The sequence below is a fragment of the Pinus tabuliformis genome, chromosome J (genome assembly GCF_031772625.1).
Source record: "Pinus tabuliformis cultivar Carrire ecotype Pingquan chromosome J, CPIR1, whole genome shotgun sequence".
Taxonomy (NCBI): domain Eukaryota; kingdom Viridiplantae; phylum Streptophyta; class Pinopsida; order Pinales; family Pinaceae; genus Pinus; species Pinus tabuliformis.
Window position 1 is genome coordinate 898,605,853 of NC_142295.1, and position 144,179 is coordinate 898,750,031.

The 144,179-nt window shown below is 36.7% G+C and overlaps 2 protein-coding genes and 2 pseudogenes across 2 annotated transcripts; all 4 read right to left on the reverse strand.

Moving 5' to 3' along the window:
• Window positions 1-10,671: 10,671 nt before the first annotated feature.
• Window positions 10,672-108,746, reverse strand: LOC149229577 (monofunctional isopimaradiene synthase, chloroplastic-like). Its single transcript, XM_089378678.1, has 5 exons — window positions 108,667-108,746; window positions 11,767-11,865; window positions 11,439-11,654; window positions 11,189-11,327; window positions 10,672-11,083 (listed from the first exon to the last, which is right to left on the reverse strand). Exons 1-5 carry the CDS (start codon window positions 108,672-108,674, stop codon window positions 10,826-10,828), a joined length of 720 nt encoding a protein of 239 aa, XP_089234804.1. The 5' UTR covers window positions 108,675-108,746; the 3' UTR covers window positions 10,672-10,825.
• LOC149229578 (uncharacterized) lies at window positions 52,822-54,129 on the reverse strand (annotated as a pseudogene).
• Window positions 64,731-97,287, reverse strand: LOC149229579 (monofunctional isopimaradiene synthase, chloroplastic-like; annotated as a pseudogene).
• Window positions 108,747-136,727: 27,981 nt separating the features above from the next.
• LOC149229580 (monofunctional isopimaradiene synthase, chloroplastic-like) lies at window positions 136,728-139,770 on the reverse strand. Its single transcript, XM_089381071.1, has 6 exons — window positions 139,602-139,770; window positions 139,446-139,519; window positions 139,246-139,320; window positions 138,794-139,108; window positions 138,202-138,622; window positions 136,728-138,103 (listed from the first exon to the last, which is right to left on the reverse strand). The coding sequence occupies exons 1-6, from the start codon at window positions 139,768-139,770 to the stop codon at window positions 137,889-137,891; spliced, it is 1,269 nt and encodes a 422-aa protein (XP_089237197.1). The 3' UTR covers window positions 136,728-137,888.
• Between the last annotated feature and the right edge of the window lie 4,409 nt (window positions 139,771-144,179).

Below are 144,179 nucleotides of genomic sequence, written 5' to 3' on the forward strand. Positions count from 1 at the left end.
TGTTGCATCTGCCGGTTCAGCATAGCCAGTTTCAACCAGCTCCCATATTCCTTGAGAAGCAAACAATGCTTTCATTGTTATGGACCAATAACTATAATTTTTCCCATTAAACTGTGGCAGTTGGGGATTTGTCAAACCAGTTCCAGCATCTGCCATCTTGACTTGTGAAGAATAAAGAAGAGATACTGAACTGTAAAAATAAAAAAAAAAAACAAGCAAAACTTTCTCTGCTGGAGAAAATCTGCTCAGTAAGCTTCTTACAGCTCCTGCAGTGAAAAAACCACCTCTGTTTTTTTATTCACTGAGTGCCTAGACTAGCTCTGATACCATGATGGAAATTTTTGTTCATTTCAAACGCACAAAAATAAATAACACAGAGAACAACGCTCTGGTTTTCTACAGGATCTTTATTATAAAACAATAATAAAAACTGTTACAGAATTTGTCTTCCTCGACTCAGAGGGATTTACAACAGGGACTTCAGTTCCAGAAAATATATCTTCAGCACTGCTGTGTGTTGCAGAGAAAATAAAAACTTCTTGCTAATACTATCTACTCGCTCTACACTTGCATATTTTTTTTTATACAATGAACAACACAAAATATCTTTTTACAATACGTGTTGCTTTTTCCCACTTCCGTGAAAATAAAAAAATAGTAAAATTTAAGTTTTCACCTACATTTACCAACCCTAGTAAATGTCATTTATTACACGGTTGAAAATATCTTGCTGGAATTTAATGCATGGCTTATCACACCATCGCATCACAAGAAGAGAAGGATGTGCCACCGCCTCTATAGCCTTTGAATCATGCGATCTGCGATCTGCGATCTGCGGTCGCATCGCAAATATCGTATCGCAGACAATCAAGCATGTAGCGAAGGGTGACGAGGGAAAAAAATGCGATATGTGATCAGATCGCATCGCAGGGAAAGTCCAATCGCTGTTCAGCTCGCGGCAGTTTAAAATTATTACCATGGTTGATCTACCCAGGATAACAAGGGTTGCTGTGCATGGGCGGCCAAGAGATATTTATGAACAGATAGCAAATATAATCAAACAATACATTACTCCCAAGGAGAGCATCATACTTAATGGGCTGTCCGCGACTGTTGATTTTCCGACCTGTGAGTCCATAAAAATGCCTCAGGATGTTGACCCACAAGATGAAAAGAACCTTGGCCGTTGTAACAAAAGTTCACAGAGCTCCTGAGGGTTTTTTGGAGAAAGAGACAAGGGACGCTGTTAATATTGGTCACGGTTATATTTGTGTGCGGAATAGAGTAGGGATTGAATCTAAAGCAGAAGCAAGACGAAGTAAAAGTGATCTGTTTAGAACAGATCCTCATCTTTCCAGCATTGATAAATCAATGGTTGGAATACCCATATTGGCAGAAAAATTAATGCAGATTCAAGCAATGGGAATGCCGTCTATTGAGATCTGACACAGGAGGGTTCCATTGCTTGAGGGAGAGACGAGTTGTCAGGAATCGAAAGCGGAACCTTCTCGACAATCGCGATGCTTCATCACATCAAACGAGTTGAAATGCTACGTTGAACCTTTTGAACAAAGGCACTAACCTTTTGAATAAACTGGACGGGAAAAAAAAGGCATCACTTCCACAGTAATCGAAGTTGCGATGTATTATTATTTTTTAATAATAAACGATGGTGTCTATTGAGATCTGACACAGGAGGGTTCCATTGCTTGAGGGAGAGACGAGTTGTCAGGAATCGAAAGCGGAACCTTCTCGACAGTCGCGATGCTTCATCACATCAAACGAGTTGAAATGCTACGTTGAACCTTTTGAACAAAGGCGCTAACCTTTTGAATAAAGTGGCTTCCATCAGGAAGCAGGTGAGGAGTAAAAAGAGAATTGCTGAAGCTGAGTCTCCCGATTTGAAACAGAGATAAAATACCGAAAATCTAGCGCGACAGCAGGTTCAACCGATACCCTAAAATATTTTAGGGTTGTGAAAAGCTATATTTTAGGGTTGTGATGCCTTTTTAAGAAAACCTAGCTCATAATGGATTAAAAAATGTCTCATTTTAATTTACACTAATAAAATGGTTGTTTTCTGTAGTATTGTTACGAAGAAGCTACTGGCTATCGATTCCGATCTAAGCGGGAAGTTAAATGGTACCTAGAAACTGGCAAGAAGCCCAAGCCGAAGTCTAGGTTGCTGGGAAGTGTCAAAGATGAAACATCTTCCACTCAAACGTCAACAAATTCACTTATTTTTAGAACTGCTAATTTAATTTCTCCTCCCCAAAGAGAGGCAGAATTCGAATATGTGAAAGCTCTAACGAAATCAAAACAACAACGTCCTGCTTTAGGTATAGTCTCAGATCTAACGAACGTTGGATCTGTTCTTATCAATGTGAGAGATATTCATGTGTTTTCTGCAATTTTAAAGAACTTTTTTTTTGGCTCCAGCTTATGCCTTGCTACTTCTTACATGTGTAGATGTTGGGTGTCAATATATATATTAGTCTTTAGGATTATCTTGACAAGTTGTTCATGTTTAAAAAAGGATGCTTGTTTAAGAGATCTGAAACTAGGCTAAAAAATGAGTACTTTGCAGAGAGAGACATTGAATTTAGTGAGCCTACTGGATTTTGGTTATTAATAAAAGCAGTGCAATTCAATTCAATATTGGGAAATATGAAGTACACCATGTTTAGGTGAATTTTGTTTTTCTACATTGACATTAGGTTTCTGGGATGATTCTTCACATTTCAGTTTGAGCAGCAATTTTATAATAAATCGTTCTTGACTTTAGCTTGATTTCTTATTAGCATAATGCTTTAGCAATTTTTTTAGCAACACATGATCTATGGTCAATGGTCAATTCTGTGTAAGTACAAAATTATGCATCTGTTTGTAAGTATATATGTGTGATGACAATGAAAGGGAACATAACAAATATGTGTGATGACAATGAAAGGGAACATAACAAATACCTCCCCAGATATGGATGTTTCGACTCTCTTTTAGGTTGAAACGCCCCCATAAGCCAGAGTTAAATTTCTTTATATCTACTTATGCTATTGCCTGATCCTGTCTCATTCCTCTTGATATTTGTTTGCTTGGTTGAATGTTGAGCCTCTAACAATTAGTTACTTGCAAGGATTTGAGTACTTTTTTTCTTGGCTAGCAGTGAACTCTAGTTGCGTAAAGAAGTTTCAAGCTGTATTCAGGCATAGCCAGAATTAGTTCTAGATAAGACATGGGACAGGCCTTTGACCTTTGATATGTTATATGTCATGCGCTAGGTTTTACTAGGCCTACTCTAATTTTTGGTTCATCCATAGGGACTGGTAATTTATCTCCCCCTATCTCTTTTCTTGTACCCTTCCCAATCTAAACTTCTTAGTCTTTTTAGCAGGTTTTGTGTAGCTCATAATCTATTATATACGTTTAATAAATTAAGTTATATTACTAAGCCTTTTTCGTCTGATTGATTTCCAACTTTTTTCACATAAGTAACTAATAGACTAAACTGTAACAAGCTTGTAATGATTTTGCTTGTTCGTAATGTATCTGGTGGGTAGTTGAAGTCACCAACAAAAAAGGGACGACTGACAGACGAATCCGGCCATCACGCACTCGTGGACAAGTATGGGTAGAGCAATCTTCCTGTGATTGTGTTTGCATCTAAAAGGAGAATTAAAAGGAGAGTTAATGGAATAGAATGCGTCTGGCTTCAACATATTCTTCAGTAGTCTTATTTTTTTATGTTACTTTTCAAAAAACTATCTAGCATATTCAGATGTATGATGTATTTGTGCAATTGTAATATTGTATAAAAATATAAATTGATGAGAGGTAGTATATATTTTTTTTTGTTTGCAGTTTTAGTTGGCAAAATTCCAATCCAAGATAACATTGAGACTTTTAAGTTTAAGTAGTAATCTTATCCACCTCACACAATTATCTTCTTGTTATTGTTGGCTATTTTTTAGCTATTATAAACCTCAGATTGATGTGTCTTAAATTTCTAAATAATGAACAACATTTTTTTTCACATTTCAAAATTCAATAATTAAACTGAGCCGCAGGGAATGCTAGCTATGGAGCCTTGTTATAAAATAAAATACAAATATTTGTATTTTTTTCTAAAAAAAAATAGTAAAATTTATTTATTTTTTAATAAAATAAGTAATTATTTATTTCATTTTATAAAAAATGAGTAATAAATTATTATTATTTTTATTATATATTTAGCAATTGTTCTGTCATAGATAGAAATGAAGCCTTATGGGTATATCAACCACATTTACCAAAATAATTATTGTTATTAAAAATATTATTGTTAATTAGTATTACTAATTATTGAATTGAGACTTCTGTGATCCATATCAATTTGTTGAGGAATTAATATATATTAATATTAATTGACCCTTTATCCAAGTCAATCTAGCCATTATCCAGTCAATTCTAGTTATTGGTTGTTAACCGTTAAGTCATGGGATTCTCTGCCCTATCTATTTAATGTGCGTCAATTCTAGTTATTGGTTGTTATCAGTTAAGTCATGGGATTCTCTGCCCTATCTATTTAATGTGCTTAGTGAGATCTGCTCATTCAACTTGTCCTGACGATGAACCACACTGGCTGGTTCAAAACGCGTCGACAAAAGTTTTTCTATGTGATTTTCGCCGAAGATTCCTCAACAAATAGTATTACTAATATTATTATCAATTAATATTAATATTAATATTAATATTAATATTAATATAATAATATAATATTATTGTTATAATAATATTATTATCGGTTATTATTATTATTAATTAATATTACTAATATTATTATTATAATATTGATATAATAATTATAAATATATAATAATATAATAATATAGTCATTATTATTTATATAGTTATTAATATTAATTTATATATTTATTCAGGATATGTTGAAGGAAGATAGATAACAGATAACATCATTCTCAACCAGGAGGTGCTGCATTCTATAAAAACTCAAAAAATCCGAGCCATGCTCATTCAACTTGACCTCTCCAAGGCCTTTGACAAGATCAGCTGGAAATATATCAGAGAAATCCTTAAGGCTTTCAGCTTTAGTCAGATTTGGATAAAATGGATAATGGAAATGGTCACAGGAGCATTCTTCTCAATCATGTTGAACGAAGGCCCCTTACAACCATTCTGACCATCCAGAGGCATACGACAAGGGGATCCTTTGTCACCTTTTCTCTTTGTCATCATGGCAGAGGGCCCCGGAAGATCCCTGTCCCAAGTGGTCCAAACAAATCAACTCAAAGGCATCAAAGCCGCGCAGCAGGGACCTACAGTAACGCATCAGCAATTTGTCACGATACAATGCTTATGGGAGCCCCCACAGTGAAGGAAGCTCAAACCCTCATCAAGGTGCTAAGTACTTTCACAAAAGCCTCAGGTATGGAGATCAATCTAGCTAAATCCAAATTATTTTTCTTCAACACTTCTATTCGTGTGCAGAGAAATCTCAGCAATATTCTCAAGATTCAGAGGAACTCCCTTCCAACCAAATACCTCGGCATACCACTTTCAAAATACGCCCCCAAAGCTGCAAATTGGGAAGATCTCCTCAACAAAATGAAATACAGATTAAGCAGCTGGACTCATCGAACCCTAAACATGGCCAGCAGACTGGTACTGGTCAAATCAGTGCTTCAAACAATCCCGGCCTATATGCTCTCAACCCTTGTAGTGCCCAAATTAGTCTACAAATCCATTGGAAACATCCAGCGGTCCTTCCTCTGGAACGGAGATTCAAAGAAGCGCAAATGGGCCCTCCTTAAATGGACAGACATATGCAAACCAAAGCTGGCAGGAGGTTTGGGTCTAAGGGATCCTGAAATCCTAAGCAAGGCTATTGCAGCAAAAATATGGTGGAGATGGGTGGAGAATCCTAATTCTCTTTGGGGCACATTGTGGAAGGCAAAGTACACAAATCAAATACAGGACAAAGACCTCATCAGGCTCACAGGAATCACACAAGGCTCTCCCCTCTGGAACAAAGTATGGGAAAATCGACACATAGTTCAGCAGCATTGCTTCTGGGAAGTGCACCAAGGCAACACTGCCCTATTTTAGGAGGATGCTTGGCAGCAACTCCCTCCTTCGGACCACCCAGATTGGACTACACTCAAAAATGACATGCAAGGGGCAGGGCTAATAAAGGTAGCAGACTACTGGCAACCACAAACAGTGACCACCACCTGGAAAAAATGGCTAACCAAAGATCAATGGCCAACACAAGACCACATTGGAAACATAGAACAACTCTTACAACAGCTAGAACAGCACAGAATCCTCACCTCAACCAGAGAAGACATCCTGCGATGGGGGGAACAATTCTAAAGGAACTTTCAATTTAAAAGAAGCCTACAGAATCAGCGCTGCTTCATAAGACTGGCAATCAGACCCCAGATGGCACGCCCTATGGACCAGAGGCAATTGGCCCAAAATAACTCTGTTCTCCTGGCTAGTCATGCACAATAGAGCGCTCACATGGAACAATCTACAGCGACGGGACTTCATCGGATCTTCCAGATGCGCCCTTTGCGAGAATGCAAATGAAACGCTCAACCACATTCTCAATACATGCCCCCATTGCATGTGCATTATGGGATGATATGGCTTTTGTCTTCAGGCAAACCGATAGAAATAGAGACTCGATCAGTCTTACCTTAAGCAATTGGCGATCAACCATGTCCAACAATAATCTAATCAACAGGGCATGGAACCTCATTCCGGGGGTCGTGGTTTGGATCCTCTGGAAAGAGCGCAATGCTAGAATCTTTAAAAACTCTGCGATGACAGTGGATAGGTTAAAGGATAAATCAAGGCAGTTAATTACAGAAACGATCCAAGCCATGGACATAATGCAGCAAGAGGGGAACATGTCTCCAAAGGATCAAAGGATTGTCCAAATCCTCAAACTCCAAGCTCGGACCAATCCACTAGGCAGGAACCACACCAGGCAAGCGATGAAGCGGGACAAATGGGGAACACCACCATTCCCAACATTTAAACTAAACTTCGATGGCGCAGCAAAGCAAAACCCGGGAAAAGCTGGATACGGCGGAGCAATCAGGGACCACATGGGGAACATCCAGCTCATCTACCATGGCAATTTGGGAAATAACACCAACAATGCTGCAGAACTGATTGCTCTCATCAAAGGCATCACTCTGGCTGACCACTACAAATTCCTACCCCTAATAGTGGAAGGAGACTCGGAGATAATCATCGAGATGATGAGGAAACTTCAAAACGGCACGCAAGTGGACAGGATCACACCCAGCTGGAGGCTCTCGACAATTCTAAAGGATCTGCAAGTCCATCTCAGCAACATTCAAGGCATCACCTTTCAAGCAGTCAAAAGAACTGCAAACAAGTTGGCCGACACCATAGCCAATGCAGGCATTCAATCCAACAGTGAAGACTATCATATCCTCTGGCAAGACCTGGAGGAGGGGGAACTCAAAGAGAAATGCCACCCCATAAACAAGGTAGACCAGCAAGCTTAGCAAATGCCAGGCTCCATTTTTTCCTCCAAATATCCATTTACTGACAACTATATAAGCTGCAAGAGATCCAATCGAAAAAAAAAAAAGAGGAGAGAATGAGAGCAGAGACTAGACCAGCAAAGTTGTTCAAAGGCAGACATAAGGAGGTCCCATAGACTCCCACTCTGCATCATGTATTATATTGTATTTCATTAATATAAAGCCTCACTAAACCTTACAAAAAAAAAAACTTATATCAACTACATTAAAAAATGTGATTGTATATATGCTTCACATATCTCTATCCAAATATCAACTATATTGATAAATATTTACCACTATAATTAATATATACCACTAATAAACTTTTTGATCTTTCAAGGACGGGTTACTTTTCCATTTACCTACAACATTAGACATAAAGCAAATAGACTGCTACATCCATAATATAGGGATTTTGTAAAATGAATCTGGTTCTCTATATTAATTTTTGCTTTTAAAATCTGTATATCAATGGTCAGCTTTACATTGCAATCATTAAAATGATTGGTCACCTAATTATTTACAAATAACTTTTTTCCATAACGATTCTCATTTTGATCTTCGGCAATGATGGATAAACAATTTGTCTTTAACATAAAATGAAATTTAATTTGCCTTAACGAATGGGGGAAAAGCAAAAACACGTTGGCAACCATGAATTTCATCGCCGGCTTGAGAAGAGAAAAAAAAGAAAAGAAATTTGTTATAACAGCCGCTGATCAGCAAGCGCATGCGTTACTACACCGTGAACAGAACACCACGCACCTTGATTCGAATAATTTATCCTACGCAACTGGTTCGAACAGGATAATTTAATTAATTTCCGTATTTTGTTATAACAGCCGCTGATCAGCAAGCGCATGAGACTAATTCGAATAATTTATCCTACGCAACTGGTTCGAACAGGATCTTTTGACATGTTCTTTAATTTCCGTATTTTGTTAAACTGTTAAACCGTCCTCTTCCACGTAAAACAGCTGCATTGATCTCGCACTGTCAAAAACCATTCTCCTGCAATTGTCCGGCACGTCTTTTGTGTTCAGGAATTCACATTTCAAATCTGCGAGGGCGTTTTCCATGACACCAGGCCTGGAATTTGACGTCCTGTAGGACGTATTTTGAATTCTAGGACGTATTTGACGGTAAGTGTGAATGTTTCCCCGTCAAGTTTGACGTGTATGAGAGATTTGCAACCTGTCAAAATGACGTTTATATTTGGATTTCAACCGTCAAAATTTATGATACCTGTTTTGAGTTAGTAATGCTAGCCAGGGACCGGTACACAACAGAGTTGTTTTGAGTTAGTAATGCTAGCCAGGGACCGGTACACAACAGAGTTCCAACTTCGTAGAGTGTAGGGTTTTGGTTTTGAAAGAGGAGAGAAGGACGAACGAGAGGAGTAGGGAAAGGTAGATATCGATTGCATTCCTGCCTTGTTTATCATGTCTCGGCATTCGCGGCTTGAATTTTAGAAACTCCAGGTGGCCTCGACATTGTGATATTGGCGCAGCTTCTATATAGGCAAGGTTGTTGATGGGTTCGTTTTCTGAATCGTGAAATCTTTTACAAACAAGCCAGACTACAACAGGAGTCCTCCGCAACACTTTTCTTTTAAGTCGGAATCTGTACATCATTCAGTCAACTTTGCTATGTATCATATTGCTTTTAACCATATTTTAAATGTTCTGTTTTGTGTAAAAAAATCTCTAGCTTTTGACTTTTATTTATAGTGTGGAAAGCGAAAGATTTATTATAGTTTCAAGCATTCACATTTATGTCATTGCAAGCTCAAACAGTGCTTATTCAAGCTTCCTTAATTCAATTTAATTACCACGTCTGAAACTCATGATTATTCTAATTGATTTTAGAAATTACTATTGCAATCGCTGGAAACCATTATTACAGGTGATTCAAACAAATTTTTACTGGTGACATATTTCTGCTTCTATTATTAATCACAGTAAACTAATTTTCATGTTATGTTATCCAGAAATGAAAACTCAAAGTATATTTTGAAAGCTTGATTGTCTACTCATTTTGTCCAAACGCTTCCTTTTGAGATGACATTTAAATATCTATTGTATGTAATATGATACTTACACATATAAATCCATATATTATAAAATACATGAGATTATATTTTTGCCTGAAACATTTTGTGTCCTGCCAGGCTGCCACTGCCACTGGTAACTAGCTGTTGAGGTTCTTTTTTATAACAAATATTTAGATTGAAGATTAAATGCACTCTTCCTTTTTTATAACAAATACTTAGATTGAAGATTAAATGCACTCTTCATATATATTTATATATTGTCTTTTTTTTTAATAGAGAGATTTAAAATCGATACTAAAGTAGTTAAACACTCGAAGCTAATTACATCTAACATGTTCTCCTGCTCCTAATGTTTGTAGAGCATGATGCCTCATCATTTTATCATAAACATTCAAAAGTATGAAACCATCAAAAGTATTTCTAATTGAAATCATCAATGTACAAGGAAAAAAGTATAAAATCCATATTCACATTACTACGGAAAGGAGAATTGAGTAATTGATCTATAATGTATCGAGTCAGGCCTATTAAATGCTCTATTTAATCAAGATATTGTTACAACTTACTTTCCAACTTCTTTCCTCATCATATCAATATTTATTATTGATTAGGAGGGATGTTGTCTTTTTAAATGTCATACTTTTACAATGTGTTATTATTTTCCAACTTTTCATTTAATAATGGTGATTGAGGATTTTTATCATCTTAATCATGTGGTTTTTTTTAGTGTTCTTTAAGTGTTAACAATTAAGTATATAATCAAAATTATTAATTCAAAAGCTAAAAATTCTCATAAAGTCTTAAAGGTATGGTTTCATGCTATTTAAAAACACTTATGTTAACTTAGGAAAACAAGGCACTTTGAGAGGGAGATTAATGGACACTGAAATGTAAGATTAGTTTCTAGATAAGGGAAGATTGACACTCAAAAATTTGAATAGAACGTAAAATGAAGGGCATGAAAAGTTCAAAAACGTCGTCAAATTTTCATTTGACGGGCAGAGGGGATTTGAAATTCCAACCCTGCATGACACTATAAATATGTTCGAGAGCTTCTTCCTCTGACAATTCGGGATGGTCTTTCATGTAACACTGTATGGCAGAAGCCACCTCTCCTCGACCTCTCTCCGCCTGCACATAATTAGCAAGCGTTCAAATAAATTACAAGCGCCTAGGGACAGAGACCCTACATTGGATTAGAAGAGATTGATTAGCCTGCCTGGTAACTTTTGGTATCGCTTACTAAACGCCCTGTCAAGCACATGAGATATACCAATTTGGATCGGTAACCAACTTGGGAGAGTATGTGGTCTGTAAGAACCTCTCCAGTGAAAAGAACACCAATCAGAACGACAGTTGCCAGTGCTATTGACACATTAGCGGTCTCTATGTATTCATCGAAGGACGGCACATATTCAGCTTCACACCATTCTGCTTCTTTCGTGTATGCTTCAAGCCGGATCTCCCACTGCCATATATTATATGACCCATAAATCCATAATCAGTATTTAATTGTATCTTTGCAGAAAATAAAAAACTTGTGTAACATCAAAATTATTGACATAGTACGTACTAAGTGCCGAATGTAGCCTAGCACGTCACGCCCCTGTCTCTTGCAGCCTTCTTCCGCTATTTCATTTACCAGATTGTACAGACCCAGGAAGCATATTTTAATGTGTTCTGGCATTTGGTCTAACAGAGAGTGATCCCGTCTATAACAAAGACGAAGAATAGGCATGAATACATAGTTTAGCAGCCACAATAATTGCAGAAACTTTCATCTATTTTTAGATCAAAAGAGATTTAATATATTAAATCTCCACCTTTTAACTGCTTCTGTGAACATCCTGATGTCTTCTATAGATCCATGAGCGTCATATAGGTCGTCTAAAATGATAGCGCAGGCGGTAGATTTGGTAAAAGCGGCTCTGCACGAAGCTAGCTCTGGTTCAAACATAGAAGAGGAGATTGAGAAAAATATTTCAGCCACGCGATCGCGTGTGAAATTGAGCTCCGCGAAACCCGATGATTTCCACCACCTTTAAACAATGCGAGGTACACTAGCTTAGCTTATACTTACATGAATGAGACATTCAATTAAACAATACTAGGCTTAAATGATTGAAACATCGAATTAAACAATACTAGCACCTTCGAAGCTCGCGGAGCTCCTTTTGGTGTATAGACTGCACATTATTGAAGTCCAGTTTGGCCAGTTCCAAATATTTGCCGTTGTTAATATATGGCATCCTGCTCCCCTCAATTATACATTAAAATACCTCTGAACATACTCTTAATATCAGATATTAATGTCTCGACACGCTTCTCGTCAGCTACTGCCACCTGAAATTAATAGTCGTCAACTATAATGTTTTAGAAAATATCGGCTGACACTCTTGCGACGTGAACCATAATATTTTCCAAAGAAGAAATTTAACGAAAAACAAGAAATTTAACGAACAGCCGCTGAGAATACTAACCTTGTTAGATGACAGTATAGAATCAATAATATCATCCTTCCAAACTGCCGGAGGGAATTGTGGTGTCGCTAATGTCTGAGCAGAAAGCGAATCTGAAGGTATGCCATAAAAATGAAAAAAATAATAGTGCAATTAATCACTTGGCAGGATGTTGTGAACATTTAAATTATTTTCGGCCCAGGGCATGAAAATAAGCGTACCAGTCTTCTTTTTATCGGAGTGATTGGAAAGGGAACTCGAGTCTTCGCCAACACGAGCAATGATGTTGCTTGAACCTGCATATTCAATAATACTAAGAAATCGAATCGAAACTAACACGAGATAAATGTACAATTAAACTTAAAATTGTGTGCGTACCCGATCGTAGGTAGATGCTTCTGTGCTTTCTGGCAGGGCTTCCGTTATTAAACGTACTGAAGAGACGTGGAATGCACTGTGTATTCACATGGGCGTCAAGAGTGAGATGATTAGGTCCACCCAGTGTCGCAGTAACGAGAATATGGGATGGCAATGAAGAGAAGGAGTTTAATTATGTGGAATATTAAGCTGTAGGAAATTACTATAAATAAGCAATGTCCAGGAGGACTTCTGTGACCAAAACCAAAGTTTCGTAGCCGCGTTGAAAATAGATCTCCTCTCCACAACACTACACTCCAAAGATTTGAGATGCCGAAATTTGTTTATTGTCCATAAATTTTCGTTGGCATATGATGGGTGCAGATAAGTCAATATGAAACTTCCTGCATTCAATTTGAAAGCTACGGCAACATACCATGAATAGACTATGGAAGAAACGAGAATTGCTGAACAATTTTCAAATTAGTGGTGCGCTGTTCAGAATACGGACGCGATGATAGGAGCCCTCGAAATTTTTACAAACTGGTAAATTTTTCTTTCAATTCAAAATATAAGTTAGATAGATAGATCTAATAGTACTAATCGATGAACTTGTTGAATAATTTAATAAGGCAAGGGTTTTTTCAATGTCTTTTTGAAAATTTCATTTTCAAAACGTATTGGACAGCCAGGTTTTAATGTACAACTCAAAAATGGAATGCACTTTCAATTCAGAGTAATAAGTTAGATAGATCAATTTATTCGTACAATTACGTTAAAAAATCCTTTCAATTCAAAATATTGGTGAGAGCATTAATCTTTGACTCTCATTCTCGTCGGCTAGATGCAGTTAATTGACTTTCAATTCAAAATATTGTTGAGAGGATTAATACCCACTCTCATTTTTGCCTATGGGGTGTCATACTCACTTTCAGGTCAATTTACTTAGTTGAGTTATATTTTTCACAACATCATTCTCTCACTCTCATTTTTGTCTATTCTGTGTCATACTTAGTTTAACTTAGTTGAGTTGTAGTTGAGTCTTATTTCATTGATTTATTATTATTGTTTCCTTCTCTCTTATGTAATTTATTTAGATGTTACTGAATGATGAAAAGAGTTAGAGCTAGTTCACTTCATTTCTAGTTTCATGTTTTCAACCTTTGCAATCTTCGTCATGGTATGAGAGCACCAAGTTGCATAAAACTCCTTGAGAGCATTTGAAAAGATAGAGAACAAGGAGAACTAAGAAGCAGGCCAAAGCCAAGGTGAGATGGAACCATCACTATGCGAGAAGTCATGTGTTTTTGGCTTAAAAAATTGTGAGGAGCCATAGGGGACACTAGTTGTTGTGTGCCCTCCCTTCCAAGTCATCAAAGTGCATGTATTCATTCACATGGACCGTACAATAAGTGTCATACATGAAAGGTGAGGAGTCGCCAACCTTTTGGCATTGCTCACGATCATTTTCGAGGTTGTTTAGGGTTTGTTCTTGCTCAAACATAGGAGGTGGTATTATGCCCTCGTTTATGTTGCTCATGCCTCATGTGTGGGCATTATGCTCCCTTGAATGCCATGATAGAAGCCTTCATTTCCTTGCCTCTTATGATTGTCATTTTCTTCGTGTGAGGTTTTTTCGATGAGATTGTGGGGGCTCTGCCGTTTACGGGGTTCTTATAATTTATCCCTTAGCGGATTGTTGTAAGTTCCTTGTGGTGCACCAAATCGTGGTAAATTTGTCCCTGACTTATTGCAAATTTCATTAGGTCGAATGGTTGATATGGAGGTTTCATGCTTGAGTCCTATTTCATGAATGTAACCCTTCAAATTCTGCAATTGTTTTTACATGGATTTCTCTTGGGTTTTCTTAGAGTGTAACACCACTGTCTTATTTTTAGTTATAGGAGTTCGTTGTAAGTAAGATTTGTTCTAGTCTTCATCACTATTGCAACGGTGTGTAGGTATCGCTCACAATTTCTGTGTCTTTTAACACATTCTTTCTTGCTAGAAACTGTAGTCTCGGTGTTATGGCTCTATTTTTTTCGGTTTTGTGGAGGTAAATTGATGTTGTGGCTCTAATTTTGGTTTCGGTTTTGTGTAGGGTAAATTATTGTTATGGATTTGTTATGGCTATTATGGCTTTGATTTTAGGGTTATCTGTGATGGGTTATGGCTCTGATTTTAAGGTTGAACAAGAAATTTATTAAATATTGCTTAATTTGACTTGAGAGTAATGTGTTCAAGCACAAAAAAAGCTAACCTTGCCTAATTTACATGGCTATCCTTGCCTAATTTTTAAATTTCGACTCAATTGTGTGAATTTCAAATCTTTAGGGTTAGGGTTTTATATGGGGTTGGGGTTTGTGAAACACTAATTGGGAAGGTCTCTGCGTGATTCTTATTTTATTCTACAGCCTCACAATTTTTTGTGTTTTTTAACACTTTCTACCCTACTACCATACTGGTAATTCACATCACATATTTTACAAGGAGATTTATACCTTTGCAATACAGTAAAATGATCACATCTTATAAGAATTTTGGCATTGCTTACAGAAATTTAAAATTTAAATACATGTCATATGAACTCCATTTCGCATTATTAAAAAACTTTTCATATTGGCAATACAATAGACCATCTCCCAAGGTTTAAAAACTTTAATACTTGCAATATAATTGCTCATGTCCTCCATCCAAACTTGTTTACATTACAGAGAGCCCGAATGATGATATTATACTTTTGACCTTTGTCCAAAATTAGCATCGCAAAGAGCTTGGGTGATGGTATTACAATTCATTTGCACTCACACCATGGGTATCTTATTTAGAGGTTGTTGTTCGATCATTTATGGGTATAAACTATAATAATATTTGTTTTATTCATTATATTTTTGAAGTATTCATATTTATAAAATATTTCAAAATCTACAATATAAATAGGAATTTCAAATAGGGAGTCATAACATTAAAGACAAGATCAAAACCATGCCTTTCCAATACTTATATGCATCATAAATTCTACGCTACCATCTTTACAAAGGTCTTCAATAAGGGTATTGTGTGTGATAGTATCCACAGGTTTTCCCATATACAATGGTGTTCTTATGAACCATAAGCTATCATCATAACGAAGTTGTTAACTTTAAGTAGTTGTAATGTAGATGCAACTGCTTTAGTTTATGGCATATGCCATTCCAAAACTTATAAACATCTTGAATTGTACTCTACGATCTTTACAAAGCCCATCAAGAAGGGTATTGTGTGTGACATTATCAAGTACATGGCTCTCACCATATTCCATGGTGTTCTTATGCACCATATGTTATTACCATCACGACGAAGCTGTTAACTTTAGAGAGGTGTAAAGTAGATACAATTGCTTCACTTTATGGCATAGACCATTGAAACATAAGGGTAGGATGAGACATCTATCATAAAAATACAAATTGATTCCAAAAACAACCTGCACAATTATATAGCAGTACACCACCCATGTTGAGTATCAAGGAAGTCAAGATGTTTTTTGGAAATGCATTTTATTAAAATTAAAAATCATCAGTTGCATTGTCAAACCTTTTTTATTTAGAGTTATGCCAAGTATAAGAAGCTAGACAGAATAGACCCGAACAAAGAATACTTGACTAGGTTGGTCTTGCAATGGTGAATTGAAAACATTGCAATGAACATGTTTGTTACATTTCCAAGCATGGAAGTTTATGAATGGAACCACACCATCTTGGAATAAAATTAATATATTAGTGTCAATAAATTATGTGATAAGAGTAGCTTATTCTTTATAAAGTTTATCTGTGATGAGAGTAGCTTCAAGCTATATTTTTCATGCGATCTATGATGAAATTGCAGGGCTTTTTTTTAATTACAATCTGTTGTGAGTGCTGGAAATTTGTCAACTAAAGGGGTCTCCCTGATGTGAAGTCCCAATTAGACCTCACACTATATGGAGTAGGAGCCCCATCCGGAGTATCGACCTGACTACCATGTATGTTGTAGATTTTCCTTGGCTAGAAAGTTCAACACAAGAAAGTAATACACAGGTATATTAGCAAGTGATTATGCCTTGTGAAATGTTCAACTGCGGAAAGTATCAAGGTCCTTCTACCGAAAGGGGAGAGAAAAGTGGGACCTTTAAAGACAAGTAATAATACAAATATAGAAAAGGCACACAAGCACATACATAAGAATGAATCGTTTATCAACCAGAAAAATATTTCGCAAGGAAGTAATGATTATTAAAGCAAATACAACACACTTTTAACAAGATAAGTACCAAAGCCACTGAAATAGTTCAATTTCCTTAGTACATATGAGAAACAACATCCATCTTAAACACTCAAAAAACAATCTTACAATATTCATGACATATGCATGAAATTGTGTCATCTCAACGAGCTTCTGAATTAAGTAAAAGTTCTTAGATACATTGAAACAACGAACACCACTAGCCCCAATAGTGGAGCATTATAGAAGTCACTTTCTCCTCCAAAATAACTATCTTCCTCTTTAATTCTTGGTAGGAGGAACCAAGGTGAAAATCCATTTCCATGTACAATGTGGGTGTATATATAACAAATGGGGTGATCATTCACCTCCCATGTAACTCTTGGACTACCCTCATCACTGTTTGACTTCTCTATGACCTTTCAACTCCCACATGACTTTTCACATTACATAGATGACTTTTGGACTTCCATTTTACATTACATTTTCCAATATAGAATTTACATAATCAACAAATGATGTGGAACATGATGATTCATGACATGACATGACATTGATGACATGGAAAAGTCAAACAACTCTTTACTACTACTTTGTCTTCAATAAGAGATGTGTTGATATTCACTATCGGAATTGTTTATCTCGGAAAACTTTTACAACCAGAAGCTTATGTGTGACATCTATCGTTGTCTCAGCGTCGTCTAGCCGACAACTCCAGGCATGGAATTAAATTTAAAAGTACATGGCACCGATGCCAGCTTTTGCAATGGAATAAATGTACAGGGCACCGATGGCAGCTTGTGCAATGGAATAAATGTACGGGGCACCGATGGCAGCTTGTGCAATGGAATAAATGCACAAGAAAATGGTTAGCGCATTGAAATTACTTAAAAAAAAAATTAAGTTGTTGGCTCATTCACCGCACTCCGTTCAAATCAATTAATTTGTTTTTAATTATTACAATTTCTATTAAAAATTAAATAACTGTTAATATTAGATATTGATTTATGGAAAATGGGTATTTAAAAATAAAATTATAAATATTAGTATTATTTACCAATGTAGTTATTATTAATATTATAATTATTTAGGAATTTACTTAAATAGTTTTATATTTTTAAAATTTATTAAAAAATATCAATTTAAAAAGAGGTAATATTATTTGTTATAAAATTTGTATTTTATTTTTTATTTTTTATAAGTTAGTGTTGAACAATATTTTACATTTAAGGAAATATGTAATTATTTTTCTTTTTAAAATAAAAGTAAAATATTTTCTAAATAAAAAACAATGTTAACCATAATCTAAAACAAAAATAGATATATTTATTTGGTTGTGGTTAGTTTTAATTAAAAGTATTATTGCTAAATACTTTTTATTTCAACTTAAGGTGGATGAGGATCTTTTCAGCCACGTGGCTCCCCACCCACCAATTTCTTAGGGATTTGAGATTATTCCAATTCTAATAAGTTCATCCATGTAAGTTCCCCTTTATTATCTATAACATTCATTTATAATTCTTTTTTTTCTTAAGTTAAAGTTGACCCATAACCCTTTTATACCTGGTTAATGAGGTAAATGTGTAGCATTCTATGTTGTAATAGTCTTTTGGTTATATATATGAAGCCTTAGGCTATATTAATATTTGTAATGTGGTTGTACTAGTAAAATACAAATAATCCCACTTTCCATGTGCTTGTTTAATTTTTGTCGATATTACAACTCATAAGATGTGGTAAGAATATTTCACTCTCTCTCAACCATAAATAAAATATTCCAATGTTCATGTGAAATAACATAATTTTCTATCAACTTAAAAAAATGATAAAAGTAATTAAAAGCAAAAAAAAATATAAATATAAATGAAATATTTTCTAAATAAAAAATAATGTCAACTATAATTAAAAATAAAAAAATATAAATATAAATGAAATATTTTCTAAATAAAAAATAAAAATGAATATACCTATTTGATTACTTTAAATTACATTACAACTTAGAAGATGTAAAATATTTCACTCCCACACTCAAGTATAAATAAAATATTTAGATGTTAATGTGAAATAATAAAATTTTATATCAATTTTAAAAAATAAAATAATTAAAGGTATAGAAAATAAATATATTTCCAGTTCTAAATGTGGAAGATTTATAATTTTTATACTTGTTAAAAATATTTCAATACAAGTTTTACATAAACTATTTAAATATCCATATTATTATTTATATGAAAGAATATATATATATATATATATATATATATATATATATATATATATATATATATATATATATATATTTGAAAGTAAAAAAAAATGATTATTTCTTAACAAGAATTCCTAATAAAAATATTTAAAGGGAGGTGTGCAATTCTTTCAATTCTTTATATAAAATTAATATGTGGCATTTAAAAAGAAATTATAAAAAATAAAAAATTGATTATAAATAAAATATTTCAATCATTTTGGCTCTACTATAAAATAAATGTAAATATGGGAAAAGCCCTTTTAGATTTCAACATTTGACTTCCCAAAAAAAAAACAAATGTCCCTAACCATTAGTTAATTTTTTCTTATTTCAAAAAATGTAATATACTTAAGATATGTTATTAGATTTATGATCATAATTTAATAAATAAGTATTATGTAACAGTAGTCATATGACAATTATTATGTAATATAATCATTAATATGTAATATTGATTAGTTATAGAACAATTATTACATGATATTTATTTAGTGCATTATATAATATTTTTTATAATATACCTTAGGTATACTACATAAACCTTCTTCAAATTTAAGAAGATTACTTAAATTTGATGAGATTTTTTTAAATCACTAGGAAAAAATAGTCCTTTTGTAGTTCTTTCAATTAAAAAGTGTTTATTATCAGGGATATGCCTTCTACTAAGATTTTATCCTTAAATTTTGAATGGGTTACTATATTTTCAAAAGTTTATCCACATAAAATTTGAGGAACCTTAAATTTGATTTGACCATTAGATTGCCATCTATCACTATATGTCTAGGAATTCAAGGAATCACCTAATAGACTAGGTCCTTCTTAAAAGCTTGTGCATTTATCTATATTTTAACTAAATAATTATGCATTTAAAGATGAATAACAGATTGCAAGAGTCATCCTTCCCATTGGATAATAGAATCTCTTTTGTGAAATTCCTCGGGTGGAGCCTAAGAAACATATATGCATCCTCCTAAAAGTAACAACAATAGAAGAAAGTAGAAACAAAGACATGAAGATTATCCATAACAGCAGAGCTATTGATGCAATGAAATAACCAACTCCACATCCAATGTATGAACAAAAAGGAAATAATCCTGCAGTAAACATGTAGCAGAAAGCAACATCAAGAGAAAGCCGCAACAATAAAAAATGCTAAGTGCCAAAAAGCAGGAGGCCCAACTCAAAAATGGATCAGGTGAAGAGTTAGTAAGTGATTTGTCCCAAGCGAAGAAGAGAGACTGAGATGAATTTCTGGAAGTGGATCGAGCCCAGCAAGGTAGAACATCCACTTTTGGACAAAATTTTAGCTTCCTTGTTGTGCTCATGATAGATGTGAGAGAAGGAAATATGAAGGAATGATTGAGATAGAGTTTTGATCCGCTATTGCTAGGAGAGAAGATTCAGATTCTGAAGTTTACATCAGTTGCTGGCCCATTCGATAATAACTTTAGAGTCCCCAAAGATGGAAATGCTTGTCAATCCAATCCATGAAGCACAATAGAGAGTGCCCCATAAGGCCAGAAGCTCGGCCCTAGCATTCAAACCCTTTCCACCAAACCAAAGGAATCTGAAGAGGTGATCAGGTTCTAGATAAATGATCATTCTACAACCACATGACCCAAAGGAATTGGCTCCATTAAAGAATCCAACTGGAAAGGAAGACCAAAGATAAAAGGAGGAGCGAGAGGGGCGAGGAGAAGGGAAGGGCTCACGAGAAAATTCTTTAAAGTAGGCCATGATCAAAGACTTGGTTCTATAGATAGAAGGCTAGGAGGAACCAAATATTAGTGCATTACGTGCTCTCCAGATGACCCATAAGATAAAAAATTGAAGGGTCCTGAGGGATTTATGCACAACAAACCAATGCTAGAGGTATTTAGGGATGTGATCCCAAATTGAGACAGCTGCAGATTCCAGGAAACTAAGGAATTCAAATATATATTTGTAAAACATAAAGGTGCAACTGACTTAAATGAATTGTTTTGTGTTCCCTTTAAGATACACAAAATTGTTTAGAGGTGAGAATCCATCCCACTAGAGTGTGTTAAAGTGAAATGGAACCATATATTTCTTCGTCATTTTTTAATAGTTGATTCTATTCTAATTTTATTATAATTGGTTGTATTTTTAGAAAAGGGCAACCCTTATCTTGATTGCAGGTTCTCTAAGCCTGCACACATTTCTGCTCAGGCCCACCGTTTATGTCACTCTTTGAACAGATGAACGTTGGTGTTATTACGAGAATTATTTATTGTTATAAAACTTTTACAACATATAACTCCATTTAATGCAGAGTTCAAGACATGGAATTTGGACTATCCATGGGCCTTGTGTAGACACACAAATCTAGGATGGAGCAAGTTAGGTTGGAGTAAGTTATTTTGTGAGTGTTAACAAAGTGGAAACCCTATTACAATGTAAAAACATGGTTTAAGTTTCTATGAAATGGGAATCTCAATGCATATGATACTCTCCACTTAGAAAAATAACCAAAAAAATAACCAACTATATATATATATATATATATATATATATATATATATATATATATATATATATATAATTAATCTTAACAGTATGAAGGAAAGTCATGTAAATTTTATATATATATATATATATATATATATATATATATTGAGTGGATTAAAGAAGTTATAAGTTGGTGAGTATGAAATATTGACTTCCAATATGTGATTAAGATGTAGTAAAGTTCATGGCTATAATAATAATAGTTGTAACAATTTTTAAGTTTTGCTTCGTGTGTGTATGTATATATATATATATAATTGATTTGAGATTTTATTATATTATATATATAATATTATATTAATATAAAATAAAATCTCAAATCAATTTATATATATATATATATATATATATATATATATATATATATATATATATATATATAAAATTGATTTGAGATTTTATTTTATATTAATATAATATTATGTTATAAATTAAGATAATTATTTGTTTTTTTTGTAAGTTTTGGTAGGACTCTCCGATTTCATGTCCATTACATACCCCACTACACGGGAAGGGTAGCGCAAGATTTGAACCCAAGACTTCCGGTTCGGTGAGACTTCATTTCCACGGCCACTGCCGCTTGAGCTACCCCATGCAGACAATTAAAATAATTATTTTTTATTAAATATAGAGAAATGAATATCTATTTTAATATTTGAATTTTAAATTGTCTAATTATAATCTTTTAATTATATATAATTTATTATTATTTATAATTTGTCTTTACCATGTAGTCTCAATAGTCCAAGTCCCATCACCATAAATTCAAGATCAACAATAGGATTCTCTATTTCCCATCCAATTCCTCTTTCATTCCAATGGTTGTGCATCATTTTAAATATTATTAAATTAGGTCATTAATGAGCTGATAAAGAATTAAAGAAAAGTGACACAATTATCTAATAGGGTATCCACAAGCGAATTGAAAATGTTGCGCCATATCCATAGTAACCATCCTAGTGAGAACCAATTCCAACTTTGTAAGATAAGGAGTACCTATTACAAACCGAAAACATGAAATTAATAATTGATAATAAAATTAGCATAAAGCGGCTACAAATTCCAACTCCTATAAGATAAGGAGTACGTATTACCAAACGAAAACATGAAATTAATAACTGATAATAAAATTACCATAAAGGGGCTACAAAATATGAGATTTTATAGTTTCTCTCAAAACTAATAAACTAAATAAAAACAAATAAGCATACCTTGCCAAAATTACAACCTATAAATAAACAAATGACATCATATTATTTGACAGAAATTTGACTATTAGGATATAAAATTGTAACCTCTTTGACATTAGCAAATTTGATGATAATGTGAGTATCTGATGATTGTGGCTTTTCCTCCAACCCATAAGTATTTTTATCATGTTGACTTTCCCTAAGCTTATTCATCAATATTAATTGGTCATTTCCTATTGAAGTTGTCGATTTCTATGCTCTAGATAAGGAACAATAATAGTATAATGTTGCTCCCAATACATACTTTGAGTAAATAAATCATTATCAGCCTTGTGTTGACAATGGTTATCACAATTATCATCTTCCTTATGAGTTGGAGTATTATCATAAAGAAATTCAAAATTATGATTTGGTTGGGGCTTATTTTTCTTCGACACGAGCTTGTCTAGAGACTTGACATCAACATGGACTTGTTTAACAGGGACTTTATTTCCACTATTTCATTGTGCTCTAGATATTCTCTCGGTTGTTAGGAAAAATAATGAGAGGAGGGGGGGGGGGGGGGTGTGAATCAGTATTTAAACTTTCACAATAATAATTTTTCCTTTTCAAACTGTATACGCAATTTTACAGAAACCAAACAGTGTATGTCTGCGACTATAATGAATGAAACCATCGTATAGATAATAAACTTGTAAAACAACTAATTCATTGTCTCTTGAAATTAAATCTGAGTGTGATGCATTTACTAAGCAGTAAACAGATGCAGTAAGAACAAAATAAATCAAAACACATAAGTATCACACATGAACACTATGATTTTTCAGGTGGAAACCCAATGTGGGAAAAAACCACCACTGTTGTTGTCTCAGTCTTTAATCTTCTTATTATAAAAAGTGTTTACAATTTTTGTACTCGTGCATAATTTTTCTAGTACGTAGGCATCTACCTAATGAAGGCTACAACCTTCACTCATTTTCCAGCTTCTACTGGAAGGGAGCTCCAACCCCCTAGCTCTTGTACTGCCTGATATGTTTACCACTATGTAGGTGCCAACCTACAGAAGGCTACAACCTTTACTTGTTCTCCAGCTACTACTAGAAGGGAGCTGCAACCCCATGGCTCTTGTACTGGCGTAAACTTGTACCAGTACATAGGCGCCAAACTACAGAAGGCTACCCCTTCCACTCTTCCTCCAAGGACCGCGTTTCATAAATTTTTAGACTCGATACTCATGGTACACATCAACACAATATGTAAGCCATGTTTCATCAAATGTTCATACTGGACCCATCAGTAACATTGAAGATCAAAATCAATCACCACAACTGTAATACAACCATAAAATACAACTGCATCAACTAATCATTGAAACCCATCAACTCTGAAGAAAAACGCAATTAATCAATCTAAATAGTTAGATCATTGTCACCAGAACACATAGCTAAACCCAGAACACTGCATCAACAACCAGAACCAACTGCAACCTCAAAAATCATATGTGAGAATGTATACGCTACTTCAATGAGGACAATTTGCATGTATACACTACTTTTTGTAATCCAACCTGCGTATACCTCTAAAGATATTGAATCATAAAACTTTTGACATCAAGGGAAAAGGGCAGACCAAGATATTCTCCCCCTTAGTACATGATGAGATATACTATACTGTCCATGCCCCCCCTGAGCATATGAAGAGTCTGCATCAATATTTTTCAAAAGAATAACATGATTCTATAACTCAACTATGTGAGTATGACCAGCCTATCACCAATGTATCATACAGACATCAATCACCCAACTAAGTGGAGATACATCAAATTCTCATACTGACTGAAAATTGCAATTATTACATCATCCTTCCCATGCATAGTGGGGGTACAAATTACATCATATGTCCAAAAGGACTCATTCATAATAGACTATGACAAAAAGAGACATATTATTACACCATAGATCTTTACATGGCCTTTTCATCAAATGACATTAATAACTAAGACCATCGCTAAATTCAGCAACCATGATGCTAACAATGCATAATATTTTGAAGGCTAATGCTCCCCCTGAACTTATGCTACCTGTACATTGTCAAAAATTCATTCATCAAAGCATCTTTATCAATTAAATAAACATCAATGAGAAAAGCATATCAGCAGATTGTATCCATCAACATCAGACTGAACAACCATGTCAGAAATTGATTTTGAGTCTGACCCATTGTTTTTCTATCAGAAAAACATATACACTACTGCCAGCACAGAAACACGCATATATACTCGACTCTCCTTCATGAAATCCATGTATAGAAAACAATCCTCTGAATCTAAACAAACTTGTTTTAACAACAAGATGAGGCAAAAACAACTCCCAGTTTTTTCTGAGATATTCAAATGCTTCTTTGGGAAGAGGTTTGGCAAATATATTAGCAACTTGATCTTTAGAGGGAACATACTCTAATTTAACCTTTTGTTCAAGCACTTGTTCTCGTAGAAAGTGATACTTAATGGGTATGTTCTTGGTCTTGGAATGCATAACAAGATTTTTTGAAATACTAATAGCACTTGTATTATCACATAGGATGGAGATGGGTGGAGAAAATTTAATTTGAATATCTTGTAATGTTTTCATCATCCAGAGAAGTTGTGTGCAGCAAGATGCAACAGCCACATATTCTGCTTCTGCTATAGATAAGGAAATCAAACTTTGTTTCTTGCTGAACCAAGATACTAATCGTGATCCCATATAAAATGCACCTCCACTAGTGCTTTTTTGGTCACGAACATTTCCAGCCCAATCCACATCTATATATGCATGAAGAGTGAGATCTATATCTTTAGGATACCATAGACCAACGTCTTGAGTTCCTTGGAGATATTTGAATATTCTTTTTACTCCCTAAAGATGTGATTCCTTCGGATTGAATTAGAATCTTCCAACAATTCCTACTGCAAGCATGATATCTAGTCTGGTACCTGTTAGATAAAGTAGACTTCCAATCATAGATTTGTACTCTGGTTGATTCATTGTAGGAGAATCATCATTAGAACTGAGACTACATCATGTTACCATTGGAGTACATACTAGTTTGGAATCTTCCATTCCGTACTTCTTCAGAATCTGCTTGAGATATTTAGTTTGTGAGAGAAAGATTCCATCTTTTGTTTGTTGCACTTGTAGACCAAGAAAATAGGTTAGTTTTCCAAGTAAAGACATTTCAAATTATTGTTGCATAACAGAAGAAACGTTTTAACTCAGATTCTTCATTACTACCAAAGATGATATCATCAACATAAACAACAATAATTAGTAGTTTATCATTCTCAATTTTTGTATATAAGTTGTTGTCTGCAGATCCTTTTGTGAAGCCTTGTTGTTGAAGATATTTGTCAAGACGATAATAACATGCCCTTGGAGCTTGTTTCAGTCCATATAAAGCCTTTTTGAGTTTGCATACAAGCTTTGCATCATTTCCCAGAATGAATCCTTCTGGTTTTTCAATGTATACTTCTTCTAAATCTCCATTAAGAATTGCAGATTTTACATCCATTTGATAAACTTTGAATTTTAGAAAACTTGAAAGAGCAAGAAACATTCTTATGGCTTCAATGGTTTCTTCCTCTATATCATTTCGATTTGATATGGGAAAGCATTCACCGTCTTCATTATTATCATCTTCTTTTGTTGATGTCACCTATTTCAAATTTCTGCATGCTTCATTGATTACAGCATCAATGGATTAAACAATTTTTAGGAGTCTCTTATTATAACATTTGTATCCTTTACTTCTAGATGAATAACCAAGAAATATTCATTCTTCTGCTATGGGTTCAAACTTACCAAGTTTTTCATCAGTATTTTTGATGAAACATTTGATTCCAAAAACTTTGAAGTGTTTTACAGTCAGAAGCTTACCATACCCAATTGCATATGGAGTTTGATCACTATTTACACGTACATGAGCTTTGTTGAGAATATTTACTACAGTATGTGCAGCTTCACCCCAAAAGGTGTCAGAAGTTCCAGACACATCAAGCATAGCTCAAACCATTTGTTGAACTGTTCTATTCATTCTTTCCACCACGTCATTTTGTTGAGGAGTTCTAGAAACAAAGAACCGTCTCTTTATTCCATGTTCTTCACAAAATTAAAAAAATTAATCTGATATAAATTCCCCTCCCCGATCAAATCTGAGACATTTGATTTTTAGATCTAATTCATTTTCAACTAAAGCTTTGAAGACTTTAAACTTTCCAAATGCTTCATCTTTATATTTTAGTAAACCAATCCATCACATTCTAGAAAAATCACCAATGAATAAAATGTAGTATTCTTCTCGATGAGGTGACTTTTCCTTGTTGGTCCACACAAATCAGTATGAAAGAGTTCAAGAGGCTTACTTGTTGATCCTTCTTTGGAAATGAATTGAACTTTGGTTTTCTTACTGAATTGACATGATTTGTAGATGGTATTTTGTGGGATGATGATATATGGAAGATCACAAACAACCTTGAGCCTGCATGATTTTCTTATTTGAGAAAAGCTTAGATGCCCCAATATTCTATACCATAACCAATTATCTTCTATTTTTCTTAGATAACATTGTTCTTGGCCTCGTTTTAGTATATATAGATTGCTTGGAGTTCTTGTACCTTTGATTATGGTATTTTTTGTGTCAATCTCACGAACCACACATTGTTTTGATCGAAAGACAACTTCATTTCCTTGATCACACATTTGACTAACACTCAATAAGTTATTCTTTAAACCATCAACATACATAAAATTTCTAGCTTTAATCTTTTCTTTTAGAAAAACAAAACCTTTACCCTTAATGACAGTTGGTGTGTCATTTCCAAAAGAGACATTCTTTTCCTTTTCTAAAGCATTGTATGAAATGAGTTTATCTTTATCACCTATCATGTGTTTTGAGCATCTGTTATCAATGTACCATTGATCTTTTTGTCCTTCTGCAAAAGAGCTATGCCACATCTTTTTGCCTGTAATTCCTTCTTTTTCCATACCTTGGAGTTTGATGTTGTTTTCTCCTTTTGATATGTTGGCCAAAATTTTCTCCTTCATTCAAATTCTTCATGGCCAAAGTTATTTCATAATGAACATTCAATTTCATCTTAAAGAGGTGAAAAGTTTTTATAATTGCTCTTCTTGATTCCTATCATGCTCCTTTGTTTTCTTGCTTCTCTAATCATGACAGTTTTGTAAGAAACACATTGAGCAACGTTATGAATGAGGTGATGGCATGAAAAGCATTGTCCATTAAAGAAGAAATTTCTGTGATCATAAATCTTTTGGTATTATTCACCTTTTGGTTAGTGCTTCTATTGATGTTCACCCTTGGAGTAAAATGAGCATGATTTACTTGGGGAGTACCTTTAGGCTTTTGCTAAGGATTGACACATTGTTGGCTGGTTTTGCTACATTAAGATAGCTTCTGGTGATGGTTGAAGACTTTTCTGATTGGGATGTTTCTCCAGTGTATCCAAAACCAGTCTTTATAAGAGGAGAAGGTTGAACCTTAACGATTTCATCTAAGGCTTCTGATCCTTTAGGAAATCTAAGATTAAGAGATTTTGTCTTCTCAAGTTCCTTTCATGGACCCACTACTTCACACTCTAATTTTTCATTGTGCTTTTCCCTTTCCGTGAGTTGATATGTCAAAGTGTCTATGAATATATTCTTTTCTTCCAAGCAGATTTTGAGTTGAGTGATTTCTTCAAGAAAATCTTCCTCTTCTAAGGCATCCATGAACTTATCATTTTCATAAGCCATGAGTAGTTTAATATCTTGTTCAGATTCATCTTCATCACTATTAGATAGGCCATCACTATCTTCACGAGTATAATAACTTATTCTATTAACAAATTGTTTCCTATTACCTTTTGTAGAATCCTTTCCTTTGTCATGGTTATCTTTATGAGGACATTTAGCAACATAATGACCAACTCTATCACAAGCAAACATTTGAAGGGAAGCTTACCTTTGAATCTTCCAGTACCTAGTTGAGTTTTCTTCACAAAGTTTGCCTCGTCTTCTTCAAATATATATCATGATTCCTTGAGATCTTCCTTTTCTTTTCCCTTCACAGAGGCTTTGAAAGCAGCTTCTCGGATTTCTGATGGACCTCCGTTCCTCATTTCAAAGGCAGTTAACATTCCATGAAGTTGAACAACAATAACAGATTGTAGATCCTACTTCTCTTCAATGGTAGATACTTTTAACTCAAATTTGGAAGATAGAGATCTTAAAATTTTCTCTACTATAGTAGCCTATTTTATTTCTTCACCCAAATTCTTTATATGATTTACAATAACATATACTAGTAAAAAGTAACTAGCAATACTTTCATCACTATGCATCTTGGGACTTTCATAATGAATTTTGAGAGTTTGGAGCTTAGCACGTTTTACCTGGGAGTCTCCTTCGTAGCTCTAAATGATTTTGTCCCATATTGTTTTGGTTGTGTTGAGATGCATGACTTTGATGAATTATGATTTTGATAGACTTCCCAATAATGCATTGATGACTTTGGAATTGGTTTCATATGATTTCTTTTCTGTTGGATCTATGGGGACTACTGCTCGATATTTGTATCCTCCTTCTATAATTTCCCAAACATCAACTCCAAGTGACTGAAGATAGGTTCTAGTTCTTATCTTCCAATATGCTAAGTTATTTCCATTGAAAATTGGTGGTCTAATAGACCCCATTCCTTCGTGATTACTCATCTTGAGAGATATTCCTTTAAGCGATCAAGCTTCTTCTAAAGGACCTGCTCTGATACCAATTGTTGGGAAAAACACTAAGAGTGGGGTGGGGGGGGGGGGGGGGGAGTGAATCAGTATTTAAACTTTCACAATAATAGTTTTTCCTTTTCAAGTTGTATACGCTATTTTTTAGAAACCAAACAACGTATGCCCGTGACTATAATGAATGAAACCAATGTATAGATAATAAAATTGTAAAACAACTAATTCTTTGTTTGTTGAACTTAAATAAGAGTGTGATGCATTTACTAAGTAGTAAACTGATGCAGTAAGAACAGAATAAATCAACACACATAATTAGCACACATGAACACTGATATTTTTCTGGTGGAAACCCAATGTGGGAAAAAACCACCATTGTTTTCATCTTAGTCTTCAATCTTCTTATTATAAAAAGTGTTTACAAGTTTTGTACTGGTGCATACTTTTTCCATTACGCATACATCTACCTGTAGAAGGCTAAAACCTTCACTCATTTTCCAGCTCTATCAGAAGGGAGCTCCAGGCCCTAGCTTTTGTACTAGCTGATATGTTTACCAGTACGTAGGCGCTGACCTACAAAAGGCTATAACCTTTAATCATTCTCCAGTTGCTACTAGAAGGGAGCTACAACCCCATAGCTCTTATAATGGTGTAAACTTGTAGCAGTACGTAGACAGAGGCCTATAGAAGGCTACCCCCTTCACTCTTCATCCAGGGACCACGTTTCATAAATTTTCAAACTGGAGACTCCTGGTACACATCAACACAATATGTAGGCCACATTTCATCAAATTTTCATATTGGACCCATCAGTAACATTGAAGCTCAAAACCAATCACCACAACTGTAATACAACCATCAAATACAACTGCATCAACCAATCACCAAAACCCATCAACTCTGAAGAAAAACACAATTAATCAATCTAAACAATCAGATCACTATGACCAAAACACATAGTTGAACCTAGAACATTGCATCAACAGCCAAAACCAACTTCAACCTAAAAAATCATATGTCAGAATGTATATGCTACTTCAATGAGGACAATCTGTGTGCATTCACTACTTTTTATAATCCAACCTGCGTATACCTCTAAAGATGCTAAATCATAAAACTTCTGAACCAAAAACCATACTACCGAAAGACATTCTGAAGATATATTGTCATATTATAGGGTTCTAAATAGATAGCAGCAAATCTCACCCTTCTTACTCAAATAATCAGTCAGCCAGACTCAATCGCCTTATACAATCAATTTTACTTCAGATCTAATGAAGACATCATTGACAAACAGTAGTAAAACAACAACACTGATCAGATAAATCAATCATTTCTTAACAACAGGCCCTTCCTCTGCATACACTACTTGGAAGGGCCAACCTACGTGTATACGCGTCTTCACCTAGGCGAACCTGCGTATAGATATGCAAATAATGACTTATAAATTCACATCTTTTCAAGACTTCAAATATAACCATATCATAGCATTTAAATGATAAAACATGTGTTAGCACTTAGATCTATCCTATCCATTATCAGATCATACAATGATAAGTCATTTTAGGTCTCATGATCCTGATCCAACATTGTATCCAAGGGTGCACAAGATGTTTCAAATCATAACCATAACCCTTACAACACAAAATATACTTCAGATAGAAGTATTCATGAAAACACCTTTCACTTGCACAATTAGCCCTTGGATCTTCTCCTCCTTTTATACTTAGAGCCTTTGTCAATACCATGTACCAAAACAACAATTAGAACCTATCGTATTCTTGGACAAGATCAAGTAACCGTTATTCCGATCAATATTGTGGGCTAATACCATGGTATGGACCCTTGGTATTATTTAACCTTAATTTTCCATCCCATACATACTTTTCCTTCTGTGAAACTACGTGCATACATATACGCTCCTTTTATTCTATGTACCCTCGTGTATACGCTACTTGGACTAGGTTAAACAGTGTATATAACTTAAAACATTCTCTTTCCTCAATTTATTGATTTTGATCTGTAATCCTTTGTCCCATCATCGTGTTCTTCTGTACCATTACTCTGTTACCTCTGAATAGACTTGTTACAATGTGAGTTTCCCTTTATCATTTCTGAACTGACCTGTATGTGGGTTTCCATCAAGGATAACACATGTACCATAATGCCAATATGGGTTATATGTTTTTTCTTAATTCTAGATTGAGATTCAAGACCTGGCTAATTATTTTCTTCCTTCTGTGTAGAATTATAATGGAGATTATGGTCTGAGAGGGTTGGCTTGAGAGGGTTGACTCAACCTCATCTTTGAATCCGAGTTTCATTTCGATGTGTTGAAACTTAATTTTTTTTACCATGCTTCGCATTACACAAGCAGGTGTTGAAATGATATTTTTGAACACATTTTCATCACATTAATACTACATATCTAAATGGGATAAATGGGAAAAATTATCAGGGCCAAAATCATCAACGCTATGAGACTCAGCAGGTTCTGAGTTCGTTGTTCTAGAACTGGTCGAAACCCCACAATGTTTTTCTTGTCTATTATTAATCTTAAGTTTTTTGAAATCATTCCTACATGGGAAGGATTCCAAGGAATCCCTAGATTTAGCCAAATAACGTTTAACCAACATTAAAATTAACCCATGATGAAATAAGGATCTCTCAAGGTTCTTGAGACAAACCTTTAAGTAAAAAAAATGGAAGATTTAGCTTAAAGCAAAGAAACGCCATTAACAGGTGGAAATGATACAGAAAAATTGCCTAATAAATTAAAGCAAATCTTGGCATTTGGGTTTGAGAGACTGAATAGGCATACCTTTCACATTATAAGTGTAGTTAACAAAGAATCCTCATTAAAGTTTGTTCCTTTTTTTGCAATTCATTATACACATTTTCCTTGTAAATCCATCCATATTTCAGCACTATCAATTAATGTGAATCACCATTGAAGTGAGTTCCTTTTCTTTTTGTGATCCATCAAGCCCTCCTTCCTAATTAATAAAAAAATATCTCTTTCTAAAACTCAAAACATCTAAAATAGGAAGGAAGCCTAATGGAATCCCTTGGTTCCATATAAACTTGATTCTAATTTTGGTGTCAAGAATGATGATCTCCTATGAACCTTTTTACCATCAAAAGAATGATGAATCACCATTAATGTGAATCATATCAATTAATGTGAATCACCACTGAAGTCAGTTCTTTTTCTTTTTGTGATCCATCACACAATCCTTCCTTATTAATCACAAAATATCTCTTTCTAAAACTCAAAACATCTAAAATAGGAAGGAAGCCTAATGGAATCCCCTGGATCCATATAAGCTTGATTCTAAGTCTGGTGTCAAGAATGATGATCTTATATGAATCTATTCACCATCAAAAGAATGACGATCTTCTATGAACCTATTTACTATCAAAAGTATCATAACCTTTTTTGCTTATTAGACTACTTTGCAATAGCCTTATTACTGTCATTTATAAAAGTTGTGTTGAACACGCTTTTTTCATGTATTTTCATTTTTTATATGGGTCTACTCAAAAGTATGCAAAGTGGGTATTAGTTGGATGCAGAATTCAAGGTGTCTACACAAAATAGTTTTCTTCTTTTCCCTCCAAAATATTTACCATTGGAGATCACGCCACCATATTGAATCTTATTGGTTATTTTAAAGTTGATTTTGTTAGTACATTTTTTGTTTTGAGGCCCATTTTTTACCTCAAAATCCCCTAGTGGACATATCTTCCAAAGGTTTTATTTTTTGTAATGTGTCACTTGAACATGAAGCTCTTCTTCATGAGACATATCACAACTTATCAAACATATTATGTTTCTGACAAGACAACACTTTAAATAAACAATATTTTTAAAAGAATTGGCTAAAATTTCATTCTCTTGTCTTCCAAAATTATTCCTCTATGATTTTCATGCCCATCTCAATTTTACTAGCAAAAAATCACATGAGATCAAATTTTCCTTCTTCATGTGGTATGCAATTTCCAATAATTTTCCATCTTTATGATATATTGCATTTCTTGAAACTTAATTTTCAATAATATACCTCACATCACCATAATGTTTGTTACTCTGGGATGGAAATTTTCTTTTGTCACAACAAAGAATTTTATTTTTCTTCTATGGAAACGTTTCCTTTATTTCACCTTTCAAAAAAATTATTTCCTTCACCAATTTTCATTCAAAGTTTTTTTCCATTATTTAGGCAACATAATTGGAGGTAAGTTTGATTGTAGTGATGTAGAGAGTTGTAAGCACAAGCAGATTGAGATGGTCAATGACCCTTTCAAGAGTAAGAGGTAAACAATTGGACCATATGATCACACCCATGTTTAGTCTTCCAAGTTTTTAAGCTCTATGACACCCAAAGAGGCCAACTATTTCATTGTAGTTAGGACAACATGTCTGTTAGTCCTATTCACAACTTTATGTCCAAGGAAAATGGGGAACTCTTATAATGCTAATACTATGACAACCAATGTGAGGATTTGGGATTGCATCTATGAAATAATGTTGAAGGAATCCATGTAGCCTTCTATAAATATACTACAACAAGGATTTTCTATATTGTTGCATGAATCGAATTTGAGGGCACTAGAAGAATGGAGGATTGTGCACAATCACATGATTATAAATCGGTTTTATGCCCAAACTTTTATTTGATAATAAAATCATTGACATATGTGACAAATGTGTATGCATGTAGGAAGAACACTAAGTGTTTGGCAAGATTTTGCTTCTTCGAACTATTTAATTAGTGGGCTTCCTAGGAGGCCTTGGAGAAGAGGTGATTTATTTCTTTGGGTATATGAAAGATGAAAGGATAACAATGAATATGAGCACTTTTCAAGCAGTTATTTTAGCATGCTATTGATAGAGTTTAATGGATTGGAGTATTGGGTCTTGTGAAACAGTGGAGAAAGAATGTAAGAGGAATATTGCAAAGCTTTTATACTTTTTGATGTGTCACCTAAACATAAATCTTTTCTTCATGGAACATATCATATCTTGCCAAAGATCTTATTTTCACAAGAGAGCACATCAAATATATAATTTTTGCATAAAACTTGGCCATAATTTCATTTACATGTCTTCCAAAAGTTATTCATCTATGATGTTCCATGTCCATCATGTTTTTACTAACAAAAAATCACATCACCTCAATTTTCCTTTCGTCATGTCGTATCAGATTTCCAAGAAATTCCCATATCTATGATATAATGCATCGCTTGAAACATTATCTTTGTGTGCTACATCACATCACTATAATTTTTCTTTTTTTGAGATGGAAATTTCCCTTTGCTACAACAAAGACAAATTCCCTTCTTTTTTTTGTCTACAAAAACTTTTCCTTTATAGCACCTTTCAAAACAATGATTTCTTGCACCACTTAGCATTCAAATTTTTTTCCCTTGTTAAACATTGGATGGCAATGAAGATATTTTTGTTGTGACATATTACATCTCTTTAAAATATTTGCTTCACTACATTTTGCGTGAACCAAACACTTTTCTCCTTTGTGGTGTGCCATACACATGGATATTTTCCACATGATACAATACCCTCGTAAAAAAAAGTGTTTCCATGCAATAGCATTGTAGTAACACATTGCATTATCCTAAGCTTTTTCCTCCACAAGGAACTATTCATTTCATATTGCACAAAATATACTTTTCATGTAATATGGTGCACTTTACCCACAATTTGAAAAATAGTGCAACACATATTATACTGGATCTTTCCTCATGACACATGTTTCACACTAAAAAATAATTTTATCAATAAGTATTACATCATATCTTTTTAAAACTTTGCCTCATTGCTGCAAATGAAAAAATCCTAAAGTTTTCATGATACAATCAAGTAATCTATAATAGGAATTGTGTAATCATGTTATATTTTGGAGTTTTTGGCTAGAATGTGGGGAAATTGTTTTCCCCAAATCTTCATTTTTGTTATTTAAAATGGGATTTTGACTACATACATGGATTCAACACCTTAAAAAACCCCTTAAAACAATCTGATTGTGGAGAGTTTACAACTCAAACTTGTAATTCCATTAAATCCTTATAAAATTATCAACAAATTAAAGCAAAAAATATACCACAAAACTTTTAAGAACATAAAGCAAATATACTACTACATCCATAATATATACCACCAATAAACTTTGATCTTTTACGTGGTAACTTTTCAATTTACCTATCACATTAAATATAAAGCAAATAGACTACTACATCCAGAACATATACCACCAATAAACTTTTTGATCTTTCACCTGGTTATTTTTTTATTTACCTATCACATTTAATGTTACGATGATTCTACATATTAAAATGATATGGATTCTGTAAAATGAATCTTGTTCCCTATATTAATTTTTGGTTTTCAAATCTGTGTACCTCATCAGCACAATATATCAATGGTCAACTCTAGATTGCAATATAATTATTATATATTATTATAATTATTATTGTTATAATAATTATAATAATAATTATGTACGTATGCAATAATAATTATCATACTATTAATATATTCATGTATTGATATTAATGTATTTGTGCTATAAAAATTATTTATTGTTTATAAATGTGTTATTATTAATGTGTTGATGATTTATCATGTTTTAATGTTTTATAGTGTATTATTATTAATGTATTCATATTAATTTTTTGTATTAATGTCTTAATGGTTTACAATGTGGTTCTTATATTGATTATGGTTTATATTTATTATTATTATTTTGTATTATAGCATTATTTACATTTATAATATTGATGCCATGGATTTAGGGCTTAGGGGTTTTACAATATTTAATATGACATATATTCTCTCATTTTCAAAACCAATCATCGTGAGCGTTGTTGAACATTGCGTTATAACAAAGATTGTCTTCAAATGAAAACCATAATCAACCATGGCGAATCATGGTCAACGATGGTCCAACATCGCATTGTAACAAATATTGTCTCAATATGAAAATCAATGATGGTTAAGCATGGCCATTGATATTTATATTTCGATTTATAATATTTATCGTGGGGTTTAAACAACTTGGGTTTATAATATTAATCCATTGGGGTTAAAATATCAATCCTTTCTACTTTTAATATTGATCGCTTGCATTTTTTAATCCCTTAGGTTTATAATATTAAACACTCGGGTTTATTTGTTCTTTGAGTTTATAATATTAATAATTCCTTTGGTTTATCATTTTATCCCTTGGGTTTATTAATCCCTTGACTTTAAAATATTAATTGCTAGGGTTTATTAATCATTTAGGTTTTTAATATTAGTTTGTTAGTTTTATTTATTCCTTGGGTTTATTGATTGCTTGGGTTTATTAATAATATGTTTTTATAATATTAATGCCTTGGGTTTATAATATTAATAATGCATTGGGTTTATTCATCCCTTGTATTTATATTATTAATAATCCCTTGTATTTATAATAATAATAATCCCGTCGGTATATTAAACCTCGACATTAAGGATTTAATCCGTTGGGTTTATAATGTTTATCCCTTTAGTTTATTTATTCTTTTGGTTTATAATACCAACAATCTCTAAGGTTTATTGATCACTTGGGTTTATAATATTAATAATCATGTGATTTTATCAATCCTTTGTTTTTAGAATATTAATTCTTATGCTTTATTAATCTCTTGTGTTTGTAATATCAATCCCTTGTGCTTCTTGATCCCTTAGGCTTTTAATATTTATCCCTTGGGTTCACTAATTCTTTCGGTTTATAATATTAAATTGTTGGGTTTATTAGTTCCTTGGGTTTATAATATTAATAATCCATTTGGTTTATTAATCCCTTGAGTTTAAAATATTAATTCTTAGGGTTTATTAACCTCTTCAATTTTTATATTAGTTTGTTGGGTTTATTAATCACTTGGATTTATTAATCCTTTGTGTTTATAATATTATTTTGTTGGGTTTACTATTTCCCTTGGGTTTACTATTTCCTTGGGTTTATAATATTAAATGCTTAGGTTTATTTGTTATTTAAGTTTATAATATTAATAATTCCTTGGGTTTATCATTTAATCCCCTGGGTTTATTAATCCCCAATATGAAGGTTTAAATAATAGTCCTAAGGTTTATTATTAATCCCTTAGGTTTACAATGTTTGTCCCTTCGGTTTATTAACCCGTTGGGTTTATAATATTAACAATCCCTAGGGTTTATTGATCCCTTGGGGTTATAATATTCATATTCATGTCGGTTTATCAATCCTTTGGGTTTAAAATATTAATTCCTAGGATTTATTAATCCCTTCTATTTTTAATATTGATCGCTTGCAATTTTTCATCCCTTGGGTTTACTAATTCCTTGGGTTTATAATATCCAATGATTGGGTTTTCTCATTTTTCAATTTTATAATATTAATAATTCCTTTGGTTTATCATTTCATCCCTTGGTTTTATTAATCCCCTCAGCTTAAAATATTAATTTTTAAGGTTCATTAATCGTTTGGGATTTTAATATTAGTTTGTTGGGTTTATTGATTCCTTGGGTATATTGATCCCTTGCATTTATTAATCATTTATTTTTATAAGATTAATGCCATGAGTTTGTAATATTAATAATGCCTTGGGTTTGTTGATCTCTTCTATTTATAATATTAATAATCCATTGGTTTTATAAAACCCCAATATTAAGAGTTAAATATTTGTCCAACTATTTATGATTATGTCAATATCACAATCGATTAATCTAATATGGAAATCGACCATGGTCAATCATGTTTATTTTAGGGTTTATAATAGTCATGCTAGGGTTTATATGCGTTGGGTTTATAATTTTTATCCCTTAGGTTTAGTATTCCCTTGGGTTTATTGATCTAAGGGTTCATATTCCTAGGGTTTAATATTATTCAACAATGGTCAACAATAAATGTAATGATCCTAAAGAGGAATACAAGTGATACCAAGCAAATAATATATGCAACAAATTACAAAAACGAAATATTCATCAAACACCCATATAACAGTTGCAAATGGAGAACTTCTGAGCCATTTTATTTAATTTCTACAGGCCAAATACAATAGATGATGGAATGGTGCACCTGGGCTTGTCACAATGGATAAGCAGGACCAAACCTAGGTAGGAAAATGGCTGAGGTGAAGGCTGCCTAACTATTGCACCAATCTGCACCACGCTGCCTAGAAAACTACTGCTCTACTGAAGTTTGAATGGCTCGAAAATGCACTAAAATTACCTAGAAATTTATATTATTTTAACCCCGGACTCCTTGGACAAAACCCAGAAAAATCCAGAATGGATTTTAGTTGGTTTTGACTTTTGATTTTAGACCCCCTTGGAGCTTCCCCTCAGCTGTAGCTGCAAAACTTGGTCCGCTGGAAACTGCCTGTAAATCCACTTGAAAACTCCTCCAAAATGCTGAGTTCACCCTTGCTATCCAATCCCTGACTTCCTGATGATCTCTTGGCCCAAATCAGCTGCTCCCAAGCACCACTAAAATCTGCAGAGTGGCCTCTGCACTGTCCCTCAACCCAACAGTTTGAATTGCTGGAATGTTGGCTCAGTTCGTTGTAAAACCCAGCAAGAACGTTGTTCTAATGCTGCTACCTCAGCTCCCCAACTCCCGGATAAGAAATCAGATCTATGCTTGCCTCAATTTCCCTCTGTGTGTTTCCTGGCTACCTAGAAATACACACTCCTTGCTCTGCACTGGCTACTAGTGTATGTCACTACTCTGGAACTCCTTAAAACTCTTGTGGAACAGCCTCTCTAGGGCGGGTACAGATATTCCCCAAAGTAGAGGTTGAATATCTCGCTTGAGAGACTCGTGGCTAAACAATCGATAGACTTGCTAAACAATAGAGTGAAAAGAGGAGTAGTTGTTTGCAAATGTCAAAAGATACCAAATGGAGGCATCCAAGATCTATTTATAATTGCTAGTCCTATTCCTTGGTGGTCCCTACCTTCCACTAATAAAATATTACTTTTCCGCCATTCTTCATTAAAATAATAATTTCCACTTTTCTCCCACAAAATAATATTTTCTCCTTTTTATTTAATATCACCAAAAATGGCAAAACTCCTTAGTGAATTTTTCACTCACAAAAATTGGGAACATTACAGTCATCCCCACAAAAAATTGCTTATCCTCAAGAAATATCCTATCGCTCCAAACGTTGACCTAGCCAATGCCAATGTCCCAAATGTGCCACTGAACCATGCCTCGTTGTTGAACATATTTCCATACTAGTGACGATCCCCATGTCAACAACAAATCACCAGTTTCCAATGGAATATCTGAATGATATCCACCTATAGAAAGCAGCAAACCCCTCAAGGTAGATGAACCCCAAATCCTGTTATACCGAGATCGCATGCTAGTCTCAGAAGGGTGCCACCATGCTGACATTGCGCCACTCTAACTATGAAAAGCTTCCCATCATGCTCAGACTGTATCCTCCCCTCCCAAAACCTGAGGGTGGGATATCTGTGAAGGCTAAGCTTATCCTACCCAGGTATCTCCATGATGTCAATGTCTACCCATCCACTGTCAATCTCAATCCTAAGCAACAACAAGATAAATCTACCTCGCCATACAATGGAGGTTTCAACAATCTCCCATGTGTCACACCCATGATGAACTAGATCACTCTCTCCCATGAGCCTACTCATTATAGAATGGAGTATCCTATTAATCAACTCAACCCCTAGATCCTATAGCCAGACCTATTGCGGCATAGCTCTAAAAACTGATGGAATCTATCTGTTCCTTGTCCCTAATCCCTACATTAAACCGACATATAGGCCCCATATATAATAAACTAATATAATGCATGCTAAACTTCCATGTGCCTACCACTGCGTAATATCGATGACTTTTGGAAGCCACATGTGCCAAACAACTACCCCCTGAAGGCAGCCAATAGATGGGTATGTGATACTCGTAATCGACTCAGTGTATGCAGACCCATCCCACTCCTTCCAACCATCACCACTGAGTCTGCCATTTGCCCTCTCGATAATGTGCCAATACAATGTTTTGAGGTCAGACACATTCTAGAAAGTTGCCTCAATCATACACGGTATCCTCTCCTCGTGCATGGTCTTGACATGCCCTATGGAAAGAGTGACACATGTCTCCTTCATGACCTGCTCCCCAAGTGTAGGTTCACTGATCAACGATATTCCACCCCTGCAGCTGATCACCTCATCCCCCAACCTGTGGTTGTCAACTCATGCACCAACCCAATGTTGCGACTAAGAAGTCTCTCCCCTAGTGCATTGAGTGTCATCCCAATATCTCAGGTGAGCTCCCTTTCCCCAGCTACTCGCACCTAGAGTGTCAAAGGAAAAAATCAAAATTGTTTGTGCCTGGAAGTGATGTATAAGAGGTAGAGACATGAAAGTCCCCATGTGCATCCCCGTCGATCTTGGGTGAAGTGCACCCAAAGGTATGCCCGGTGTCTCCATCCATAAGTCTCCTTGGAGGCAACCCTCCAAGACCTCGTTGTACAACACCATATGCCCCTGCATCCCATCGAGTATCCTTGTAGTCCTCGACCTAACATTGTACCCTGCAACCTATTGCTATACACCATTGGATATCCCGTGCTACTCTTGTACCATCCTGTACTGTCTCGTATCATGCCTATGTCACTGTATCTGGCTCTCCCCATGTATACTCGATGTGATGTGAGTCGCTCAATGCAAACTAACATGCTACATCAAGCAACCATGCATCTCCATGCTCCTCTGCAAGCCACTACCCATCACTACATACCTCTATACAACAATGGATGCTAAGCTCTAAAATTGGGTCTGTATGCATCAGGTCACATCCCTCTGCATAAGACTGGACTTTGCGGCCTATCCTTGTGCACCCCTGGGTACCACTGCCTACTATCGTACCACCCTATATCATATGCCATCATGCATGTGCCAATGCATCCACCACTCTGCTAGTAATCCTTCCATGATGTGGGATACATCTCCCCATCCTCCCTGAAAGACCTTAGCGGTCTGACTCCTCACATGCCAATGGGTATGCCACTATTATGTCTATCCTCAATAGATCTAGTGTCCAATATACCAATGAGAGAACACCGTCTCCTTGTAATGCCCTGTCCAGTGGTATGTCGATGCCACATCCTCCTACCAGCTCCTGCAAGAGTAGGCTAATCAGCCTGTGACTCCATGCACAATCAATATGCAATGACAACTCATGAAATATGCCTGCTCCTCTGCTAATCCATCCTGTCACTAGTGTTGTCAGGAACTCTGAAGGAGATATGAAAAGGTGTGTGCAACCAACCACTGAGTCCATCACATAGCTGGTACCATGACCTACTGACTCCACGATGTGATGGAGAATCCTACCTGGATCCCAACAATAGTTTGGCCCTCGAGCCCCTCTGGTAATCCACAGCCTCCCTTGAGCTGTGGCCATGGATGCATCTAACTTCCTAGCCAACTCCACCAGACACCAACTCAATATCTCTCACCATCCAACCCCAACGGAAGGATTGAGAGCATAAACTCCCGTACATGGAACTAACCGTCCACCCTGCTAAGGATTCCCCCTGCGCAACTCATGTTTCCTCATCTCACCATCCTGGCCAACACATAAAATATGTCGAGGTGACTCTACCTCTCCCTCTCTAATGTGTGATGGTAGCCTGCTAGTGTTACCAACCTCTAATGTCTAAGTAGGGTTGCCCATCGCTCTAATGTGCACTCCAACTGAACCATTAGGGAACGCAATTGTTCCCCAACGTGAGTTAGTTTGGCTGCTGACTCAGCACAAACCACTCTCATGCCCTCCAAATCCTTATTTTGTTGTAGAATGGCCTCTCGCACTGTTGTGACTGTCTTTCTCAATGCTAGAAGGCTAGCCCAAAACTAATGAAACTGTGGAGGGCGACTATCCTCTGTAAACTCGGTCACTGCTCTAGACCCCTCTGTCTCTTCTGCTACCTCCTCAATGACAAGTATGTCTCCAGACACCTCATTAACCTACTACGGGCGGTCATCATCTAGAAACTAGGTCATATGACTGGGTACCTCATCAACTATTGGCGCCTCATCAATAGATGGCCCTCCAAGTGTATGCTCTACTCCCTCAACCGAGGTGTCAGCTGGAGCTACCTAATAGGCCTCCAACAATGGTGACTCCTGCGCCACACCAGGAATATCGATGTGCCCCTCACCATCCTTCGTGTCCTCTTGCTCAACCTCCTCCTTGAGCTTTTGACATCTAAAGCCCGGTCTCCACCAGTAGAAATGCCTCTTGGTCTCATCCTCTAGCTTTCCTCATCCTATCCACTCCCTTTGAGGGGGTCTAGTGTCCTTTCGGTCAAATCTCTCCACGAGCCTCTGTGTGAACTCTTTGTAGGATGTGATGCGTACATGAACCAAAGGGATCAACCCTCAGTACCACCATTCCATAGCATCTCAATCCAAGTGCAAAGTGGCATGTCTAATAGCGTATGCCTCCCTCATGGGGTTTGGCCGGAAATATGTGTCCAATTCTTGTACCCATTTTCTGATAGAACTCCTAGCTGAAACATCAAAGTCGATGAGGGTCATTTTTCCCTCAATGATACTCACTCTCCCTTGACCCATGGGTTTGTCTATAGTTCACCCATCACGGTGCATACATGCCCAAATCTCTCATGATCTTACTGGCTACTCTACAACAGGCCAAGATCATGCTCTGATACCATTATAATGATCCTAAATAGGAATACAAGTGACAAACAAGCCAATAATATATGAAACAAATTACAAAAACGAAATATTCATCAAACACCCATATAAAAGTTGCAAATGGACAACTTCTGAGCCATTTTATTTAATTTCTTTAAGCCAAATACAATAGATGATGGAATGGTTCACCTGGGCTTGTCACAATGGACAAGCAGGACCAAACCCAAGTAGAAAATGGCCGAGCTAAAGGCTGCCCAGCTGTTGCACCAATCTGCACTGCGCTGCTGAGAAAACTACTTCTATACTGAAGTTTGAATGGCTCCAATGTGCACTAAAACTACGCAAAAATTTATATGCTTTTAAACCCAGACTCCTTGGACAAAACCCAGAAAAACCCAGAAGGGATTTTACCTGGTTTTTACTTCTGATTTTTGACCCCCTTGGAGGCCCCCCTCAGCTGTAGTTGCAAAATTCCACTTGCTTGAAACTGCCTTTAAATCCACCTGAAAACTCGTCCAAAATGTTCATTTCACCCTTGCTATCCAATCCCTAACTTCCCAGATGATATCTTGGCCCAAATCAGCTGCTCCCAAGCACCACGAAAATATGTTGAGTGGCCTCTGCGCTGTCCCTCAGCTCAGCAGTTCGACTTGCTGGAATGTTGGCTCAGGTGGTTGTAAAATCTAGCAAGAATGTTGGTCTAATGTTGCTACCTCAGCTCCCCAACTCTCGGACAAGCAATCAGATCTCTGCTTGCCTCAATCTCCCTCTACGTGTTTCCTAGCTGCCTAGAAATACGCACTCCTTGCTCTGCGCTGGCTTCTGGTGTATGTCACTACTATGGAACTGCTGAAAACTCTTATGGAACAGCCTCCCTAGGGCGGGCACAGATGGTCCCTCGAAGTAGAGGTTGAATCTCCCGCTTAAGAGATTCGTGGCTAAACAGTGGTAGACTCGCTAAACAACAGAGTGAACGGATGAGTAGTTGTTTGCAAATGTCAAAGGTACCAAATGGAGGCCTCTAAGCTCTATTTATAATTGCTAGTCCTCTCCCTTGGTGGTCCCCACCTTCCACTAATAAAATATTACTTTTCCGCCATTATTCATTAAAATACTAATTTCCACTTTTCTCCCACAAAATAATATTTTCTCCTTTTTATTTAATATCACCAAACATTGGTAAAACTCCTTAGTGAATTTTGCACTCACAAAAATTGGGAACATTACAATAAACAACCATGTTCAACCATGGTCCAACGTTGCGTTGTGACAAGGATTGTCTCAATATGAAAATCAACCACGTTTATTTTAGTATCTTTAATATTTATCTAAGGGTTTTTATACCTTGGGTTTATAATATTACTCCCTTGGGTTTAATATTCCTTTGGTTTTATAATATCAATCCCTTGGGTTTATTATTCCCTTGGGTTCATAATGCCAATCAAGGTTAACCATTGTCAATCGTAGCCAAACTTGGTTGAGTGTCGCATTGTGACAAGGATTGTCTTACCATGAAAGTAAACCATGTTTATTTTAGTGTTTATAATATTTATATTAGGGTTTACCAATGTTGTGTTTATAATATTAATCCATGGGTTTAATATTATTCCCTTCGGTTCATAATCCGTTGGGGTTGGTATTAATCCCTTGGGTTCATAATATCAATCCCTTAGGTTTATTATTAACTTGGGTTTATAATATCAATCACCGTCAACCATGGTCAACCATAACCAACCATGGTCAACTGTGGTCAATCATGGTCGGATCTCGCATTATGACAAAAATTGTCTACGTATAAAAAGCATGGACAATCATGGTCAACCATGGTCGGCCATGGTTGATGATGGTCAACCATGTATTATAGAATCAAACATGGTCAACCATGGTCAATCGTAGTCAAACATGTTTGAACGTTGCATTGTGACAAAAATTGTCTCGATATGAAAATCAACCATGATTAACCATGGTCGAATGTCGCATTGTGACAAAGATTGTCTGGATATGAAAATTAACCATAGTTAACCATGCTCCAACATGGCATTGTGATAAGTATTGTCTCAATATGAAAATCAACGATGAGCAACCATGGTCCAACGTTGCATTGTGACAAAGATTGTATGGATATTAAAATTAACCATGGTCAACCACAGTCCAACATCGTATTGTGATAAGGATTGTCTCAATATAAATCAACCATGGTCAATCATGTTTATTTTAGTGTTTATAATATTTATCTTAGGTTTTATATACGTTGGGTTTATAATATTAGTCCCTTGGGTTTAATCTTATTCCCTTGGGTTCATAATCCCTTGGGGTTTTAGTATACCTTGGGTTTGTTATTCCCTTGTGTTTATAATATCAATCCATTGGGTTTATAATATTAATCATGGTAAACCATGGTCAATCATAGCCAACCATATTCAACCATGGTCAACCATATGGATATGGAAATTAACCATGGTCCAACATTGTGTTCTCACAAAGATTATCTCGATATGAAAATCAATCATGATCAACCATGGTTAACCATGGTCCAACATTGCATTGTGACAAGGATTGTCTCTATATGGAAATCAACCATGGAAACCATGGTCAACCATGTTTATTTTAGGGTTTATAAAATTTTTGTTAGGGTTTATATACTTGGGTTTATAATTTTTATCTCTTAGGTTTAATATTCCCTTGGGTTTATAATATCAATCCCTTTAGTTTATTGATGTAAGAGTTCATATTCCTACGGTTTAATATTATTCAACAATGGTCAACCATAATCAAGCATGTTCAACCATCGTCCAATGTCACATTGTGACAAGGATTATCTCAATATGAAAATAAACCGTGCTCAACCATGTTTATTCTAGTATTTTTAATATTTATCTTAGGTTTTTTATAGCTTGGGTTTATAATATTAGTCGCTTAGGTTTAATACTATTCCCTTAGGTTCATAATCCCTTGGGGTTTTAGTATTAATCCCTTGGGTTTATTGTTCCTTTGGGTTTATAATATCAATCGTTTGGGTTTATTATTCCTTGGTCAACCATGGTCCAACATCGAATTGTGATAAAGATTGTCTCAATATGTTCAAAATCAATGATGGTCAATCGTGTTTATTTTAGTGTTTATAATATTTATCTTAGGGTTTATATATGTTGGGTTTATAATAATAGTCCCTAGGGTTTAATATTATTCCCTTGGGTTCATAATCCCTTGGGGCTTTAGTATTTATCCCTTGGGTTTATAATATCAATCCATTAGGTTTATAATATTAATCATTGTCAACCATGGTCAATCATAACCAACCATGTTCAACCATGGTCAAACAACGATGGATATGGAAATCAACCATGGTCAACCATGGTCTAACGTTGCGTTCTGACAAATATTGTTTTAATATGAAAATCAGTCATGGTCAAACATGGTTAACCATGGTCCAACGTTACATTGTGACAAGGATTGTCTCTATATGAAAATCAACCATGCTCAACCATGTTTATTTTAGGGTTTATAATATTGATTTTAGGGTTTATATATACTGGTTTTATAATTGTTATCCCTTAGGTTTATTATTCCCTTGGGTTTATAATATAAATCCCTTGGGTTTATTTATCTAAAGGTTCATATTCCTAGGGTTTAATATTATTCAATAATGGTCAACCATGGTCCAATGTTGCATTGTGACAAGGATTGTCTCAATATGAAAATCAATCGTGCTCAACCATGTTTATTTTAGTATTTTTAATATTTATCTTAGGGTTTTATACCTTGAGTTTATAATATTGGTCCCTTAAGTTTAATATTATTCCCTTGGGTTCATAATCCCTGGGGGTTTTAGTATTAATCCCTTGGGTTTATTATTCCTTTGGGTTTATAATATCAATCCCTTGGGTTTATTATTCCCTTAGGTTTATAATATCAATCATGGTCAACCATGGTCAATCATGGGGTTTTAGTATTAATCCATTGGGTTTATTTTTCCCTTAGTTTCATAATATCAATCCCTTGGGTTTATTATTAACTTGATTTTATAATATCAATCATAGTCAACCGTGGACAACCATAACCAACCATGGTAAACCATGGTCATGGCATGGTTGATCATGGTAAACCATGTTTTATAGAATCAAACATGGTCAATCATGGTCAGTCGTGGACAACCATGGTCAATCTTCGATTTTTTGTATTAATCCGAATCGTTTGTTATTCATTTGGGTCAAACATGGTGAATCATAATCAACCATGCTCAAATGTCGCTTTGTGGCAAAGATTGTCTCAATATGAAATTCAACCATGGCCAACCACAGTCAACCATGGTCCAACATCACATTGTGACAAAAAATTAATTATTATTATTATTATTTAATTGAATTATATTCATATTATTATTATTTACCAATATTTAATTAAAAAAATATTATTTATTATTTAACAATAATTAACTAGTTAACTATTATTTATTAATTATTATTATTATTATTATTATTATCCCTGTCCAAAATCATTCAGAGATGCATTGACCTCGGTTGACCAAAAAATATTTCAGCAATGTATAAAGTGGATATTAAGAAAAGTAAATAATTATTTTTAAATTTTTTAAATTTTACTTATTCCCGTTCTGATTGGTGCAGAGATTGAGATCTGAGAGTGGAATCAATAACATTTATTCAGAAAGCAATCGCTAAGGACATGACGGAAAAAAAAGGCATCACTTTCACAGTAATCGAAGTTGCAATGTATTATTATTTTTTAATAATAAACGATGGTGTCTATTGAGATCTGAGAGTGGAGTCAATAACATTTATTCAGAAAGCAATCACTAAGGACATGACGGGAAAAAAAGGCATCACTTTCACAGTAATCGAAGTTGCAATGTATTATTATTTTTTAATAATAAACGATGGTGTCTATTGAGATCTGAGACAGGAGGGTTCCATTGCTTGAGGGAGAGACGAGCTGTCAGGAATCGAAAGCGGAACCTTCTCGACAGTCACGATGCTTCATCACATCAAACGAGTTGAAGTGCTACGTTGAACCTTTTGAACAAAGGCGCTAAACCATCAAACGGCTGTTGTTGGGACAGGAAGAAAAACAAGATTGGGAGTGCCTTTTCTACGCCACAGGGAACTTTGTTTCGGTCAGACTCTAGATTTGGTGAAAGGAAAATGTAAGAATCAAATTTCTGTGCCTGTTTTTGTTGCAGTTTTCCATATTCTTACTTTTCGAGTTTTTCTTGAAGTTTTGGCTAAATATTGGACTGGAATTTCACTTTGGAAAAGCTGTTGGAAAAATTTGGTACAGGATTTTTCGCCCTACCATGAAATTTCATGTTTTAGGGAGTTTTACCTCAGTTTGATTAGATCAGTGTCATTTGGTTCAAATGTGCACAGTATGCTGGTTTCTTTTATGGTTTTTGTTTGAAGATTGAGATTTTCTTCAAATATTTGTTAATAGAGGCAATCTCTGTTTTAAACTTTATCCTTTTAACAAAGGCAATATTTGTTTAAAAATTATTTTTTCCTCCGGCGTTTTATTTGGCACGATTTTGTCAGTACCAAAAGTTTTAAGTACCGATTGTGTCAATACCACGAAATTTAAATTATGCTCGGGCTATGCATTGAGAATCCATAAAATAATCAAAATCTAGCAGATGTGGATCATTTAAATCGCATTTAAAGTCATTTAATTATTTTTCTGTGTAGATTTCAAAGAGTTTTGACTCTTGTACTCGGTTGTTCCCCACAAATTTATCTGTTGGAGTATCTGTCTTTTGAGAGGTCCGAAACAAATGAAAAAGATTCGCCCGACTGTTCCCCGTTTCAGGCCCTTGAAATGGAAAACATAACTTCTATAAAGCTTGAGGAGAGTCCATCCCATGCAGAAATGGAGGCCGATACGACGATTCCAGCCCAAGGGAATAAAGTGGCTTCCATCAGGAAGCAGGTGAGGAGTAAAAAGAGAACTGCTGAAGCTGAGTCTCTCGATTTTCTTCCTAAAGGACGGCAAACAGAGATAAAATACCGAAAATCTAGCGCGACAGCAGGTTCAACCGATAAGCTAAAATATTTTAGGGTTGTGAAAAGCTATATTTTAGGGTTGTGATGCCTTTTTAAGAAAACCTAGCTCATAATGGATTAAAAAATGTCTCATTTTAATTTACACTAATAAAATGGTTGTTTTCTGTAGTATTGTTACGAAGAAGCTACTGGCTATCGATTCCGATCTAAGCGGGAAGTTAAATGGTACCTAGAAACTGGCAAGAAGCCCAAGCCGAAGTCTAGGTTGCTGGGAAGTGTCAAAGATGAAGCATCTTCCACTCAAACGTCAACAAATTCACTTATTTTTAGAACCGCTGATTTAAATTCTCCTCCCCAAAGAGAGGCAGAATTGGAATATGTGAAAGCTCTAACGAAATCAAAACAACAACGTCCTGCTTTAGATATAGTCTCAGATCTAACGAACGTTGGATCTGTTCTTATCAATGTGAGAAATATTCATGTGTTTTCTACAATTTTAAAGAACTTTTTTTTTTTGGCTCCAGCTTATGGCTTGCTACTTCTTACATGTGTAGATGTTGGGTGTCAATATATATATTAGTCTTTAGGATTATCTTGACAAGTTGTTCATGTTTAAAAAAGGATGCTTGTTTAAGAGAATTGAAACTAGGCTAAAAAATGAGTACTTTGCATAGAGAGATATTGAATTTAGTGAACCGACTGGATTTTGGTTATTAATAAAAGCAGTGCAATTTAATTCAAGATTGGGAAATATGAAGTGCACCATGTTTAGGTGAATTTTGTTCTTCTACATTGACATTAGGTTTCTGGGATGATTCTTCACATTTCGGTTTGAGCAGCAATTTTATAATAAATCGTTTTTTACTTTAGCCACTTGATTTCTTATTAGCATAATGCTTTAGCATTTTTTAGCAACACATGATCTATGGTCAATTCTGTGTAAGTACAAAATTATGCATTTGTTTGTAAGTATATATGTGTGATGACTATGAAAGGGAACATAACAAATACCTCCCCAGATATGGATGTTTCGACTCTCTTTTAGGTTGAAACACCCCCATAAGCTAGAGTTAAATTTCTTTATATCTAGTTATGCTCTTGTCTGATCCTGTCTCATTCCTCTTGATATTTGTTTGCTTGGTTGAATGTTGGGCCTCTAACAATTAGTTACTTGCAAGGATTTGAGCACCTTTTTTCTTGGCTAGCAGTGAACTCTAGTTGCGTAAAGAAGTTTCAAGCTGCATTCAGGCATAGCTAGAATTAGTTCTAGATAGGACATGGGACAGGCCTTTGACCTTTGATATGTTATATGTCATGCGCTAGGTTTTACCAGTCCTACTATAATTTTTGGTTCATCCATAAAGACTGGTAATTTATCTCCCCCTATCTCTTTTCTTGTACCCTTGCCAATCTAAACTTCTTGTCTTTTTAGCAGGTTTTGTGTATCTCATAATCTATTATATACGTTTAATAAATTAAGTTATATTACTAAGCCTTTTTCGTCTGATTGATTTCTGTAATGCCCCACTTAAATCTTATCCTACAAATTTTGTTAATATTTACATTATCTGAAAATATTGAGAAATATTAGTCTAATATAAATTTATGATTTCCATTTATTCAAATTCCCCACTTACCTTCTCAAATTGAATATTATGTAGGATATGGTCTCCTTGCATTATTTCAAAATATATGTATTCATTTCACATTCGCCAATGTACCCTCACATTTACTTGGGAGAAGACATAGTCCTCTCCATCTTATCATCAATATATATTTAATCATTTTACATTCTCCAATGTACCCTCACATTTACTAAGGAGAAGACATGGTCCTCTCCATGTAAGTACATTTCACATTCCCCAATGTACCCTCACATTTACTTGGGAGAAGACATAGTCCTCTCCATCTTATCATCAATATATATTTATTCATTTCACATTCCCCAATGTACCCTCACATTTACTAAGGAGAAGACATGGTCCTCTCTATGTAATTACACTTCACATTCCCAAATGTACTTTTTAGATTTACTTGGCAGAAGACATGATCCTTTCCCATTAAATTCTCAATTTTATATTCATGTCACAATTCCAAATGTACTCCTAGCTTACTTGGGAGAAGAGAAGTCAACTAAGGATGGATGAGAAGTTAATGACATTAATGAGAGGTGGTTGAGGAAAGAGGGTATAAAAAGGGAAGGGGGAAGGAAGAAAGGGAGGAGTTGGGGGTCTTGATTAGGATTGTGGGGGTTGGTTGTGATTGTTTGGCCTTGTTATGATTTTGGGAGACCTTGGAAACCTGTGGAGGTTTCTTGGGTTTGAGAGGAGGAAAGTATCATTATCTAGTTTTGCACATTCTTCTTGAGGACACACTATATCTGGTTGGACTTGGGCACGGAGGGCTAGGGAACATGTGGAGGTTTCCTGGGCTAGGAATTTGTTTCCTAGTTGGCTGGGAGGTAAATCCGATTGGATCGGTCAGAAGGAGTGTTCAGCTGGAGCTATAAGACAAAGGTATCATCATCAACCACCAGAACAGGTATTTTTCCATGGACTACTCTTGTTAAGTTGATATCAATGGAATGCTCACCTTAAGTTATGTTGCTTATGATAAAATGATAAGATGTTAAATGTTTAAAGTTATGTAAGAAGGTTAGTAAGCTCATTTTATTACTTTTAAATCAGCAAGAAAATAGATCTTTTAGTGTATAATAGATTGAGGCTCTAATAATAGGAATCAGGTTCTTACACATGGTATCAGAGCTTTGGTTCAAAATCTGGACCCAAATCCCACTAAACCCAAATTCCGTTATAAAAGCTTATAATCCTCCTAAATACTTGTAATATCTATCTATATATATGTTTTAGATTGAAAACAATACATTAACCTCTAAAAAAAAAAAAAAAAACAAAGACTTTAAAAGGTTTGGCTTAACAACGATTTAATCATTCTTATGCCAACAATCAATATGCTACATTTCCATTTTGGAAAGAAAAGATCTCTACGTTGCGTACATTTCCATTTTGGAAAGAACACCACTCACTATTTCCACCAAAAGAACACCTCCCAACCCAAACCCAAAAATAATCAAAACCCCTATCACCTCGATATCTATTAGAGGTTTAATATCTAGGAGATAGTGTGGAAATCGTTTTTATAATACTTTGTCTGTCGCCCGCGGCGGTAGATTGCGATTAAAAGTAACAAGAGACTTCACTGGGTGGGGCTGTTGCTCTTGTTCCTCTCGAGTTAGACTACCCCTGACAATTTGCTTTTACCTTTCAAGCTACTCTCAGTATCTAATGGAGGTTTGATATTCGACGATACTTGATTTGCGCAAATACCTAGTATACATAACAAGATATTATACTCTGTTCCTCGCCCTAGATTGCGATTGAAAGCAAGCGAGACAGTCGGGGGGTGGGGTTGCTGCTGTTGAAGGCGCCTTGGGCTGTATAGTAACAACACAACCACGGAAATCATTGCTAGGGCGTTGGTAAAGTTGCAGAAGCAGCAGGACCACTAACAGGATGAAGCAGAAGCGAAAGGGCCATCAAGATGATGACCCAAAATATTCTGTCCAAACTCCTCAAGAGGACGACACACCTAACGAAAGCGGCCCTTCTTCGGAAAAAGTAGAGAGTAGTGACGAAGAAGGCGGCAATAGCAGCAACAAGGCCCGTAACCGCAGAATTGAACTTGAAAGCCATGAAGCAACGAAGCAGAGGCCTTTCTCCATCAAAGTTCGACAATGCAAAAGTTTAAAGAAGCCGCATGAGTAAAAATACCCCCAGAATGTTATTCTAAAGGTCTGCATCTATCAGAATCAGCGCAATCAATGCTGGAACACGACGGATTTTTCTTTTTCTTCCTGTGAAGCTTTGCAAGTTCTGAATTCATCTTCGCAAACAGCTCCATTTTAACATTCTCTATTCTGGAGTAAATTTCAGAGAAACTCACAGGAGCATCCGCCAGGGCCCGGACGGGGTTAGGGTTAGTATTGGGGTCTGGGTTAGGGGTAGGGCTGGGGCTAGGGCTAGGGCTAGGGCTAGAACAAATTCTTTTAGATATTCGATCAGAAGCCCCAAGGGCCCGTTTTTTACCTTTGTCATGCAACTCAACCCTCACCCTCCGACTGCCAGTTAGCCTATTACTGTCCATATCCATTCCATCATCCAGCAACACATCAGAAGTATCAATGCAAACCTTACCTTTATCGCTGCTCTTCGAGATCATCAAATCGGACCGGTTGTCCCCATCAAAACCCTCGAAGTCCAACGCCTCTGCGACCTCGAATGACTGCCCTTCCGATACGTTCCCGCTGCGCCTCAAGTTCCTCATAATGTCGTCTAATTTTTCGAAAAAGGACCAGTTTACGTGATCCGAACCGCGAACCTCTACCCGTCGCTTCTCCAGCTTGTAACGCCGCTTCAAGCTATCAATCTTCTCCCTGCATTGCTTCATTGTTTTGGGGAGTTTCGAACCCTCGCACTGTAAGTTCACATATTTTACGATTTCTTCCCAGTCTTTAGTTTTAGGTAACCCTTGATGTTGGCACACTTCTCTCCATAACCATCAATCAATCGCGAGACAGTGTCTGGATGCCATTCGGCCCTCGACCCCCAGTTCGCCCTGCGGAATTCGTCATCATCACTGGCCATTTCTGCCAAACCCTGCCCCTTGAATTTTCTTTCAACCCCAAACCGCTTCAGATGCCCGTCAAAGGCGATTTGTGGGATATCAAATTTTTAAGCTTTTCCTGCACAATCAGGTCGATTCCATCCCAAACAATATACAGTCACCTTCTTTCTATCATCTTGTTTCAAACCCTGACTTTTCAAATTTCCTGTCAAAGGTGGCTGGTCACCCTTCAAAGTTTCCGTCAAAGGATGGCCTGTTTCGAATCGAATCCTGAATTTTCCCTGCTCGATCCGTCCCCATGCAATTTTCCGTCAGATTCATCACATTTCCGCCATGATCCGCGCCAGTGTTTTGGAGCTTCGCTCAGTTCCGTCATCGTTTCCCTGCTTGCTCTTAAGCATAAGTGCAAGAGCTGAAATGCAAAATCCAACAGGTAGAAACCGCAAAGCCGTCTCGATCCATTTCTTTTGTGCTGTTGATCCAGAAATTAATTCGATCTCTTCTTCTTTTTTTGCTCCCATCTCAGCACTCATAACTCCATTCTTCGCCATCTTCAGTTAGCTACCCCAAACAAATCCACCCAAGTGGGGCATTACAGTAGCTAGCAAGGACTAGTAAACTAAGCAAGGACTAGCCTTGAAACACAGAGAAGGAAAATAGACCGGTAAACTAATGTCTAATAACACCGAAATTTCAAGTAGCGAGCCATTTAACAACTATTTCCAGCTAGCTATAATGTCTCACAGTTAAAAGATTGTTGCCTGTTTTACATATTTTATAAGCTACTGTTTTTTCTTTTATGTTGCCTTTGTAATAGGAGAGATTGCCGCTGCTTTTGCTTTTTCTGTAGCATTCGTAATGGGAGATATTACAATGTAAGACAGTGACCTGTTATTGATTTTGGTAAAAAAATATCATGTAGAATGAATATAAACCGTAAAATTGCCTTGAAGTCGACCTTCTGATAAAGTGGTCCCAAAGACTGTTGATGTTAAATAATGCTCTCATCCATTCTCCCAGCTGGTTTAATGCTTGCTATTGAGGGCTGACACTGACCTGTCATTTAGTAGCACGGTTAAATCTCTTCACAATTCACAGTTCTGATATTCTTTACAGTGGCATGAATTGTTGTTTCTGATCAGCCATATCACTAAAAGTCAACTGGAATCAATGCATATCTTAAATCCAAGCTAAAGATTGGATACTATTTGTTTACTACTGATATGCTGAGTTGAATTAAAGCAAGACTCTCATGCGTGCTTTGTCATTTCTGTTTCTTTGATGGGGAAATTTTCATGGCAATGAATTTTATTCCTGCTATCAATAACTATCCTAGTGATAGTGGAATGAGATCCTCTTCAATCATGCCTATTGTTAAATATAACTCTAGTCACTATGCAAATTTGATTGCATTGCAATAATTTCTGATGCATGTTTGACTCCGTGACAAATCATTGGTGCCTTCCTTTGTCTCGATTCCTAATGTCGTTGGATCCTTACTTAGCATGGGTCCAATAAATATTAATAAGAAGTTGTCCTTTTCTTCTTGCATGGTGCCTCCCAAATGATCTTCTGGATCAAATTTTACCTGTAGGGTTAGATGCAGAAGGGATGACCCTCCCCAGAAAAAAAAAAAAAAAAAAAACGAGAACACTAGCTTAATTGTCGGTATGTCTATATAGTATAGTTGTATATCCAATATTTACATCTGGCTAGAAACATAAGTTGTTTCAAACTGTTTCCTATCTTGCTATGGTTATCATATCACCAGGGACACGCTAATATCTTTACCTGTGTCTTGCTATATTTCTTTTGTGGGTAGTGACGGTCATAACATTGTCAAATAAAAAGATGGAAATTCCAATTTGACTTCCATTCTTGACCAGCAATATTAGATGAATCAGCAACGGGACCGGTCTCATACTTGTGTGATATGGGGTTTATTCCTACCCTACTACTACCACTATAACAGCGACCATTATAACTGCTGGGTGAACAGGGCCACCCCCAGCAGGTGTTCACAGGTAAACAATAGGGGATTTGAACATAAGACCTTTGTATTCACATTTATTTTACATTTTACAAGCTTGGTAAGTGAACAACTAACAGTGTTTACGAATGAAGAATTCCAAGAGTGAACCTTTTCTTTTGTCTAAGCCATCCTTGACCTTGTTGGTTCAATTAATATTTCATGGGTACCAATTTCTAGTTGTATTGGTATCAACTTAATTTCATCCATAATAGCGCCTTAAGTACGCATGTAGTTGAGATTGTGAGTGATCGAACAATAATCATGCCCTTAAAGTATAACATGAAGAACTACAACCAACAGTTAATATATCTCCCCTATAGATATAATGTGGTTGGAGGGATCTTCTTTAGGTTTACCATTAGTTTTAGGAATGACTAAGGGTAGATTAGTTGGCATATTGGCCAATTTGGATAATTATGGATAGGAACATTAATATTATTTGAGGAGATTCAAACCTGCCATATATGTAGAAGGCACTGGTTGGCATTATAGTATTCAAAGGATGGGGTTGAGGAGATTAGTTCACTATATCATGTTATCAAAGTAGGATCAGACTTTCTAGGTTCAATTCAGTGGACCACTCGAATGCTTGCACACTGGTTGGTTTAATACTCAATTGTAAACTGTCAATTACAGAACCATCATAGTTAAGGTTCTTTCAGGAATATCAAAATTTTGGGTTTATTTCATTGCAATTTGAATCATGTGTGTTTTTAAGTTCCTCAAGTATGATTCTACCCAATAACAAATTTTCATTGAAGGATTTCACAATCTCAATGGATACTTATAGTTAACAATGACAACATCTACACAATGTTCCCTACGTTATGCTGATTTTGAACTAAGAGATTACTGGAACGCTTACATACGTATCATGCATATCACCACTTTTAACTTTCTCATCCTTTCTCCCCAAACCACAATGAAACAATAACAACAACCTCCATGACAAATGCAACGATCGTTCATTGAAGGAGGATATGGATATTTTGTATGGCAAGAGCTATCGAGGTTTACTAATTGACCCTGATGCTGCTCTATTGCAAGCCTGTGCTGATATCCGTGCGCCCTGAGAGAGCTAAAAACATCATACCCAAATAGTTATAAGTGGCCTTTAACAAATCCATTTTGAGATAACAACATCGTAAGCATGTATGCCAAGTATGGCAGTCCAGGAGATGACCGACTATTTTATGATAAAATTCTAGGAAAAATATTAACCCATGGAATGTAATTATGAGAGTTTGCCACAAACCAGCTGAGCGGGCAAACACCTACACTGTAGTACCAAATGTAAAATGAAGGCATATTTCCAATTGACTTTACGTTCCCATTGGTACTAGGATTGTAGTGACATATCAACTTTGCAATAGGGCAAGAAGTTCATTATCATATAGGCATAAATGGGTTCAATTCCAACGTTTTGTGGTGGATGAAATCACTTCTATCCTAAATTTGGATCTGTCGAGGTTCATGCCAAATGTTGAGAAAACATCTAAATTGAGTGTGGTTTAATGCTCTACAATGCTTCTCGGTTATGCACTGAGAAATCATAGATCATATAAGGAGGTATTCGCATTCTTTCATCAGCTGTAGCTGGTGGGTGTGATTCTGGACTCAGTTACAGTGGTAGGTGTGCTCTAAGCTTGTGATCATTTAGAAACTCTAGAAGAAGGTAAATTGATTCATAGTTATGTAACTAGGAAAGGATTTCAGTCAGATGCTTTTGTAAAGGTTGCTCTTATGAATATGTAGCGTGGTGTTTTGGAATGCCATGATCTTTGTGTATGTTGTTGAGGTAATTCTGGATCTTGAAAAATAGAGCGGACTGCGCAAAAGTGCTGGGAGGTTTCCAGGAAGAGTTGCAGCCTCAACAGGAAGAAAAATATTTCTTATATTTTCTGTGAAATAGAAATATTGTAGCAATGGAAGCTGAAATATGGCAAAGGATCCCAAAAGAGTTGTTGCATATGATTTTAGCGAGGCTGCCCATTAGGGTTCTTGGCAAAATGAGGACTGTGTGCAAACAGTGGAAACATCTACTGTCTTCCCGTGATGCCTTCGAAGGACTTGTTCCAATTTGGTCGCTGTACTCCACCCCTGGGTTTTTTATTCAGATCCATTGGAATCCAAAAGATGACGTGGATTCTTGGGTTATAGAAGAACGCAGTTCAGACATGTACAAAGTTCCTTTGCTCAATCACGTCGTTGTGAATACTTGCAAGGGCATCTTCTGTTGTCATAGAAAAGGGGATATGTTGGATCTTTCCATAGGCATTCCCAGTACCAGGAATTGGGTACAGCTGCCTCGTCCTCCAATACCTGCTTTCATTTTCAATGGATTGGCTTTCGATTGTTCCACAAGGCATTGCACTCTCCTGCTGGGCAGATATTCTAGTAGCAGGAGAAGAATTGTGATGTGTATTTATGATTCAGAATCCAACGCCTGGACTCAAGTTTCCACGATGGTCCCGGACCATATTCGGCCTACTGGAAAGGGTATCTTCTGTAATGGCAAGTTTTACTGGGTGTCTCTGCCTCCCAATCCCCCGAATCCCATCCCTAATCTCATGGTAGCCTTCAATATTGCCGACGGGCTGTGGACAGAAATCCCGTTGCCATAGAGATGCAAAAGGATTAGTCCTGAAAATTTAGGGGATTACAATGGGCAAGTGGTGCTAGTGGAGCACAAGGGCCATGACTCTGTTCGCATATGGAAGTTGAATGAAGCAGAAGTAGGGTGTGATGTAAAAAAAAAAGAACCGTTTGGCAAAATGCAGCATTCCATTATTGGATTCAGTAGTAGTTAATAGCAGTGGGTTGGTAATGGTAATGGATCGGAAAATCAATATATCGATATATAACTGGAATGGGAAATTGATAGTCTGGTGATTGAGATTCCCTGGGCCTCGCATGTCTCAACGACCAATTCGAGTATCGATATCAGCCTTCGAATCTAACAACTTATGGTGGCCTCAACCATGATTTATATACTGATCCATTATTTAGGAAATTTTAGATGGTTGTGTTTTATTTCTCCTAGTTCTTTTTTTTAAATTTCGATGATAATTGAAGTGCTGGGTTTATGAATATATTCTTTCTTTTTATCATATATTACCGGCGTAACATTTTTCATTTACTCAAACTATGGATCCTGAAACTTTATTGACAATTAAATTAGAATTGTGGAAGTTAGTTTCTAAACTTGCAGAGCTGTTTTATCTATATATGTAAAAGAGAAGTAAAAGGTATGAATAGAGAAGAAGATTATTCATCGTTATATGCAAAAAAGAAGTAAAAGGTATGAATGGAGAAGAAGATTTGGAGGCTTTTTGGTGTTTATTTTGTAGTTTTGAGATGGCTAGTAGTGTACCATAGCTTGATGGGAAAATGGTATCTGGTGCATCAAGATGAAGACTCTTTTCTACTTGTAAGAAATATATGAGATATCCAAGTGTGAAGATGATGATAATGACTTTGTGAGTTTTGCTATATTTTTTTTTAATCTGATTCTATTTATTTTGAGAATGTAGTAAAAGAAAGAAAATGGTGTGATGACATGGATGAAGAAATCCAAACAATTGAGAAAAATGAGACGTGAGAGATAGTAAATCTTCTAGCAGAAAAAGGAGTTATTAGTGTGAGGTGAGTTTATAAACCCAGGAATGATGTATAATGCATAATTGAAAGGCACAAAGCACAACTTGTAGTCAAGGGTACAAACGACAATATGGAAGAGAATATAATCAAACCTTTGCTCTTGTACAAAGAATGGAAACCTTTATAGTTGTCATGGCAATAGTAGCTCAATACAAATGATAAGTCCATCAGATGGATGTAAAATCAACTTTTCCCAATGACGTATAAGTTAAGAAAAGCATTGTGTGGGTTCAAGCAGTTGCCAAATGCTTGGTATAGCTGCATTGACTCGTAACTATTGAGCAATGGTTTTAGTAAAAGTAGTAGGAAGCCAAACAATTTACATCAAAGTTAGCAATGAAGGTGAAATTATAATTATTTGCTTGTATATAGATGATTTTATTTTTACAGGAAATAATCTATCCATAGAAGAATCTAGATTAGCAGTCGAGAAAGAATTTGTAATAACAAAAATGGGCTTATTGAGATATTTTTTTGGTATTAAAGTCAAACAAACAAATGAAAGTATCTTTATATCTCGAACCAAGTATGCAGGGGTTATCTTGAAAAGATTTAGGAAGTTGAATAGCAAGCTAACGCCAACAACAGCGACAAGAGATCTGAAGCTAAGCAAAGATAATTGCAGTAGCAATATAGATCCAACATTTTATAGAAGTTTGGTTTGAAGTCTTATGTATGTGACAACAACAAGAATTGATAACATGTATGCAGTCAGTCTAATCTCTACGGCTATGGAGACTCCAATGTAAGCACACTTTCAAGCAAGAAAGATATTTTTAAGGTAGGTGAATGGCACCAAAAACCATGGAAGAATCTTGTATATTGTAGTACATAACTTTGAGTTAATTGGATACATTTATTGTGATTGGAGAGAAAACATAGGTGATGGAAAGAGCATATTTATTGTGTTCCAAATTTGGGTCAGGAAGCATCTCACGGGTTTCAAAGAAACAAGCCATTGCGTCATTTTCCACAAAAGATGTGGAGCATGTGGCAACAAACATAACAGCTTGTCAAGCTATATAATTAAGAAAGATAATATAAGATTTCATGAACAACAAAAGGGAAGAATAATATTTTGTAATAATCAAGTGTTTCATAGATGCAGCAAACACAGCCATCAGATACCATTTCACAAGAGAATTCATTGGAAAAGGAGAAATAGATTTGGAATTTTGCAAGTTAGAGGAGCAAGTTGCAAAGAAGTCCACAAAAGCAAATTCGAAGGAGAATTTTGAACAGCGAAGAAATGATCTGAGACTGATCGATTTCAACAAACACTTGAATGACAGCACAACTATCACTTCAGTCTTGCAATCCTAGAGCTTCTTCACAGCAGCATCTCAGAGGATTATTATTATAAATGACTTGTACATGCCTACACAACAACTGGGTTGCAGCTTCTCTTTCCTTTCACTCATCTACCATGAATATGCTATTTTGATATATAGTTTATAAGCTTACAATGCTGCTTCATCTTTATATGCAGAAGAGAAGTAGGGGAATCAGTTGATAGATTTGATATTAATGATAGAAATGGTTGATGTATGGACTACATGTATGACTCACTTAGTGATGGACTATCTAGTGCGTAACTATTCAGAATTACTTTGGTTCATATATAGCTCAAGTGGATATGATTTATTTAAATGAATGACTTAGCGAGAATTCTTGGATTGACACATGGATACTAGACTTAGTAATGTGATGATTATATGTCTTGTTGTTATATAAATGCACGAATGAGAGGCTAACCCGCAGGGCAAAAGAACTATGTGATAGCCAAGAGGGAAGGATGAGACCTCTCATGAGGAAGGTATGATGTACATTATTTTACTTCATTGGTATCTACTTGATATGCACTCTTATGACACGAGGAAAAAAAAATAAAAATGCAAATGACAGGTGGCAAGACGACCTGACTGGATTATTCGATGACAAGTCCAACCAGCTCTGTAGTGTGGTCCGTGCTCTGAAGGAGGGGTGGAGGTGTTTCCCACCGTGTATCCTCCGAAACCTGGAATCGTGGGGAGGACAGCTGAACGCTCCCCCTAGACGTGTGATGACGATTGCCAGATGCCTGCTGGGGAAAGTTCGGTCGAGGTATTCGACGCTTCCACCATGTCGGTTTTATCAGTGGTTAGTATGGCCGTTGCCACTGATAGAGCAGCAGAGGATGGATAGGGTGGGAACGGAAGTAGGCCAGGGTGGATAGGAAGATATAGATCAGTTGGAGATTCTTGATGGGAAGTAATGTCATTGTCTGACTTATCGAATTTTAATGCTATAACTCTCTCTGGTTTGCTATGCTTTCAAACTCATTGTATCTTTTCATTCTAACTTCGGGACGAAGTTTTCTGAAGGAGGGGTGTATGTAATGCCCCACTTAAATCTTATCCTACAAATTTTGTTAATATTTACATTATCTGAAAATATTGAGAAATATTGGTCTAATATAAATTTATGATTTCCATTTATTCAAATTCCCCACTTACCTTCTCAAATTGAATATTATGTAGGATATGGTCTCCTTCCATTATTTCAAAATATATGTATTCATTTCACATTCCCCAATGTACCCTCACATTTACTTGGGAGAAGACATAGTCCTCTCCATCTTATCATCAATATATATTTATTCATTTCACATTCTCCAATGTACCCTCACATTTACTAAGGAGAAGACATGGTCCTCTCCATGTAAGTACATTTCACATTCCCCAATGTACCCTCACATTTACTTGGGAGAAGACATAGTCCTCTCCATCTTATCATCAATATATATTTATTCATTTCACATTCCCCAATGTACCCTCACATTTACTAAGGAGAAGACATGGTCCTCTCTATGTAATTACACTTCACATTCCCAAATGTACTTTTCAGATTTACTTGGGAGAAGACATGATCATTTCCCATTAAATTCTCAATTTTATATTCATGTCACAATTCCAAATGTACTCCTAGCTTACTTGGGAGAAGAGAAGTCAACTAAGGATGGATGAGAAGTTAATGACATTAATGAGAGGTGGTTGAGGAAAGAGGGTATAAAAAGGGAAGGGGGAAGGAAGAAAGGGAGGAGTTGGGGGTCTTGATTAGGATTGTGGGGGTTGGTTGTGATTGTTTGGCCTTGTTATGATTTTGGGAGACCTTGGAAACCTGTGGAGGTTTCTTGGGTTTGAGAGGAGGAAAGTATCATTATCTAGTTTTGCACATTCTTCTTGAGGACACACTATATCTGGTTGGACTTCGGCACGGAGGGCTAGGGAACCTGTGGAGGTTTCTTGGGCTAGGAATTTGTTTCCTAGTTGGCTGGGAGGTAAATCCGGTTGGGTCAGTCAGAAGGAGCGTTCAGCTGGAGCTATAAGACAAAGGTATCATCATCAACCACCGGAACAGGTATTTTTCCATGGACTACTCTTGTTAAGTTGATATCAATAGAATGCTCACCTTAAGTTATGTTGCTTATGATAAAATGATAAGATGTTAAATGTTTAAAGTTATGTAAGAAGGTTAGTAAGCTCATTTTATTACTTTTAAATCAGCAGGAAAATTGATCTTTTAGTGTATAATAGATTGAGGCTCTAATAATAGGAATCAGGTTCTTACAATTTCCAACTTTTTTCACATAAGTAACTAATAGACTAAACTGTAACAAGCTTGTAATGATTTTGCTTGTTCGTAATGTATCTGGTGGGTAGTTGAAGTCACCAACAAAAAAGGGACGACTGACAGACGAATCCGGCCATCATGCACTCGTGGACAAGTATTGGTAGAGCAATCTTCCTGTGATTGTGTTTGCCTCTAAAAGGAGAATTAATGGAATAGAATGCATCTGGCGTATTTTTTTTATGTCACTTTTCAAAAAACTATCTAGCATATGATGTATTTGTGCAATTGTAATATTGTATAAAATATAAATTGATGAGAGGTAGTATATATATTTTTTTGTTTGCAGTTTTAGTTGACAAAATTCCAATCCAAGATAACATTGAGACTTTTAAGTTTAAGTAGTAATCTTATCCACCTCACACAATTATCTTCTTGTTATTGTTGGCTATTTTTTAGCTATTATAAACATGATTGATGTGTGGTAAATTTCTAAGTAATGAACAACATTTTTTTTCACATTTCAAAATTCAATAATGCGGCCTTGTTATAAAATAAAATAAAATAAAATATTTTTATTTTTTCTAAAAAAAAATAGTAAAATTTATTTATTTTTTAATAAAATAAGTAACTATTTATTTCATTTAATAAAAAAATGAGTAATAAATTATTATTATTTTTATTATATATTTATCGATTGTTCTGTCATAGATAGAAATGAAACCTTATGAGTATATCAACCACATTTACCAAAATAATTATTGTTATTAAGAGTATTATTGTTAATTAGTATTACTAATATTATTATCAATTAATATTAATATTAATATTATAATAATAATATTATTATTGGTTATTTTTATTATTAATTAATATTACTATTATTATTATTATTATTATAATAATATTAATATAATAATTATAAATATATAAATATATAATAATATAGTCATTATTATTTATATAGTTATTAATATTTATTATTTATATAGTTATTAATATTCATAAATAGTTGATTTTTAAGAAAATATACATAATAATTATTAATGTAGTTTATATATGTTTATCAACTTATATCAACTATATTAAAAAATGTGATTGTATATATGCTTCACATATCTCTATCCACATATATCAACCATATTAATAAATATTTACCAATATAATTATAGTTGTGCTAATATATACCCCTAATAAACTTTTTGATCTTTCAACCGGTTACTTTTCCATTTACCTATAGCATTAGACATAAAGCAAATAGACTGCTACATCCATAATATAGGGATTTTGATAGGGATTTTGTAAAATGAATCTGGTTCTCTATATTAATTTTTGCTTTTAAAATCTGTATATCAATGGTCAGCTCTAGATTGCAATCATTAAAATGATTGGTCACCTAATTATTTATAAATAACCTTTTTCCATAACAATTCTCATTTTGATCTTCGGCAATGATTGATAAACAATTTGTCTTTAACATAAAATGAAATTTAATTTGCCTTAACGAATGGGGAAAACAAAAACACGTTGGCAACCATGAATTTCATCGCCGGCTTGAGAAAGAGAAAAAAAAGAAAAGAAATTTGCTATAACAGCCGCTGATCAGCAAGCGCATGCGTTACTACACCGTGAACAGAACATCACGCACCTTGATTGGAATAATTTATCCTACACAACTGGTTCGAACAGGATAATTTAATTAATTTCCGTATTTTGTTATAACAGCCGCTGATCAACAAGCGCATGAGACTAATTCGAATAATTTATCCTACGCAACTGGTTCGAACAAGATCTTTTTGACATGTTCTTTAATTTCCGTATTTTGTGAAAGTGTTAAACCGTCCTCTTCCACGTAAAACAACTACATTGATCTCGCACTGTCAAAAACCATTCTCCTACAATTGTCCGGCACGTCTTTTGTGTTCAGGAATTCACATTTCAAATCTGCGAGGGCGTTTTCCATGAGACTATAAATATGTTCGAGAGCTTCTTCCTCTGAAAATTCGGGATGGTCTTTCATGAACATTGTATGGCAGAAGCCACCTCTCCTCGACCTCTCTCCGCCTGCACATAATTAGCAACCGTTCAAATAAATTACAAGCGCCTAGGGACAGAGACCCTACATTGGATTAGAAGAGATTAAGTAGTCTGCCTGGTAACTTTTGGTATCGTTTACCAAACGCCCTGTCAAGCACATGAGATATACCAATTTGGATCGATAACCAACTTGGGAGAGTATGTGGTTTGTAAGAACCTCTCCAGTGAAAAGAACACCAATCAGAACGACAGTTGCCAGTGCTATTGACACATTAGCGGTCTCTATGTATTCATCGAAGGATGGCACATATTCAGCTTCACACCATTCTGCTTCTTTCGTGTATGCTTCAAGCTAGATCTCCCACTGCCATATATTATATGACCCATAAATCCATAATCAGTATTTAATTGTATCTTTGCAGAAAATAAAAAACTTGTGTAACATCAAAATTATAAACATAGTACCTACTAAGCGCTGAGTGTAGCCTAGGACGTCACGTCTGTTGGAATTACTACACACCTACATGCGGACTCTTAGTTAGAGCATGCGACTACATGCAACTACTACACATCTACATGCGGACTCTTAGTTAGAGCATGGGACTGTGTGCAAGATTCTTTTTGCATGATTTACTCCTTGATTTGCTCCTTCTTTAACTCCGCAACTGGCTAGTTATCTCCGGAACTTGTTGTAGGTGTTGAGTCTTCTCATTGATCACCACTATGGTGCATTACCTTGGGATCTTCACCCAGTAAGCCTATATCATGAGCATTGTAACCTATTTTCTAATGAATCATTCTTTTCTTCTTTCGATTTTCTTTTAGTGTTTTTGCTCTGCAAAGCTGTGTGTTCAACCTTTACTAGCTAGATTCATCTGTGCAGGTTTTCTAAGACATTTACCCACAGGTTGCTAGATAAAAGGCGCACCAGTACTTTATTTTGCAGGTATTACAGCTTGGAGATCAAAGATTAACAGAAAAATGGAGTTTCCCAAAGCATTGATCCTAACACCGTACAACTATCATGAATGGAAGGACCAAATGGCTCGATACCTTCGTCATAAAGGCTTGTACAGGATTACAATGGCTACAGAAGTAGAACCCACTTCAACCATAGAGAAATCCAAGTACCTCAACCGTATGGATGAGGCCCACAGATCCATATGCATGTGCATCTCTCCAGAGTTGCAGTTTCATCTATCTGCCTGCAATACTCCCAATGAGATTTGGAAAAAGGTTGAAGATCTCTACGGGAAACAAGATGAGATGAAAGGACATCTGCTCGATGTGGAGCTGTTGTCATTGGATCCACGGAACTATGACAGAATTCAAGACTTCTTCACCAAATATAATGATCTATTGCTGCAATTCAAGGGTTGTGGAATTGACAAATCCAAGGAGGAGAGTCGCCAAGTTCTCTCTATTATGTCAAAGCTCGGACCAGAATACTCCGTCTTTGTGTCTACATTTCATTCAGTAAGGCTCGCAACAGGGAAATCCTATAGTATGTCTTCTCTCAAAGAATTTATGGAGTCCCTTATTTTTGAGCAAGATAAACTCATTGGCATGGGGAAAATCAAACCTCCAAAAGTGCATGCACTTGTTGTGCATGATGGCAACCACAATAAAAATCACAAATCTAATTCAAATCAGAAAAATCAGCAGCAAAAAGACAAGGGAAAAGCACATTCCCATCCAAAGAAGGAAGGGTACACCAAGCTCTTCAATGACTCCTCTAGATCGAGAAATGAGAAAGGGAAGAAAGGAAATAGATGCACCTACTATCAAAGAGAATTGCATCCAGAATCCTCTTGCATGAAGAAACAAATTGACCAAATGGCAAAAATCCTTTAGAAGCACAACCTTGGGGACCATATCCCTCAGGGCGCCAAGAAGAAAACTGAGGATCCACCACACGGGAAAGGTAACAATTTTCATGCTTTAGTTGCAATTAATTCTTCTCCTGATGCATGGATTATAGATTCTGGTGCATCACATCATATGGCTGCTACAAAGGAAGTCTATTCCTCTTTGGATGCATGCAAAGGACCTCCCATCCTCATGGAAGATAACTCACCTATTGAGGTCACCGGAAAAGGTAGAGTGTAACTTTTACACGGAAGCTTTGAAGATGTGCTTCATGTTCCAAAACTTTCGGTAAACCTGCTTTCAGTTTATCAGATCACTCATTCCGGCACAAGAAAGAGAGTGGAATTCACTCTAGATGCAGTTAACATATATGATCTACATAACAGCTCCAAAATTGCAACTAGTGAGGTAAACAATGGAGCCAGACTGTATACATTTTCTGAATTTATTGAATCTGAATCCTCCTTATTGCTTACACATGTTGATGATAATAGTAGGCTTTGGCACGAGAGGTTTGGTCACCTAAATTACAAGTATATGCAGCAGCTAAGCAAGAATGAGATGGTGGAATGCTTGCCAAATATCAGTTTCTCCAAAGGAGTTTGTGAAGGGTGTGTCCTTGGCAAACATCCCAGAGAAAAGTTTGACACCGGCAAGACTCACAGAGCATCCTCTCCTCTAGATCTGATCCATAGTGATCTCATGGGGCCTTTTCCTCATCCTTCCATCAATAAAGCAAGGTATGTGCTTACATTTATTGATGATTTCTCACAGTATACTTGGGTGTATCTTCTCAGGGCCAAATCTAAATTTTTTGCGCACTTTGAAGATTTCAAAGCACTAGTTGAGACACAGTTAGAGAGAAAGATCAAAGCCCTCCATAGAGACAATGGGGGGGAATATGTTAACAAAGCACTTCAGAACCTTTGCCTTTAGTCCGGCATACAGTTGCAGTACACAATTCCATACACTCCGCAGCAGAACGGAGTTGCTGAGAGAAAGAACCGATCTCTCAAAGAGATGGCTTCCTGCATGCTGCATGTTAAGTCATTGCCTCATAAGCTATGGGCCGAAGCACTTAATTGTGCTAAATACATCCATAACAGATCTCTCATAGGTCTGTCAAGGATCAGACCCCCTTTGAGGCTTGGAGCAGCACTAAACCGGAGGTCACCCACTTCCGTGTTTTCAGCTCCAGAGCATGGGCCAGGATCCCCTCTGAAAAGAGGAAATCTCTTGATCCATAGAGCATTGAGTGCATCTTTGTTGGATACCCTGATGGTGTGAAGGGATACCGACTCCTGATTCCCTCTACAGACAAGCTCATCATTGAGCGAAGTGTCAAATTTGAGGAAAGTCTCTCGCATGCACCTCAATCGCCGCATGCAGACACCTTTTATCTACCTCATGTCCGAGATGATGACTCAGTACACTCAGATGCAAATACAGAGCATGCAGATGCCGAGGTAGAGCATGCAGATGCAGAGACAGAGTCTTCAGATACAAATCTAGTGCATGCAAATGATGATCCACATCAAAGTCCAGATCGGGCTTCCAGCAGTGAATCATATTCCCCTGTCATAAATCAGAGAACAAGGAGCTTACATGAGATATATGCACAAGACCACCCAGTTGCTAGAAATGGTCTTGTGGGGGATAATTCTAATCTGTAGAGGACTAGCTCAGAGTTTATTGAGCCTCCTCTTGTCCTCACTGCCACTGAACCATCGCCATCCTGGCATTGTCATTTGGTTCAATCTTCTGTTCAACAGTCTTATGCTGAGGCTCCTGGGCATCCATCTTGGGAGTCTGCCATGGAGGTGGAGTATAACTCCCTCCTCGATCTGGTCCCCCTTCCTTTAGGAAGGAAACTTGTCCGATGCAAATGGGTCTACAGGAGCAAGAGTGCTACAAATGGGAAAATCACAAGATAGAAAGAAATGCTAGTAGCCAAAGGCTTCCAACAAGTGCATGGCATTGATTATGACGAGACCTTTGCTCCAGTAACAAACATGGATTCCATACGCCTTACACTTGCCATTGCGGTTGCCCAGGGGTGGGAAGTACATCAGATGGATGTGAAGAATGCCTTTCTTCACGGAGACCTATCTGAGGAGATCTACATGGAGTAGCCACATGGTTTCATTCAGAATTCATCTTTGGTCTGCAGACTGAAGAAATCTCTCTATGGCCTTAAGCAGGCCCCGAGAACTTGGTACGCGAAGATGGATTATTTTCTCTTATCACAAAACTTTGAAAGATGTAAGTCTGATCCAAATGTTTACATGCTTAGGACACATGATTCTCTTCTTATCTTAGTTTTTTATGTAGATGATCTCCTAATCACTGGCAGCTCGACTTCAGCCATTGCTACAGTCAAGAGGGCCTTGCATGATAGGTTCCTGATGACGGACATGGGTCCATTACACTTCTTTCTTGGTCTTGAGATTAGCCAGGATGCCACGGACATCAAACTCTCTCAGGCTAAGTATGCACGGGATCTCCTCGAGAGATTTCACATGACTGACTGCAAGCTAGCACTGACTCCTTTTTTGTCTGGGGTCCGCCTTGAGGATGGAGGTGTCACTCCATTAGTTGACAACACTCTCTACCGACAGCTAGTGGGGAGCTTATTGTACCTCACCCACTCCAGACCAGATCTCTCATATGCAGTAGGGGCAGTTTCCAGATACATGCAGGAGCCGCATGAGCTACACTAGAATGTTGCCAAGCGCATCCTCTGATATGTGTAGGGCACCATCACCTTCGGGATTCACTATGCAGCAGGCACTGCATTGAATCTCCTTGGCTTCACAGATTCTGATTGGGCGGGAGACAACATTAATCACAAGTCCACCTCCGGATATTCACTCAGTCTAGGATCTGGCCCTATCTGTTGGTCGAGAAAGAAGCAGGTTGCTATTGCTCTCTCTTCAGTTGAGGCCGAGTACAGAGGAGTAGTCAACATCACCATTCAGCCTCTGTGGCTACAGCACTTCCTCACTGAGTTGGGCGTCCAATTCCACTAGCCCATTGTCATCCGGTGTGACAACCAGAGCACTCTCAATTTTGCAGGGATCCAGTACAGCGGCAGCGGACGAAGCACATAGAGATCCATATGCACTACATCAGAGACTTAGTACATGATCTGGTCATTGATTTGCAGTTCTATCCCTCAGTAGAACAGACTGCAGACATCTTCACCAAGACATTCACTGAGCAGAAGTTTCGCTCTCTGTGTGATTGTCTTGGAGTGAAGGACACAGTTGCTTAGCAACTGTCTTTTCTTTTGATTACATTGAATTTTGAGGGGGGGTTTTTCCCACGAGGTTTTCCCTCTTTCCTCAATTTTAGAACAAGTTGCACTGTATTTTGGGTGACCTTTGGCTTTAGTTGCCAGGGCCCATTTTCTATTTTTCCCCATAGTGGTGTTCAGGGGGGTGTTGGAACTATTACACACCTACATGCGAACTCTTAGTTAGAGCATGTGACTACATGCAACTACTACACATCTACATGCAGACTCTTAGTTAGAGCATGGGACTGCATGCAAGATTCCTTTTGCATGATTTACTCTTTGATTTGCTCCTTCTTTAACTCTGCCACTGGCTAGTTATCTCTGGAACTTGTTGTAGGTGTGGAGTCTTCTCATTGATCACCACTATGGTGCATTACTTTGGGATATTCACCCAGTAATGCTATATCATGAGCATTGTAACCTATTTTCTAATGAATCATTCTTTTCTTCTTTCAATTTTCTTTTAGTGTTTTTGCTCTGCAAAGCTGTGTGTTCAACCTTTACTAACTAGATTCATCTGTGCAGGTTTTCTAACACATTTACAACGCCCCTGTCTCTTGCAGCCTTCTTCCACTATTTCATTTACCAGATTGTACAGACCCAGGAAGCATATTTTAATGTGTTCTGGCATTTGGTCTAACAGAGAGTGAGCCCATCTATAACAAAGACGAAGAATAGGCATGAATACATAGTTCAGCAGCCACAATAATTGCAGAAACTTTCATCATTTTTAGATCAAAAGATATTTAATATATTAAATCTCCACCTTTTAATTGCTTCTTTGAACAACCTGATGTCTTCTATAGATCCATGAGCGTCATATAGGTCGTCTAAAATGATAGCGCAGGCGGTAGATTTGGTAAAAGTGGCTCTGCACGAAGCTAGCTTTGGTTCAAACATAGAAGAGGAGATTGAGAAAAATATTTCAACCACGCGATCGCGTGTGAAATTGAGCTCTGCGAAGCCTGATGATTTCCACCACCTTTAAACAATGTGAGGTACACTAGCTTAGCTTATACTTACATGAATGAAACATTCAATTAAACAATACTTGGCTTAAATGATTGAAACATCGAATTAAACAATACTAGCACCTTCGAAGCTCGCGGAACTCCTTTTGGTGTATAGACTACACATTATTGAAGTCCAATTTGGCTAGTTCCAAATATTTGTTGTTGTTAATATATGGCATCGTGCTCCCCTCAATTATACATTAAAATACAAATGGTTTACTATTTAGCATGCTGAAACCAATATTGGGTTCAACGACATTATATTGGAAACAAATATTATAAATTTTACAATCTTACCTATACATGGTTTTCCCAAGCCAACTATCGTTTGTCCCGTAATGTTCAATGTAGCTTCTAGCCTCCAGCCTTGGCAGACTCTGAAGCCATGGATATTGTTGGGAATTTCTGATAATTATAGAATAGAATGAATAGAGAATAATGCTTTGTTTCTTAACACAGAGGAACAAAAAAAATTGTTTCCAGAGGACATAGTTTCACACACACAAAAGATTTCTATTCATTAATAAAACTAACTGTTACAAAATTCTCTCACGGAAGCTGCAAATCAAAAACAAACATCAAAGTCCTCTGCCTCTGCACTGCTGTGCATTACCCAGAAAAATACTCTGTCTCTGCACTGAGAAAAATTACTCTGTCTCAGCTTGCAAGTTTCTTTTACACTGTTGTGTGTAAATTTTTTACATTACATATGCGCTGCTGCGTATTCCCCTTTTTTGCATTACATTACATCCTCAAAAAAAAATTCGCACGCTGCTGTGCTACATTGCATTTCAACAAAAAACAAAAACAGAACATAACATTTTTTGTTTTGACTTGTGCCATAACAAACATCCGTGAATTAAAACAAAAACAATAGAATTAAGTTCTACCTACATTTACCAACCACGGTAAATTCATATTAAATATTCATTAATTACTTCACATGGGTTTTGCTCCACATCCATCCACGCTTTTCAATCAGCCCTGCATCCGTATTCAGTCATACGGCCTTGACAGTCATATGAAGGTCCTTCCGAAAATTAAAAAAACTGTGTCACCGCTGCCATAACCATTGATCTTGCCCTCATTGATCGAACGGCTGACGGCAATATCGCACAGCCAAAACGCACGGACTTTATGTGCCAGGTAAAGGCTATTTTGGAAAGGACTGCTCAGACACGTGTCCATTGCCGAGCATGCTCGCTACCTCCGGAGGAATACCACTATTCGGTGAAAAGCGGTGCGGGGAAAAGACTGGCGGTTTTCTGGGAAATTTGCGGTCGCTGTTCAACCTTCGCTATAGTTTAAATTATCATTTCAACACTCCCCTTTAATTTCAACTGCTGGGTTATCAGTCATACCCACACATTTCCTTAAAAACTCAAAACTTTTCTGCCCCAATGGTTTGGTCAGAATGTTTGCAATATGCTCCTGAGTTCTGCAGTGTTTTAAAACAATTTCTCCATTGTTTACCAATTCCCTGATGTAATGAAACTTTGTGTCAATGTGTTTCGTTCTCTTATGAAACACAGAATTCTTGGATAATGCAATAGCTGAGCTATTGTCACAAAAAATCACAGTTCCTTTTGCTTGCTCTTGGCATAAACTCCTTAACATCCTTCTCATCCAAATTGCTTGACATGCTGCTGCTATAGCTGCTACATATTCTGCCTCTGCTGTAGACAATGCTACAATAGGCTGTTTTTTAGAAGCCCATGAAATGGCTCCTAAACCCATGTGAGAAACATAACCGGATGTGCTTTTCCGATCATCTACACTTCCAGCCCAATCACTATTAGTGTATCCAATTAAATCTGAACATTCTGAAATAGTATATAAAATGCCAAACCTTTTAGTACTTTTGACATACTTCAGAATCCTTTTTGCTGCCTCCCAATGTGCTTCTTTTGGCCTCTCCATGAATCTGGAAATCAAACTAACAACATGCATTATATCCAGCCTAGTTGCAGTCAAATACATGAGGCTGCCAACTATGCTCTTGTACAAACTAAGATCAAAATCCTTGCTACTGTTCTCTTTGTTGAGTTTTAATCTCATCACTGTGGGAGTGATTGCTGCTTTGCTCTCCTGCATATTAAATCTTTTCAACACTTCATTAACATATTACGCTTGTGAGATAAAAATCCCATTTCCATTTTGTTCTACTTCTATTCCTAAGAAGTATCTCAGCAAACCCATGTCAGTCATTTCAAATTCTTCTTTCATGACTGTTTTGAAATTTTCAGTAAGATAATCATCATTACTTGAGAAAATAACATCATCAACATATAACACAACAATTAGTATTTTACCATCTTTTTCTTTGATGTAGAGGGTGGGTTCTCCCTCACACTTTTCAAATCCATTTTCCAGTAGATAAGAATCTATCCTACTGTACCGTGCTCTTGGTGCTTGCTTTAGCCCATAAAGAGCTTTCTTCAATCTGCACACTTTGTGCTCTTGGCTTTTCTTTTCATAGCTTAGAGGTTGTTCAATGTAAACCTCTTCCATTAACAATCCATTTAGGAATGCTGACTTCACGTCCATTTGGTAAACTTTCCACTTGTTTTGTGCTGCTATGGACAGCACTGCTCTCACGGTTTCCATTCTAGCAACCGGTGCAAAAGTTTCCTCATAGTCTCTCCCATACTGCTGTTTATATCCTTTGACAACAAGTCTTGCCTTGTGTCTTTCTATTTTGCCTTTAGCATTACTCTTGGTTTTGTAGACCCATTTAACTCCCATGACTTCTTTTCCTTTTGGTAGTTCAACTAAATCCCATGTCTTATTTCTTTCTATGGCATTGATCTCCTCATCCATAGCTTCTGTCCATTTCCTATCCTTAATTGCTTCTTCGAAATGAACAGGGTCATCAACATGAAAATATAAAGCAAACAAAGAGTTCATACCTTCATTTGTTGCCTCTTGTTCATAAATGTCACTTAAATTTCTGAACTTCTTACCTCTTTCATTTGGTGTACAAGTGCTTGAGGAAGCACTTGAATTTCCTCCTTGTGGTGTGCTTGGAGAAGCACTTTCATTTCTCCTCAAGGATGTCTCTTGCTGCCCTTGTGTTGGTGCTGCTATTTGGGGATGTATTTTAGCCATCTCCTCATCATCTTCATCATGTGACAAAGATTTTTTAACATTCACTGTCTTCTCTATGCTTCCATCCCAAGCTTCCTCCTCAATGAACTAAACATCTCTACTCACAATAAGCTTCTTGGTGGATGAGTTATACAACCTATAAGCTTTGGATTCCTTGCTGTATCCAATGAAAATACATTTCTCCCCTTTGTTGTCCAACTTCTTCCTTAGTTGATCTGGAATGTGTGCATAAGCCACACATCCAAAAACTTTCATGTAGGTGACTCCTTACTTTGTCCCACTCCATGCTTCTTCCGGCACTCTGTTCATAACTGCTTTTGTAGGGCATCTATTCAAAATGTACGCTGCACAGTGTACAGCTTCAGCCCAATAATCATTTGGCAAATGCTTTGCCTTTAACATATTCCTCGCAATATCCATAATTATCCTATTCTTCCTTTCGACAACTCCATTTTGTTGCGGAGTGTACCTAGTGGTAAACTGCTACTGAATTCCATTTTCTCTACAAAAACGTAGAAATTCTTTGGAGATATACTCACCTCCTCTATCAGTTCTTAGAACTTTGATAAGCAGCCCACTTTAGTTTTCTACAAGTGCTTTGAAATTGCAAAATCTTTCAGACACTTCACTTTTGTTCTTCAGGAAATAAACACAAGTTTTTCTAGTAAAATCATCAATAAATGTTAGTATATAGTGGCTGCTTGCAAGTGATGGAGTTTGCATCGGTCCACATAAATCTGAGTGGACAATCTCTAAGGGTGCTTTTGCCCTTATGCTTTTCCCAGATAGAAAACTTTCTCTGTGTTGTTTCCCCAAGATACAACCTTAACAAAGGCTGTCTAGTTTCTCTATCAATGGTAATCCTCTTACCATTCCTTTTTTATTCAACAAGTTAAGACCTCCAAAGCTGAGATGTCCAAATCTCAAGTGCCACAACCAATTTTCATCTTTTGGTTCGCTTTGGAAAACCTCTTGTGTCACTGCTGCTATTTCTTCTCCATTTTTTAAATCTGTTGTCATTCTGAGAGGGAACATCTTGTTCCTTGTCATCTTTACTTCAACAATACATTGTTTGATGGGTGTTTTATCCATGATGATGCATACATCATCCACAAAGAAAACATTGTACCCCTTTTGAATAAGCTGTCCAATACTTAAGAGGTTACATTTCATTCCAGGAACATAATAAACATCTGCTATGGTTTTCTTTTCATATTTCCTTGTTAAGACATTTACTGCTCCTTTTCCCATAACAGAAACTTTACTATTAGTCCCTAGTGTGACTTGTGATTTCACACTCTGATCTAACTTAGAAAACATGGCTATGTTTCCTGTCATATGGTTACTGCACCCGGAATCTAGAAACCATACATCTTCACTCTTTTCTTCAGTCATATTGTTGAGCTAATTTATGGTCCTAAATTAACACAATTATTTCTTATCAATCTGGGTTGTTTATGCTTTGAGGCAAGTTCACTATATGTGAAGATCAGATATAACCAAACCTTGAAAGATAAGTTATTCAAAAGCTAAAGATAATACATCTTATAACTCTAATTCAATCAGCTCAAAAAGAGAAAAACATTGAAAGGGTTCTTGACCTCAAGAAGTCCACCTTCACCTCAATTATCACTTAATGAATCAGAGATTGAAACCAAAAGCTCAAGATGCATAAATTATAAATGAAAGAAGCTCTTAACTTAAGAGACACATAAGATATTCCATCATAATTCATTCATCTCAATATCTAAATCTAAATGGAAATAAAACTGCTTGCATGTAAACAAAAGAAACTAGTTTTGATTCATCATTTAGCAGAAGGGATGTCCAACTTGAACATCTGTTTTTTCAACTCAATAAAGTGATGAATAAGCTATTAACAAATGAAATCAATCACTATGCATAAACCATAAAGAAAACTGAAATAAAGCTTTGAAAAACTAGTGCTACAATTAACCAAATTACAATGAAATAAAACTAGTTTATCATGGAAGTGTACTTAGCTTGGAGTGGGGGCCCTCCACCCTTGCCTTGCACACTTTGAGAGGTGATATCAGAAGCTTAGATCAGTCACAAATCCATAGTATTGCACAGCAAAATAATAATAACACAAGTCTTCAAATTACTTCTCAATCCAAAGATGTCTCAGCATAAAAGTATATCACAAAATCAATACATAAGCCATCAAAGTTTTGGCTTTAAATAAGAAGTCTCATGAACAAACTAATCTATAATCACTCAAACAAACGCATCTACTCTCATCCACCTATCCAAGTCGAATTCATTATCCCCAACCCAAGAAAGATGACCATTCCTATGAAAACTCAAAACAACCCTATTTCTATGGGATTCCTGCATGACTAGTCATGGTTGACTAGCACCAAATGGGCCTAATAAAGCTTGTTCAGTTCGAACTAAGCATTGTTGGCTTAGTCCTAGTTCCCCAACTGTCCATCCATGCATTCCATTCGTGCCCAAGTGTCCTGCAACCATACCAACCATAGAGCTATTACGGGAATTTCTGAATCTGCCAATTTTGCACTAAAAACCAAATTTTCATAAAAACTTTAGAAATTGAAAAATTAAAATTAAATACCTGAATAGATATCAAATATACATCAAAATAGGATAAATGAAGGGAAAATGGATGGACAATAGATGGATAAGTAAGTTTCTTTGAGGAAAAATAAGACCAAAACTAAGGCTCAACATCTCTCCCTTGCTTATCATCAAGCATGTCCCCATGCTTGCTTGTTCCTCTTTGACCTTCGCCTTTCTGTAGTAGATGATGTACCTGTAGATGCCTCCTGCTGTGCCGCCCTGGTCAAACAATCCAAACCTGTATCATGTCTCTCCCTAAACAAAGCTGCTTTGACCTTTTGTTTTTCATACTTTTCCTGCCACATGTTCTTTTCCTTTAGCCACTTAAATGCTTGCTTAGAGAGTAGATCATTTTTCCTCTTTAGCCTCCCCAATTCTTCATTCAGTTTCTCATTTGCTTTGATCAATTTAGCATTATCTTTCTTATTTGCCTTATTTTCTTCCTTTAATTGCTTCTCTAAGATTTTGCTAATTTCCAATTGGTCAGTTAGATCTCTGATTCTTCCTAAGTTAAGTTCCCTCTCAAAGTCCTGTGTTGTTTTTATAAGTGATGATGCTGCTGCATCATTATAGGAAGAATCCTTCTCAAATGCCTCTTGTGCAAAATCATTTTCTTCTTGCTGTCTTGGGGAATATTTTTCTACTTCCTTCTCTAAGTCAATAGGACTCTTACTCCTAAATTTCCTAGGAATAGACATAACAGATGTTTCATTTTCTTGCATGGCCATGCTGTTCTATTGTTTGGCTCTTGTTCTAGGATATAAGGGTGAGTTCATCACTCCTCTGTTTTCCTGCTCTGTTTTGTCCTGTACCTCATGAACCTGTTCAATGAATTTATTTTTAGACATGAATTCTCGCCACACTATGCCCTGTAATCTCACCTGATACTCAACTAGGATTTTTATTAATCCTTGATGGTATATCTGTCCTGCTTTAGGCCTGTGTTCATGTTTGACTGTTTCTATCATTCTCAAGAGGCTCCTATATATGAAATAAGGCATGTTTATCCTATCCTCCCCTTTTATATGCTGCAGAAGTCTGACATGATACAAGTGAGCCATGCTATACCCCCTATCACAGGTCAAGAATTTTTGGATAACCAAAACCAACTCACCCCATGGCTCATTAAACCATTCCCTGGGTATCCCTTTTGTCCTGTCAAATGTCCCCTTTCGGTTCTTCTCAAGAAAGAAAGTCTAAGCTTTCTCTTTAAAGTGCAGGCCTTTGTAATACTTCTCACTTATCATGGGCAGATCTAAGGCTTGGGAAAGATATTCCTGGGTTACCGGAATAATGACATCTCCCACCCGTGTCTGGTCTTGATTGAAATTGTTTATAAACTCTCTGGTTATTTGTTCAGAGTGGCCATCAAATTTTTGTAGGAAACTGATCATCCCTGCTTGGTAAAGTTTTTCTATTGTTTCCTTTCCTCAACTCTCTATCCGGAATTTTGGCTCTACTCTGTCTGACATTGTTTCTGTAAACCAATGAATAAATTCCTCTACTGTTACTAATTTCATTTTGAAAGAAAGATGCAATTATTTGTTTGATTTCGAAATGAAATTTTTGAAGGCAAATAACCTTACCTTCCTTTTTCAATCAACTTAATTCACCTCTGTTTGACTCTGCCCTCTGCAACAGCACTGTTTTAACCCATGTTCAATGCAAGAAATATCTGTATACCATGTTAATATACTGCCGTCTGTTCTTGAAAACAAAAATATACATACAAACGATGTTCATTCATGCTCCTGATCCTCTTTTATTTTGCCAAAATTCAAATCATTGATGACTGTTTATGTTTTAACAATGAAAACCGTGTAATGCACCTATATTTGGCTCTCGGCCTCACTAACAAATGTACAAAAATGCTCTCGGCCTAACCCAATATATCATCATTTTTTTTTTAAATTTGACTGTGTACTGTGCAAAAATGATGCGCACGGCCTCGGCCTTATGTCAACTATACTCAGGTGCAATCAAAGCTATGAGCACGAGGGCGATTCAATCTTAGCATTACGCTCAGCCTCTAAAAATGAATAGACATAATTGCATTTGAAATCATGCTCACGGCCTTAAAAACAAATCACAAATATTTTTTTGGCAAAATACAATCCTCGGCTCATGAAAGATTTGCAACACCGCTCTCGGCTGTCTAAAAAAAAATTCTCGGCTCAAAACAAAACATACACAGCATATTCAAACAATTTGATATACATTCCCTTCATCAAAATGGCGTTGGACATTCAACATAACAATCCTCTGTTTTGATATGAATCAGTGCGCAGCAAGGGATGCATGTGGTGCTTGACTGCTTGTTTTCAATCGGCGCACAACTATATGGCAACACACAGCGCTTCTATATATCAATACAAATGTACAGCGCGCAACTATATGGCATTCTACAACGCTCCTATTAACATTCACCGCCATTCCACATTCAACAATACTGCATTGTGTATTTCCTTAGTTTATGGGCTATGTTTGACATGGCACAGTCATACAATTCCATATTTATTGCCAAAATCTACGTGTTAACCATGCAAACCCGTCACATTTAAATGAATACTGATCCACTAAGGATTCATTCCAATTTTTATGCAGCAAATCACCAAGTTGGGGGCTACGTTTGCGGCTTACCTTTGATCACCGAGCACCTGGAGGGATATCGGCGCTCCAAACCTCGGTTTAACTGTTTCAATTGGACTGGTGGCAAGACAAACAATCGTTATTAAAAACAACTGCGAGTTCAACTTTGGTTCACTGTGCTGAGCTTGTAAAACAACCACACCTTACCTCAATAAATCCCTGAAAATCCGTTATGCAAACATCAATTTCGGAACAGCTCTCCTCTTTAAATTTCCCCGACTCAATTCGCTTCTCTTTTCACTGGGCGGCAGCTTCAAACACCATTTCTGAGCTTATGCAGTGATGAAGATCACAGTTGAACACGACACAGGGTTATGGTTTAAACTGTTCATGGCTTGGTTAGTGTTCATGACCGTTTCGACTGTACCGCGATGTATTTCATTGGTGGTTGAATGGTCATGGCTTACATGGCTGTCCTCTTGACCAGTCACCCGACTGTGTAATGATACCTTATGCTATGATGTTTGGATACCCACCGTTCTGTCGTTTGTTCATTCTCGACCTTCCACCATGTCTGATTATCGTCCATGAACCTTTACTTTGTGACTATGTTATATGCCTTACCATATGCCATATGAACCATATGCGCGTTACTTTGAATTTTTTTTATATGCAACATGAATATATACCCTTTACCATATACCTTGTGCGCATTTGATAATGCATTCGCTCCCTTTGTCAACCTTTGGTATATGTATTATTTGATTTTCCATATATATTATGGTATATATATGTTTTGATTTCCATATAGCGCATATGTTTTGTTTTTGTTTTGACTTTATATAACATAGTTTTATAATTTTAAAATGACCATTGGGGTCATGTTTAAAATTATTACCATTACTAATGCTCTGAGTTGCATGAACTTGTATGTGCAGGTTGAAAGTTGTCCTAGTTTGGCCTTTTTAAGCTTGCAAAGAAAACTACTTAGGGGTATTAGGGTTAGTGAAAAGAGGGAAATGTATGGAAATAAAAGGGAATAGGGTTATAATGTATAGGGGTTATAGGAATATAGGATGTAAATGATAATGGAGATCCTCAGGTGCTAATTTCAATTTAACAAAAACTAAGAATTTCTACGAAAAATTTGAATTTTTAAAGTACAAAATGACCATGTATGTATACTCCCCTGGATGATGGCTATGCAAGTGGATGAAATTATTGATGATGGCTGTGCAAGTGGATGAAATTAATTGATAGTAGATGGATTCCAATGTAGAATTTATTGCTGCTCCTTGTTCTTCAGGCTCTAATCTTGACTTGATAATCAGGTCCCTCTGTAATGATGCATTGTTTCAGGTCCCTTTTTCTGCTTGCAAAAGATGCACATGTTGTGTTGACATTGGCAGGTCTTTCAGGTCCCCTGGCAATGATTTGGTATATCAGGTCCTTCTATTGACAATACAGGTCTTGTTTCCAGCTAAAGAGCTGATGGTTGCAACTTCAGCTGTCCACTTAAAGAGCAAATGCAAGTCTCCCCCCTTGTTGAAGAGTTGACTTGTCCTCAAGTCATTTTGGTGGAGTGTACCTGCAGTAAAGAGATCAGAGAACTGTAGAACAAGTAGATTTTGGTGGAGTGTACCTGCAGTAAAGAGATCAGAGAACTGTAGAACAAGTAGAAAGAATTCATAGAGTCCAAGTGACCCTGGTTTTCCCCTATGAATTCATGCTTGCAATGTGCCAGTTGCCTGGTTTTCACTTGCAAACAATTTATTTATTTTGATGTTTTTTTTTTTTTTTTATTATGTTTTTTTCATTTTTTTTTTTTTTTTATTCAACTAGTGGACTGGAAGATGGCGAATCTGGCGCCATGAGTTCCAGTTCTGTGTCTTCGATCAGTTGTTTCATAAATGCTTCTTTACTGATAGGCCTATTATAAACTTTGAGCCTATGTCCATTCACTATAAATGAGGTGGAATCCTGGTCGATTGTCTTGATCCTTACTGCTCCATTGTCAAAGATTTCATCAGTTTCATATGGGCCTAGCCAGTGTGTTGTAAACTTTGCTTTGAAGTCTTTGAATTTGGAGTCGAAAAGCAATGCCTAGTCTCCCTTGTGAAATGTCTTTGTTTTGATGTATCTGTTGTGCCACTTCATTCTTTGTTGTTGCACTAATGTAGTATGTTCCATAGCTTGCTGACGATGCTCATCCAACTGATTCAGTTCCATGATCCGCTGCTGTTGTGCTTCTGTCAAGTCGAGTCCTAGTTCAGCTGCTAGTCTGTATGTATGTATCTGAAACTCTATAGGAAGTAAGGCTTCCTTCCCATATACTAACTGGTATGGACTGAAACCAGTTGTTGTTTTCCAAGTGATCCTATAGGCCCAGAGCGCATCCTTTAATTTTTCAGACCAGTCTTTTCTATTCATGTGTACTGTCTTGGTCATAATATTTTCCAGGACTTTATTTGTTGATTCGACTTGACCATTTGCTTGTGGATGATATGGTGTTGATTTCCTGTGCTTGATCTTGTATTTCTCTGTTAGATCTCGTACCAACTTTGATGTAAACTGTGTTCCTTGATCTGTTACAATTTGTCTAGGTACTCCATATCTGACAAAGATTTCTTCAAAAAGAAAGGTGACCACTGTATCTTCTGTTGCCCTGTTAACTGCTTTTGCTTCTGCCCATTTGGTTACATAGTCTGTACATACTAAGATGTACCTCTTCCCATTTGATGGTGGATTGATGGGTTCAACAAAGTCAAGTGCCCACTGCTCAAATGGTTCTATGAGAACCTGTGGCTTCAGTGGCATTTCATCTGATGTTATTGGTCGTCCTGTTCTTTGGCAGCTATCACATTGCTTGACATACTTCTTAGAGTCTCTGAAGATGGATGGCCAACAATAGCCTATCTGCAGCACCTTATATGCCGTTCGTTTATCTGCAAAATGGCCACCACAGGGTTCATCATGACATGCTCTTAGAATGTCTAATATTTCATCTTCTCGTACGCATTTTCTAATTATTAGATCTGAACCAGTATAAAATAGATCACCATTGACCCATGTATATCGAGAGCTTGCTCTAACAATTTTGTGTTTTTGCTTTTTAGTGAATTGAGCTGGAAACCTTCCAGATGACAAATAGTTTGCAATATCTGCAAACCATGGTGTTTTAACTGTGATGGCAAACAAATGTTCATCAGGAAAGTTATCTACAAGTGGATTTGGATCAGAGGGTGAGTGTATGCGGGACAGAAAGTCAGCCACTTGATTCTCTCTTCCTGGCCAGTCTTGTATTATGATATTAAATTCTTGTAGTAATAGTAGCCATCTTGTTATTCGTCCATTAGTGATTGGTTTGTTCATCAAATATTTGATTTTTGAATGATCAGTATGGATGAAAACTTTATATCCTGTTATATAGTGCCGGAATTTATTGACTGCATGTATAACAACTAACATTTCTCGTTCCGTGACTGTGTAGTTCATTTCTGCAGGTGTTAGATTTTTACTGATGAAATATATTACATAAGTAAACAAGTTCTCTTTCTGTCCCAAAGAGGCACCTATTGCTGTATCAGATGCATCAGTTGAGATATGGAATGGTAAAGACCAATTTGGTCCACGAAGAATGGGGGCAACAGACAATTTCTCTTTCAGAATTTGAAATGCATTTTGACAATCATTTGTCCAATGAAATTCAATGCCTTTTGCTAATAATTTGAACAGAGGTTGGGCTATTTTACTAAAGTTTTCAATAAATCGTCTATAATAGCCTGCATAGCCTAAGAAACTTCTAACCTCTTTCTGTGTTGTAGGAGGCATTAAGTTTACTAAGACTTGGATCTTGGCTGGATCCACCTTTATTCCTGAAGCAGAAATGTGGTGTCCCAGAACTATTCCCTCTGTCAACATCATATAGCATTTCTCATTGCTTAATGACAAATTTGTTTCAATGCATCGCTTCAAGACTTTCTCAAGGTTATTTAAACAATCATTGTATGTGTTTCCATAAACTGTGAAATCATCCATGTAGACCTCTACACATTCATGAATTAGATCAGCAAATATTGCGAGTACTGCTCTTTGAAAAGTTGCAGGTGCATTGCATAGACCGAATGGCAAAACATTATATGCATAGGTTCCCCATGGGCATGTAAATATTGTTTTGTCTTGGTCTTCTTCTACTATTCTTATCTGATTGTATCCGCTAAACCCATCTAAGAAGGAGAAAAATTTCTTGCTAGCTAATGAGTCTAACACTTGATCAATGAAAGGTAGAGGAAAATGATCTTTGAGTGTAGCTTTGTTTAATTCTCGGTAGTCTACACATACCCTCCATTTTCCATTTTTCTTTGGCACAATAACCAGTGGAGAAACCCATGACTATCTGAAATAGGATAAATGAATCCAACTTGCAACAATTTTTGTAACTCCACTTTCACTATTTCCTTCATCATCATATTCATTCGTCTTTGAGGTTGTCTTACAGGTTTAAGCTGGTCATTTGTGTAGATGTGTTGGATACATGTGCTAGGATGAATTCCCTGCATATCAGTATAATCCCAAGCAAAAGCTTTTGAATATTTTTGTGATAGTGCAATTACCTCTTGCTCTTGTGCTGATTGCAATTGATTTCCAATGTTTAATTGCTTTCCAGGATATACCTCAATTGTTTTTGTTGTAGGAGTGGAGACAGTGTTTACAGGAAAAATGTCTATAAAAGTTTTCCGCAAAGTTTGAATAGTACAGGTTTCCTGAAAACATTGATTCAAAAGTTCGTTTGCAGCTTCATATTGAGCTTCTCTAAGCTGCTCTGAGATACTTGGTTCTGAGATAAAAAGGTCCATCAAATCTTCATTCTCTTCTTCTTCTCTAAAATCAAAGAATTGATTTATACTTAAAACTGCTTTTGTTTGTTGCTTTTCTTGAGTTTCAAGTATTGATTCTAAAGAAGTGGTTTGTGCAGGTGAATAAAGAGTGATATGTTTCCTTTCATCTCCATGTGAAATTATCATGCTTCCAGATCTGCATCCTATGAACGCATCAACAGTGGCTAACCAGGGTCTGCCTAAAATCAGAGGATGTCCTCCTAAGTTTGTCTTTGGTTGCAAGATCAGGAAGTCAACAGGATACTCCCATGAATCCAAGGAGACTATGATATCTTTTAACATTCCTTTAGGAACAACTTTAGATCTATCTGCTAATTCCAAGACTGTTGAAGTTGATCTAATGTTGTTTAATTGCAAAGTTTTCATTGTCTCCATTGTCATTACGTTTATAGCTGCTCCCAAGTCTATTAATGTGTTTGGTACAGAGAAATTATTTATTGATATGGTAACCATTGGGATACCAGGATCAATATATTTTTCTACTATGGTTTGAGTAGACATGAGACTTGCTAATTTACCAATGACTTGGATTGTTGTAGGATCCTTTTTCTTTCTTTCTTTCCGAATGCACAATTCCTTTATTGTTTTTGCATATATTGGTATTTCTTTAATTACTTTTAACAAAGGAATTTTGACACATGCATTTTTTAACTCATCTAAGATATCAAATTCAGGAAGGGTTATTTGGTTTTGTTGCTCCACCAACCTTTCAGGATAAGCTGGTGCTTGTGTTGTAACATTTTTTCCTTTCTGATTTTGTACCTCAGTTTGTGATGTTTCAGATGATTCTCCTTGTTCAGTTGGTTCTTCTATAATTGGAGGAGAATCCTTTTAAGTACTTTTCCAGACCTTAGATGGACATCATCAAGAGGAAGGATTGAATATGTAGGAAAACATGCTGCTTCCTCTACAGTGTATGCAGATTTGTCCACCCTGTTATTTGGATTGGCCATTGGTTGGGCTGGCAGTTGAGTTGGTCTGGGTTGATTTGCAGGTAGCTGTAATTGTTGTGGTTGGGTCAACAACGATGGAGGATTCTGTTGTGGAAATGGGATGGATGGCGGATATATAGAATGTTGTTGTTGAAAGGGTATGGATTGCAGATATTGTGGATATGCAAATGGTTGTTGATTTTGTTGCTGGTATTGTTGTTGATACTGTTGAGGTTGTTGGTTTCCATAACTATATCCTCTCCAACCTTGTGCAGGTTGTTGTGAATATTGTTTTGGAGGCCAAGCTTGCCATGGCATTGGAGGGGTCCAAGGATTATAAGGTGGATAAGCATAATTTTGCTGAGGGAATTGTGGCTGATTTGGTTGAGGCATTCTAGGTGGCCATGGTCTCCGTGGTGCAACATAATAGAAACCTTCTGTTCCTGGCACTTCTTCCATTGAGTTCATTTGTAACTCTTTCAATTTTACACAACTCTCCGTGGAATGATTGCCTGTACAAAGACCACAAACCTGAATACTATCCAAAGGACAGTCTCTCAAAGGATGTTTCTTTTTACATTTTGAACAAAATATTGCTAAGGCTTGTTCTTATTCTTCCTTCTTCTTGTTTGCCTTTAGCACATCCACTTGTGTCCCTAATGTACTCAAAAGATCTATTTTGAAATTTTCCAATAGACTTCCTATTTCAGCTCTGGTTATCCCTCCTGCAGCTAACTTTGCTGCTTTGGAACTCACTTCCCTTCTTCTGGTTTTTGATCTTCCTCTAGAATATTTCTGACATAACTCGACAATTTCATCGAATGGAAGGTTTGAAATGTCTCCTTTGCCCATCACATTCAAAATTTCAAGGTATTCATCCCTTACACCTTTGAGAAAGATTGTGCGAACAATTTCTTGAGTTAGAGAATGTTGTTTAGATTTCTGAAGATTATATGCGAATCTTTCTAAATATTCTTCTAAACTTTCATCTTCTTGTTGTGTCATTCTAAACACATCTTCCTTTGAATCTCTAGATCTACAATAAGCTTGGTATTTCTTAAGGAAGACGGTTCGCATATCATCCCAAGAGGCTATTGTTTGTTCTCCTAAACCCATAAACCATTTTAAAGCTGCTGCTTTTAATGTTGCAGGAAAAAGACGAAGTTTATGAACATCATCAGTATATCCATATGTTCTACATAAGATATCAAATTCAAACATGAATGAATCAGGATCTTCTGTAGACATTCCATAGAAGTTTGGCAATACAGAAGGTGGAATGTTTTTCATTTTTACTTCTTCTCCTAGTATTGCACTTGTATCTACTATCGGAAAACCGAAAGTAGTTTCTTGGTCAAGTCCATCTTCTTGTCTTTTTCGGTCATTTTCTAGCTTCCTATCATTTTCTTGTTTTGCTTCTTCCTCTCTCTTCCTTCTCCATTCTCTCTGTTGTCTTTCAAATTCAGCCCTTTGTTGTTCAGGAGTGAGGATAACGGATCCATGTCCCTCTTCTGCCATTGTTTGATTTATCTCAATTTCAAGTGGAATTTCAAATTGTTGGAAGATAGGAGGATCGATGGATGGAAAAGTAGGCTATTTTCCTTTCTCTTTTTGTTTTCCGGAAGTGGAGAATTTTTGTTTTGCTTCCCAAGCTAACAAAGTTTGCCTTTCAATCAAGGTTAATCTTTGGCCAGTTCTTTGCTTTTCTACCAACTCCTCAATTGTTGGATTACCAGTAACTGGAGTGTGTGATGATCCTAGTTCTATTGTTGGGGGGCTTTAATAAATCTACCTTGAGGATCTCTATATCTAGGCATAAAGAAACATAACTTAAATGGAATGTAACTAATGTTTTTGTGATTTTGAATTTTTTTTATCTTTCTATTGACTATGCCGATATTTTCCTCCCCGGCAATGACGCCAAAATGTTGAGCTAATTTATGGTCCTAAATTAACACAATTATTTCTTATCAATCCGGGTTGTTTATGCTTTGAGGCAAGTTCACTATATGTGAAGATCAGATATAACCAAACCTTGAAAGATAAGTTATTCAAAAGCTAAAGATAATACATCTTATAACTCTAATTCAATTAGCTCAAAAAGAGAAAAACATTGAAAGGGTTCTTGACCTCAAGAAGTCCACCTTCACCTCAATTATCACTTAATGAATCAGAGATTGAAACCGAAAGCTCAAGATGCATAAATTATAAATGAAAGAATCTCTTAACTTAAGAGACACATAAGATATTCCATCATAATTCATTAATCTCAATATCTAAATCTAAATGGGAATAAAACTGCTTGCATGTAAACAAAAGAAACTAGTTTTGATTCATCATTTAGCAGAATGGATGTCCAACTTGAACATCTGTTTTTTCAACTCAATAAAGTGATGAATAAGCTATTAACAAATGAAATCAATCACTATGCATAAACCATAAAGCAAACTAAAATAAAGCTTTGAAAAACTAGTTCTATAATTAACCAAATTACAATGAAATAAAACTAGTTTATCATGGAAGTGTACTTAGCTTGGAGTGGGGGCCCTCCACCCTTGCCTTGCAAACTTTGAGAGGTGATATCAGAAGCTTAGATCAGTCACAAATCCATAGTATTGCACAGCAAAATAATAATAACACAAGTCTTCAAATTACTTCTCAATCCAAAGATGTCTTAGCATACATAAGCCATCAAAGTTTTGGCTTTAAATAAGAAGTCTCATGAACAAACTGATCTATAATCACTCAAACAAACCCATCTACTCTCATCCACCTATCCAATTCGAATTCATTATCCCCAACCCAAGAAAGATGACCATTCCTATGAAAACTCAAAACAGCCCTATTTCTATGGGATTCCTGCATGACTAGTCATGGTTGACTAGCACCAAATGGGCCTAATAAAGCTTGTTCAGTTCGAACTAAGCATTGTTGGCTTAGTCCTAGTTCTCAAGCTGTCCATCCATGCATTCCATTCGTGCCCAAGTGTCCTGCAACCATACCAACCATAGAGCTATTACGGGAATTTCTGAATCTGCCAATTTTGCACTAAAAACCAAATTTTCATAAAAACTTTAGAAATTGAAAAATTAAAATTAAATACCTGAATAGATATCAAATATACATCAAAATAGGATAAATGAAGGGAAAATGGATGGAAAATAGATGGATAAGTAAGTTTCTTTGAGCAAAAATAAGACCAAAACTAAGGCTCAACACATATTATAGGCTAAAAACAAATTATCTTGGCTGATATTTTCTCTAGTGAAATTTGCACTAGTTCTATTACTCATATCATGCTGCTTCTTCCTACATTCATTTGCATAATGTCCATATTTTTTACAATAGTGACATTAGACATTGGATTTATCATACCTTTGTCCTTGAGCATGATGTTGTCCACTTTGTTGGTTGCTGCCTTGGCCTTGGTTCTGATTTGGATTGTTGCCTCTTCCTTGAGCATTTGCTGGACTGTTTCTTCCACCTCTGTTTTGGCTTCTGCCTCTTCCTCTCTTGTTTCATTTGCCTTGACCTCTTCCTCTTCCAAAGAACATCTGGGTCTTAAAGGCATGCTCTAGAGATGAATTTCATTTCTACTCAATCTCTTCTCATATGTTATCAGTGATGCATGTAGTTCATCAACTGAGACGTTTGTGAGATCCTTTGTCTCTTCTATGGTGGTGATAATCACATCGAACCTTGAGGGTAGGATCCTCAATAGTTTCTCCACAATCCTCTTTTCTTCAAGAATCTCTCCATGAGACCTTATCTGTGTGACCACACCAATCACATGTGTGAAGAATGAGTCAATATTATCTGACTCCTTCATGCAGAGAGTCTCAAAATCTCTCCTCAGCAACTGTAATTTTGTTGTCTTCACTTTCTCCATGCCTTGATAGGCTATCTTGAGAGTTTGTCATGCTTCTTTGGATCTCTTAGCTGCTGCTATCCTTGGAAACACACTCTCATGCACTGCTTGATACAAAAAGTAGAGGGCTTTAGAATCCTTCTTCTTATTGCTCTTCAATAGATCTTTCTCTGCCTGAGTTAAATTATTAAACTCATTTTCATCTACTGGTTCTTCAAAACCATCTTCAACAAATTCCCATAAGTCTTGGGAATCAAGCAGAGCTCTCATAGTTATTGCCCAATAGTCATAGTTTTTTCCATTAAATTGTGGGAGCTGAGTATTACAGATACCCATGCTAGTGCTAGCTCCAGCCATTCTTGCACTCTTAACTATGCTTCAAAATACTTGACTGTGTATCTAAAAAATATTGACTGTCCTCAACAGTAACACAAAAACTAACTTGAGAAATACCTTGGATTCTTTCTTGACCGAGTCTTCACTCTGCTGGAGAAGCTGCTGCAGCGAGAAATCCTTCCTTTAGCTTCTTTGACACCTTCAAAGAGCTTAGACAAGCTTCAGTACCATGTTGGGAATTTTTGATAATTCCAGAACAGAATGAATAGAGAATAATGCTTTGTTTCTTAACACACAGGAACAAAAAAAATTGTTTCCGGAGGACAGAGTTTCACACACACAAAAGATTTCTATTCATTAATAAAACTGACTGTTACAAAATTCGCTCACGGAAGCTGCAAATCAAAAACAAACATCAAAGTCTTCTGCCTCTGCACTGTTGTGCATTACCCAGAAAACTACTCTGTCTCTGCACTGAGAAAAATTACTCTGTCTTAGTTTGCAAGTTTCTTTTACACTACTATGTGTAAATTTTTTACATTACATATGCGCTACTGCGTATTCCCCTTTTTTGCATTACATTATATCCTCAAAAAAAAAATCTCGCACTGGTGCGCTACATTGCATTTCAACAAAAAACAAAAACAGAACATAACCTTTTTTGTTTTGACTTGTGCCATAACAAACATCCGTGAATTAAAAAAAAAACAATGAAATTAAATTCTACCTACATTTACCAACCACAGTAAATTCATATTAAATATTCATTAATTACTTCACGTGGGTTTTGCTCCACGTCCATCCACGCTTTTCAATCAGCCCTGCATCCATATTCAGTGATACAACCTTGAGAGTCATACAGAGGTCCTTTCGAAAATAAAAAAAAATTGTGTCACCGCTGCCATAACCATTGATCTTGCCCTCATTGATTGAATGGCTGACGGCAATATCGGATAGCCAAATTGGACGGACTTTATGCACCGAGGAAAGGATGTTTTGGAAAGGACTGCTCAGACACGTGTCCGCTGCTGAGCATGCTCGCTGCCTCTGGAGGAATACCACTGTTCGGTGAAAAGTAGTGCGGGGAAAACACTGGCGGTTTCTGGGAAATTTGCGGTCGCTGTTCAACTATCGCTGCAGTTGAAATTATCATTTCAATAGATATTTGAGGGCATACTCTACCTGTAAACAAAATTACACAAAATATATATATGTACACATTGATGTGAGGTTGACTGAGATGTTAAAAGAGCTGGAAAATATTATATACCTCTCCCCGAGTATTCTCATCCACATTTTCCAAAGCGCTCCAAAGATATCTTTAGGTGGACACTTTTGCTTCTTCCATGACCGTTTCTCCTAGAAATGCAACGTGTGAGCAACGATTGACATTTAACATGTCTTTTACTCCTCTCTTTGTTTAACCCGGGAAGCGAAAGAACTCACCATTCTCATCTCTAAAAGTTTTTAAAACATCTGCCAAGAATGATAGTTGTAGATGATTCAACAGAATGAAAGAGCAAAAATCCTTCGCTGTTGGCACAGTTTACAACTAAAACTTGGCTCTTCGTGTCAACATTTTCATTTACCTGAGGATACATTGTATCCATGCAGTCTCAAGATTCAAAGTCCCATGGCCGTAACATAAATATCAGCAACAGGATTTTCCCTAGCCCATCCAATGCCTCCTTCGTTCCAATGGTTGTGCATTAATTTCAAATATTACTACCATAAGCTTCTAAGCTCAATTAAATAGAGGCACTAATGGTCTAATCAAAAAGTGAATCGTATAGAACGCTTAAAGACAAGGTACCTGTATGTTGGAAATTTCTGGTAATTTCAAACAAAAGCTGAACAGAGAATGATACTCTGTTTTGCACAGGATCTTAACACAGCGGAAACTAAAATTGTTTTGCTGTAGACAGAGTTTCAGCAACACAAAAAAACTTCTATTCATTAACAGGAAACCAACTGTTACATAAATCATCTTCCTCACATAGAGGGATTTCACAACTGCTGTTACAAAAGCATCTTCCTCACATAGAGGGATTTCACAAGGAACGCTTCAGCTCCACAAAATAAAATACTCTGTTTCAGCTCCAAATTTTTACACTACTATGTGTAAAAATAAAACTTACATTTACTGCTGTAAAAATCTCTTACATTCGCTTTCTGATTCTATTGCATTTCATATGCAACTTACAAAAATAATTCACTTGCGCTACTGCGCATGTTTTCATTACACATTCATATTCAACGAACAAAAGACATTACATTCACGCTCTGTCGAGCATTCCCTTTCTCCCTACTCACACGCTGTTGCGTGCTTACAATGCTGGTTCAACTAACGAACACAAAAATTTCTTTACGCTGCTGCGTCCCACACACATTTCTTTCAATAGAACAAAACCTTACATTCGCACTGCTACATTCTTCCCTTCCATTACATATGCAATGAACAGCTTACATTCACGCTGCTGCATGTATATTTCATTTCATGTTTTACAAGACAAAACAAGGAAATGCATTACCTTCACGCTGTTGCGCTTCACTTCGTCTTTCACCAACGAACTACAAAAAAAAACTCACGCTTCTGCGTGTTGCATTACACATTCAACAAACGGCAAAATGACAATACATATTAACTTGTCCCATACTCCCGAGAATTAAAAAATAATAAACTTAAAGACCTTTTACCAACATTCTACAAATGCAGTAAATTCCATTAAATTACTTTACTGACAATCTGGCAGTCGAACCAAGAATTTTACTTTAGGTTAATTTATTTCTAGAACGATGGTACTTCAGCATGGCAATATATATTTTTTCATTAACCGTGGATTTTACTCCACGTCAAATGCACGGTGGTCAGCCAATATCGCACAGACTTTCAAACTGCTACCATAACCGTTGATCTGGCCATCATTGATCGGATGGCTGTTGGCAATATCGCGCGGCCTTATTTGCTAAACGTTAAGCTCCGGGGAACAACGGTTTTGGCAAGGACTGCTGTGGACATGCGTCAATAGGTGAGTGTGATCGGAGCTCCTCCGAGGAATACCACCACTCGGTGAAAAGCGATGCGATAAGCTCATGATGGTTTTTCAGGAAGAAACGCTGTTTGCAGTCGCTGCGTGTGATGCCGGATTCCGGCATGCACCACAGTTGAAATTAATATTCCAACACTCCCCTTTAATTTCAACTGTTGGGTTACCAGTGATACCCAAACATTTCATCAAAAGCTCAAAACTTTTCTGTCCCAATGGTTTGGTCAGAATATCAACAACCTGCTCCTTCTCCGCTCTTATGACAGATTTAATTCCATATCTCTCCCCTATAAGAAGATCCATATGATAGAGTTCTACCATGGTCTTCATCAAATCTTCAATCTCTTCCTCTGTCATATTGACAAGGGTGTTGGCAGTGAAGCCCATCTCCGCCATCTTGGAAAGAGTTACGTATCGATCTCCATACTCTTTAAACAGATCTTCAAGGAACTTCAATTCCTTTCTCCCATTCATGGGTTCTATCCATTTCCTATCCTTAATTGCTTCTTCGAAATGAACAGGGCCATGATAAGATAAAGCAAACAAAGAGTTCATACCTTCATTTGTTGCCTCTTGTGTTGGTGCTGCTATCTGGGGATGTATTTTAGCCATCTCCTCATCATCTTTATCATGAGACAAACAATTTTTAACATTCGCTGTTTTCTCTAAGCTTCCATCCCAAGCTTCCTCCTCAATGAATTGTGGTTCTGCTGTCTTCACTTTCTCCATGCCTTGATAGGGTATCTTGAGAGTTTGCCATGTTTCTTTGGATCTCTCGGCTGCTGCTATCTTTTCAAACACACTCTCATCCACTGCTTGATACAAGAAGTAGAAGGCTTTACAATCCTTCTTCTTATTGCTCTTCAACAGTTCTTTTTCTGCCCGAGTCAAGTTATTAAACTCATCTTCATCTGTTGGTTCTTCAAAACCATCCTCAACAAATTCCCATAAGTCTTGTGAGGCAAGCAAAACTTTCATAGTTATTGCCCAATAGTCATAGTTTTTCTCATTAAATTGTGGGAGATGAGTATTAAAGATACCCATGCTAGTGCTAGTGCTGATGCTGGAGCTGGAGCCAGCCATTCTTGCACTCTAAACTATGCTTCAAAATACTTGACTGTGTATTTAAAAATCACTGACTGTCTTCAACAGTAACACAAAAACTAGCTTGAGAAATACCTTGGATTTTTTACTGAGTCTTCACTCTGTTGGAGAAGCTGTTGCAACAAAAAAATCCTTCCTTCAGCTTCTTTGACACCTTCAAAGAACCTGTAATAACTCTGATACCATGTTGGAAATTTCTGGTAATTTCAAACAAAAGCTGAACAGAGAATGATACTCTGTTTTGCACAGGATCTTAACACAACAGAAACTAAAATTGTTTTGCTGCAGAGAGAGTTTCAGCGACACAAAAAAACTTCTATTCATTAACAGGAAACCAACTGTTACATAAATCATCTTCCTCACACAGAGGGATTTCACAAGGAACACTTCGACTCCACAAAATAAATTACTCTGTTTCAGCTCCAAATTTTTACACTACTATGTGTAAAAATAAAACTTACATTTACTGCTGTAAAAATCTCTTACATTCTCTTGTTGATTCTATTGCATTTCATATGCAACTTACAAAAATAATTCACTTGCGCTGCTGCGCAAGTTTTCATTACACATTCATATTCAATGAACAAAAGACATTACATTCACGCTATACCGAGCATTCCCTTTCTCCCTACTCACACGCTGCTGCATGCTTACAATGCTAGTTCAACTAACAAACGCAAAAATTTCTTTATGCTGCTACGTCCCACACACATTTCTTTCAATAGAACAAAACCTTACAATTACACTGCTACATTCTTCCCTTCCATTACATATGCAATGAACAACTTACATTCACATTGTTGCTTGTATATTTCATTTCATGTTTTACAAGACAAAACAGGGCAATGCATTACCTTCACGCTGCTGCGCTTCACTTCGTCTTTCACCAATGAACTAAAAAAACTCACGCTTCTACGTGTTGCATTACACTTTCAACAAACACCAAAATGACAATACATATTAACTTGTCCCATACTCCCGAGAATTAAAAAAATAATAAACTTAAAGACCTTTTACCAACATTCTACAAATGCAGTGAATTCCATTAAATTACTTCACTGACAATCTGGTAGTTGAACCAAGAATTTTACTACCAAGAATTTTACTTCACGTTAATTTATCTCTGGAACGATGGTACTTCAGCATGGCAATATATATTTTTTCATTAACCGTGGATTTTACTCCACGTCAAATGCACGGTGGTCAGCCAATATCGCAAGGACTTTCAAACTACTACCATAACCATTGATCTGGCCATCATTGATCCGACGGCTGTTGGAAATATCGCGCGGCCTTATTTGCTGTACGTTAAGCTCCGGGGAACAGCGGTTTTGGCAAGGACTGCTGTGGACACGCGTCAACAGGTGAGTGTGATCGGAGCTCCTCTGAGGAATACCACCGCTCGGTGAAAAGCGATAAGCTCATGATGGTTTTCTGGGAAGAAAAGCTGTTCGCAGTCGCTGTGTGTGATGCCGGATTCCGGCATGCACCGCAGTTGAAATTAATATTCCAACACTGTAAACATAATCCAATGCGTCCTTGATTTCCTTTTTGAAATGGCGATCGATCTCTAACCGTTCAACAGTATCAACGGCCCACAGACGTTCAAATAGATCAAGCGGATAGTGACAGGGCACTACAATAACAAATTATCTGTTGTTAAGCTTCACTTTAATTTAATCTTTAAACGAAATAAAAAACAAATTTAGTGAATTCAAAGTGTTAGGTTGATACCATGGTTTCCGAATTTCATTAAAACGAAGTTCAAGAATTCCAAGCACTTGGTGTTCCCTATACGCACGAATACAGGGGCTGTAGATGCCGGTGAGCTGAGGAATGATCCATCATTCGATTGAAGTTTGATGATTTTGTGCCACTCTACGATTTCTTGCAGGCCTTCCAAATAATACAAGAATATTGTTGGAACCGTATAGAGAACATCAGTAGGAATCCTGATCCAAACACCACCACGACGGTAAGGGCAATTGACAATGACATTGAGAAATGACAATTTTATCAAAGGCAAATCATAAGGCAAATCCAAACATAAGCTTTTCGCTTCATTTAGCAGTGCATAAAAGACAATTTCAAATCCACTTGGCCGGTGATTGTCCGCTTCATCCTCCATCATTCCAACATGTTTCTTCAAGAATTCAGTACATGCCATATATATATATATATACTATTTAGAGCTATAAATATGGATGGTAATCTATCATGTTTTTTCAATATGTGAATGATATTTTAAGTTACGGAAACAGCTATGTTTTTTCACACAAACCAGATTATACCTACCATTGTTTTATTATTAAATAAAAATAAAGTTCGCAAACCTTTCCGCACTTGTGTGTCGCCAGTGTGCCATACGGCGAGGGTAATAATACACGCAAGAGTAGCGAATACTCTGTCATATCTTAGGAAATGGTCCTCTACGCCCCAAGAACCATCTTGCAGCTGATTTTGAAGAATCCATTGGAGTGTTTCAGGAAAGTGAGGGTGGTCAGAGCCACTAAGTGCTGGAATCTCTGCTACCCAAGCAGTGTCATACGCAGAGGGATTCGTTTCCCCATCGCCCATACCTCTAAACATACTCTTAATATCAGATATTAATGTCTCCACACGCTTCTCGTCAGCTACTGCCACCTGAAATTAATAGTGGTCAACCATAATGTTTTAGAAAATATCGGCTGACATTCTTGGGACGTGAACCACAATATTTTCCAAAGAAGAAATTTAACGAGAAACAAGAAATTTAACGAACAACCGCTGAGAATACTAACCTTGTTAGATGATAGTATAGAATCAATAATATCATCCTTCCAAACTGCCGGAGGGAATTGTGGTGTCGCTAGTGTCTAAGCAGAAAGCGAATCTGAAGGTATCCCATAAAAATGAAAAAAATAATAGTGCAATTAATCACTTGGCAGGATGTTGTGAACATTTAAATTATTTTCGCTCCAGGGCATGAAAATAAGCGTGCCATCTTCTTTTTATCAGAGTGATTGGAAAGGGAAATCGAGTCTTCGCCAACACGAGCAATGATGTTGCTTGAACCTGCATATTCAATAATACTAAGAAATCGAATCGAAACTAACACGAGATAAATATACAATTAAACTTAAAACTGTGTGCGTACCCGATCGTAGGTAGATGCTTCTGTGCTTTCTGGCAGGGCTTCTGTTATTAAACGTACTGAAGAGACGTGGAATGCACTGTGTATTCACATGGGCGTCAAGAGTGAGATGATTAGGTCCACCCAGTGTCGCAGTAACGAGAATATGGGATGACAATGAAGACAGGAGCATTGCTATTTTGCCAAATGCGCCACTGGATTACCAGAGGTAGAGAAGGAGTTTAATTATGTGGAATATTAAGCTGTAGGAAATTACTATAAATAAGCAATGTCCAGGAGGACTTCTGTGACCAAAACCAAAGTTTCGTAGCCGCGTTGAAAATAGATCTCCTCTCCACAGCACTACACTCCAAAGATTTGAGATGCCGAAATTTGTCTATTGTCCATAAATTTTCCTTGGCATATGATGGGTGCAGATAATTCAATATGAAAGTTCCTGCATTCAATTTGAAAGCTACGGGAACCTTCCGTGAATAGACTATGGAAGAAACGAGAATTGCTGAACAATTTTCAAATTAGTGGTGCGCTGTTCAGAATACGGACGCGATGATAGGAGCCCTCGAAATTTTTACGAACTGGTAAATTTTTCTTTCAATTCAAAATATAAGTTAGATAGATAGATCTAATAGTACTAATCGATGAAGTTGTTGAATAATTTAATAAGAAAAGGGTTTTTTCAATGTCTTTTTGAAAATTTCATTTTCAAAACGTATTGGACAGCCAGGTTTTAATGTACAACGTAAAAATGGAATGCACTTTCAATTCAAAGTAATAAGTTAAATAGATCAATTTATTCGTACAATTAGGTAAAAAAATCCTTTCCATTCAAAATATTGGTGAGAGCATTAATCTCTGACTCTCATTCTCCTCGGCTAGATGCAGTTAATTGACTTACAAATCAAAATATTGTTGATAGGATTAATACCCACTCTCATTTTTGCATATGGGGTGTCATACTCACTTTCAGGCAATTTACTTAGTTGAGTTATAATTTTCACAACATCATTCTCTCACTCTCATTTTTGTCTATTGGGTTTCATACTTAGATTAACTTAGTTGAATTGTAGTTGAGTCTTATTTCATTGATTTATTGCTATTGTTTCGTTCTCTCTTATGTAATTTATTTAGATGTTACTCAATGATGAAAAGAATTAGAGCTAGTTCACTTCATTTCTAGTTTCATGTTTTCAACCTTTGCAATCTTTATCATGGTATGAGAGCGCCAAGTTGCATAAAACTCCTTGAGAGCATTTCAGAACATAGAGAACAAGGAGAACTAAGAAGCAGGCCAAAGCCAAGGTGAGATGGAACCATCACTATGCGAGAAGTCATGTGTTTTTGGCTTAAAAAATTGTGAGGAGCCATAGGGGACACCAGTTGTTGTGTGCCCCTCCCTTTCAAGTCATCAAAGTGCATGTATTCATTCACATGGACTGTACAATAAGTGTCATACATGGAAGGTGAGGTGTCGCCAACCTTTTGGCATTGCTCACGATCATTTTCGAGGTTGTTTAGGGTTTGTTCTTGCTCAAACATAGCAGGTGGTATTATGCCCTCGTTTATGTTGCTCATGCCTCATGCGTGGGCATTATGCTCCCTTGAATCCCATGATAGAGCCTTCATTTCCTTGCCTCTTACGGTTGTCATTTTCTTCGTGTGAGGTTGTTTCGATGAGATTGTGGGGGCTCTGCCATTTACGGGGTTGTTACCATTTATCCCTTAGCGGATTGTTGTAAGTTCCCTGTGGTGCACCAAATCGTGGTAAATTTGTCCCTAACTTATTGCAAATTTCATTAGGTCGAATGGTTGATATGGAGGTTTCATGCTTGAGTCCTATTTCATGAATGTAACCCTTCAAATTCTGCAAATGTTTTTACATGGATTTCTCTTGGGTTTTCCTAGAGTGTAACACCATTGTCTTTTTTTTTAGTTATAGGAGTCTGTTGTAAGTAAGATTTGTTCGAGTCTTCATCACTATTGCAACGGTGTGTAGGCATGGCTTACAATTTATGTGTTTTTTAACACATTCTTTCTTGCTAGAAATTGTAGTCTTCGTGTTATGGCTCTATTTTTTTTGGTTTTGTGGAGGTAAATTGATGTTGTGGCTCTAATTTTAGGGTTTATGGCTCTAATTTTGGTTTCGGTTTTGTGGAGGGTAAATTACTGTTATGGATTTGTTATGGCTATTATGGCTCTGATTTTAGGGTTATATCTCTCATTTTAGGGTTATCTGTGATGGGTTATGGCTCTGATTTTAAGGTTGAACAAGAAATTTATTAATTATTACTTAATTTGACTTGAGAGTAATGTGTTCAAGCACAAAAAAAGCTAACCTTGCCTAATTTACATGGATATCCTTGCCTAATTTTTAAAAATCGACTCAATTGTGTGAATTTCAAATCTTTAGGGTTAGGGTGTTATATGGGGTTGGGGTTTGTGAAACACTAATTGGGAAGGTCTCTGCGTGATTCTTATTTTATTCTACAGCCTCACAATTTTCGTGTTTTTTAACACTTTCTATCCTACTACCATACTGGTAATTCACATCACATATTTTACAAGGAGATTTAAACCTTTGCAATACAATAAAACAATCACATGTTATAAGAATTTTGGCATTGCTTACATAATTTTAAAATTTAAATACATGTGATATGAACTCCATTTCGCATTATTAAAAAACTTTTCATATTGGCAATACAATAGACCATCTCCCATGGTTTAAAAACTTTAATACTTGCAATATAATTGCTCATGTCCTCCATCCAAACTTGTTTACATTACAGAGAGCCCGAATGATGATATTATACTTTTGACCTTTGTCCAAAATTTGCATCGCAAAGAGCTTGGGTGATGGTATTACAATTCATTTGCACTCACACCATGGGTATCTTATTTAGAGGTTGTTGTTCGGTCATTTATGGGTATAAACTATAATAATATTTTTTTTATTCATTATATTTTTGAAGTATTCATATTTATAAAATATTTCAAAATCTACAATAGAAATAGGAATTTCAAATAGGGAGTCACAACATTAAAGACAAGATCAAAACCCTGCCTTTCCAATACTTATATGCATCTTAAATTCTACGCTACCATCTTTACAAAGGCCTTCAATAAGGGTATTGTGTGTGATAGTATCCACAGGTTTTCCCATATACGATGGTGTTCTTATGAACCATAAGTTACCATCATGACGAAGTTGTTAACTTTAGATAGTTTTAATGTAGATGCAACTGCTTTAGTTTATGGCATATGCCATTCCAAAACTTATATACATCTTGAATTGTACTCTACCATCTTTACAAAGCCCATCAAGAAGGGTATTGTGTGTGACATTATCAAGTCCATGGCTTTTACCATATTCCATGGTGTTCTTATGCACCATATGTTATTACCATCACGACGACGTTGTTAACTTTAGAGAGGTGTAACGTAGATACAATTGCTTCACTTTATGGCATAGACCATTGAAACATAAGGGTAGGATGAGACATCTATCATAAAAATACAAATTGATTCCAAAAACAACCTGCACAATTATATAGCAGTACACCACCCATGTTGAGTATCAAGGAAGTCAAGATGTTTTTTGGAAATACATTTATTAAAATTAAAAATCATTAGTTGCATTGTCAAACCTTTTTTATTTAGAGTTATGCCAAGTATAAGAAGCTAGACAGAATAGACCCGAACAAAGAATACTTGACTACGTTGGTCTTGCAATGGTGAATTGCAAACATTGCAATGAACATGTTTGTTACATTTCCAAACGTGGAAGTTTATGAATGGAACCACACCATCTTCGAATAAAATTAATATATTAGTGTCAATAAATTATGTGATGAGAGTAGCTTATTCTTTATAAAGTTTATCTGTGATGAGAGTAGCTTCAAGTTATATTTTTCATGCAATCTATGATGAAATTGCAGGGATTTTTTTTAATTACAATCTGTTGTCAGTGCTAGAAATTTGTCAGCTAAGGGGGTCTCCCTGATGTGAAGTCCCAATTAGACCTCACACTATATGGAGTAGGAGCCCCATCCAGAGTATCGACCTGACTACCATGTATGTTGTAGATTTTCCTTGGCTAGAAAGTTCAACACAAGAAAGTATCAAGGTCCTTCTACCGAAAGGGGAGAGAAAAGTGGGACCTTTAAAGACAAGTAATAATACAAATATAGAAAAGGCACACAAGCACATACATAAGAATGGATCGTTTATCAACCAGAAAAAATATTTCGCAAGGAAGTAATGATTATTAAAGCAAATACAACACACTTTTAACAAGATAAGTACCAAAGCCACCGAAATAGTTAAATTTCCTTAGTACATATGAGAAACAACATCCATCTCAAACACTCAAAGAACAATATTACAATATTCATGACATATGCATGAACGTGTGTCATCTCAACGAGCTTCTGAATTAAGTAAAAGTTCTAAGATACATTGAAACAACGAACACCACTAGCCCCAATAGTGAAGCATTTTTGATCTTTCAACCGGTTACTTTTCCATTTACCTATAGCATTAGACATAAAGCAAATAGACTGCTACATCCATAATATAGGGATTTTGTAAAATGAATCTGGTTCTCTATATTAATTTTTGCTTTTAAAATCTGTATATCAATGGTCAGCTCTAGATTGCAATCATTAAAATGATTGGTCACCTAATTATTTATAAATAACCTTTTTCCATAACAATTCTCATTTTGATCTTCGGCAATGATTGATAAACAATTTGTCTTTAACATAAAATGAAATTTAATTTGCCTTAACGAATGGGGAAAGCAAAAACACGTTGGCAACCATGAATTTCATCGCCGGCTTGAGAAAGAGAAAAAAAAGAAAAGAAATTTGTTATAACAGCCGCTGATCAGCAAGCGCATGCGTTACTACACCGTGAACAGAACACCACGCACCTTGATTGGAATAATTTATCCTACGCAACTGGTTCGAACAGGATAATTTAATTAATTTCCGTATTTTGTTATAACAGCCGCTGATCAACAAGCACATGAGACTAATTCGAATAATTTATCCTACGCAACTGGTTCGAACAAGATCTTTTTGACATGTTCTTTAATTTCCGTATTTTGTGAAAGTGTTAAACCGTCCTCTTCCACGTAAAACAGCTGCATTGATCTCGCACTGTCAAAAACCATTCTCTTGCAATTGTCTGGCACGTCTTTTGTGTTCAGGAATTCACATTTCAAATCTGCGAGGGCGTTTTCCATGAGACTATAAATATGTTCGAGAGCTTCTTCCTCTGAAAATTCGGGATGGTCTTTCATGAACATTGTATGGCAGAAGCCACCTCTCCTTGACCTCTCTCCGCCTGCACATAATTAGCAACCGTTCAAATAAATTACAAGCGCCTAGGGACAGAGACCCTACATTGGATTAGAAGAGATTAAGTAGCCTGCCTGGTAACTTTTGGTATCGTTTACCAAACGCCCTGTCAAGCACATGAGATATACCAATTTGGATCGGTAACCAACTTGCGAGAGTATGTGGTCTGTAAGAACCTCTCCAGTGAAAAGAACACCAATCAGAACGACAGTTGCCAGTGCTATTGACACATTAGCGGTCTCTATGTATTCATCGAAGGATGGCACATATTCAGCTTCACACCATTCTGCTTCTTTCGTGTATGCTTCAAGCTGGATCTCCCACTGCCATATATTATATGACCCATAAATCCATAATCAGTATTTAATTGTATCTTTGCAGAAAATAAAAAACTTGTGTAACATCAAAATTATAAACATAGTACCTACTAAGCGCTGAGTGTAGCCTAGGACGTCACGTCTCTTGGAATTACTACACACCTACATGCGGACTCTTAGTTAGAGCATGCGACTACATGCAACTACTACACATCTACATGCGGACTCTTAGTTAGAGCATGGGACTGTGTGCAAGATTCTTTTTGCATGATTTACTCATTGATTTGCTCCTTCTTTAACTCCCCAACTGGCTAGTTATCTCCGGAACTTGTTGTAGGTGTTGAGTCTTCTCATTGATCACCACTATGGTGCATTACCTTGGGATCTTCACCCAGTAAGCCTATATCATGAGCATTGTAGCCTATTTTCTAATGAATCATTCTTTTCTTCTTTCGATTTTCTTTTAGTGTTTTTGCTCTGCAAAGCTGTGTGTTCAACCTTTACTAGCTAGATTCATCTGTGCAGGTTTTCTAAGACATTTACCCATAGGTTGCTAGATAAAAGGCGCACCAGTACTTTATTTTGCAGGTATTACAGCTTGGAGATCGAAGATTAACAGAAAAATGGAGTTTCCCAAAGCATTGATCCTAACACCGTACAACTATCATGAATGGAAGGACCAAATGGCTACAGAACTAGAACCCACTTCAGCCATAGAGAAATCCAAGTACCTCAACCGTATGGATGAGGCCCACAGATCCATATGCATGTGCATCTCTCCAGAGTTGCAGTTTCATCTATCTGCCTGCAATACTCCCAATGAGATTTGGAAAAAGGTTGAAGATCTCTACGGGAAACAAGATGAAATGAAAGGACATCTGCTCGAAGTGGAGCTGTTGTCATTGGATCCACGGAACTATGATAGAATTCAAGACTTCTTCACCAAATATAATGATCTATTGCTGCAATTCAAGGGTTGTGGAATTGACAAATCCAAGGAGGAGAGTCGCCAAGTTCTCTCTATTATGTCAAAGCTCGGACCAGAATACTCCGTCTTTGTGTCTACATTTCATTTAGTAAGGCTCGCAACAGGGAAATCCTATAGTATGTCTTCTCTCAAAGAATTTATGGAGTCCCTTATTTTTGAGCAAGATAAACTCATTGGCATGGGGAAAATCAAACCTCCAAAAGTGCATGCACTTGTTGTGCATGATGGCAACCACAATAAAAATCACAGACCTAATTCAAATAAGAAAAATCAGCAGCAAAAAGACAAGGGAAAAGCACATTCTCATCCAAAGAAGGAAGGGTACACCAAGCTCTTCAATGACTCCTCTGGATCGAGAAATGAGAAAGGGAAGAAAGGAAACAGATGCACCTACTATCAAAGAGAATTGCATCCAGAATCCTCTTGCATGAAGAAACAAATTGACCAAATGGCAAAAATCCTTTAGAAGCACAACCTTGGGGACCATATCCCTCAGGGCGCCAAGAAGAAAACTGAGGATCCACCACACGGGAAAGGTAACAATTTTCATGCTTTAGTTGCAATTAATTCTTCTCCTGATGCATGGATTATAGATTCTGGTGCATCACATCATATGGCTGCTGCAGAGGAAGTCTATTCCTCTTTGGATGCATGCAAAGGACCTCCCATCCTCATGGAAGATAACTCACCTATTGAGGTCACCGAAAAAGGTAGAGTGTAACTTTTACACAGAAGCTTTGAAGATGTGCTTCATGTTCCAAAACTTTCGGTAAACCTGCTTTCAGTTTATCAGATCACTCATTCCGGCACAGGAAAGAGAGTGGAATTCACTCTAGATGCAGTTAACATATATGATCTACATAACAACTCCAAAATTGCAACTAGTGAGGTAAACAATGGAGCCAGACTGTATACATTTTCTGAATTTATTGAATCCGAATCCTCCTTATTGCTTACACATGTTGATGATAATAGTAGGCTTTGGCACGAGAGGTTTGGTCACTTAAATTACAAGTATATGCAGCAGCTAAGCAAGAATGAGATGGTGGAATGCTTGCCAAATATCAGTTTCTCCAAAGGAGTTTGTGAAGGGTGTGTCCTTGGCAAACATCCCAGAGAAACGTTTGACACCAGCAAGACTCACAGAGCATCCTCTCCTCTAGATCTGATCGATAGTGATCTCATGGGGCCTTTTCCTCATCCTTCCATCAATAAAGCAAGGTATGTGCTTACATTTATTGATGATTTCTCACAGTATACTTGGGTGTATCTTCTCAGGGCCAAATCTAAATTTTTTGCGCACTTTGAAGATTTCAAAGCACTAGTTGAGACACAGTTAGAGAGAAAGATCAAAGCCCTCCATACAGACAATGGGGGGGAATATGTTAACAAAGCACTTCAGAACCTTTTCCTTTAGTCTGGCATACAGTTGCAGTACACAATTCCATACACTCCACAGCAGAACGGAGTTGCTGAGAGAAAGAACCGATCTCTCAAAGAGATGGCTTCCTGCATGCTGCATGCTAAGTCATTGCCTCATAAGCTATGGGCCGAAGCACTTAATTGTGCTAACTACATCCATAACAGATCTCCTCATAGGTCTGTCAAGGATCAGACCCCCTTTGAGGCTTGGAGCGGCACTAAACCGGAGGTCACCCACTTCCGTGTTTTCAGCTCCAGAGCATGGGCCAGGATCCCCTCTGAAAAGAGGAAATCTCTTGATCCATAGAGCATTGAGTGCATCTTTGTTGGATACCCTGATGGTGTGAAGGGATACCGACTCCTGATTCCCTCTGCAGACAAGCTCATCATTGAGCGAAGTGTCAAATTTGAGGAAAGTCTCTCGCATGCACCTCAATCGCTGCATGCAGACACCTTTTATCTACCTCATGTCCGAGATGATGACTCAGTACACTCAGATGCAAATACAGAGCATGCAGATGCCGAGGTAGAGCATGCAGATGCAGAGACAGAGTCTTCAGATACAAATCTAGTGCATGCAAATGATGATCCACATCAAAGTCCAGATCGGGCTTCCAACAGTGAATCATATTCCCCTGTCATAAATCAGAGAACAAGGAGCTTACATGAGATATATGCACAAGACCACTCAGTTGCTAGAAATGGTCTTGTGGGGGATAATTCTAATCTGTAGAGGACTAGCTCAGAGTTTATTGAGCCTCCTCTTGTCCTCACTGCCACTGAACCATCGCCATCCTGGCATTGTCATTTGGTTCAATCTTCTGTTCAACAGTCTTATGCTGAGGCTCCTGGGCATCCATCTTCGGAGTCTGCCATGGAGGTGGAGTATAACTCCCTCCTCGATCTGGTCCCCCTTCCTTCAGGAAGGAAACTTGTCCGATGCAAATGGGTCTACAGGAGCAAGAGTGCTACAAATGGGAAAATCACAAGACAGAAAGAAATGCTAGTAGCCAAAGGCTTCCAACAAGTGCATGGCATTGATTATGACGAGACCTTTGCTCCAGTAACAAAGATGGATTCCATACGCCTTACACTTGCCATTGCGGTTGCCCAGGGGTGGGAAGTACATCAGATGGATGTGAAGAATGCCTTTCTTCACGGAGACCTATCTGAGGAGATCTACATGGAGTAGCCACATGGTTTCATTCAGAATTCATCTTTGGTCTGCAGACTGAAGAAATCTCTCTATGGCCTTAAGCAGGCCCCGAGAACTTGGTACGCGAAGATGGATTATTTTCTCTTATCACAAAACTTTGAAAGATGTAAGTCTGATCCAAATGTTTACATGCCTAGGACACATGATTCTCTTCTTATCTTATTTTTGTATGTAGATGATCTCCTAATCACTGGCAGCTCGACTTCAGCCATTGCTACAGTCAAGAGGGCCTTGCATGATAGGTTCCTGATGACGGACATGGGTCCATTACACTTCTTTCTTGGTCTTGAGATTAGCCAAGATGCCACGGACATCAAACTCTCTCAGGCTAAGTATGCATGGGATCTCCTCGAGAGATTTCACATGACTGACTGCAAGCTAGCACTGACTCCTTTTTTGTCTGGTGTCCGCCTTGAGGATGGAGGTGTCACTCCATTAGTTGACAACACTCTCTACCGATAGCTAGTGGGGAGCTTATTGTACCTCACCCACTCCAGACCAGATCTCTCATATGCAGTAGGGGCAGTTTCCAGATACATGCAGGAGCCGCATGAGCTACACTAGAATGTTGCCAAGCGCATCCTCTGATATGTGTAGGGCACCATCACCTTCGGGATTCACTATGCAGCAGGCACTGCATTGAATCTCCTTGGCTTCACAGATTCTGATTGGGCGGGAGACAGCATTAATCACAAGTCCACCTCCGGATATTCACTCAGTCTAGGATCTGGCCCTATCTGTTGGTCGAGAAAGAAGCAGGTTGCTATTGCTCTCTCTTCAGTTGAGGCCGAGTATAGAGGAGTAGTCAACATCACCATTCAGCCTCTGTGGCTACAGCACTTCCTCACTGAGTTGGGCGTCCAATTCCACTAGCCCATTGTCATCCGGTGTGACAACCAGAGCACTCTCAATTTTGCAGGGATCCAGTACAGCGGCAGCGGACGAAGCACATAGAGATCCATATGCACTACATCAGAGACTTAGTACATGATCGGGTCATTGATTTGCAGTTCTATCCCTCAGTAGAACAGACTGCATACATCTTCACCAAGACATTCACTGAGCAGAAGTTTCGCTCTCTGTGTGATTGTCTTGGAGTGAAGGACACAGTTGCTTAGCAACTGTCTTTTCTTTTGATTACATTGAATTTTGAGGGGGGGTTTTTCCCACGAGGTTTTCCCTCTTTCCTCAATTTTAGAACAAGTTGCACTGTATTTTGGGTGACCTTTGGCTTTAGTTGCCAGGGCCCATTTTCTATTTTTCCCCATAGTGGTGTTCAGGGGGTGTTGGAACTATTACACACCTACATGCGAACTCTTAGTTAGAGCATGTGACTACATGCAACTACTACACATCTACATGCAGACTCTTAGTTAGAGCATGGGACTGCATGCAAGATTCCTTTTGCATGATTTACTCCTTGATTTGCTCCTTCTTTAACTCCGCAACTGGCTAGTTATCTCCGGAACTTGTTGTAGGTGTTGAGTCTTCTCATTGATCACCACTATGGTGCATTACTTTGGGATCTTCACCCAGTAATGCTATATCATGAGCATTGTAACCTATTTTCTAATGAATCATTCTTTTCTTCTTTCAATTTTCTTTTAGTGTTTTTTCTCTGCAAAGCTGTGTGTTCAACCTTTACTAACTAGATTCATCTGTGCAGGTTTTCTAACACATTTACAACGCCCCTGTCTCTTGCAGCCTTCTTCCACTATTTCATTTACCAGATTGTACAGACCCAGGAAGCATATTTTAATGTGTTCTGGCATTTGGTCTAACAAAGAGTGAGCCCATCTATAACAAAGATGAAGAATAGGCATGAATACATAGTTTAGCAGCCACAATAATTGCAGAAACTTTCATCATTTTTAGATCAAAAGATATTTAATATATTAAATCTCCACCTTTTAATTGCTTCTTTGAACAACCTGATGTCTTCTATAGATCCATGAGCGTCATATAGGTCGTCTAAAATGATAGCGCAGGCGGTAGATTTGGTAAAAGTGGCTCTGCACGAAGCTAGCTTTGGTTCAAACATAGAAGAGGAGATTGAGAAAAATATTTCAACCACGCGATCGCGTGTGAAATTGAGCTCTGCGAAGCCTGATGATTTCCACCACCTTTAAACAATGCGAGGTACACTAGCTTAGCTTATACTTACATGAATGAAACATTCAATTAAATAATACTTGGCTTAAATGATTGAAACATCGAATTAAACAATACTAGCACCTTCGAAGCTCGCGGAACTCCTTTTGGTGTATAGACTACACATTATTGAAGTCCAATTTGGCCAGTTCCAAATATTTGTTGTTGTTAATATATGGCATCGTGCTCCCCTCAATTATACATTAAAATACAAATGGTTTACTATTTAGCATGCTGAAACCAATATTGGGTTCAACGACATTATATTGGAAACAAATATTATAAATTTTACAATCTTACCTATACATGGTTTTCCCAAGCCAAATATCGTTTGTCCCGTAATGTTCAATGTAGCTTCTGGCCTCCAGCCTTGGCAGACTCCTAAGCCATGGATATTGTTGGGAATTTCTGATAATTATAGAACAGAATGAACAGAGAATAATGCTCTGTTTCTTAACACAGAGGAACAAAAAAAATTGTTTCCAGAGGACATAGTTTCACACACACAAAAGATTTCTATTCATTAATAAAACTGACTGTTACAAAATTCTCTCACGGAAGCTGCAAATCAAAAACAAACATCAAAGTCCTCTGCCTCTGCACTGCTGTGCATTACCTAGAAAAATACTCTGTCTCTGCACTGAGAAAAATTACTCTGTCTCAGCTTGCAAGTTTCTTTTACACTGTTGTGTGTAAATTTTTTACATTACATATGCGCTGCTGCGTATTCCCCTTTTTTGCATTACATTACATCCTCAAAAAAAATTTCGCGCGCTGCTGTGCTACATTGCATTTCAACAAAAAACAAAAACAGAACATAACCTTTTTTGTTTTTACTTGTGCCATAACAAACATCCGTGAATTAAAACAAAAACAATAGAATTAAGTTCTACCTACATTTACCAACCACGGTAAATTCATATTAAATATTCAGTAATTACTTCACGTGGGTTTTGCTCCACATCCATCCACGCTTTTCAATCAGCCCTGCATCCGTATTCAGTCATACGGCCTTGATAGTCATATGAAGGTCCTTCTGAAAATTAAAAAAACTGTGTCACCGCTGCCATAACCATTGATCTTGCCCTCATTGATCGAACGACTGACGGCAATATCGCACAGCCAAAACGCACGGACTTTATGTGCCAGGTAAAGGCTATTTTGGAAAGGACTGCTCAGACACGTGTTCGTTGCCGAGCATGCTCGCTACCTCCGGAGGAATACCACTATTCGGTGAAAAGCGGTGCGGGGAAAAGACTGGCGGTTTTCTAGGAAATTTGCGGTCGCTGTTCAACCTTCGCTGTAGTTGAAATTATCATTTCAGCACTCCCCTTTAATTTCAACTGCTGGGTTATCAGTCATACCCAGACATTTCCTTAAAAACTCAAAACTTTTTTGCCCCAATGGTTTGGTCAGAATGTTTGCAATATGCTCCTGAGTTCTGCAGTGTTTTAAAACAATTTCTCCATTGTTTACCAATTCCCTGATGTAATGAAACTTTGTGTCAATGTGTTTCGTTCTCTTATGAAACACAGAATTCTTGGATAATGCAATAGCTGAGCTATTGTCACAAAAAATCACAGTTCCTTTTGCTTGCTCTTGGCATAAACTCCTTAACATCCTTCTCATCCAAATTGCTTGACATGCTGCTGCTATAGCTGCCACATATTCTGCCTCTGCTGTAGACAATGCTACAATAGGCTGTTTTTTAGAAGCCCATGAAATGGCTCCTAAACCCATGTGAAAAACATAACCGGATGTGCTTTTCCGATCATCTACACTTCCAGCCCAATCACTATTAGTGTATCCAATTAAATCTGAACATTCTGAAATAGTATATAAAATGCCAAACCTTTTAGTACCTTTAACATGCTTCAGAATCCTTTTTGCTGCCTCCCAATGTGCTTCTTTTGGCCTCTCCATGAATCTGGAAATCAAACTAACAGCATGCATTATATCCAGCCTAGTTGCAGTCAAATACATGAGGCTGCCAACTATGCTCTTGTACAAACCAAGATCAAAATCCTTGCTACTGTTCTCTTTGTTGAGTTTTAATCTCATCACTGTGGGAGTGATTGCTGCTTTGCTCTCCTGCATATTAAATCTTTTCAACACTTCATTAACATATTACGCTTGTGAGATAAAAATCCCATTTCCATTTTGTTCTACTTCTATTCCTAAGAAGTATCTCAACAAACCCATGTCAGTCATTTCAAATTCTTCTTTCATGACTGTTTTGAAATTTTCAGTAAGATAATCATCATTACTTGAGAAAATAACATCATCAACATATAACACAACAATTAGTATTTTACCATCTTTTTCTTTGATGTAGAGGGTGGGTTCTCCCTCACACTTTTCAAATCCATTTTCCAGTAGATAAGAATCTATCCTACTGTACCGTGCTCTTGGTGCTTGCTTTAGCCCATAAAGAGCTTTCTTCAATCTGCACACTTTGTGCTCTTGGCTTTTCTTTTCATAGCTTAGAGGTTGTTCAATGTAAACTTTTTCCATTAACACTCCATTTAGGAATGCTGACTTCACGTCCATTTGGTAAACTTTCCACTTGTTTTGTGCTGCTATGGACAGCACTGCTCTCACGGTTTCCATTCTAGCAACCGGTGCAAAAGTTTCCTCATAGTCTCTCCCATACTGCTGTTTATATCCTTTGACAACAAGTCTTGCCTTGTGTCTTTCTATTTTGCCTTTAGCATTACTCTTGGTTTTGTAGACCCGTTTAACTCCCATGACTTCTTTTCCTTTTGGTAGTTCAACTAAATCCCATGTCTTGTTTCTTTCTATGGCATTGATCTCCTCATCCATAGCTTCTGTCCATTTCCTATCCTTAATTGCTTCTTCGAAATGAACAGGGTCATCAACATGAAAATATAAAGCAAACAAAGAGTTCATACCTTCATTTGTTGCCTCTTGTTCATAAATGTCACTTAAATTTCTAAACTTCTTACCTCTTTCATTTGGTGTACAAGTGCTTGAGGAAGCACTTGAATTTCCTCCTTGTGGTGTGCTTGGAGAAGCACTTTCATTTCTCCTCAAGGATGTCTCTTGCTGCCCTTGTGTTGGTGCTGCTATTTGGGGATGTATTTTAGCCATCTCCTCATCATCTTCATCATGTGACAAAGATTTTTTAACATTCACTGTCTTCTCTATGCTTCCATCCCAAGCTTCCTCCTCAATGAACTAAACATCTCTACTCACAATAAGCTTCTTGGTGGATGAGTTATACAACCTATAAGCTTTGGATTCCTCGCTGTATCCAATGAAAATACATTTCTCCCCTTTGTTGTCCAACTTCTTCCTTAGTTGATCTGGAATGTGTGCATAAGCCACACATCCAAAAACTTTCATGTAGGTGACTCCTTGCTTTGTCCCACTCCATGCTTCTTCCGGCACTCTGTTCATAACTGCTTTTGTAGGGCATCTATTCAAAATGTACGCTGCACAGTGTACAGCTTCAACCCAATAATCATTTGGCAAATGCTTTGCCTTTAACATATTCCTCGCAATATCCATAATTATCCTATTCTTCCTTTCGACAACTCCATTTTGTTGCGGAGTGTACCTAGCGGTAAACTGCTAATGAATTCCATTTTCTCTACAAAAACGTAGAAATTCTTTGGAGATATACTCACCTCCTCTATCAGTTCTTAGAACTTTGATAAGCAGCCCACTTTAGTTTTCTACAAGTGCTTTGAAATTGCAAAATCTTTCAGACACTTCACTTTTGTTCTTCAGGAAATAAACACAAGTTTTTCTAGTAAAATCATCAATAAATGTTAGTATATAGTGGCTGCTTGCAAGTGATGGAGTTTGCATCGGTCCACATAAATCTGAGTGGACAATCTCTAAGGGTGCTTTTGCCCTTATGCTTTTCCCAGATAGAAAACTTTCTCTGTGTTGTTTCCCCAAGATACAACCTTAACAAAGGCTGTCTGGTTTCTCTATCAATGGTAATCCTCTTACCATTCCTTTTTTATTCAACAAGTTAAGACCTCCAAAGCTGAGATGTCCAAATCTCAAGTGCCACAACCAATTTTCATTTTTTGGTTCGCTTTGGAAAACCTCTTGTGTCACTGCTGCTATTTCTTCTCCATTTTTTAAATCTGCTGTCATTCTGAGAGGGAACATCTTGTTCCTTGTCATCTTTACTTCAACAATACATTGTTTGATGGGTGTTTTATCCATGATGATGCATACATCATCCACAAAGAAAACATTGTACCCCTTTTGAATAAGCTGTCCAATACTTAAGACGTTACATTTCATTCCAGGAACATAATAAACATCTGCTATGGTTTTATTTTCATATTTCCTTGTTAAGACATTTACTGCTCCTTTTCCCATAACAGAAACTTTACTATTAGTCCCTAGTGTGACTTGTGACTTCACACTCTGATCTAACTTAGAAAACAGGGCTATGTTTCCTGTCATATGGTTACTGCACCCGGAATCTAGAAACCATACATCTTCACTCTTTTCTTCAGTCATATTGTTGAGCTAATTTATGGTCCTAAATTAACACAATTATTTCTTATCAATCTGGGTTGTTTATGCTTTGAGGCAAGTTCACTATATGTGAAGATCAGATATAACCAAACCTTGAAAGATAAGTTATTCAAAAGCTAAAGATAATACATCTTATAACTCTAATTCAATCAGCTCAAAAAGAGAAAAACATTGAAAGGGTTCTTGACCTCAAGAAGTCCACCTTCACCTCAATTATCACTTAATGAATCAGAGATTGAAACCAAAAGCTCAAGATGCATAAATTATAAATGAAAGAAGCTCTTAACTTAAGAGACACATAAGATATTCCATCATAATTCATTCATCTCAATATCTAAATCTAAATGGAAATAAAACTGCTTGCATGTAAACAAAAGAAACTAGTTTTGATTCATCATTTAGCAGAAGGGATGTCCAACTTGAACATCTGTTTTTCCAACTCAATAAAGTGATGAATAAGCTATTAACAAATGAAATCAATCACTATGCATAAACCATAAATAAAACTGAAATAAAGCTTTGAAAAACTAGTGCTACAATTAACCAAATTACAATGAAATAAAACTAGTTTATCATGGAAGTGTACTTAGCTTGGAGTGGGGGCCCTCCACCCTTGCCTTGCACACTTTGAGAGGTGATATCAGAAGCTTAGATCAGTCACAAATCCATAGTATTTCACATCAAAATAATAATAACACAAGTCTTCAAATTACTTCTCAATCCAAAGATGTCTCAGCATAAAAGTATATCACAAAATCAATACATAAGCCATCAAAGTTTTGGCTTTAAATAAGAAGTCTCATGAACAAACTGATCTATAATCACTCAAACAAATGCATCTACTCTCATCCACCTATCCAAGTCAAATTCATTATCCCCAACCCAAGAAAGATGACCATTCCTATGAAAACTCAAAACAGCCCTATTTCTATGGGATTCCTGCATGACTAGTCATGGTTGACTAGCACCAAATGGGCCTAATAAAGCTTGTTCAGTTCGAACTAAGCATTGTTGGCTTAGTCCTAGTTCCCAAGCTGTCCATCCATGCATTCCATTCGTGCCTAAGTGTCCTGCAACCATACCAACCATAGAGCTATTACGGGAATTTCTGAATCTGCCAATTTTGCACTAAAAACCAAATTTTCATAAAAACTTTAGAAATTGAAAAATTAAAATTAAATACCTGAATAGATATCAAATATACATCAAAATAGGATAAATGAAGGGAAAATGGATGGAAAATAGATGGATAAGTAAGTTTCTTTGAGCAAAAATAAGACCAAAACTAAGGCTCAACATCTCTCCCTTGGTTATCATCAAGCATGTCCCTATGCTTGCTTGTTCCTCTTTGACCTTCGCCTTTCTGTAGTAGATGATGTACCTGTAGATGCCTCCTGCTGTGCCGCCCTGGCCAAACAATCCAAACCTGTATCATGTCTCTCCCTAAACAAAGCTGCTTTGACCTTTTGTTTTTCATATTTTTCCTGCCACATGTTCTTTTCCTTTAGCCACTTAAATGCTTGCTTAGAGAGTAGATCATTTTTCCTCTTTAGCCTCCCCAATTCTTCATTCAGTTTCTCATTTGCTTTAACCAATTTAGCATTATCTTTCTTATTTGCCTTATTTTCTTCCTTTAATTACTTCTCTAAGATTTTGCTAATTTCCAATTGGTCAGTTAGATCTCTGATTCTTCCTAAGTTAAGTTCCCTCTCAAAGTCCTGTGTTGTTTTTATAAGTGATGTTGCTGCTGCATCATTATAGGAAGAATCCTTCTCAAATGCCTCTTGTGCAAAATCATTTTCTTCTTGCTGTCTTGGGGAACATTTTTCTACTTCCTTCTCTAAGTCAATAGGACTCTTACTCCTAAATTTCCTAGGAATAGACATAACAGATGTTTCATTTTCTTGCATGGCCATGCTGTTCTGTTGTTTGGCTCTTGTTCTAGGATATAAGGGTGAGTTCATCACTCCTCTATTTTCCTGCTCTGTTTTGTCCTGTACCTCATGAACCTGTTCAATGAATTTATTTTTAGACATGAATTCTCGCCACACTATGCCCTGTAATCTCACCTGATACTCAACTAGGATTTTTATTAATCCTTGATGGTATATCTGTCCTGCTTTAGGCCTGTGTTCATGTTTGACTGTTTCTATCATTCTCAAGAGGCTCCTATATAGGAAATAAGGCATGTTTATCCTATCCTCCCCTTTTATATGCTGCAGAAGTCTGACATGATACAAGTGAGCCATGCTATACCCCCTATCACAGGTCAAGAATTTTTGGATAACCAAAACCAACTCACCCCATGGCTCATTAAACCATTCCCTGGGTATCCCTTTTGTCTTGTCAAATGTCCCCTTTCGGTTCTTCTCAAGAAAGAAAGTCCAAGCTTTCTCTTTAAAGTGCAGGCCTTTGTAATACTTCTCACCTATCATGGGCAGATCTAAGGCTTGGGAAAGATATTCTTGGGTTACCGAAATAATGACATCTCCCACCCGTGTCTGGTCTTGATTGAAATTGTTTATAAACTCTCTGGTTATTTGTTCAGAGTGGCCATCAAATTTTTGTAGGAAACTGATCATCCCTGCTTGGTAAAGTTTTTCTATTGTTTCCTTTCCCCAACTCTCTATCCGGAATTTTGGCTCTACTCTGTTTGACATTGCTTCTGTAAACCAATGAATAAATTCCTCTGCTGTTACTAATTTCATTTTGAAAGAAAGATGCAATTATTTGTTTGATTTCGAAATGAAATTTTTGAAGGCAAATAACCTTACCTTCCTTTTTCAATCAACTTAATTCACCTCTGTTTGACTCTGCCCTCTGCAACAGCACTGTTTTAACCCATGTTCAATGCAAGAAATATTTGTATACCCTGTTAATATATTGCCCTCTGTTCTTGAAAACAAAAATATACATACAAACGATGTTCATTCATGCTCCTGATCCTCTTTTATTTTGCCAAAATTCAAATCATTGATGACTGTTTATGTTTTAACAATGAAAACTGTGTAATGCACCTATATTTGGCTCTCGGCCTCACTAAAAAATGTACAAAAATGCTCTCGGCCTAACCAAATATATCATCTTTTTTTTTTTTAAATTTGACTGTGTACTGTGCAAAAATGATGCGCACGGCCTCGGCCTTATGTCAACTATACTCAGGTGCAATCAAAGTTATGAGCACGAGGGCGATTCAATCTTAGCATTGCGCTCAACCTCTAAAAATGAATAGACATAATTGTATTTGAAATCATGCTCACGGTCTTAAAAACAAATCACAAATATATATTTTTTTGGCAAAATACAATCCTCGGCTCATGAAAGATTTGCAACACCGCTCTCAGCTGTCTGAAAAAAAATTCTCGGCTCAAAACAAAACATACACAGCATATTCAAACGATTTGATATACATTCCCTTCATCAAAATGGCGTTGGACATTCAACATAACAATCCTCTGTTTTGATATGAATCAGTGCGCAACAAGGGATGCATGTGGTGCTTGACTGCTTGTTTTCAATCGGCGCACAACTATATGGCAACACACAGCACTTCTATATATCAATACAAATGTACAACGCACAACTATATGGAATTCTACAGTGCTCCTATTAACATTCACCGCCATTCCACATTCAACAATACTGCATTGTGTATTTCCTTAGTTTATGGGCTATGTTTGACATGGCACAGTCATACAATTCCATATTTATTGCCAAAATCTACGTGTTAACCATGCAAACCCATCACATTTAAATGAATACTGATCCACTAAGGATTCATTACAATTTTTATGCAGCAAATCACCAAGTTGGGGGCTACGTTTGTGGCTTACCTTTGATCACCGAGCACCTGGAGGGATATCGGCGCTCCAAACCTCGGTTTAACTATTTCAATTGGACTGGTGGCAAGACAAACAATCGTTATTAAAAACAACTGCGAGTTCAACTTTGGTTCACTGTGCTGAGCTTGTAAAACAACCACACCTTACCTCAATAAATCCCTGAAAATCCGTTATGCAAACATCAATTTCGGAACAGCTCTCCTCTTTAAATTTCCTCGACTCAATTCGCTTCTCTTTTCACTGGGCGGCAGCTTCAAACACCATTTCTGAGCTTATGCAGCGATGAAGATCACAGTTGAACACGACACAGGGTTATGGTTTAAACTGTTCATGGCTTGGTTAGTGTTCATGACCGTTTCGACTGTACCGCGATGTATTTCATTGGTGGTTGAATGGTCATGGCTTACATGGTTGTCCTCTTGACCAGTCGCCCGACTGTGTAATGATACCTTATGCTATGATGTTTGGATACCCACCGTTCTGTCGTTTGTTCATTCTCGACCTTCCACCATGTCTCATTATCGTCCATGAACCTTTACTTTGTGACTATGTTATATGCCTTACCATATGCCATATGAACCATATGCGCGTTACTTTGAATTTTTTTTATATGCAACATGAATATATACCCTTTACCATATACCTTGTGCGCATTTGATAATGCATTCGCTCCCTTTGTCAACCTTTGGGATATGTATTATTTGATTTTCCATATATATTATGGTATATATATGTTTTGATTTCCATATAACGCATATGTTTTGTTTTTGTTTTGACTTTATATAACATAGTTTTATAATTTTAAAATGACCATTGGGGTCATGTTTAAAATTATTCTCATTACTAATGCTCTGAGTTGCATGAACTTGTATGTGCAGGTTGAAAGTTGTCCTAGTTTGGCCTTTTTAAGCTTGCAAAGAAAACTACTTAGGGGTATTAGGGTTAGTGAAAAAAGGGAAATGTATGGAAATAAAAGGGAATAGGGTTATAATGTATAGGGGTTATAGGAATATAAGATGTAAATGAATATCCCCAGATACTAATTCCAACTTAACAAAAACTAAGAATTTCTACGAAAAATTTGAATTTTTAAAGTACAAAATGACCATGTATGTATACTCCCCTGGATGATGGCTTGCTGTGCAAGTGGATGAAATTATTGATGATGGCTGTGCAAGTGGATGAAATTAATTGATTGTAGATGGATTCCAATGTAGACTTTATTGCTGCTCCTTGTTCTTCAGGTTCTAATCTTGACTTGATAATCAGGTCCCTCTGTAATGATGCATTGTTTCAGGTCCCTTTTTCTGCTTGCAAAAGATGCACATGTTGTGTTGACATTGGCAGGTCTTTCAGGTCCCCTGGCAATGATTTGGTATATCAGGTCCTTCTATTGACAATACAGGTCTTGTTTCCAGCTAAAGAGCTGATGGTTGCAACTTCAGCTGTCCACTTAAAGAGCAAATGCAAGTATCCCCCCTTGTTGAAGAGTTGACTTGTCCTCAAGTCATTTTGGTGGAGTGTACCTGCAGTAAAGAGATCAGAGAACTGTAGAACAAGTAGATTTTGGTGGAGTGTACCTGCAGTAAAGAGATCAGAGAACTGTAGAACAAGTAGAAAGAATTCATAGAGTCCAAGTGACCCTGGTTTTCCCCTATGAATTCATGCTTGCAATGTGCTAGTTGCCTGGTTTTCACTTGCAAACAATTTATTTATTTTGATGTTTTTTTCATTTTTTTTTTTTTTTTTATTCAACTAGTGGATTGGAAGATGGCGAATCTGGCGCCATGAGTTCCAGTTCTGTGTCTTCGATCAGTTGCTTCATAAATGCTTCTTTACTGATAGGCCTATTATAAACTTTGAGCCTATGTCCATTCACTATAAATGAGGTGGAATCCTGGTCGATTGTCTTGATCCTTACTGCTCCATTGTCAAAGATTTCATCAGTTTCATATGGGCCTAGCCAGTGTGTTGTAAACTTTGCTTTGAAGTCTTTGAATTTGGAGTCGAAAAGCAATGCCCAGTCTCCCTTGTGAAATGTCTTTGTTTTGATGTATCTGTTGTGCCACTTCATTCTTTGTTGTTGCACTAATGTAGTATGTTCCATAGCTTGCTGACGATGCTCATCCAACTGATTCAGTTCCATGATCCGCTGCTGTTGTGCTTCTGTCAAGTCGAGTCCTAGTTCAGCTGCTAGTCTGTATGTATGTATCTGAAATTCTAGAGGAAGTAAGGCTTCCTTCCCATATACTAACTGGTATGGACTGAAACCAGTTGTTGTTTTCCAAGTGATCCTATAGGCCCAGAGCGCATCCTTTAATTTTTCAGACCAGTCTTTTCTATTCATGTGTACTATCTTGGTCATAATATTTTCCAGGACTTTATTTGTTGATTCGACTTGACCATTTGCTTGTGGATGATATGGTGTTGATTTCCTGTGCTTGATCTTGTATTTCTCTGTTAGATCTCGTACCAACTTTGATGTAAACTGTGTTCCTTGATCTGTTACAATTTGTCTAGGTACTCCATATCTGAAAAAGATTTCTTCAAAAAGAAAGGTGACCACTGTATCTTCTGTTGCTCTGTTAACTGCTTTTGCTTCTGCCCATTTGGTTACATAGTCTGTACATACTAAGATGTACCTCTTCCCATTTGATGGTGGATTGATGGGTTCAACAAAGTCAAGTGCCCACTGCTTAAATGGTTCTATGAGAACCTGTGGCTTCAGTGGCATTTCATCTGATGTTATTGGTCGTCCTATTCTTTGGCAGCTATCACATTGCTTGACATACTTCTTAGAGTCTCTGAAGATGGATGGCCAATAATAGCCTATCTGCAGCACCTTATATGCCGTTTGTTTATCTGCAAAATGGCCACCACAGGGTTCATCATGACATGCTCTTAGAATGTCTAATATTTCATCTTCTCGTACGCATTTTCTAATTATTAGATCTGAACCAGTATAAAATAGATCACCATTGACCCATGTATATCGAGAGCTTGCTCTAACAATTTTGTGTTTTTGCTTTTTAGTGAATTGAGCTGGAAACCTTCCAGAAGACAAATAGTTTGCAATATCTGCAAACCATGGTGTTTTAACTGTGATGGCAAACAAATGTTCATCAGGAAAGTTATCTACAACTGGATTTGGATCAGAGGGTGAGTGTATGCGGGACAGAAAGTCAACCACTTGATTCTCTCTTCCTGGCCAGTCTTGTATTGTGATATTAAATTCTTGTAGTAACAGTAGCCATCTTGTTATTCGTCCATTAGTGATTGGTTTGTTCATCAAATATTTGATTTTTGAATGATCAGTATGGATGAAAACTTGATATCCTGTTATATAGTGCCGGAATTTATTGACTGCATGTATAACAACTAACATTTCTCGTTCCGTGACTGTGTAGTTCATTTCTGCAGGTGTTAGATTTTTACTGATGAAATATATTGCATAAGTAAACAAGTTCTCTTTCTGTCCCAAAGAGGCACCTATTGCTGTATCAGATGCATCAGTTGAGATATGGAATGGTAAAGACCAATTTGGTCCACGAAGAATGGGGGCAACAGACAATTTCTCTTTCAGAATTTGAAATGCATTTTGACAATCATTTGTCCAATGAAATTCAATGCCTTTTGCTAATAATTTGAACAGAGGTTGGGCTATTTTACTAAAGTTTTCAATAAATCGTCTATAATAGCCTGCATAGCCTAAGAAACTTCTAACCTCTTTCTGTGTTGTAGGAGGCATTAAGTTTACTAAGACTTGGATGTTGGCTGGATCCACCTTTATTCTTGAAGCAGAAATGTGGTGTCCCAGAACTATTCCCTCTGTCAACATCATATAGCATTTCTCATTGCTTAATGACAAATTTGCTTCAATGCATCGCTTCAAGACTTTCTCAAGGTTATTTAAACAATCATTGTATGTGTTTCCATAAACTGTGAAATCATCCATGTAGACCTCTACACATTCATGAATTAGATCAGCAAATATTGCAAGTACTGCTCTTTGAAAAGTTGCAGGTGCACTGCATAGACCGAATGGCAAAACATTATATGCATAGGTTCCCCATGGGCAAGTAAATGATGTTTTGTCTTGGTCTTCTTCTGCTATTCTGATCTGATTGTATCCGCTAAACCCATCTAAGAAGGAGAAAAATTTCTTGCCAGCTAATGAGTCTAACACTTGATCAATGAAAGGTAGAGGAAAATGATCTTTGAGTGTAGCTTTGTTTAATTCTCGGTAGTCTACACATACCCTCCATTTTCCATTTTTCTTTGGCACAATAACCAGTGGAGAAACCCATGACTATCTGAAATAGGATAAATGAATCCAACTTGCAACAATTTTTGTAACTCCTCTTTCACTATTTCCTTCATCATCGGATTCATTCGTCTTTGAGGTTGTCTTACAGGTTTAAGCTGGTCATCTGTGTAGATGTGGTGGATACATGTGCTAGGATGAATTCCCTGCATATCAGTATAATCCCAAGCAAAAGCTTTTGAATATTTTTGTAATAGTGCAATTACCTCTTGCTCTTGTGCTGATTGCAATTGATTTCCAATGTTTAATTGCTTTCCAGGATATACCTCAATTGTTTTTGTTGTAGGAGTGGAGACAGTGTTTACAGGAAAGATGTCTATAAAAGATTTCTGCAAAGTTTGAATAGTACAGGTTTCCTGAAAACATTGATTCAAAAGTTCGTTTGCAGCTTCATATTGAGCTTCTCTAAGCTGCTCTGAGATACTTGGTTCTGAGATAAAAAGGTCCATCAAATCTTCATTCTCTTCTTCTTCTCTAAAATCAAAGAATTGATTTATACTTAAAACTGCTTTTGTTTGTTGCTTTTCTTGAGTTTCAAGTATTGATTCTAAAGAAGTGGTTTGTGCAGGTGAATAAAGAGTGATATGTTTCCTTTCATCTCCATGTGAAATTATCATGCTTCCAGATCTGCATCCTATGAAGGCATCAACAGTGGCTAACCAGGGTCTGCCTAAAATCAGAGGATGTCCTCCTAAGTTTGTCTTTGGTTGCAAGATTAGGAAGTCAACAGGATACTCCCATGAATCCAAGGAGACTATGATATCTTTTAACATTCCTTTAGGAACAACTTTAGATCTATCTGCTAATTCCAAGACTGTTGAAGTTGATCTAATGTTGTTTAATTGCAAAGTTTTCATTGTCTCCATTGTCATTACGTTTATAGCTGCTCCCAAGTCTATTAATGTGTTTGGTACAGAGAAATTATTTATTGATATGGTAACCATTGGGATACCAGGATCAATATATTTTTCTACTATGGTTTGAGTAGACATGAGACTTGCTAATTTACCAATGACTTGGATTGTTGTAGGATCCTTTTTCTTTCTTTCTTTCCGAATGCACAATTCCTTTATTGTTTTTGCATATATTGGTATTTCTTTAATTGCTTTTAACAAAGGAATTTTGACATATGCATTTTTTAACTCATCTAAGATATCAAATTCAGGAAGGGTTATTTGGTTTTGTTGCTCCACCAACCTTTCAGGATAAGCTGGTGCTTGTGTTGTAACATTTTTTCCTTTCTGATTTTGTACCTCAGTTTGTGATGTTTCAGATGATTCTCCTTGTTCAGTTGGTTCTTCTATAATTGGAGGAGAATCCTTTTAAGTACTTTTCAGACCTTAGATGGACATCATCAAGAGGAAGGATTGAATATGTAGGAAAACATGCTGCTTCCTCTACAGTGTATGCAGATTTGTCCACCCTGTTATTTGGATTGGCCATTGGTTGGGCTGGCAGTTGAGTTGGTCTGGGTTGATTTGCAGGTAGCTGTAATTGTTGTGGTTGGGTCAACAACAATGGAGGATTCTGTTGTGGAAATGGGATGGATGGCGGATATATAGAATGTTGTTGTTGAAAGGGTATGGATTGCGGATATTGTGGATATGCAAATGGTTGTTGATTTTGTTGCTGGTATTGTTGTTGATACTGTTGAGGTTGTTGGTTTCCATAACTATATCCTCTCCAACCTTGTGCAGGTTGTTGTGAATATTGTTGTGGAGGCCAAGCTTGCCATGGCATTGGAGGGGTCCAAGGATTATAAGGTGGATAAGCATAATTTTGCTGAGGGAATTGTGGCTGATTTGGTTGAGGCATTCTAGGTGGCCATGGTCTCCGTGGTGCAACATAATAGAAACCTTCTGTTCCTGGCACTTCTTCCATTGAGTTCATTTGTAACTCTTTCAATTTTACACAACTCTCCGTGGAATGATTGCCTGTACAAAGACCACAAACCTGAATACTATCCAAAGGACAGTCTCTCAAAGGATGTTTCTTTTTACATTTTGAACAAAATATTGCTAAGGCTTGTTCTTGTTCTTCCTTCTTCTTGTTTGCCTTTATCACATCCACTTGTGTCCCTAATGTACTCAAAAGATCTGTTTTGAAATTTTCCAATAGACTTCCTATTTCAGCTCTGGTTATCCCTCCTGCAGCTAACTTTGCTGCTTTGGAACTCACTTCCCTTCTTCTGGTTTTTGATCTTCCTCTAGAATATTTCTGACATAACTCGACAATTTCATCGAATGGAAGGTTTGAAATGTCTCCTTTGCCCATCACATTCAAAATGTCAAGGTATTCATCCCTTACACCTTTGAGAAAGATTGTGCGAACAGTTTCTTGAGTTAGAGAATGTTGTTTAGATTTCTGAAGATTATATGCGAATCTTTCTAAATATTCTTCTAAACTTTCATCTTCTTGTTGTGTCATTCTAAACACATCTTCCTTTGAATCTCTAGATCTACAATAAGCTTGGTATTTCTTAAGGAAGACGGTTCGCATATCATCCCAAGAGGCTATTGTTTGTTCTCCTAAACCCATAAACCATTTTAAAGCTGCTGCTTTTAATGTTGCAGGAAAAAGACGAAGTTTATGAACATCATCAGTATATCCATATGTTCTACATAAGATATCAAATTCAAACATGAATGAATCAGGATCTTCTGTAGACATTCCATAGAAGTTTGGCAATACAGAAGGTGGAATGTTTTTCATTTTTACTTTTTCTCCTAGTATTGCACTTGTATCTACTATCGGAAAACCGAAAGTAGTTTCTTGGTCAAGTCCATCTTCTTGTCTTTTCCGGTTGTTTTCTAGCTTCCTATCATAACAATGTAAACTTTGAAACGGGAACTATAAACTCAAAACGGGAACTCTGGCCCAAAAACCCCAAAAAAACCACAAAAACAGTGCTCAAAACGAAAAGTGTGTATACTGGAACGATGTTTTTTTTTTTAGGTGTCAATTTTGCGGCTGTTTTAAAAATGGCATTGACTACGAAATTTTCTACGAAATTTTTCTGCAAAATATAGCTTCAGAACGAAAGTGTTGATACTGGAATAATGATTTTTTTTTTAGGTGTCAATTTTGCGGTTGTTTTAAAAATGGCAGTGACTACGAAATTTTCTAGGAAATTTTCCTTCAAAATATAGCTTCAGAACGAAAGTGTTGATGCTGGAATAATGATTTATTTTTTTAGGGTCAATTTTCATACTTTTTAAAAAATGCTAATAAAACCAATTTTTTATGTCTCAACCCCCACCCTACCCCTACCCCCTTACCGCCCCGCCCTACCCCTACCCCTACCCCTACCCTGGGTCATTTTATTAATACATTTGTATTTACTTTCTTATAATTTATCCAATTATTTGTTATTTCCTTTTTTATTCTTCATTAAGTCTCTTACTATTTTTAATTTATTTTATTCTTTGTTGACACATTTGATAATTCCTTTTAATAACTTATTAGTTTTATTATACTCTCATTTAATTACTAACTCATTAATTATATTATAATCTCATTTATATGTATTACTTTTATATGTATTATTTGATTTCAAATCTTCTTTCTCCCCATTACATGTATTACTATTATATGTATATATATGTTTGGTATGTCTTCTCGGTACCTTCAAGTTTTTGTTTAATTTTGCAAACAATGTAATATATGATATTCAATATTATAAATGCATGTAGTTTATTCGTTGACAACTCAAACTCACATGATTGACTTAGTTTTATTGGGTAATGGTTATGACATGACTTCAAAAACACAAGTTCATTGGTTGATTGAAATAAATATAATATTCTCAAATATGACTTAAGTTCCCTCTCATTTTTGATTCCTGTGACTTTACATGATAAATGAGGTGAACCAGACCCGCTTGACATTCGAATACTTCAGAAAAATGAGATGTATAAATTACGCCAAGGCTACGCTGAGAATAATGTCTGCAGTTTTCATCATTCCCTTGTAACGATACCACTTTTAGCAACACACAATTTGGAATCAACCCTATAAAATCCTGAACTTTTATAAAATATCCATCTTTCGTCAATATGAGCATCTTTTTGACCTCTTCCAATTTTGAAGTCATTGTCTGAAATCCAAAATCTTGAAAACTGCAACGCAACTTTCAAGTTAGATTGTTATCGATTTTTCTTGCTTATTCTATATCGGTGGGCCTCTTATTATTAATGGAGTTTACGCGCTCAGAACACTGTACTAATATCGGCCGGCAGCTTCCATTAAAAAGTCTTTTAGAACTCTCCAGCGTTTGACAGTTGCCAGTCTAAGAGCGTCGCCCCATCTGATATCTCAATTTCCAAAAATATTATTAAAGTTGTCATAACTGAAGGGAGCTTTAATCCCAAGTCTAGCCCAGTCACAATCCTTTTTCAGTCAGTCTCCCACGACTTCCTCGTGTAGGCATTTCTATGGTATCAATAATAAGCCGTGGCATCACCGACACTAGTTCAACTTTCCTGTGCTTTCCTGCCAGAAAGTGTCTCGAAACAGAGGAGCGATGAAGAGAGCACTGTAAGACCACAATCTCCGCATGCAATTTTAGTTTCAAATATTTATAAAATTGTTAATTGACCAAAAATCTCCAGCAAGTGGTATAACGATTTCAACCATTCATAATTTACTGGTTTTCGAGGGAAGCAAGCATGAAGGTGGATGTTTAAGGTTATATGTGGATCTTCGGAGGGCCTGCAGGAAGGCGAAGGCCACTCCGCCCACCGCCGCGCCACCACGGGCGGCCGGGGGGCGGATGGTCGATTCCCGGAATCGACCATCCACCCCCCGGCCACCCGTGGTGGCGCGGCGGTGGGCAGAGTGGCCTTCCTGCAGGCCCTCCGCCCACCGCCGCGCCACCACGGGCGGCCGGGGGGCGGATGGTCGATTCCGGGAATCGACCATCCGCCCCCCGGCCGCCCGTGGTGGCGCGGCGGTGGGCGGAGTGGCCTTGGTTATTCAACAATCGCTTTCGAATGATCGTTACAACCCTTCGTTGTCTGCAAACCGATACAAGTGCCCGCCCCTATTGGCTTCGGCCTCTCTGCATGGTGACCCTTGTGCACCTCGATCGACTGTAGAAGCTCCCTCGATTGTCTGTAGAAGCTCCCTCGATTGTCTGTAGAAGCTCATGAACTTCGAGATCCGCTCTCAGATGACTAAAATGGCCTTCGGCCCACGGCTCCTGGCTATCAACACGATGACCTGCTGGCGCGGCCACGGTCCCCACACGATCTTTCCTATTTTTCTAGTGGACTGTCGATCCCCCAGGTTCCACCTGATTCATGGCACAAGAAGAACATGATATGGCCTTTCGACCATCGAAATATTATGATTAATCAGTGCTCCAACACTTCCAATCAATGACCATATGGATTTTTGGCACACAATAAATTATGACATGCTGCTTTTGATAGGTCGCTGGGTCACAAGGGAGCAAGGTTCCTTTGACTGGTTCAGAATAGCAGAGATGTGCAACTTGCAAATACCAAAATGTTGTCGAAAATAAAAATAAATAAATGTTGGATGTTCGTGAATCCAGGCTACTGCACAACTACCTGACGACGTGATTCCAAGTCAGATTTGATATGGCTTCTCGGCCTTGGACAAATGCCCCTGCAATGGAAGTCTAATGATATTGGAAATGACGCAATTTTGTTCTTTTATTTTTTTATTTATTTTTTTAATTCGGCCCCTTTATTAAATTTTTTTTCCTACAACCAATGGCTGTCATAAAAAAATACCCTGCAGACAAATAAACCCTAGAAAATTCAATAATACTGAGCTAATTACGGTGACAACAATTCTATGACTTATGTTGCTCTTCATAAGCAAGTTGTGGAACCTGGGGAATGATATCCTTGATTTTGTTATTATTAACTCATTTACCACTGCACATGAAAATCAATGAGCTGGAAATTCAGTTAACTAAGTTACTTGATAATTTATTCTGGATTTCCAACCAAATGGAAAAACTATTCATAATTGATTATATTGGACATAGAAAAGAGAAGGAAGGCATCGATCCCATAGTAAATCTGCAAAAACTTGAGTACAATGCTATTGGCAAAGTTGGAAAAGTTCCACCATGGGATTTTGTATTTTGTTGAAGAAAAAACGGGATTAAAATAATCCTTAAGGGTGCAGTCTCAAAAATATTCAATAGTTATTGTTGTAAATAACTTCAATTCTGAATCTGAAGAAGACGTGTGTTAACACACTCGAATAAGGAGAACGCTGTTAAGAAAATGTCGTGGGGATTGGTGGGCGATTAGAAAAACCAGTGATATAAGAAGTTAACAATATTTTTATTCGTCAGGAAGAAGTCAACTTACAAATTGACATATTATATGGAGTTTTACACACAGAATCATCAAATCTTTTCAACATAATAAAACTAGATTACCTTTGTCTTTGCACACAAAATTTCATGAAAGCTTTCTTTCTCTTCTCGGTGAACATCATACTCTATTTTTCTTTTCATTCAACTTGGAGTTCGAGCTTTCTTTTGGAGTAACAATTTTATGCATGGTATGGAATGATTCTCCACAACGTGATGGAGTATTGTTTAACCCAACAATCTGTAGTATTTCTCGTTCTTGTGGAGAGGCATTTGTTATTACATATGTAATTATTTTGCTTATATAAATGATAAATAAATTCTAATGACTTGTATCTCTAGCTCTCATGTCTTTCCATGGTTCATCCCATTTCCATAAATATGTATTTTTCTATATAATAATTGGGTAAGAAAGGTGGAAGAATTCTAGCGAAGTTAAGAAAAACATAAAGTGACCATCCTTAGCATGATGGAGCACAATTTTTACTTGCTCAGATAATTTACTACCATAGAAATAAAAAATAAAAATAAATTCTCCTTCCAGTATAAGGTAGAGTCAAGCTCACATGCTAAAATGCATAAACTTGTTGGCACAAAATAATCAATTCCCTAAGAATAAATGTCCTTGCACATATATTTTGGGTTAATTCCCCATAATCAATCCCCCCTTTAGAAATATTGGTGTCCATAAACTAATGGTATTTGCCAAAACCATTCAAAAAAAGAAACAGTTTTTACAAAGTTCGTAATTGTTTCTTGACATCAACCAATTGGGAGCACGTCTTTATAAAAACAAAGTCTTTATAAAAACTTATTGTTACATGCCAACACTCTTGGAAATCATGGTCATTTCATACAATATTTTAGTTACATGTGGTTTATTAGTCGTGGAAAGCACTCTAATAGTGGTTTATCAGTCCAACAAACCTTGATAATTTATCATCCCCCAGCTAATACACGGTGATGTATTGACCAAGGAATCCAGTTAGTAGCTCATGAAAAAATTTGATTTTAATTGTACGAGCAAGTAGATCATCTGATAAGCCAGGGAAAGCTCGTTAGGATTGAGTGACATCATAATCGTGGGGTACAAAACTTTGTGCCAAATAGCCACGACAATATATGTGCAGTCACACGATGCGAATTCATTAGATAAATTATTTTTTATGGTTAGTTTTGGAAACAATAATGTTGGTCTTACACATGGTTGATGAATATTAAAGTTTTGTGTATCACATTGTTTAGGTTACTAAATGAGGTTAGATTTAAGTTAATCATTAATTTAAAAAAAAACAAAAGTAGTTACTATTATCTTTTTTACATGAAATTCATAAAAAAACTATTATTTGACCATTTTTAGTTAATATTTTTGTATAAAAATTGTGATTTTGACATGTTAATTCTAGCAAAAAATTATCAAAACGTTTAGTTTTTTGCTTATATTTATGTTAAAAATGGTTATTTTTTATGTCCACTGTTAAAAAATGTTGTTTTTTAGAAACAATTATTTCATGTGGATTGAAAAATTAATTAAGGATGTCTAAATATGTAGATTATATAAAATTCAAACTATCGACTTTCTAATTTAAAAATGCAAAACAATAAAAACCCCACTAAAAAAAAAAAAAATTAAGATAGAGAACAAGAAAATATGAATACAATGACGACTTCAAAAACTATCAAATTTAGAAAATAATTTTTTACATTTCACACACTAGAAAATTTAAAGTCAAAAAATAGGTCTTTTAAAAAAGGGTGTGATGCAGAATACTCACTTTTTAAAATCAGGATGAAAATCACTACCATTCACTACCATTCCAAAACTTAATGCACATGAAAAAAATTAAAGTTCCAAAAACCATGTTCTAAAAAAAACATGTGTATTCTGCATCACCACTTTTGAAAATCGGGTCATTTTTTTGCCACCTCTACAAAATGGGTAACAGTATCAGTTCCCGTTTCAAAGTTTACATTGTTTCATTTTCTTGTTTTGCTTCTTCCTCTCTCTTCCTTCTCCATTCTCTCTGTTGTCTTTCAAATTCAGCCCTTTGTTGTTCAGGAGTGAGAATAACGGATCCATGTCCCTCTTCTGCCATTGTTTGATTTATCTCAATTTCAAGTGGAATTTCAAATTGTTGGAAGATAGGAGGATCGATGGATGGAAAAATAGGCTGTTTTCCTTTCTCTTTTTGTTTTCTGGAAGTGGAGAACTTTTGTTTTTCTTCCCAAGCTAACAAAGTTAGCCTTTCAATCAAGGTTAATCTTTGGCCAGTTCTTTGCTTTTCTACCAACTCCTCAATTGTTGGATTACCAGTAACTGGAGTGTGTGATGATCCTAGTTCTATTGTTGGGGAGCTTTAATAAATCTACCTTGAGGATCTCTATATCTAGGCATAAAGAAACATAACTTAAATGGAATGTAACTAATGTTTTTGTGATTTTGAATTTTTTTTATCTTTCTATTGACTATGCCGATATTTGCCTCCCTGGCAATGACGCCAAAATGTTGAGCTAATTTATGGTCCTAAATTAACACAATTATTTCTTATCAATCCGGGTTGTTTATGCTTTGAGGCAAGTTCACTATATGTGAAGATCAGATATAACCAAACCTTGAAAGATAAGTTATTCAAAAGCTAAAGATAATACATCTTATAACTCTAATTCAATCAGCTCAAAAAGCGAAAAACATTGAAAGGGTTCTTGACCTCAAGAAGTCCACCTTCACCTCAATTATCACTTAATGAATCAGAGATTGAAACCAAAAGCTCAAGATGCATAAATTATAAATGAAAGAAGCTCTTAACTTAAGAGACACATAAGATATTCCATCATAATTCATTCATCTCAATATCTAAATCTAAATGGAAATAAAACTGCTTGCATGTAAACAAAAGAAACTAGTTTTGATTCATCATTTAGCAGAAGGGATGTCCAACTTGAACATCTGTTTTTCCAACTCAATAAAGTGATGAATAAGCTATTAACAAATGAAATCAATCACTATGCATAAACCATAAAGAAAACTGAAATAAAGCTTTGAAAAACTAGTGCTACAATTAACCAAATTACAATGAAATAAAACTAGTTTATCATGGAAGTGTACTTAGCTTGGAGTGGGGGCCCTCCACCCCTGCCTTGCACACTTTGAGAGGTGATATCAGAAGCTTAGATCAGTCACAAATCCATAGTATTGCACAGCAAAATAATAATAACACAAGTCTTCAAATTACTTCTCAATCCAAAGATGTCTCAGCATAAAAGTATATCACAAAATCAATACATAAGCCATCAAAGTTTTGTCTTTAAATAAGAAGTCTCATGAACAAACTGATCTATAATCACTCAAACAAACGCATCTACTCTCATCCACCTATCCAAGTCGAATTCATTATCCCCAACCCAAGAAAGATGACCATTCCTATGAAAACTCAAAACAGCCCTATTTCTATGGGATTCCTGCATGACTAGTCATGGTTGACTAGCACCAAATGGGCCTAATAAAGCTTGTTCAGTTCGAACTAAGCATTGTTGGCTTAGTCCTAGTTCCCAAGTTGTCCATCCATGCATTCTATTCGTGCCCAAGTGTCCTGCAACCATACCAACCATAGAGCTATTACGGGAATTTCTGAATCTGCCAATTTTGCACTAAAAACCAAATTTTCATAAAAACTTTAGAAATTGAAAAATTAAAATTAAATACCTGAATAGATATCAAATATACATCAAAATAGGATAAATGAAGGGAAAATGGATGGAAAATAGATGGATAAGTAAGTTTCTTTGAGCAAAAATAAGACCAAAACTAAAGCTCAACACATATTATAGGCTAAAAACAAATTATCTTGGCTGATATTTTCTCTAGTGAAATTTGCACTAGTTCTATTACTCATATCATGCTGCTTCTTCCTACATTCATTTGCATAATGTCCATATTTTTTACAATAGTGACATTAGACATTGGATTTATCATACCTTTGTCCTTGAGCATGATGTTGTCTACTTTGTTGGTTGCTGCCTTGGCCTTGGTTCTGATTTGGATTGTTGCCTCTTCCTTGAACATTTGCTGGATTGTTTCTTCCACCTCTGTTTTGGCTTCTGCCTCTTCCTCTCTTGTTTCATTTGCCTTGACCTCTTCCTCTTCCAAAGAACATCTGGGTCTTAAAGGCATGCTCTAGAGATGAATTTCATTTCTACTCAATCTCTTCTCATATGTTATCAGTGATGCATGTAGTTCATCAACTGAGACGTTTGTGAGATCCTTTGTCTCTTATATGGTGGTGACAATCACATCGAACCTTGAGGGTAGGATCCTCAATAGTTTCTCCACAATCCTCCTTTCTTCAAGAATCTCTCCATGAGACCTTATCTGTGTGACCACACCAATCACATGTGTGAAGAATGAGTCAATATTATCTGACTCCTTCATGCAGAGAGTCTCAAAATCTTTCCTCAGCAACTGTAATTTTGCTGTCTTCACTTTCTCCATGCCTTGATAGGCTATCTTGAGAGTTTGTCATGCTTCTTTGGATCTCTTAGCTGCTGCTATCCTTGGAAACACACTCTCATGCACTGCTTGATACAAAAAGTAGAGGGCTTTAGAATCCTTCTTCTTATTGCTCTTCAATAGATCTTTCTCTGCCTGAGTTAAATTATTAAACTCATTTTCATCTACTGGTTCTTCAAAACCATCTTCAACAAATTCCCATAAGTCTTGGGAATCAAGCAGAGCTCTCATAGTTATTGCCCAATAGTCATAGTTTTTTCCATTAAATTGTGGGAGCTGAGTATTACAGATACCCATGCTAGTGCTAGCTCCAGCCATTCTTGCACTCTTAACTATGCTTCAAAATACTTGACTGTGTATTTAAAAAAAACTGACTGTCCTCAACAGTAACACAAAAACTAACTTCAGAAATACCTTGGATTCTTTCTTGACTGAGTCTTCACTCTGCTGGAGAAGCTGCTGCAGCGAGAAATCCTTCCTTTAGCTTCTTTGACACCTTCAAAGAGCTTAGACAAGCTTCAGTACCATGTCGGGAATTTTTGATAATTCTAGAACAGAATGAATAGAGAATAATGCTCTGTTTCTTAACACACAGGAACAAAAAAAATTGTTTCCGGAGGACAGAGTTTCACACACACAAAAGATTTCTATTCATTAATAAAACTAACTGTTACAAAATTCGCTCACGGAAGCTGCAAATCAAAAACAAACATCAAAGTCCTCTGCCTCTGCACTGTTGTGCATTACCTAGAAAACTACTCTGTCTTTGCACTGAGAAAAATTACTCTGTCTCAGTTTGCAAGTTTCTTTTACACTACTATGTGTAAATTTTTTACATTACATATGCGCTACTGCGTATTCCCCTTTTTTGCATTACATTATATCCTCAAAAAAAAATTCTCGCACTGGTGCGCTACATTGCATTGCAACAAAAAACAAAAACAGAACATAACCTTTTTTGTTTTGACTTGTGCCATAACAAACATCCGTGAATTAAAAAAAAACATTGAAATTAAATTCTACCTACATTTACCAACCACGGTAAATTCATATTAAATATTCATTAATTACTTCACGTGGGTTTTGCTCCACGTCCATCCACGCTTTTCAATTAGCCCTGCATCCATATTCAGTGATACAACCTTGACAGTCATACAAAGGTCCTTCCGAAAATAAAAAAAAATTGTGTCACCGCTGCCATAACCATTGATCTTGCCCTCATTGATCGAATGGTTGACGGCAATATCGGACAGCCAAATTGCACGGACTTTATGCACCGAGGAAAGGATGTTTTGGAAAGGACTGCTCAGACACGTGTCCGCTGCTGAGCATGCTCGCTGCCTCTGGAGGAATACCACTGTTCGATGAAAAGTAGTGCGGGGAAAACACTGGCGGTTTCTGGGAAATTTGCGGTCGCTGTTCAACTATCGCTGCAGTTGAAATTATCATTTCAATAGATATTTGAGGGCATACTCTACCTGTAAACAAAATTACACAAAATATATATATGTACTCATTGATGTGAGGTTGACTGAGATGTTAAAAGAGCTGGCAAATATTATATACCTCTCCCCGAGTATTCTCATCCACATTTTCCAAAGCGCTCCAAAGATATCTTTAGGTGGACACTTTTGCTTCTTCCATGACTGTTTCTCCTAGAAATGCAACGTGTGAGCAACGATTGACATTTAACATGTCTTTTACTCCTCTCTTTGTTTAACCCGGGAAGCGAAAGAACTCACCATTCTCATCTCTAAAAGTTTTTAAAACATCTGCCAAGAATGATAGTTGTAGATGATTCAACAGAATGAAAGAACTAAAATCCTTGGCTGTTGGCACAGTTTACAACTAAAACTTGGCTCTTCGTGTCAACATTTTCATTTACCTGAGGATACATTGTATCCATGCAGTCTCAAGATTCAAAGTCCCATGGCCGTAACATAAATATCAGCAACAGGATTTTCCCTAGCCCATCCAATGCCTCCTTCGTTCCAATGGCTGCGCATTAATTTCAAATATTACTACCATAAGCTTCTAAGCTCAATTAAATAGAGGCACTAATGGTCTAATCAAAAAGTGAATCGTATAGAACGCTTAAAGACAAGGTACCTGTATGTTGTAAATTTCTGGTAATTTCAAACAAAAGCTGAACAGAGAATGATACTCTGTTTTGCACAGGATCTTAACACAGCGGAAACTAAAATTGTTTTGCTGTAGACAGAGTTTCAGCAACACAAAAAAACTTCTATTCATTAACAGGAAACCAACTGTTACATAAATCATCTTCCTCACATAGAGGGATTTCACAACTGCTGTTACAAAAGCATCTTCCTCACATAGAGGGATTTCACAAGGAACGCTTCAGCTCCAAAAAATAAATTACTCTGTTTCAGCTCCAAATTTTTACACTACTATGTGTAAAAATAAAACTTACATTTACTGCTGTAAAAATCTCTTACATTCGCTTTCTGATTCTATTGCATTTCATATGCAACTTACAAAAATAATTCACTTGCGCTGCTGCGCATGTTTTCATTACACATTCATATTCAACGAACAAAAGACATTACATTCACGCTCTGTTGAGCATTCCCTTTCTCCCTACTCACACGCTGTTGCGTGCTTACAATGCTGGTTCAACTAACGAACACAAAAATTTCTTACTCACACGCTGTTGCGTGCTTACAATGCTGGTTCAACTAACGAACACAAAAATTTCTTTACGCTGCTGCGTCCCACACACATTTCTTTCAATAGAACAAAACCTTACATTCGCACTGCTACATTCTTCCCTTCCATTACATAAGCAATGAACAGCTTACATTCACGTTGCTGCATGTATATTTCATTTCATGTTTTACAAGACAAAACAGGGAAATGCATTACCTTCGCGCTGTTGCGCTTCACTTCGTCTTTCACCAACGAACTACAAAAAAAAACTCACGCTTCTGCGTGTTGCATTACACTTTCAACAAACGGCAAAATGACAATACATATTAACTTGTCCCATACTCCCGAGAATTAAAAAATAATAAACTTAAAGACCTTTTACCAACATTCTACAAATGCAGTAAATTCCATTAAATTACTTTACTGACAATCTGGCAGTCGAACCAAGAATTTTACTTTAGGTTAATTTATTTCTAGAACGATGGTACTTCAGCATGGCAATATATATTTTTTCATTAACCGTGGATTTTACTCCACGTCAAATGCATGGTGGTCAGCCAATATCGCACAGACTTTCAAACTGCTACCATAACCGTTGATCTGGCCATCATTGATCGGATGGCTGTTGGCAATATCGCGCGGCCTTATTTGCTAAACGTTAAGCTCCGGGGAACAACGGTTTTGGCAAGGACTGCTGTGGACATGCGTCAATAGGTGAGTGTGATCGGAGCTCCTCCGAGGAATACCACCACTCGGTGAAAAGCGGTGCGATAAGCTCATGATGGTTTTTCAGGAAGAAACGTTGTTTGCAGTCGCTGCGTGTGATGCCGGATTCCGGCATGCACCACAGTTGAAATTAATATTCCAACACTCCCCTTTAATTTCAACTGTTGGGTTACCAGTGATACCCAAACATTTCATCAAAAGCTCAAAACTTTTCTGTCCCAATGGTTTGGTCAGAATATCAACAACCTGCTCCTTCTCTGCTCTTATGACAGATTTAATTCCATATCTCTCCCCTATAAGAAGATCCATATGATAGAGTTCTACCAGGGTCTTCATCAAATCTTCAATCTCTTCCTCTGTCATATTGACAAGGGTGTTGGCAGTGAAGCCCATCTCGGCCATCTTGGCAAGAGTTACGTATCGAACTCCATACTCTTTAAACAGATCTTCAAGGAACTTCAATTCCTTTCTCCCATTCATGGGTTCTATCCATTTCCTATCCTTAATTGCTTCTTCGAAATGAACAGGGTCATGATAAGATAAAGCAAACAAAGAGTTCATACCTTCATTTGCTGCCTCTTGTGTTGGTGCTGCTATCTGGGGATGTATTTTAGCCATCTCCTCATCATCTTTATCATGAGACAAACAGTTTTTAACATTCACTGTTTTCTCTAAGCTTCCATCCCAAGCTTCCTCCTCAATGAATTGTGGTTCTGCTGTCTTCACTTTCTCCATGCCTTGATAGGCTATCTTGAGAGTTTGCCATGTTTCTTTGGATCTCTCGGCTGCTGCTATCTTTTCAAACACACTCTCATCCACTGCTTGATACAAGAAGTAGAAGGCTTTACAATCCTTCTTCTTATTGCTCTTCAACAGTTCTTTCTCTGCCCGAGTCAAGTTATTAAACTCATCTTCATCTGTTGGTTCTTCAAAACCATCTTCAACAAATTCCCATAAGTCTTGTGAGGCAAGCAAAACTTTCATAGTTATTGCCCAATAGTCATAGTTTTTCCCATTAAATTGTGGGAGATGAGTATTAAAATACCCATGCTAGTGCTAGTGCTGATGCTGGAGCTGGAGCCAACCATTCTTGCACTCTAAACTATGCTTCAAAATACTTGACTGTGTATTTAAAAATCACTGACTGTCTTCAACAGTAACACAAAAACTAGCTTGAGAAATACCTTGGATTTTTTACTGAGTCTTCACTCTGTTGGAGAAGCTGTTGCAACAAAAAAATCCTTCCTTCAGCTTCTTTGACACCTTCAAAGAACCTGTAATAGCTCTGATACCATGTTGGAAATTTCTGGTAATTTCAAACAAAAGCTGAACAGAGAATGATACTCTGTTTTGCACAGGATCTTAACACAACGGAAACTAAAATTGTTTTGCTGCAGACAGAGTTTCAGCGACACAAAAAAACTTCTATTCATTAACAGGAAACCAACTGTTACATAAATCATCTTCCTCACACAGAGGGATTTCAACTATTGTTACAAAAGCATCTTCCTCACACAGAGGGATTTCACAAGGAACACTTCGACTCCACAAAATAAATTACTCTGTTTCAGCTCCAAATTTTTACACTACTATGTGTAAAAATAAAACTTACATTTACTGCTGTAAAAATCTCTTACATTCGCTTGTTGATTCTATTGCATTTCATGTGCAACTTACAAAAATAATTCACTTGCGCTGCTGCGCAAGTTTTCATTACACATTCATATTCAATAAACAAAAGACATTACATTCACGCTATACCGAGCATTCCCTTTCTCCCTACTCACACGCTGCTGCATGCTTACAATGCTAGTTCAACTAACAAACGCAAAAATTTCTTTATGCTGCTACGTCCCACACACATTTCTTTCAATAGAACAAAACCTTACAATCACACTGCTACATTCTTCCCTTCCATTACATATGCAATGAACAACTTACATTCACGTTGTTGCTTGTATATTTCATTTTATGTTTTACAAGACAAAACAGGGCAATGCATTACCTTCGCGCTGCTATGCTTCACTTCGTCTTTCACCAATGAACTAAAAAAAACTCACCCTTCTGCGCGTTGGATTACACTTTAAACAAACACCAAAATGACAATACATATTAACTTGTCCCATACTCTCGAGAATTAAAAAAATAATAAACTTAAAAGACCTTTTACCAACATTCTACAAATGCATTGAATTCCATTAAATTACTTCATTGACAATCTGGTAGTTGAACCAAGAATTTTACTACCAAGAATTTTACTTCACTTTAATTTATTTCTGGAACGATGGTACTTCAGCATGGCAATATATATTTTTTCATTAACCATGGATTTTACTCCACGTCAAATGCACGGTGGTCAGCCAATATCGCACGGACTTTCAAACTACTACCATAACCATTGATCTGGCCATCATTGATCCGACGGCTGTTGGAAATATCGCGCGGCCTTATTTGATGTACGTTAAGCTCCGGGGAACAGCGGTTTTGGCAAGGACTGCTGTGGACACGCGTCAACAGGTGAGTGTGATCGGAGCTCCTCTGAGGAATACCACCGCTCGGTGAAAAGCGATAAGCTCATGATGGTTTTCTGGGAAGAAACGCTGTTTGCAGTCGCTGTGTGTGATGCAGGATTCCGGCCTGCACCGCAGTTGAAATTAATATTCCAACACTGTAAACATAATCCAATGCGTCCTTGATTTCCTTTTTGAAATGGCGATCGATCTCTAGCCGTTCAACAGTATCAACGGCCCACAGACGTTCAAATAGATCAAGCGGATAGTGACAGGGCACTACAATAACAAATTATCTGTTGTTAACCTTCACTTTAATTTAATCTTTAAACGAAATAAAAAACAAATTTAGTGAATTCAAAGTGTTAGGTTGATACCATGGTTTCCGAATTTCATTAAAACGAAGTTCAAGAATTCCAAGCACTTGGTGTTCCCTATACGCACGAATACAGGGGCTGTAGATGCCGGTGAGCTGAGGAATGATCCATCATTCGATTGAAGTTTGATGATTTTGTGCCACTCTACGATTTCTTGCAGGCCTTCCAAATAATACAAGAATATTGTTGGAACCGTATAGAGAACATCAGTAGGAATCCTGATCCAAACACCACCACGACGGTAAGGGCAATTGACAATGACATTGAGAAATGACAATTTTATCAAAGGCAAATCATAAGGCAAATCCAAACATAAGCTTTTCGCTTCATTTAGCAGTGCATAAAAGACAATTTCAAATCCACTTGGCCGGTGATTGTCCGCTTCATCCTCCATCATTCCAACATGTTTCTTCAAGAATTCAGTACATGCCATATATATGTATATACTATTTAGAGCTATAAATATGGATGGTAATCTATCATGTTTTTTCAATATGTGAATGATATTTTAAGTTACGGAAACAGCTATGTTTTTTCACACAAACCAGATTATGCCTACCATTGTTTTATTATTAAATAAAAATAAAGTTCGCAAACCTTTCCGCACTTGTGTGTCGCCAGTGTGCCATACGGCGAGGGTAATAATACACGCAAGAGTAGCGAATACTCTGTCATATCTTAGGAAATGGTCCTCTACGCCCCAAGAACCATCTTGCAGCTGATTTTGAAGAATCCATTGGAGTGTTTCAGGAAAGTGAGGGTGGTCAGAGCCACTAAGTGCTGGAATCTCTGCTACCCAAGCAGTGTCATACGCAGAGGGATTCGTTTCCCCATCGCCCATACCTCTAAACATACTCTTAATATCAGATATTAATGTCTCCACACGCTTCTCGTCAGCTACTGCCACCTGAAATTAATAGTGGTCAACCATAATGTTTTAGAAAATATCGGCTGGCATTCTTGGGACGTGAACCACAATATTTTCCAAAGAAGAAATTTAACGAGAAACAAGAAATTTAACGAACAACCGCTGAGAATACTAACCTTGTTAGATGATAGTATAGAATCAATAATATCATCCTTCCAAACTGCCGGAGGGAATTGTGGTGTCGCTAGTGTCTAAGCAGAAAGCGAATCTGAAGGTATCCCATAAAAATGAAAAAAATAATAGTGCAATTAATCACTTGGCAGGATGTTGTGAACATTTAAATTATTTTCGGTCCAGGGCATGAAAATAAGCGTGCCATCTTCTTTTTATCAGAGTGATTGGAAAGGGAAATCGAGTCTTCGCCAACACGAGCAATGATGTTGCTTGAACCTGCATATTCAATAATACTAAGAAATCGAATCGAAACTAACACGAGATAAATATACAATTAAACTTAAAATTGTGTGCGTACCCGATCGTAGGTAGATGCTTCTGTGCTTTCTGGCAGGGCTTCTATTATTAAACGTACTGAAGAGACGTGGAATGCACTGTGTATTCACATGGGCGTCAAGAGTGAGATGATTAGGTCCACCCAGTGTCGCAGTAACGAGAATATGGGATGACAATGAAGACAGGAGCATTGCTATTTTGCCAAATGCGCCACTGGATTACCAGAGGTAGAGAAGGAGTTTAATTATGTGGAATATTAAGCTGTAGGAAATTACTATAAATAAGCAATGTCCAGGAGGACTTCTGTGACCAAAACCAAAGTTTCGTAGCCGCGTTGAAAATAGATCTCCTCTCCACAGCACTACACTCCAAAGATTTGAGATGCCGAAATTTGTCTATTGTCCATAAATTTTCCTTGGCATATGATGGGTGCAGATAATTCAATATGAAAGTTCCTGCATTCAATTTGAAAGCTACGGGAACCTTCCGTGAATAGACTATGGAAGAAACGAGAATTGCTGAACAATTTTCAAATTAGTGGTGCGCTGTTCAGAATACGGACGCGATGATAGGAGCCCTCGAAATTTTTAAGAACTGGTAAATTTTTCTTTCAATTCAAAATATAAGTTAGATAGATAGATCTAATAGTACTAATCGATGAAGTTGTTGAATAATTTAATAAGAAAAGGGTTTTTTCAATGTCTTTTTGAAAATTTCATTTTCAAAACGTATTGGACAGCCAGGTTTTAATGTACAACGTAAAAATGGAATGCACTTTCAATTCAAAGTAATAAGTTAAATAGATCAATTTATTCGTACAATTAGGTAAAAAAATCCTTTCCATTCAAAATATTGGTGAGAGCATTAATCTCTGACTCTCATTCTCCTCGGCTAGATGCAGTTAATTGACTTACAAATCAAAATATTGTTGATAGGATTAATACCCACTCTCATTTTTGCATATGGGGTGTCATACTCACTTTCAGGCAATTTACTTAGTTGAGTTATAATTTCACAACATCATTCTCTCACTCTCATTTTTGTCTATTGGGTGTCATACTTAGATTAACTTAGTTGAATTGTAGTTGAGTCTTATTTCATTGATTTATTGCTATTGTTTCCTTCTCTCTTATGTAATTTATTTAGATGTTACTCAATGATGAAAAGAATTAGAGCTAGTTCACTTCATTTCTAGTTTCATGTTTTCAACCTTTGCAATCTTTATCATGGTATGAGAGCGCCAAGTTGCATAAAACTCCTTGAGAGCATTTCAGAACATAGAGAACAAGGAGAACTAAGAAGCAGGCCAAAGCCAAGGTGAGATGGAACCATCACTATGCGAGAAGTCATGTGTTTTTGGCTTAAAAAATTGTGAGGAGCCATAGGGGACACCAGTTGTTGTGTGCCCCTCCCTTTCAAGTCATCAAAGTGCATGTATTCATTCACATGGACTGTACAATAAGTGTCATACATGGAAGGTGAGGTGTCGCCAACCTTTTGGCATTGCTCACGATCATTTTCGAGGTTGTTTAGGGTTTGTTCTTGCTCAAACATAGCAGGTGGTATTATGCCCTCGTTTATGTTGCTCATGCCTCATGCGTGGGCATTATGCTCCCTTGAATCCCATGATAGAGCCTTCATTTCCTTGCCTCTTACGGTTGTCATTTTCTTAGTGTGAGGTTGTTTCGATGAGATTGTGGGGGCTCTGCCATTTACGGGGTTGTTACCATTTATCCCTTAGCGGATTGTTGTAAGTTCCCTGTGGTGCACCAAATCGTGGTAAATTTGTCCCTAACTTATTGCAAATTTCATTAGGTCGAATGGTTGATATGGAGGTTTCATGCTTGAATCCTATTTCATGAATGTAACCCTTCAAATTCTGCAAATGTTTTTACATGGATTTCTCTTGGGTTTTCTTAGAGTGTAACACCATTGTCTTTTTTTTTAGTTATAGGAGTCTGTTGTAAGTAAGATTTGTTCGAGTCTTCATCACTGTTGCAACAGTGTGTAGGCATGGCTTACAATTTCTGTGTTTTTTAACACATTCTTTCTTTTTGGTTTTGTGGAGGTAAATTGATGTTGTGGCTCTAATTTTAGGGTTTATGGCTCTAATTTTGGTTTCGGTTTTGTGGAGGGTAAATTACTGTTATGGATTTGTTATGGCTATTATGGCTCTGATTTTAGGGTTATATCTCTCATTTTAGGGTTATCTGTGATGGGTTATGGCTCTGATTTTAAGGTTGAACAAGAAATTTATTAATTATTACTTAATTTGACTTGAGAGTAATGTGTTCAAGCACAAAAAAAAGCTAACCTTGCCTAATTTACATGGATATCCTTGCCTAATTTTTAAAAATCGACTCAATTGTGTGAATTTCAAATCTTTAGGGTTAGGATGTTATATGGGGTTGGGGTTTGTGAAACACTAATTGGGAAGGTCTCTGCGTGATTCTTATTTTATTCTACAGCCTCACAATTTTCGTGTTTTTTAACACTTTCTATCCTACTACCATACTGGTAATTCACATCACATATTTTACAAGGAGATTTAAACCTTTGCAATACAATAAAACAATCACATGTTATAAGAATTTTGGCATTGCTTACATAATTTTAAAATTTAAATACATGTGATATGAACTCCATTTCGCATTATTAAAAAACTTTTCATATTGGCAATACAATAGACCATCTCCCATGGTTTGAAAACTTTAATACTTGCAATATAATTGCTCATGTCCTCCATCCAAACTTGTTTACATTACAGAGAGCCCGAATGATGATATTATACTTTTGACCTTTGTCCAAAATTTGCATCGCAAAGAGCTTGGGTGATGGTATTACAATTCATTTGCACTCACACCATGGGTATCTTATTTAGCGGTTGTTGTTCGGTCATTTATGGGTATAAACTATAATAATATTTTTTTTATTCATTATATTTTTGAAGTATTCATATTTATAAAATATTTCAAAATCTACAATAGAAATAGGAATTTCAAATAGGGAGTCATAACATTAAAGACAAGATCAAAACCCTGCCTTTCCAATACTTATATGCATCTTAAATTCTACGCTACCATCTTTACAAAGGTCTTCAATAAGGGTATTGTGTGTGATAGTATCCACAGGTTTTCCCATATACAATGGTGTTCTTATGAACCATAAGTTACCATCATGACGAAGTTGTTAACTTTAAATAGTTGTAATGTAGATGCAACTGCTTTAGTTTATGGCATATGCCATTCCAAAACTTATATATATCTTGAATTGTACTCTACCATCTTTACAAAGCCCATCAAGAAGGGTATTGTGTGTGACATTATCAAGTCCATGGCTTTTACCATATTCCATGGTGTTCTTATGCACCATATGTTATTACCATCACAATGACGTTGTTAACTTTAGAGAGGTGTAACGTAGATACAATTGCTTCACTTTATGGCATAGACCATTGAAACATAAGGGTAGGATGAGACATCTATCATAAAAATACAAATTGATTCCAAAAACAACCTGCACAATTATATAGCAGTACACCACCCATGTTGAGTATCAAGGAAGTCAAGATGTTTTTTGGAAATACATTTATTAAAATTAAAAATCATTAGTTGCATTGTCAAACCTTTTTTATTTAGAGTTATGCCAAGTATAAGAAGCTAGACAGAATAGACCCGAACAAAGAATACTTGACTAGGTTGGTCTTGCAATGGTGAATTGCAAACATTGCAATGAACATGTTTGTTACATTTCCAAACATGGAAGTTTATGAATGGAACCACACCATCTTCGAATAAAATTAATATATTAGTGTCAATAAATTATGTGATAAGAATAGCTTATTCTTTATAAAGTTTATCTGTGATGAGAGTAGCTTCAAGTTATATTTTTCATGTGATCTATGATGAAATTGCAGGGATTTTTTTTAATTACAATCTGTTGTCAGTGCTGGAAATTTGTCAGCTAAGGGGGTCTCCCTGATGTGAAGTCCCAATTAGACCTCACACTATATGGAGTAGGAGCCCTATCCGGAGTATCGACCTGACTACCATGTATGTTGTAGATTTTCCTTGGCTAGAAAGTTCAACACAAGAAAGTATCAAGGTCCTTCTACCGAAAGGGGAGAGAAAAGTGGGACCTTTAAAGACAAGTAATAATACAAATATAGAAAAGGCACACAAGCACATACATAAGAATGGATCATTTATCAACCAGAAAAAATATTTCGCAAGGAAGTAATGATTATTAAAGCAAATACAACACACTTTTAACAAGATAAGTACCAAAGCCACCGAAATAGTTAAATTTCCTTAGTACATATGAGAAACAACATCCATCTCAAACACTCAAAGAATAATATTACAATATTCATGACATATGCATGAACGTGTGTCATCTCAACGAGCTTCTGAATTAAGTAAAAGTTCTAAGATACATTGAAACAATGAACACCACTAGCCCCAATAGTGGAGCATTATAGAAGTCACTTTCTCCTCCAAAATAACTATCTTCCTCTTTAATTCTTGGTAGGAGGAGCGAAGGTGAAAATCCCTTTGCATGCACAATGTGGGTGTATATATAACAAATGGGGTGATCATTC

What these genes read in the sequence shown, in the direction of transcription:
- LOC149229580 (XM_089381071.1), bottom strand. Translation starts at nt 139,770, where the DNA reads ATGCTCCTGTCTTCATTGTCATCCCATATTCTCGTTACTGCGACACTG. An exon ending in CTATACTATCATCTAACAAG is followed by an intron (nt 139,109 to 139,245) that starts GTTAGTATTCTC and finishes TATTAATTTCAG; the next exon opens with GTGGCAGTAGCTGACGAGAA. An exon ending in AATGAAATTCGGAAACCATG is followed by an intron (nt 138,104 to 138,201) that starts GTATCAACCTAA and finishes TTGTTATTGTAG; the next exon opens with TGCCCTGTCACTATCCGCTT.
- LOC149229577 (XM_089378678.1), bottom strand. An exon ending in TTCACAGAAGCAGTTAAAAG is followed by an intron (nt 11,328 to 11,438) that starts GTGGAGATTTAA and finishes TCTTTGTTATAG; the next exon opens with ACGGGATCACTCTCTGTTAG. An exon ending in TAGGCTACATTCGGCACTTA is followed by an intron (nt 11,084 to 11,188) that starts GTACGTACTATG and finishes AATATATGGCAG; the next exon opens with TGGGAGATCCGGCTTGAAGC.